Raw genomic sequence first — 125731 nt, 5'->3', positions numbered from 1 at the left:
GAAAGACAGATCTAGTTAAAGCTGATTGTTGAGGACTTCACAAATACTGTGTAATGAAAACAGCACATTCTGCTTCAGACAAACTGGGATATAAGTGCAGAAAAGGATTTGTTTCTGCTAAATTATTCTGATAAAGTAAATAGAGCAGAATGATTGAACGGAGTCTAGTTTAGTGCAGGATTTGAGTCTTCTGGATCTGCTCACTAAGAGAATAGTTTGGATTCGTTCTCTGACTCGTTCAGTGATTCTAGCCTAATACACAAAACAAATGCACAAAATACATTTAAATACCGTTTGTGCTTAAAACATTTGTGGTGATTAAATATACACTTACACATGCCAATGTGTATTATCATCATTACTACCATGGTCTTGGCAAAATCACTAGTACATTTAATACAAATCAGTTTAATTAATTAAAACACTAATATATCGCCACCTACTGGCTGAGATTTGCAGTCTATAACAACATTTTCCTTTACAACACTTTCCTTCTTCTTCTTCTTTATGAGGCATTATGCATGCATGAGAATATAAGCCAGTTACCTCTGAAATATATTATAATAGGCTTCATAAAGTGTTACTAAGCTTCTTATTAGCTCATAGTGAACTTTGTCAATTAGGATATGTAACCTATCTTGCAACGAAGTGGACAACTAATCATCTCGATGGATGAATGAATGAATTTCATCTGTTCTGTGTCTTATGGCATGGCTGTGGTGACTGAAGCTGATATGATTGTGTGCAGTGTTCTGGAGCTCTCCTGCCATCTAGTGTCTGATGTCTCACTGTGCAGACGGGAATACACACCTGCTTCACTTCCATTGGTGTGAAAGGGCTTTTACTTTAGCCCAAAATCTAAATATTTTTTATTGAAAACAAAGAATCAAGAAAAAATGATGCAAAAGTAATGTAACACAACACTTTCCATAAAAAGTGACTAGGTAATGCAATTAGTTGCTTTTTAAGGAGTAACATGAGATTGTAATGCAGCACAGCCTGTAAAGAGTGTGCACTGGTTTCCTTTGATTCGTGCTCATTCCAGCAGGTCAAACACATGCTGCTGGACGCCATAAACTCACTCCGCTCCTGTTTTCCACATCATTTGACATCCGCAGTGAGAAGGCACCAGTTTGGGCTGTAATAGACCAGTAATGGTCATCCGTCATCATCACCTTCTCTCAAACAATACATGTAAAGGTCAGCAGGTCAGAGGCTACTGCCCCCTTCAGGAGAGCAGAAATCAATACATGATTAGAACTTCAATCTGGACCAAAGGACAGCCAGCGATATTTCAATGATAAAGAAGGTTCGATATCGTCATACAGTTATAAATGCTGTCCCTATCACAAACAGACCAGTCATTCTTCACAGTTATATCCCCATCTGACAGGCCATTATCTTTAAGAATTATAAGGAATAAATATCATTCATGATCATAATGTTTATATGAAGATCCATTACCTCAAATGAATTATACCTCAAATATATATACATATATAGTATAATTCGAAGTATAATTATATATATTTACATTACTAGCTATAAATTGTAGTTACAGAAGAAGTAGTTTTAATTTGGCTGGATTCCATTTGAATGATTTAGCAATTTTAATGATCAAAAAGCATTTTAATTGATTGAAGAATTTAACAACTCAATTTATTGATGTATTTATCTTTTAATTTTTAATTTTTCTGGATTTATGGTTGTATTTCCACTGTTCTCCGAGTCCACAGATATTGCTGTAGCAGCTGAGAGTGTTTCAGATGTCTCAGAGATTGCTGTCAGTCCAAATCAAGCAGAAAAAGCAGTTTCCTCCTGCTATTATTTCTGCCAAAACTGATAACACAGCGAGTTTCTGAATTTCTGAAGATCCACCTGTCTCATGAAGGACTTTTTGAGTAAAACGTAAGAAATGCCTTATTGTCAAATTAAACTTTGCACCATCCTGCAACTGAGGAAAGTAGAGGAATAACAGAAGAGAAGAGAAGAGAAGAGAAGAGAAGAGAAGAGAAGAGAAGAGAAGAGAAGAGAAGAGAAGAGAAGAGAAGAGAAGAGAAGAGAAGAGAATCTGCCTGAACATCATCAGCTCAGCTTTTTTACGATTGTAAGAATTACTGTCAGAGAATTACTGAATTACAGACAGACAACAGACACACAGTGCATTAACATACAGACATCTGTAACCACATCTCACTGAGAGAAGATGCAGGAAACATCTCTGTGTCTTCACACAGCTCACTCAGAATGGTCAGTAGAAGAGTGTAATCTTCTTCATGAATGCTAGTGATATTTAAGGTCATGACTGGTACAATGGTCTCAATTTTACGGGAAGAAGACTAAAAGGTGATAAAGATCCTAAGAGTGAAGAGATATTTTGCTCACTGCAGAGGATGTGCCATCACCCAGTGACTTCACAAACTGTACAGCGCAAACCTAAAGACAGTTTGACCAAAGTTCTGCCAACATGTGAACTTTGCCACAAGGGAACAACACACTGGACTTTGTCTACACCACAGAAAAGAATGCACACAAGGCTTGTGATAATGACATGGTTTTTTTAGTTTATGTAAAGGCAAAAATTTCTATATAGTATATTTAGTCCAAATCTGTCAGTAGGTTAGGTGTGCATAGTTTCATACTGTTTTACTTCTTTGTTGTATGTCTGTATTTATGTAGCAGCGTGGTCCTGTGAGGCACAACATTTCGTTCCTCTGTATGGCCACACGTGTAGCGGAATGACAATAAAGATCAACCTGAAACTGAAAATGCCTTTTGTCTCAAGAGGTGATAACTCTAAATGATCAATGCAGATTCCAATTGTTAGATCCTGGCTCCATCTCCATCTCAGGGGATGTTTGTCTTGGTCTGAGGTTCTTCTGAGGATCAGGTCATAGCCAGAATGATCCCACACACTTCATACTATGTATTTTTCATGACATGCAGCCAAGTATGGTGACACAAACTCAGAATTCATGCTCTGTGAACACACCCTACAGCACAACACACTGTGAACACACAAAAAAGCTGAGACTATGAATTGGATTCAGAATGATAATCCAAACATAGATGGAGTCGATCAACTCCCCAAAGCTTGACAGTCATTACCTCTTCACAGGCCGACATTTATTCCATAACGTTACCCCGTATTGATGCTGTTTTATGTTTAATGATCTTGTTAGATTTAGTGTAGAAGCATCTGTTGTTCAGTTTCTTCTTCGCTTGCGTTTTGTAAATTCTGTACAGAAGATGTGTAACAGCGCCCCCTTCCCTATAACAATGAAAACAGATTCCCGGAGCACAAGTAGCTATGGTGCAAATATAAGCGAAGTTTATTTAGTATATTTCGGAGAAAAAGTAGACCTATTTTTAGTTTATAAGAAGTACAGGTCCTTCTCAAAAAGTTAGCATATTGTGAAAAAGTTCATTATTTTCCATAATGTAATGATAAATTAAACTTCCATATATTTTAGATTTATTGCACACCAACTGTAATATTTCAGGTCTTTTATTGTTTTAATACTGATGATTTTGGCATACAGCTCATGAAAACCCAAAATTCCTATCTCAAAAAATTAGCATATTTCATCCGACCAATAAAAGAAGTGTTTTTAATTAAAAAAAAAAAAAAAAAAAAAAAAAAAAGTCAACCTTCAAATAATTATGTTCAGTTATGCACTCAATACTTGGTCGGCAATCCTTTTGCAGAAATGACTGCTTCAATGCGGCGTGGCATGGAGGCAATCAGCCTGTGGCACTGCTGAGGTGTTACTCCTGCAGGTGCCAGGTCGTGCTGAAAAACTAAATCTTCATCTCCATAAAGCTTTTCAGCAGATGGAAGCATGAAGTGCTCCAAAATCTCCTGATAACTAGCTGCATTGACCCTGCCCTTGATAAAACACAGTGGACCAACACCAGCAGCTGACATGGCACCCCAGACCATCACTGACTGTGGGTACTTGACACTGGACTTCAGGCATTTTGGCATTTCCTTCTCCTCGGTCTTCCTCCAGACTCTGGCACCTTGATTTCCGAATGTCATGCAACAGTCCAGTGCTGCTTCTCTGTAGCCCATTTCCTGCACACGCCTGTGCACGGTGGCTCTGGATGTTTCTACTCCAGACTCAGTCCACTGCTTCCGCAGGTCCCCCAAGGTCTGGAATCTGTCCTTCTCCACAATCTTCCTCAGGGTCCAGTCACCTGTTCTCGTTGTGCAGCCTTTTTTTGCCACACTTTTTCCTTCCCACAGACTTCCCACTGAGGTGCCTTGATACAGCACTCTGGGAACAGCCAATGTCTTTCTGTGTCTTACCCTCTCGCTTGATGGGGTCAATGATGGTCTTCTGGACAACCGTCTGGTCGGCAGTCTTACCCATTATTGCGGTTTTGAGTAATGAACCAGGCTGGGAGTTTTTAAAAGCCTCAGGAATCTTTTGCAGGTGTTTAGAGTTAATTAGTTGATTCAGATGATTAGGTTAATAGCTCGTTTAGAGAACCTTTTCATGATATGCTAATTTTTTGAGATAGGAATTTGGGGTTTTCATGAGCTGTATGCCAAAATCATCAGTATTAAAACAATAAAAGACTTGAAATATTTCAGTTGGTGTGCAATGAATCTAAAATATATGGAAGTTTAATTTTTATCATTACATTATGGAAAATAATGAACTTTTTCACAATATGCTAATTTTTTAGAAGGACCTGTATACTAAAAGAATAGCTACTTTTTCGTTAGGGTGACCATAACCTTTGGTTATTGTCTCAGCTTTAATTAAGTTGTACATAGTTATATTAACTATCAGGTCTAGGTAAATAGTTCTAGCACAACCACTGAGTATTGTTGGAGCTTTAACGAAGTTGTTACATGGGTGATTGTAGGGGGCTAAACAGAACCACTATTTAAATCAGGGGTGGGGAACTTTGATCCTGGAGGGCCTATGTCCCTGCGGAGTTTAAATCCAACCCTAATCAAACACACCTGAACAAGGTCTTCAGAATACAGGTAGGTTTTTTTTTTTCTCAGGGTTGGAGCTAAACTCAGCAGGAACACAGGCCCTCCAAGATCAACGGCCCCCACCCCTGATTTAAATAATGGTTTGAGTGGGTGACCTATTAAATAGTTAGTCATAACCTCTCACTATTGATCAGGCTGGAGAGTTTGTGATCTGTGTGATACACCCTGAGTCCTAATGAATGAGTAAACAAAGTAAATAGTAAACTAGAATCATCAAATGGAAGAAGAATAAGAGACAGGCAAACAAACACATTTGCATTGCAACCTAAATTTTAGGTCATACTAAAATGGAGTCATAATCGAATGGATCTTAAAATGTAATAACTTTGCACGCTGAAAATACTGAACACGCAAGAAACCTTAAGCCATCACTGGATACCTTCCTTGGACCAAATGTGTGGGCCTTACACACTCATAGTACGGTCACAGCCAGTTTTACAGCTCTTCAGTAACAGATCAAAACAGATATTTGCACAGTATTGTTTTCATAAGGTCTTGACTTTTTTTTTTTTTTAATATACAAACATTCCCTTTACGATTTTTTTCCCCTACGTAAGCAGCCATTTTAACTTGTGTATAATGCAATATTGTATGCAAGCAATGCCAATAAATTACTTTTGAATTGAAAAGTGATAAGGCTATGTGAAAGGAATCAATTAGTCAAAACATGCAAGATATAGGCATGACAAGATTAACTTAAAACCAACACATGAAATTTAATGAGGCACAGTTAAAAGTGAACTTGACATAAAAGGCCTTTTTAAACACCTCATGTTCTGTCCGTATCTCTCTCAGCTGGGCATCATGAGTCCAGCTCGAGTCCAGTCAGCCGTCACGATGCTCACAGTGATAGCAGACACCATGAGCAGCACGAGGCTGTGATCACTGCGCCTGCTCGAGTTACAGTAAGGACGGCCGCAGCAAGAGTACGTGAAGCTAATGTTGTTCCCGCGGATCATTTGACTGCTGGATCGGACACAGTCTCTCTGCGACATACAGCCTTTGGAGAACAGAACGGGTGCATGTCCGAACCGGCCGTGGGCAGTGAAGCAGAGCTCCTGCGGGCGGCACTCAGACAGAATGTGCCTGCAGCTCCTGTTGAAGGACGTCTGAGGACAGTAGTAACAGTAGAGATTTTCACACAGGACAGCAGGAGGATAGAGACACAGAACCAGGAGCACAGGAACTGGAATCCAGCAGTGACCAGCTTTAGACAACACCATAAAGTCCATTTCGTTCAAGAAAACCCACACCACCGGACTGCAGCAAACAGCTTTTCAGGAGGAAGTTTAAGCATGATTTTAATGACACGCTTCTTTAAAGCAGGTGTGAACTGTTGACTTAATGACCTTAATTAACCAATCAACTCAATCTCACTGCATGCTGGTTATTGTGCTGTCTATCCTGATGTGATGGAGGCATCTCAAGCTGGGGCCTGTACTATGATGGTAGCTGAACAAATTGAGAGTTACAGGATTAGTTTTGAGTTGACAAAACCAAACCTCTCCAATCCGGCTTTGTTGGTACCATGATGCTGTTCATCAACTTTTTTGTCAACTAATGCTTTGATCCTGAGTTTGTGGAGCGCGTGCACATGAATGTGTGACATCACTGGCAAACAGCCAATCATGAGCCTTGCAACACGAAGCAAGTTTGATTTACTTCTCGCGAGAGACCCAGCGAGATTCACTAACTAAAGGGTTAAGAGATTGAAAAATATGACAAATTTAAACGTCATATGAAAAATGAAGGAGGACAAATAAAATAAATAATCTTGCTCTATCAGTGCAGTGACATGTGAAACTTATATATAGTGATACAGACTCGAACATTTAAGGTCAGATTTTTTATTTTTTAAATAGGGCAATCTTTTGATACTACAGCTTATTTATATAACATGATCTCTGTATACATTAATATTTAAAATAAATGATTTATAATAACTGTTAAACTAAAATTGCTTGTGTGTAAAAGATAAATAATAATATAAATTACAATAATTATATAAATCATAAAATGACTCCGTAATTATTGTTAAAGCCAGATTTCTTCCATTTTTTTTAAGCATTAGTTACCTTTAATTTGGAGCAAGATAAACTGGAGTGATTTGTGTCAGACATGTGTCACTTCTCTCACATCTGATTGGTCCAGCTTCGGTTTGAGGTCTCTAACCCAGAACATAGTCAGCCCTGGAGCTGGTCAGCCGTGGAGTGTGAGTAACTAAGGCAATGAATGCTGCTAAAAGCCAAGCCACTTACGTGGTACCTAAAACCCAGGATTAGTGCAAACTAACCTGAAACTTACTTAGCTTGCCAGCTAATCTAGCTTCATGGTACAGGCCCCTGGTCTCAATGATGGCTGATTTCTGAAATCAAGTCTTTATTCAACTACACATGAAAAAAAAAACCCAAGCACATTTTGACAGACATAGATCGAGTCAAGATGTTAGATGTCTTAAGTGTGTCTGACTGGGTGCATGTGTGTGGTATTTGTAGTGCAGAGGTGATTGGATGATGATTGTCAGGTGGAAGTGCTGAGTACTCAGGTGAGGGTGTGCGTTGTGAATGAGTGGAGGTGGAACCTGGCGTGTTTGTAATAGTACCCCCCTCCCCACGGCCTGCTCCTGAGGGCCGAGGGCCGAGGACCCCGACGACGTGGTGGACGTCCTCTTCCTCTGGGAGCTGGCCGGTTAGGATGACTGGAGTGGAAGGTGTTTAGTAAGTTCAGATCCAGGATGTCGTTGCGTGGGACCCATGAACGTTCCTCTGGACCATATCCCTCCCAGTCCACTAGGTATTCAAGTTGTCCACCACGCCGTCGGGAGTCCAGGATGTCTCTTACTTCGTAGGCAGCACCATCTTCAAGGAGGATTGGAGGGGGGGCTTCGGCTTCACCAGGTTCTAGGGAGGGAGAAACAGAGGGATGGTGAAGCTTAAGGTGAGACACATGGAAATTGGGGTGAATCCGGTACTCAGGTGGTAATTGGAGTTTGTAAGTGACGGGATTGATCTGCTCAAAGATGGTGGTATGTATGGGCTCAGATCGGCGAAGGTCGGCTGTCATTCTGCGCCTGCGTAGGGCCCGCTGGAGTTGGTGGTGGGCCGCGTCCCAGAGCCTCTCACTCTCCCGGAGCCAGTAGTCGATGGCGGCGACATCCGAGGGTTCACCGGACCAGGGAAAGATTTGATGTTGGTAGCAAAGCACGCACTGGAATGGAGTGAGTCCGGTGGTAAGTTGTCACAGGGAGTTCTGTGCATACTCAGCCCACCCTAGGGACTAGTTCCAGGAGTTCTGGTGGCCGTGACAGAAGGTACGGAGGAAACATCCAATCTCCTGAACCTTCCTCTCTGTCTGCCTGTTAGATTGTAGGTGGTATCCGGAAGACAGACTGATGGCTACACCTAGGAGTGAATGGAATGCTTTCCATACCCGTGAGATGAACTGAGGAGCTCTGAAACAATGTCTTCTGGGATGCCGAAGTACCTGAAGACATGGTTAAATAGTAACTCGGCCATTTCCATGGCCGTGAGCAGACCTTTCAGCAAAACCTTCTCAGAAATGGTCGATGAAGCTGGAATAAGACTGGATAACTGGGTTATTCTGAGTCCAAAATGAATCTGCCCACAGAAGTGCTTTACCTTGCAGTTGAGAAATTACGAATGCTACCTTGGATCTCTCGGTTGGGTATATCGACCAGGTCTTGAAAGGGGTCCGTGAGGCTCATGCTTGTGCCGATCGGTGTTGGTCCGGTCTTCTATTTCAGAATACCACAGGAGGCTGAGGATAACAGAAAGACAGTTTATTGAGGCACAAGCAGAGGAGCGGGTAGTGCTGGGTAAAGTGATATGGAGTATGGCTGTGATGAAGTGATCCGTAGTAGCAGGTTAGAGACGTCAAAGGAGGGAGGTGTACCACACACATGCATGGAGATGGCTGGGAACTTCTGGAGATCGCTGGAGAAAGGCAAGTAGAGATACCGTTAGTCCTTAGAGTTAGCATACAGGTAAGATCTTGTTGCAAACGAGACCGGACGCTGACTGAGTGCGTGTGTATGGTATTTGTAGTGCAGTGGTGATTGGATGATGATGAGGGTCAGGTGGAAGTGCTCAGTACTCAGGTGAGGGTGTGCGTTGTGAATGAGTGGAGGTGGAACCTGGCGTGTTTGTAACAGTAACAAGTGTAACTGTTTTTTTGTTGTTGTTTTTTTTTGTAAACCAGATGTAGTGTTGAGGAGGGGTGAGGAGTGTTTAGTGGTGTGTGTGTGTGAGTGTGTGTGTGTGTGTTTGCGTGTGGGGGGGATTCAGACAGCTTTAGGGAAAATGTTCCTGAATCTGGTGGTCCTTGTCCAGAGGTTCCTCAAGCGCCTCCCAGAGGGCAGGAGGTTAAACAGTCTGTGGTCAGGGTGAGAGGAGTCCTTAAGAATGCTGCGAGTTCGACGTAGAAGGCGTTTCCTCTGGATGTCCTCAATAGCAGGAAGTGGTGTCCTTGTGTTACGTTGGGCAGTTTTCACCATCCTCTGCAGTGCCTTGAGGTCAGCAACTGAGCAGTTCCCATACCAGACTGTGATGCAACTGGTCAGTAGGCTCTCGATCGCACACCGGTAGAAGTTCACCAGGATGGCTTGAGACAGCTGGTTCTTCTTCAGTGTCCTGAGGAAGAAGAAGCGCTGGTGAGCCTTCTTGACCAGGCTGGAGGTCTTTGTGGTTCAGGACATGTCCTCCAAAATGGTGGTTCACAGGAACTTGAAGCTGAAGACACGTTCAACAACCATCCCATTAATGTGGATGGGGTCATGCGTGCTTCCTTTCCTCTTCCTGAAGTCCACAATGAGCTCCTTTGTCTTGCTGGTGTTGAGGAGCAGGTTATTGTTAGTGCACCATGCGGATAATAGTGATAGTTTTAAAAACCAAGCTGAAGTCCACAATCAGTATCCCCACATATGTCCCTGGTCTGTCTAGATGTTGCAGGATGTAATGCAGTCCCATGTTGACTGTCATCCACAGACCTGTTTGCTCTGTAGGCAAACTGGAGGGGGTCCAGAAAAGGTCCAGTAATGTCCATAAGATAAGCAAAATTAGTCTTTCAAATGACTTCATGACCACAGACATTAGAGCCACAGGTCTGTATTTACGAAGTCCATTAATTTTGGGTTTCTTTGGGATGGGGATGATGGTGGAGCATTTGAAGCAGGAGGGGACTTCACACAGCTCCAGTGATCTGTTGAAGATCTGTGTGAAGATGAGGGCCAGCTGGTCAGCACATCATTTCAGACAGGCTGTGTCACACTGTCTGTGCCTGGTGCCTTTCTTCTCTTGTTCTTTCTGAAGACCTGACACACGTTATCTTCACCGATTTGGAGTGCTGGAGCGGGGTTGCAGGAGGTGTGAATGGTGTTTTTCAGATCGTCTGCCAGTTGTTGACTCTCCACAGTGACAGGGATGGTGTCTTGTAGTTGGTGATCTCTTTCAGACCTTTTGCAGAACTCTTTACTGGAGTCTTTTTTTTTTTACTTCACTAAACAAATGTGCATGTGCCACGCAGTCCAGCAAAAGATAAAGATGCAATCATGTAGGCCAAGTAGAAAATGTATCTGTATCTAAGTTGATTATTAGCCTGCTCTTGACAGAGAACTGGCTTGGTTTTTGAGAGATGGATGTGCACAATGCTGCTGTTTGATTCATGAGTGTGCTGTGCTTATTCCATTCATTCGTATCATATTGTAGCCTAATGTTTAAATCATTGCCTTATGATGTATTATTATAGGTGTAGCTATTCTAGCAAAGCTCTGATTTCTGAGAGATGTACGGAGAGGAACAGCAATGCAGTGTTTGATTTTCGCTCTTTTCACTCATAGTTTACATTCATTCTCTTCACACTTGTGACTTTAGAGGTCTGTGTATAACATTGCACTGATACCCTGACTCAATACCATTGAGTGTCATCTTCACCTGAATAATCAGGCAGAATAATTCCTTGTCCGTTATTCGTTTTTTGAAGCCATTATCCGTGCTATTCCATTTAAGGTATTCGGCTTCAGGCACAACCCTAATTACTACATTTCATATTTTATTTTAACATGCAACATAGATAAGGTCATAGAACAGCTCCACACAATATTGTAATCCTAAAATTCACGTCGTACTTGCAAACTCTTTTTATGAATTATGGTTAATGCATGCTCGAGTAGTCACTTATTTTTCCAACAGTGATCGACTAGTCTATGCAAGCCCTAGTACAGTATGATAAAAATGTCGCTGTATTTATGTGCGCATGCCCAGTAGAGCCAAAGTTATCCTTTCTAGCCTTAACCATGCATCTGTCATATCCCGAGCTTTGCGTGTGTGCACTGTGCCAAGGCATCAGTCATTTTAGTTTTTGACCACAGACATAATGTCAGCAACAGCATTATAAAGTAAATAAAATGTAAATAAAGTACATAAAAATAATTTGACCCTACAGCTCCAAACTCTGTTCTAGAGGGCCAGTGTCCTTTAGAGTTTAGCTCCAACCCTAATTAAACACACTTGAACCAGCTAATCAAGCTCTAACTAGAAACACTAGAAGCTTCCAGATGTGTTATGGCCAGTTTGAGCTAAACTCTGCAGGGCAATGGCGCTCCAGGATCTAGTTTGGAGACCCGTCCTAGAGTTGTTACTGTGCACATGCTTTTTGATCATTACAAATAATAATGCACAATATTTTCTTAAATTAGGAGATACGCTGTCTCTTGCATCACATACATTATCAGTAATTATTTTTGTGGTCTTGAAGAGGATCCTTTTTTTTTACTGCCATTTGGACTGTCTCGACTTGGACTCGAAACTTTTGGTCTTGGGACTTGGACTGGTCTTGACTACAGCTATAATGAATCGAGAACCACTGCCCGAGAGAAGTGTTCATCATTTAAAAGTAGACAATGAAAACATGCTTTATTTATTTATTTTACAAATGTTCATCAGTTTCCAGACTGAAGACCAGTTTGAGTAATAAAAGGACAGTCAATCACAGCCAGTCTGAGCTGGTATTAATAAAATCCTCATCATATTAATACAAGCAATCATGTGCACGTGCTCAGGACATCTCTCTCTCTCTCTGTGTGTGTGTGTGTGTGTGTGTGTCAGTCCTCAGGACAGGTGACCCCCGCCGGACTGATGGGAGCCCCGGTCAGCTGCTGGAGGAGGTTCTCCGCTTTAGCAGTGTTGCAGAGATCGCGGCAGCAGCACGTGTAGGTGATTTCATATTCAATGCCTTTATGTGTGAGAGTCTGGTTCGAAGCGCAGAGCTCCGGGGACGCGCAGCCCTGGACGGCGACCACGTGCACGCGCCCGTAACGCCTCCAGCCCGTAGAGCAGCGCTCGTGCGCGTGGCACTCAGTGGTGATGTTGCAGCGCGTCCCCGCGGCCTGCAGGGGGCAGTAATGACACTCCAGCGCGATCACGCCGAACAGACACAGCGCCAGAACAGCGGACCTGTGAGAGACACACACAACAGCAGTGACACGATCTGATGCACGTGAAAACAGTGTGTGCTGCTAATTTACGCCTAAATGCTTAAAGATATGCTGAAATGACTGGCCTGTGAAGGTTTGATTAGAATGAGATTCCCCATTCACCTGCTGAGAGCCGCACAGTCTGCCTCCATCACTGCTGGATGAGAGCTGATCAATGACCCTCAGCCTCTCTGTAATCAGCTTAATTAACCATCAGGAAACCAGCTGCAGCCAATCAGAAGTCTGCTTTCTGGGTCGTTGGCTTCACTCGGAATGTTTTTTTTATTAGAGTATATTTTACACTAATAATACAAAAAAGTTTGTAATGCAGGCAGAATAATTAAAACAAATAAAAGATGAAGAGCAGAAGATCATGCAATTAAAATAAACTAATCATACAACTAATTAACATGAATATAGTGAATAAGATTGAGGAAAATCATCTGTTCTTAAAGACATTTTTATTGGCAGTGGAAAATAAGTTTCAGTATTTTATTGAAATGAAAGCAATAAATAATACTGTGATAAAGATAGTTCATAAGTACTTAGACTGTACATTATTTCTATTACAGGACCAGAAGATGTATTTAAATAAAGGACAATGAAAAGATAGTAACATAACTTTAATTGTACATAAGTGACTAAATGTAAAAAAAAGAAAAGAAAAAAAACAGCGACTGGGATATGATTCCAGCCTGTGCTTCTGATATCATCCAAAAATTACAATTTACTTCCTACATAAAAGGCTGATACAGACATATTAAAAAGGTCTCTGAAAACAACAGGACTGGGCTAGAAATATAAGGCTTCATTACAGTGATACGATACACACACACACACACAGGGATCGAGCGGTCAGGCCACCGGAGGATTGGTCCATCTGAGAGAAACACACACACACACTCAGTCTCTCTCTCTTTCTGTCTCTCTCTCACACACACACACACACACACACACTCTCAGTCTCTCTCTCTCTCACACACACACACACACACACTCAGTCTCTCTCTCTCTCACACACACACACACACACTCTCAGTCTCTCTCTCTCTCTCTCTCTCTCTCTCTCTCTCTCTCACACACACACACACACACACATCTAACGCAGCACCAGGGAATGGATAAACAGCGACTTTAAGTCAAACAGATGCTAGAAAAACCTGGCATCAACATCACATCTGTAGAAAGATGTATTCAAAATAGCCCTCATAATTATTATAAATTATGGCTTATCCAAGGGTTTGATTTGGTATCAGAGGATATAAAACACGTTCCAACCCTGATATTCACACCACACCATTGATTCAGACCACTTTCTCACAATCAACAGGAGAAAACTGATGAAGAGAAGAGCAAAGTTAAGATAAACCACACCGAGGTCTTTTAGCCAGATGAAGTTACACAAAAGGAATAAGCAGCTGATAAAAATACTCATAGAGAATAATAAAAATTAGATTATGTCTACAGATGGAAATGTACAGGCTTTGGACTCGTGATACATAAATTACAGCTAAAAGAGTTGAACTGGATTAGGGCGAGAGAATTAAAAGGTGACCAAATAAAATCAAGCAAAAGTTGATATGAGACACTGCTAAATTAGTGAAGGTCCCTCGGTTTACACGAACAGAGGATGTGAGTCTGACGGAGAAAGATCCTCCTCTGAACCTGCAGCCTGACGGGGATCGACCGCTTCTGCTGCACCTGCGGGAACACACACACACACCACGTCACCGACACACACACACACACACACACACACGGACAGGACACACACACACACAGACACACACACACAGGGACAGGACACACACACACACAGGGACAGGACACACACACACACAGGGACAGGAAGTACGAGGTAGGGAGAGACACATGCATATTCTTAAAGAAGTTAAAATCTTTTCCTCAGTGCTGTTCCTGAAATATCTCAGGGACAGGCTTCAGTGATGTTCTTTAACTCTTTATGTCCTGTTTTATCACTATTAACAGCAGTAATAGTGATGTGTAGTGTTGTCACGGTACCAAAATTTCAGTATTCGGTAAATCGGTACAGATACCAGTGAGAATCCACTGGTATCAAATTGGTTTTATCACTAAGAATAAAACCAATTCCATTCTTTATTTACAATTGTGTTTATAGTTAGATAAACACACCGATATATCGGCGACAGATATGTGACTGTCGCCGATATATCGGTATTGACAAATACGCCGCCAATATTAACTTTTTTTTTTTTCAGAACATATAATGCAGATAAAATGCTTGAAATGGTGTAATTACTTAGTGTGTTAGCTCCATTGTTTGCTTTGGCGACCTGGATTAAACGCTTCAAAGCTCAAGTCTATGGAAAACCACTGAGACTGAATGGCCATATCTATGTAATCTCTGTAATTCGGGAATCCCTTCAGCTCAAGGAACCCTCTCGAACACACATCAAGTGTACATCTAGAGGAATGAGACCACCTCCGCATCGATAGATCCCAGGGTTCAGGGGTTAGGGACGGTTAAACTCACGGTCCAGCGCTGACCGATCTGATGATCCCGGGGGCTACCGCCGCACACAGGGTGGTGTTCGAGAGGGATCCTAGAGCTGAAGGGATCCCCTGAGTTTGGAGGAGATCCTCAGGTGTGTTCATGAGATAGTGACACCAGTCAACACTTTCGCTTCAGTGAGGAGGCAGCATTTAAGCGTCGTCCTATTTGACTGTAAGTGCCCTGCGAAGTGAACTTCACATGACATTCTGCCATGACTCCAGTTCCAAGGGATCGTACGCATTACATTCAAAGGGCATTGAAGTGCGCGAGACGTGACTTTATATTGTATTTATTTATAGCAGTAGGGGAGAGCTGGGAACAAAGTAACACTTCATGACTTTCTCAGTTTGTGTAAATCCACATAGGGTTCAGACTATATTTTTATCCACAGTAATTTTACACTTGTCTAGTACAAATATGTTGCTTTGTTTCATACAGTGCATACGTTTCAATTTTACCCTCAGAAAATGGAAGTTAAATGTGACATCTGAGAGCACATTATAACATGACCATATGACAGCTTAATATCTTATCTGATCGCATTAAAAAAATATACAAGACAGACTCAAATATTTTGTTAATATATATATATATATACAGTCAAATAAAATACTGATGTTTTTTTATGAATTAAAAATAATTGATTTTGTAGTTTGACAATGAACACACTGCACCCATGCTTGGGACGGACACAAACCAGCAGAAATGCTTTGTCTTGAATAATTTCTAAACATTAAACATTGACAATTACATCGCTAATCTCATATTATAGCACATTGTAACGCAGTGTTACAAATAGTAAATAACAGATCGGACATTAAAATAATAGCAGAAATTACATTTTACTATGGTAAAATAAATGTGTCACAACTAACTCTGCGTTACTTTGTGCCCCGCGCTCACCTATATTCTGTCACACTTCTCTTGTATGTTTCGTCTGTGTGTGAAGACAGTAGCACTAATCCATGAATGAATGTTCTGAAGTGAAATAAACTTCAACCTTACTGCTCAGTGCACTGATGTCAGACTCAGTTTGGATAGTAAAGTTTATTGTTAAACTGATAAATGCCCTGCCCCCATCACATATCTGTGTCACGTCATTATAAGTGTTTGAGTGATCACGGAGACTCACCATCAGCAGGAGTAAGTTCTGACAGCAGCCGAATCCAGACGCTGAGCACTCACGCTTCCTGCAGCACCACAACACACACATTAGTGACAAACACACACACACACGCTCGCTCACTCTCACACACACAGACACATGCACTCACTCACCTCACTAACCCACGCACACACTCTCACACACACACACGCACTCACCTCACTAACCCACGCACTCTCACTCACTCTCGCACGCACGCACTCTCACACACACACACACACTCGCTCACACGCACTAACTCACTCTCACGCAGGCACTCACACGCGCCCTGTCACACTCACTCACTCTCACACACACACACACTCTCACTCACACACACTCACTCACTCTCACACTCTCACACGCACTCACACACACTTACACGCACTCTCACTCACTCACGCACGCACTCCCTCCCACACTCTCACACACACACACACACTCACTCACACGCACTAACTCACTCTCACGCAGGCACTCACACGCGCCCTGTCACACGCACTCTCACTCACACACACTCACTCACGCACGCACTCCCTCCCACACTCTCACACACACACTCGCAAAAAAAAAAAAAAAAAATTTACAGTGGGAGTCAGCAGCCTATCATGGAGAAAGAAAAAAAAAAACTCAAAATGCTCCACGTGAAACTTTGGTGTTTTGCCCTTTTTCTATCGTGTCTAGTGATTTTGATTAATATGCACGAGGGAGAGAGAGAGAGAGATCGACAGCGCTTGTGTAGTTTGAAGACTGTGAGTGCGCGTGAAACTTTGGTGTTTTGCCCTTTTTCTATCGTGTCTAGTGATTTTGATTAATATGCACAAGGGAGAGAGAGAGCAAGAAGCGCTCGTGTTGTTTGAAGACTGTGAGTGCGTGCGCACAGCCGGGGCTCTCTCTCTCGTACTCTCAGGCGCAGCAGTCATTCACTCACCGATCAAATAAGGCTTTGACAGCCGACAAAAAAAAAAATCAATGCAGAAAAACCCCTGGATTGGTTATATAACGGACAGAATGTTGATCTGGCCATCGCGTATATTCAGCGCACATAGGGTAAACTTTTGCAAACATTTTTTAGAGAAATAAAAACAGGTCGACGAATCGATGCGCATATTTTGCGTCGACGTCATCGATGACCTTAACGCGTTGTCCCAGCCCTATCACTCACACACACTCACTCTCACACTCACTTACACACAGTCTCACACACTCAATCTCTCACTCACACACACACACACACACACACACTCAATCTCATGCACTCCCTCACTCACACACACGCACACTCATTCTCACATGCACTCACACGCAGGCACTCACTCACGCACACACTTTCTCATGCACTCACTCAATCTAACACACGCACTCTTGCACACACTCACTCACGCACACACACACTCACTTACACACAGTCTCACACACACTCAATCTCTCACTCACACACACACACTCTCACTAGGGCTGGGCGATATATCGAATATAAGTGATAGTATCGGAATAATTTTGAAGACGATGTAAAATTTAAATATATCGGGAATATTTCAAATTCAAGCATACTTTCCCAAAAGAACGCCCAACGAATGTCCAAAAAAGGAAACTGTAACTGCTGACTGCTCTACGCCCCTCTACTACGAGAGCTTAATGATAGCGGTTGCCAGATAACAAGAGTTTAAATCTCTGAATCACAGCTCCACTCTTACAAGGATACATTTTCTGCCCGGTGTTTGCTTATTTGAAGCAATCTGGCAACCATTTACACGTGCTCACTCCTCATTGCAGAAGAGCTGCCGACGATAATCTGAAAACACTAACAAGCTGGAATTGAGCGATCTAATGAAAGCGTCGTTCAGCCGGTCTGTGTTCTGTCGTGAGATCTCAACTGTATTGTTTGCATTTGTGATCGCAAAATAAATGCACTTACTCGACCGCTGATGTTTGAATAGAGAAACATAGGCTATGGCCAATTGGAATTACTATTGGGGAATTTCACTGATATGTTTACCAGTTTCCATAATAGACAGAGAGAATGCAAAAGTCTTTGGTATTCATTTATATATATTTATATATAAGAAATAGCTATGTGCTTCAGCAACTAGCTCCCCATCTAAGAGGGTTTTTAATGTCAGTAGGAACATAGTTTCATGCCACAGAGCTTCTCTTAAAACCGCAGACAGTTGACAGACTTGTGTTCTTAGCTTAAAAACTTGTAAAAAAAAAAAGAAAAAAGAAAAGAAAAATACTTATCCCAGTTGCATAGTATAAATTGTGAATTGCATGCACTAAAAAGCTGACAGAATGCACTTTCTGTACTTAATTTGCACTGCTTCAGTTACATATAGGCCTACATGTGTTCATTTAATAAAAAGCAGTAAGTGATCTCTTGGTCTAGATTTTTTTAACTGTTTAAATAAGCTGTTTAATCTAAATAGTTTTTTTGTTTTTGTTTTATCTGAATATTTTTATTTTAATTATTTAAATGCAAATGGACACATATCGAGATATATATCGAATATCGTAAAAATGTTGACAATATCGAGATATCTTTTTTTGTATATATCGCCCAGCCCTAACTCTCACACTCACTCACTCCCTCACTCACTCTCACTCACTCACGCACTCTCACACACACGTGCGCACTCACTCTCACACGCACTCACGCTCTCTCTCTCACACACACACTCTCACTCACTCACGTACGCACGCACTCACACTCTCACACTCACTCACGCGCACTCATACACGCACTCACTCACACTCACACACAAACACTCTCACAGTCTCTCACTCAAACACTCTCACAGTCTCTCACTCACACACACACACACACTCTCACTCACTCTCTCTCTCACACACAGATAGTGATCAGATGCTGACAGGCAGTGGCCGTTGACTCGTACCGTCCAGCTGGGGTTTCTTGGTCATCAGGGCGGTGGAGGCGGCGTCTGCAGCGCTCACCCTGAAGCTAGCAGGCAGTGTGTCGGCAGAGCTCACACTCATTCCACGCACGTCTTTGGGCCTGAACTTCTTCCTCCAGGACGGAGCGCGGCGGAAGTTCTTCTCGTCGTCCTGCGGAGACACGGCTGTGATGTGAAGCGCTCAGATCTGATACAGCCGGCTGATGGAGCGGACTGAACTCACCTCCTCGAGTCTCCTCTCTGTTCCTGCGGCTAACAGACGGCTGTACTCGTGCTCCAGCAACGCCCTCGCCTGCACACACACACACACACACACACACACACTTACTGCACCTCCACACAGCATCACAGAACTACACTGACACACTCATGAGTGAGGAATCAAGGAAACTCCACTGATTCAGTTTCTTGAGTGCTACTGCTAGATACACCTTGTTTTATTAGTATGTTATGTGTATTTGTATTGTGTATCTTTGCCAGTGGTGGACAGTAACGGAGTAGCTTTACTTCGTTACTGTATTATAGTACATTTTTCAAGTATCTGTACTTTACTGGAGTAGTTTTATTTTAAGCAACTTTTACTTTTACTTCACTACATTCCAAAGCATAAAATCGTACTTTTAACTTCACTACATTTCATAAAACATATCGTTACTCCCTATAATATATCACGTGCTCCGACACGCAGAAGTTGTGTCTGATTCATCATGAACGAGTCATTTCAAAATAAACTTTTAAATCGGATCGCGAATCACACCAAACGATTCGTTTACGAATTAGACTGATCCGATTGCAGCTGTTCTGGAGTCGACCACTCACTGATTCAAATGAACCTTAGTGCGAGTCACCAGAAGTAAGAACCGGGAGATCTTGTGAGCGCGCGTGCGTCTGATGTTGCTAAAGTAAGTTATTAATGTCGAAATTTAGGATTAATTATTGTAACTGAAAATCATATTTAAGTCAAAATTGTCAGTTGTTTGGGAACTAAATCCGTTGTAAAGAGTGATCTATTTAAGCCCACTAATGCTCGAGTGCAGACGATGCAGACACATCAATCAGCGTCTCTGTGTTTTAGGTTAAAAAAACATTAAACAAACACAGATTATATAAAATAATATTATAATATAATATTAAAAGTTTTATTAAAATGCTACCATGTCCTATGTGACGTCTGTTTTTATATTGTTTATCAACAGTAACGTATATTGTTTGGATTAACTAGACGAGTAGACATACATGAATGTTTATTCATAACCGTACTGAAAATAAATAAATATTGTTAGCTGATGCTAACTGTCTAGCTAACAAGCTTGCTGGTGCTAACTTTAGGTAATTTTATAAAAAAAGGATCAAATATTTTTCTTCAACCACCTATATATATATATATATATATATATATATATATATATATATATATATATATATATATATATATATATATATATATATATATTACTGTACATCTGGGGAGAAAAGTAAGGATGTGATGTTCAGAACACAGTAACTACATTAATTATCAAAGAGGGGAAGAGATGCACCCCGTTTGGCCAGAGGTGTTTTTACACCACAGACAAGGTTTGAGAAGGAAAAAATCATTATATAATTATTTATTTCAAAATCACAGTGTAAGCTTCACAGTGAACATTACTCTCGTAAGCGTAGTCCATATCAACAACAAAAATATATCTTGACTCCATATAGTGCTTATTTTGGAAAACAAATCCCAGGTATTTTGAGCAGTAGGATTATAAAAAATGTGCTAATGTAAAATTAAATTAAGTAGCCTATATAAAATTGCAAACATCTATCTTTCAGTACTTTTTTACTTAAGTACATAAAAAATTGAGTACTTTTGTACTTTCACTTGAGTAAAATTGAAAAAGGAGTACTTTTACTTTTACTGGAGTAATATTTTACTATACGTATCTGTACTTTTACTCAAGTACTTGATTTGAGTACTTCGTCCACCACTGATCTTTGCCATTATCATAAAAACAGATTTTTATCTTCGCCCGTTTTGGCCTAAATGCCTGCCGCTCTTTTTTATTTTATATTTTGTTACATTGAAAAGCTTGGTTTTTAAAATAGAGTAATTGGTTAAAAATTAGTATGATATGTTTGCAACATTGCCCAGCCTCTTCTGATCAAGATGAAGTGTTTTAAATAGCTTGTGTGTGTGTGTGTGTGTGTGTGTGTCACACCTGTGTGCACTGTGTAGGGATCTGCAGCAGCAGCGCCAAGGCGTTGTGGTCGAAGGACTCGTCCAGAGCGAGGAGCGCTCCATGAACGCCGCTCTCCAGAAGATTCCCAGCATACTCCTTCAGTCCGATGGCCTGGACCCAGCTGACCACACGCTCGTTCGTCCACACCAGCACATCTGCAGCAGCAGCAGCAGCGTCAGCACACACTCACTCACACACACACTCACACACACCAACATGCTCACCTTTGACCTCCACCTGGGACTCGTCACGCCTGCGCTCCAGCTCTTTCCTGTCGTAGTTCAGCCGTCTCAAACACATCACACCACACTGAAAACTGTTCCTGCAGAGGGACACACACACACACACACACACACACACACACACACAGAGGAAGTGATTCACACACCACAGGAACCACTCTCCCATGAAGCACTGCGGGTCTGAAGGAGTAACCAGCAGCTCAAACAGCGTCTAACTGAACTGCACTGCTGATTAGGATTCGGTTAGAGCTTCTCTCACTTTAAACTTAAGAATGACCATAAGATTTCTAAATGAACTTTTCTGTTAGATTCATCTCTTAAACACTGATGTGACCTTCATCGTGAACAGTGTCTCACACCTCGGGCTGGAGAGAATAGTTATTAACTGTAATGCTGCAGCTTCACATTCACACGTGAAGATGTGTGTCAGGTTGTGTGTGTTCTGGACGAGGTGAATGTGTGCACATTACCTACACACCTTGTAGCTACAAAATAACCAGACTGGCTGCTTCAGTTCAGGGCCTAAACTCAATCTAATATCTGAACCGACGGGGAAAGTCCTTCTGGAGCCAGACAGTGTTTGTTGCTCAGGACTGACCTGTGGAAGCTGTCCACCATCTTCAGCTGACCGCGCAGGTCTTTTTTGGTCAGATGATCCAGCATACGAGCGTCCACCAGCGACTCCATGAAGTAGCTGCGGTACTGAGGCAGACCGAGGCTGGGCAGCCAGGCGTTACCGATCCACTCGTGGTTCATGTCCCCGTAGGCCAGAGTCTGAGGGGCCACACACACACACACACACGTCCAGTCAACTCGAGACCAACACTACTCTCCCAACAACCTTAGCACGGAGTTCATTACTCAGATCATAACCACAGTAGATTAGAGAAAGAGCTCGAGTTAAACCATCATCAGTGTGATCCACAAACACATGGATTTCAAAGATGAAGACCAGCAAATGTATTATTACATGAAGAACTTGTCATGAAACTGGTCGAGAGCACGTCCAGGTCACATCTCAGACTCGTGCGAAGCATCTTAACTTGCATGAGCTGTTTGGGTCTGATGGTGAAGTGAATCGTGACCTGGACGAGCTCCACACAGATTATGTGTTCTCCAGCAGAGATGAGAGAGAGACAGAGGTTCAAACCTGTGCCCAGCTGGCCTCCTCGTCCTCCTGGTGTTAGCATGTTAGCATGTGGAGCGAGAGGAGACTCAGTAGAGGAACAGAAACAGAACGTGACACAGTAAATCATCACCGCGCTGCATGCAGACGACTACAGCCAGCAGCGAAGCACAAACACACATTAGCGTTAGCGTTAGCGTGACTGACCGTGAGCGGCGTGGTGGCCAGACTCTCCATCTCCTCGTGTGTGAGCCAGACATTCCCAGAACACTACAGACATCCGTGAGTGACAGAAGACATTAGGAGAGCAGAAGAGTGTTAGTGAGCTGCAGGAACATTAGTAAAGTGATCACAGACATCCCATCAGGGGTTAATGAGTGAGGCATGCACAGAGAGAAAAACACATCATCGATAACACAGACACTTATTTTACTCAAATATCTCAGACTGTGCCTGAATTCCAGCGAGCGAGCCACACTCCCTTATATTTTAGGAGAGAAAGGAAGTGTGTCCTCCTAACAAACCCCTGTTCTCCAGCAATGCTCTCGGTAGATATTTACCCTGTATTTACTACTGTTTTTGTGTTGTGCGTGTGTCATGTGATAATATATGTACAACATGGCCATGAATTAGTTTTTTTCTCTTAAATGATCTACATGCCTGTATAACTGTACAACATTGTGCTGCTCCACAGTCAAGTCAATAAAGCTCATCTGAACTGAATTACATCATGAGTTAAAAAAACACTAATATTGAGAAGCCTTTAGGGCTTAAATAAGAGTTTGCTGGAAGCCCCTAAAGCTTCTCTTCCACCGATAATGTTTCTGATCACAGGTGTGTGAAGATGTTTGGATCATGTTGTGTTCCCAAACACACGTTAAAGAGCTGTCCATGTGAATCATTTAGTGTGAAGAGTCGCTCTGAATCACCGGACCACAGCGTCACCATCAGCAGATGACTGTAGTCTGACTGACGTCAGGATCTCGGGTTATCTTGAGTAACTGTGCAGCTCTAATGATTCACTCGTCCTCACGTCACTCAAACCTGAGACCTTCTCCATCTTCAGAACACAAATCAAGATGTGTGACCCGTGTCCCAGAGCACACAGGATCATTTTGAGTTCATTAAGCCCTCGTCTAGCGATTCAAATACACACACACACCGATTAATATTCACACAGTATTAACACACACACACATCTGTTGAGGAAAGACCCCTGATGTGTGAAGTTATATTAGATCTGTGCATTATGTGTGCTTAATATACGCAGTCGGTCTCAATGTTCATCTAAGGTGTCCTTGTTACAATGTAACTATACTTAAAAACACGGAGTAATATTATTGAACTACACCTGCTCACTATATGATTAGGATTACTACCATGTAATTACTACCATAGTTAACTGTTATTATAATAGTTAGTACATGTAACAAGGACACCTTAAAATAAAGTGCTACCCAAACAAAACTAACTAACTATTTTCAACAAGTTCTGCTCTCGGTGTCCCTGTGCTGCGGTCTCTGGAGGAAGGTCTCACGGGTTTGAGTCACATGAGGGAGAGTTAACGACAGAACCTTCATTTCTGGGTGAACGAGCCCTTTAGTGTGAGGCTTGTTTTCTAGACTGATCTGAGAACAGATTCTCCCAGTGTCGCAGGAAGCGGACGCTGGTATATTTAGGGTTATGTAGGGTGTCTCCTACCGTTCTGGAGGTGGGTGGCACCGAGGGGCTGGTGAGGGACATGATCTCCTGGATGGCGAGGCGTAGTTTGAGGCGGTGAAGAGGGTTGCTGATGCCAATCTCACGCTGGATCTCGGTGTCGGACAGAGCAGACATGATGGCTCCGCTCTTCACGTTAGCACGGCACGCCGCTACGTACCACGCCGGCATCCCCACCCACAGCTGCAGAACACAACAACAGTGAGGACGGCGTGCTGCAGCCCAGATGTGATACAGGTGTAGATGTGTCTGTACCTCCAACCACACCACCACCGTGGGACCGTCCCACTGAGCGAAGGGCAGACCCTGACGACACGCCTCCTCCAGTAGCTCGTGTCTGAAAACACACAGCACATGCATGTGCAAAGAGCACGCTCACGGTCCACACATGTTAGAATGAGAGCAGAACACAGACGGGGTCACACAGACAGGGACACACAGACGGGGTCACACATCACACAGAAGGAGACACACAGAGGGGGTCACACATGACACAGAAGGAGACACACAGACGGGGACACACACAGACGGGGTCACACATCACACAGACGGGGTCACACAGACCGAGACACACAGACGGGGACACACAGACGGGGACACACAGACGGGGACACACAGACGGGGACACACAGACAAATGGAGTCACACAGACAGGGTCACACACACAGACAGGGTCACACACACAGACGGGGACACACAGACGGGGACACACAGACAAATGGAGTCACACAGACAGGGTCACACACACAGACAGGGTCACACACACAGACGGGGACACACAGACGGGGTCACACAGACGGGGTCACACAGACGGAGACACACAGACGGAGACACACAGACGGGGACACACAGACAAATGGAGTCACACAGACAGGGTCACACACACAGACGGGGACACACAGACGGGGACACACGTCACACAGACGGGGTCACACAGACAGGGTCACACGTCACACAGACGGGGTCACACAGACGGAGACACACAGACGGGGTCACACAGACGGAGACACACGGACGGAGACACACAGACGGGGACACACAGACGGGGACACACAGACGGGGACACACAGACGGGGACACAGACAAATGGAGTCACACAGACAGGGTCACACACACAGATGGGGACACACAGACGGGGACACACAGACAAATGGAGTCACACAGACAGGGTCACACACACAGACAGGGTCACACACACAGACGGGGACACACAGACGGGGACACACGTCACACAGACGGGGTCACACGTCACACAGACGGGGTCACACAGACGGAGACACACAGACGGGGTCACACAGATGGAGACACACAGACGGGGACACACAGACGGGGACACACAGACGGGGACACACAGACGGGGACACAGACAAATGGAGTCACACAGACAGGGTCACACACACAGATGGGGACACACAGACGGGGACACACAGACAAATGGAGTCACACAGACAGGGTCACACACACAGACAGGGTCACACACACAGACGGAGACACACAGACAAATGGAGTCACACAGACAGGGTCACACACACAGACAAATGGAGTCACACACACAGACGGGGACACACAGACAAATGGAGTCACACAGACAGGGTCAGTCACACAGACGGAGACACACAGACGGGGACACACAGACGGGGTCACACAGAAGGGGACACACAGAAGGAGACACACACAGACGGGGTCACACGTCACACAGACGGGGTCACACAGACGGAGACACACAGACAGGGTCACACACACAGACGGGGACACACAGACGGGGACACACAGACAAATGGAGTCACACAGACAGGGTCAGTCACACAGACGGGGTCACACAGACGGAGACACACAGACGGGGACACACAGACGGGGTCACACAGAAGGGGACACACAGAAGGGGACACACAGAAGGAGACACACACAGACGGGGTCACACGTCACACAGACGGGGTCACACAGACGGACAGGGTCACACAGACGGGGTCACACAGACGGAGACACACAGACAGGGTCACACACACAGACGGGGACACACAGACGGAGACACACAGACAGGGTCACACACACAGACGGGGTCACACAGAAGGGGACACACAGACGGGGTCACACAGAAGGAGACACACACAGACGGGGTCACACGTCACACAGACGGGGTCACACAGACGGAGACACACAGACAGGGTCACACACACAGACGGGGACACACAGACGGGGACACACAGACAGGGACACAGACAAATGGAGTCACACAGACAGGGTGACACACACAGACGGGGACACACAGACGGGGACACACAGACGGGGACACACAGACAAATGGAGTCACACAGACAGGGTCACACACACAGACAGGGACACACAGACGGGGACACACAGACGGGGACACACAGACAAATGGAGTCACACAGACAGGGTCACACACACAGACGGGGTCACACAGACGGAGACACACAGACGGGGACACACAGACGGGGTCACACAGAAGGAGACACACAGAAGGGGACACACAGACGGGGTCACAGAGACGGGGTCACAGAGACGGGGTCACACAGACGGAGACACACAGACGTGGTCACACAGACGGAGACACACAGACGGGGTCACACAGACGGGGTCACACAGACGGAGACACACAGACGGAGACACACAGACGGGGTCACACAGAAGGAGACACACATCACACAGACGGGGTCACACAGACGGGGACACACAGACGGGGACACACAGACGGGGACACACAGACGGGGACACACACAGACGGGGACACACACAGACGGGGACACACACAGACGGGGACACACAGACGGGGTCACACACACAGATGGAGACACACAGATGGAGACACACAGACGGGGACACACAAAAGGAGACACACAGAAGGGGTCACACAGACGGGGTCACACAGAAGGGGACACACAGACGGGGACACACAAAAGGAGACACACAGAAGGGGTCACACAGACGGGGTCACACAGACGGGGACACACAGACGGGGACACACAGACGGGGTCACACAGAAGGGGACACACAGAAGGGGACACACAGAAGGGGTCACACACACAGACGGGGACACACACACAGACGGGGACACACAGACGGGGACACACAGACGGGGACACACAGACGGGGACACACAGACGGGGACACACAGAAGGGGACACACAGAAGGGGACACACAGAAGGGGACACACAGAAGGGGACACACAGAAGGGGACACATATCACACAGAAGGGGACACATATCACACAGACAGGGTCACACAGACGGGGTCACACAGACGGAGACACACAGACAGGGTCACACACACAGACGGGGACACACAGACGGAGACACACAGACAGGGTCACACACACAGACGGGGTCACACAGAAGGGGACACACAGACGGGGTCACACAGAAGGAGACACACACAGACGGGGTCACACGTCACACAGACGGGGTCACACAGACGGAGACACACAGACAGGGTCACACACACAGACGGGGACACACAGACGGGGACACACAGACAGGGACACAGACAAATGGAGTCACACAGACAGGGTGACACACACAGACGGGGACACACAGACGGGGACACACAGACAAATGGAGTCACACAGACAGGGTCACACACACAGACAGGGACACACAGACGGGGACACACAGACGGGGACACAGACAAATGGAGTCACACAGACAGGGTCACACACACAGACAGGGTCACACACACAGACGGGGACACACACACAGACGGGGACACACACAGACGGGGACACACACACAGACGGGGACACACAGACGGGGACACACAGACAAATGGAGTCACACAGACAGGGTCACACACACAGACGGGGACACACAGACGGGGACACACAGACAAATGGAGTCACACAGACAGGGTCACACACACAGACGGGGTCACACAGACGGGGACACACAGACGGGGTCACACAGAAGGAGACACACAGAAGGGGACACACAGACGGGGTCACAGAGACGGGGTCACACAGACGGAGACACACAGACGGGGTCACACAGACGGGGTCACACAGACGGGGTCACACAGACGGGGTCACACAGACGGAGACACACAGACGGGGTCACACAGAAGGAGACACACATCACACAGACGGGGTCACACAGACGGGGTCACACAGACGGGGACACACAGACGGGGACACACAGACGGGGACACACACAGACGGGGACACACACAGACGGAGACACACACAGACGGAGACACACAGATGGAGACACACAGATGGAGACACACAGATGGAGACACACAGATGGAGACACACAGACGGGGACACACAAAAGGAGACACACAGAAGGGGTCACACAGACGGGGTCACACAGAAGGGGACACACAGACGGAGACACACAAAAGGAGACACACAGACGGGGTCACACAGAAGGGGACACACAGACGGGGTCACACACACAGACGGGGACACACAGACGGGGACACACAGACGGGGACACACAGACGGGGTCACACAGAAGGGGACACACAGAAGGGGACACACAGAAGGGTTCACACACACAGACGGGGACACACAGACGGGGACACACAGAAGGAGACACACAGAAGGGGACACACAGAAGGGGACACACAGAAGGGGACACACAGAAGGGGACACATATCACACAGAAGGGGACACATATCACACAGACAGGGTCACACAGACGGGGTCACACAGACGGGGTCACACAGACGGGAAAACACAGACGGGGACACACAGACGGGGACACACAGATGGAGACACATGTCACACGTTCACCACATGCTAAATGATGCATGCATATATATATATATGAGTGGACTCTCTCTTTCGGTCATGATAGAGGGTGAATCCTGAACCTGTGTTTGCAGATGCTGGGACTAATATTCCTCACAGACACACTGTCTTCATTCTTCTCTAAACAAGACTTTAGGAAACCGATGGTTTTTTAGTGTCAAAATGCAGAGAAAGAAGCAGGACACCTTTCAAAGGCAAAGCAAATGCACACCAAACACCAAATCTCATTCTTTTGGCATAACATCATGTTATGCAGCTACTGAAGCATTAAGAGGAAAGAAGAAAGCAGATAAACATGCATCACGTCATGCTGAAGAAAGAAGAGAAGCATCTGGTCCTGAACGAGGCTCTGAGACCCATCATGCACTTCAGCAGAAGAAGATCATGAACCAGAGGACACTCGTGTCCAGTCTCCATCAGCTCAGAAGAGACTAGAGCCGGGTGTTTCTGCAGGATACTGATGGACTGAAGAGCACAGGATCACTCCAGATCCCTTCGTGATAAAACCTCTTCCTTCAGCTGCCAGCATCAGTCACATTACACATCAACTATTATTTACAATATTACATCTCGTATGAGAGATCGCAGCTTTGCTCAAACAGCAGTGGAATGGACAAACAATGAAAGGTTGTGAGACGTGTGCTGATCACTTAACTTGAGTATCGTGTTTTCAGAACATCGTTTCGTGAACTATATTTATCATACTGCTGAACGTGAGCGATTCCTGTCAACATCATTTTCACTGGATACAACTAATCCTGGAGCATTTAACATGCATTCTGCCTTTTTCCATGTGAAAGACTGTTATTAGATGAAGCAGCATCAGTTTGGGTCACACTTGCCATTTCTGACCAGTTGAAAGTCCACAAACTCTCACATGTACTTCTAGGAGATACGCTCATCTTTCTAACACGTTCACTTCTGTCCTCTGCGATCAGCGTAAAACAGCAAACACTCTTCACGGAAACAAGAGTGACTCTCTGGTTCCACGTGCCTCATTCTGCAGTGCTGACCACTGAATAAACCCGAGCATCAATCTAGAGTTCTCCAGCGCTAGAGGAGCAGATGCAGTGTGTAAAGGGCAGGATGTTAGTAGAGCTGAGACGTGCAGGTGCTCTGATCACGCTTCCCCGCTCCAGCGTCACCGAGACAGACGGTCTGTGCACACTTACCCTGAGTTTGGGCTGTGAGTGATGCGTGGAGAGAGTGTGTGAGGAGAGAGGAGGAACACACGCATGATGAGCCACTGACAGACATGAGTCATGACACACGTTTAACAACAACACTTCATGGGGGACCAAACTAAAACAGCATCATCATTACTCGTGACAGTGAGTCTACTTCCTGTTTCAAACACTACTGATGTGTCACTCACTTCTTCTGCAGCTTCCGGTTCTTCTCTGCTGGACCGCTCATCTTCCCAAGCGTCATGGCGTCCGGTGCGCCTCCTCCATCAGGTGTACCTGCCAGCGCTGCTCCACACACACACACACACACACACACACACACACACATCAGCGGTCTGTTCTGCTGAGAGTTGGGTTTGTACTGGAGGAACAGCATCATGTACACAGTCTCTTGTGAACACCAGACAGGTGTAAACTATTAAACTACTATTTATAAAACATGATGATCGCAGTGGGACACTCTAACCCCAAATATCTGTTTTTACCAGTTCATTAAGAGGAGTTATTTTACTGCACTGCCATTAAACATGCAATCAATTGTATTTTGAGCACGATCATTCATATTTCTATATTCAGTATTTCAGATGCCTGCACATTACTCCAAATCCAAGATTATTCACATTCAACCTTGATATTGTTATAGCAATTATGCAATTTTATGAACATAAGTAAGAATACGAAAACGTTCATCACTCTTAAAGTTTACTTCAACATCGTAACAATCTAGGTGTATCTTTTAATGTTTACTGGACCTGAGATGAACTAACAATAAACAGTTGTATTTTTAATAACTAATGTTAACAAAGACGAAAAAATCAGGTCACAAATGTTCTCCTCACCGTTAGTTAAGAGATGAAAAGGCTGTTATCGTTTACTCACTCTAAACCTGTATGAGTTTGTTCTTTCTGTTGAACACAGAAGAAGATATTTTGAAGAATGCTCCCCCTGTCTTTCACAGCAAGGACAACCACACAGTGGAAGTGAGGGCCATCAACAGAAGACATAAACTTACACAGGGTTGAGCAAATGATGACTTTCATTTTTGGGTGAGCTATCCCTTAAATGCACTTACCAACATTAACTAGTTAATGACCTTATTAAAGTGTTTTGCTGCATTACAAGTGATCATTTAAAAACCCTTCTGTATCTTGGCTCTGTTCTCAGCATAATGAGAGGGTTCAGTGTTGTCATTACTGAGATCCTGCTGATTTACATCAGGACGGTAACCTCCTCGACTCATTGCAGTGATGAGAAGAACATAAAGAGTGAGACAGACTCTGAGGAAGTGAGCTCTGCTGAGGGGTGGATGACACACACCTGGCCCAGGACACTCTTTCCCCCCCGGACTGGCTCTGCTCTTCTCCTTCTTGGCAAACAGTCGACCGATGGAGGACTTGATGCCCTTCTTCTTGGCTCCTTTGTTGAGTGAGTCCTGACTGCTGTTACTGCTGCTGGGATTACTGCCCGCTCCGTCCTGCAGCCCGGCTCTGGACACACACACAGAGAGATAGAGACACACACACACACACACACACACACATACAGAGAGAGAGAGAGACACGCACAGAGAAAGAGAGAGAGAGAGAGAGAAGAGATACACACACACTCACTCAGGTTAGATCTCTGCTCCTGTATGAACTTATGGTTGAGATGCTGTGTGTGTGTGTGTGTGTGTGTGTGTGTGAGACTGACCCCCGCACGTCTCGGATGTCCTCGTGGCTGGAGGTGTGCAGCGCTCCTTTATGGAGTCTCCTGGAGGACGGTGTGGATGGAGGAGACGTCTCACATCTGATGGAGGCTTTATCATCTTGAGCACACTACACACACACACACACACACACACACTTTAAACAGTAGCATTAAACACAAAGCTAAAACATGGCTGAACTAGGAATGACAGAACTTTTAATTTTCCCTTTAAAAAGATGTATTTCTTTCTGAAATGTAAAGTACAGAACAATAGATAAAGACATACTGACATATGAATGAACTAGACACGAGTGAGTGTGAGTGTGAGTGTGTTTGTTCTGGCATCGTTTCAATCCGGTCTGACAGACTTTCTTCTGTGGAGGGCAAAAGAAGTGTTGGGTTTTCTGAACGCCGAGTATAAAACATCTTGTGTGCTCCACAGAAGAAGGTCAGTCCATTCAGAGACAGGAGACAGCGGTCAGATAAACTAAACTACAACACTGTCTGATGGTGTGACGGTCCGTCCCCTGAGTTTTTATACAGTTTTATACAGTGCTGGGACGCAGACGTCTGCATGTACAGGAGGGTTACACATGCGGCTGCGCAGTTTCTCTAGATTACCTTCCTACGGTGCTTCCGCAAATCACTAGGCTGTTGAAGCGCAAGCAATGGAGAAAGAGAAGAAACAGGAAGTTAGCAGCATTTCAAATACAAGCACAGAAGCAGCTGAACAGCAGCCTAGCAGGAGAATGATTTAGAGACACGCAAACACACACACACAGAGAGAGAGACACACACACAGAGAGAGAGAGAGAGAGAGAGAGAGAGAGAGAGAGACACACAAACAGAGAGCATCTACACTGGAGTTAAGATGGCAAAGGGACATGCGTCTCTCACACACACACACACACACACACACACACCACACACAGAGAGAGAGAGACACACACACTCACACACACACACACACACACACCACACACAGAGAGAGAGAGACACACACACTCACACACACACACACACAGATAGAGAGGAACTGTTCACTCTGGACGTCAGTGATTCAGCAGCAGACAGTGATGCCGAAGGGTTAAACTGATGCAGAAACAGAACATTTAAAACTTATCTGAATTGTTTAAATGTGTAGAATCTACATGAGCTTGTTTTTCATCGACCGGTCAACATTTACAGCAGGGCGGGTCAATTCAGCCTGTTTCTGTCCAGACTGAATGTGAATGTAAGTCTGTGTAAGTCCACTCTGTGACAGCAGGTGGCGCTGATGGGAAAGATGAACTACAGCTGTTTCCTGTAACCTCCGAGAACAAAACAGTTCCTTTAGCCTTTACATGGAGCGAAGAGGAAAATAAAATGCCATCGAATCGTTTCTGAAGACGGTCACCTTCAGAGGTGCATTCATATAATTAATTAATATATTAATCTGATTAATTCACTCTTTAAAACCTCACAGCTTTTCTCCGTTTCACCCAAAAGAATCGTGACCGTTACTGAACACGCTGCTTTATTCTGGACAGGGTTGAATTATAATCAGATGTTCAAATCACGGTAATCTAATACGGTTTTAATGAGAATTAAAAGATGTAATGGTAATATTAACAGTTAATTTTATCATGATTTATCGTCATACCTTTTTTGTCGAACACATTTTTGAACTTCAGTGAAATTCTACCCTACAAAATTTACTTCTGTTAAATATCTAAATATACATTTAAATTAATATATAAATCTATAAATATACCTACATTAGGTGTGCTAAAACACAGAACAGAATGAAGCCGTTATTATGGCAAAACAAATGTAATAAAAGTGTTATTAAATGCAATAAAGGTTTTCATTTGTGGAAGCTCTGGGCGACTGCAGCCAATCACAGCTGTTTCTGTGAACCACGCTCTCTATCTGTGCTTCCTGACGCATGAGTTTGATGATCTGTCTGTCACTTGATTCTGATGGAAAACACATGAACATCTTCAAGCGCTGTGCTTGTTCGGTCAGTGTTCGGTGTGTTGTCTGTTAACGGTCTTGTTGTTCTTGTTTAGTGCTGAATGATAAATGATCATTATTATAATCGTCTGCTGCTGAATCCCAGCTCGAGTCTGGAAGAAGCTGGAGTCCAGAGTAAACGGGCGTTTGGTCTAATTGCTCATTTCCTCGCTGGCCTGTCGAGGGAATGGAGCAGGAAGTCCTTCAGTAAACTTCCTGTACAGCTCTCACAGCAGAAAGAAAGTCAAAGTGTTTTATTTTTGGAAAGCACACGATCATTCGGTCAGGTGTGGGTGATACCTGCACAAACACAGGAGCACAGGTCAGCAGAGGACTGCTGAACACTACCCCCTGCAGGACACACACACACACACACACACACACACACACACACACACACACACACATTACTACACGACGCTCCACACACACACACATTACTACACGACGCTCGACACACACACACACACACACATTACTATACGACGCTCCACACACACACACACACACACACACACACACACACGCACACACACGCACACACACACACTTTACTATACGACGCTCCACACACACACACACACACACACACACACACACACACACATTACTACACGACGCTCCACACACACACACACACACATTACTACACGACGCTCCACACACACACACACACACACACTACACAACGCTCGACACACACACACACACACACACATTACTACACGACGCTCGACACACACACACACACACACACACACACATTACTATACGACGCTCCACACACACACACACACACACACACACACACACATTACTATACGACGCTCCACACACACACACACACACACACACACATTACTACACGACGCTCCACACACACACACATTACTACACGACACTCGACACACACACACACACAAATTACTACACGACGCTCCACACACACACACACACACACACACTACACGACGCTCCACACACACGCACACATTACTACACGACGCTCCACACACACACACACACACATTACTACACGATGCTCGACACACACACACACACACACACACACACACACACACACACACACATTACTACACGATGCTCGACACACACACACACACACACACATTACTACACGATGCTCGACACACACACACACAGACACACACACAGGCTCACCAGGGTCATGACCCCCATGCGGTCCAGCTCTCTGCTGGGGCTGTGTGAGGGCCGGCGGGGCGTGGAGTGACCGGATCCGGGTGGAGAGGAGCTGTGGAAGGAGGGCTGCAGGGACGCGATGGAGCGGAAGCGGCTGTCCAGATCATCTCCACTGCCCACACGACCCTCGATCTCCTCAGCTCTCAGTGCAGTGCTGTCCTTCTCCTCCTGGATCATGCTGCACACACACACACACACACACACAGCGTCTGGATATATCAGCGTTTCATGACTCGGACATCTCAGTAATTAGGAAGAATGGTTTTGAGCAGCCAATCACATTTTCAACACCACAAACTGAGTCTCATAATCAAACGTGCATTTCTTTCCTGTGAACAACACACTCATGATGATGCATCAGTGCAGCTACTGCTGGAAGAACCGCTGTTTCTAATCAAAGATGACATTTATTGTGGGATTGTGGGAAGGGTGTTACCGGATCTCGTTGTTGATGGCGTCCAGCTGCTCCTGCAGCATCAGGGCGAGCGTCTGAGCGTCTGCCTGTCCAGCAGGAGACAGCAGGTCCATGGAGCTGAAGACCGTCTCTCTGTCGTCCTCCACGTCTGACACGTCCAGATCACTCTCGAACGCATGAGCTACGCTAGCCAGAACACTAGCCTGCTGCAGACGGTCCCACTCCTGCTCGTCCAGCGTCTGCACCTGACCACACACACACACACACAGCACATGTCACAAACACAGCACGTCTCACACACACACACACAGCACATGTCACAAACAGCAAGTGTGTGTGAGTGTATGTGTGAGAGTGTGTGTGAGTGTGTGTGTGTGTGTGTGTGTGTGTGAGTGTGTGTGAGTGTGTGTGGGGATGTCCACCTTCAGGGGCTCGTCCCGCAGCGCAGACACTCGTCCCTTCTGCGGTCGTCTGAGCACCAGAGCGCTGCTGTAGTGACTGTCCAGCGCTGACGACACGGACACTGGGAACCTGAAGTCCGGCGTGCCGCTCGCGTGAGAGCGCCTGTGGATATAAACACATCATCAGTGTAGAGCAGAGCAGGAAGAGGAGGAGTCTCGGGAGAGGCCTGCAGTTACCCATGATGCAGCAGAGAGTTGCTCCGGCTGCGTCCGCGCTCGTGTTCGCTCCTCATGGTCTCGATCTGGATGAGCAGCTGCTCCTGCGCTCACAGACCAACACTCGTCAGCAAACACACATCACAGCGCATCACGAGCGGATGGGCGGCACACACTCACCTTCTCATGATGAGCCTCTTCTATCAGCTTCTTAGTGTGCTCCAGATCCCGGATCAGAGCGTTCTGCGCCACACACACACACACACACACACAGAGAGAGAGCAGACACTCATTCAGAAGGATGACTGTGTGTAATAAGGTGAGGATCAGATCAGCGGTGTGTGTGTGTGTGTGTGGAGCACTAGAGGTGTGTGAGCTGCACCTTGTCCTCCAGCGCCGTCATGCGCTCCTTCAGGTGAAGCTGCAGTCTCTCGTTGGACTCAGACAGCAGTTTGTCCACGGTCTCCGACAGACGCTTGTTGTGCTCTTCGTTCATCTTCTCCCGCTGACGAGCCTGAAACACCACAGAAGAGTAAAGCAGCTGCTGTGTTCACACACTGAGCGAGGTGTGGAGATCTCTCACCCTCAGCAGCTCCTGGTGCTTCTCCTCCAGCTGAGCCTCCATCTGTCTGAGACGCTCCTCCACGTTCCCGTGCCGCTCCTCCGCCTGCGAGACACACACACACACACACACACACATCAGACACTACAGCACAAACCCAAGAGAAGGACAGAGCGGTTCATTATGCTGCCACAGAACAACAAGCCCGTCTCTCACGAGCGTCAGGAGTTAGTGAAGTGATGCTAGTGAAGAATGGTGTAGTGTTCATACGGGGGGAGCGATGCACTCCTGACAGACATGAACATGACCACCATCAGCCGGAATCAGGATGAGCACAAGTCGAGTACTCGCTCCACAACTGACACGACTAGAGCAGATGCAGATCAGCGTTCATTCATCTGTTCCTGCACTGCTGTTACCAGAGTAAGATGCTGAAACAGAGCAGCTGTAGTGTGGCGCTCACATCACAGTCAGAACTGATTCTTCTGACTCAAATACTCGACTAGAACACTCTCAGTCTCTGACCGCCTGTCTGACCGTCACACACACACACGAGAGCCGAACATTCACACTCCGTTATAATGATCTCTCTCATCTGATCGGTCACTACAGCTGGTCTCAGCTTCATCTGTGGCTCAATCAGAAGCTGACCGATGCTAGCAGAGTTTACGGTTTCAGCAGTCTGGTGAAGAAAGGTCATCAGGCGAGAGAATCATGTTCTGATGAATAATACTGCACACACACAGAAGACGCTTTCAGAAGTGTTTTCCTGTGCACAGATCCTTATATTCTCGAGGACGTTCCCGTGGTTTTACTGCAAACTGATGACTCCACTCAACAAACAAACTCTACGTCATCTAATGCACAACATTTCCAAATAAATCCCGCTGTGAGCTAAACACTCAGAGTCGTGACCGCCGGTGCAGAGACCTGGGAAAGCAGGAGGCCAACAGCCAATATAATGTTTTACAATTTTAATTCATATTTAATAAATTTGAAATTATTTAAAAGATTTCTTAAAAAATGTCTAAAATAAACAAACTTATACTTTAGATGAGAAATTATTTTTCACAAATAAATTAATATTGAATAGAAATCTAATTAAAAGGAAACTAAACACTGTAACGATCAGAGGACAGTATTCTGGGAATCATATTCTTCAAATAAAGCCAAGGTCACACTCCTTTAACACACAGCACACTGTGAAAATGACCGTGACAAGTACAGAAAGAGCAGCATAACTGGAATCACAGCTGGATTATGAGCCGCTGACAGCAGGATGAGAGTGTGTGTGTGTGTGTGTGTGTGTGTGTGTGTGCGTGAGGGAGAGCCGTACCTTAGTGAGGGCCACGACCCTCTGAGCCAGCTCTGCCTCCACCTCCGGCAGCGTCTCGGCCTTACGCATCGTCTGCTGCAGCTTCTGCTCCGCCAGCTCCAGACGCTCCTGCAGCACACGACTCCTGTCCTCCAGCTGCACACACACACACACACACACAGAGGTGTCACACACACTGTTGCAAATCAGTAGTGATAATCTGATGACTGGTAAATGTTAAATCAGAAACAGCTCAGGCTGTGTTTGTTCTAGAGAAGGAGTGAATAAATGTAACCGCACACAGTGACCGTGTTCTGTTTTGTACAAGTAGAGCAGACCTGGCAGACCAGCGAGTCCTTGTTGGCGATCTGGTTCTCCAGTTTGTCGTTGAGGTCATGGACAGACGTGGCTTCTCTCTGAGCCGCGAGGTAGCGCTTCTCCAGCGTAGTGATCCTCTCCTCCATGTCATCCTTCTGAGCCAGAGACTGAGAGAGACCACAGACACACGGTCAGAGACAGACAAACGGTCAGAGACTGCTTCAGTGCACTCCTGTGCTCCTGTCGTACCTCTCGTAAGTCTCTCTGCAGACGGCTGTTGATGTCCTCAGACTTGATGAGGTCTTTCCGGGCCGTGTCCAGATCCTCCTCCAGCTCAGAGACGCGGCTGCACAGAGACGCCACACGCTCCTTCATGTGCAGGAGCTCCTTACTCTGTCTGTCCAGAGCCTCCTGCAGCTCCACGTCCTTCCCACAATCCTCCTCTGCACCCAGAGACACGTCTGACAAGCGCTGCTGGAAACACACACACACACACACACACACACACACATTACTCTTATGTTTCTCTGAGCGTGTCAGTTTCATCCGTGTGAGGTTTACCTTGCCGTTAGTGTTAGGTGCTGCATCTGAGCTGTGATTGACTTCTGCTGAGCCATCGGTCATCGCCCTCTTCAGACTGCCCTGCTCCTTCAGGAACACCAGCTACAGAGACAGAGACAGACCAGCATTAACCCATCGCTGACATCACTGTAGCTCTGCCTGTTCTGTGAGGAGCTCACCTCTTTATGAGCGGCGGTGAGCTGCTCCTCCAGCATACTGCATCTCTCCAGAGCCACACGCAGACGCTCTCTCACCTGATCACAACACACACACAGCACACATGAAGCACACCTCACACACACACACACACCAGCTTCCTGAGGACACTACCTTCTCATCCAGGGCTTTGTGGTGCTCGAAGAGAGATTTGAGTGCCTTGAGCACCTCCACCTCACTGGAGACGCCGGCGGGAGACTGAGCCTGACGCTTGACTACGGTCATCCTCAGAGAACGCTCGTGACGAGACACCAGACACTCCAGATGCTCCAGCAACAACTGACAACACACATCACACTCAGACTGACATCTGACCATCCTGGCCATCCACACAAACACACTTATCATCCTATCAGTCTTATGTTTTCATTCTTCTATGCATGTACATTTATAACACTACACTACAGCTCTCGCTCCATTTCTTCCCCTTTTTGAAAATTGTGAAAACACGATCACGGAGTTTTGCAAAAGATAAATCTAAGTCAGTCTCCCATTCAGTGCTAGAGAGATTTACCCAACTGTGAAGTGTGAGAAAGGTCCATTACGTGTGCATGTGAACAAATGTGTGCATGGACTCACGCGTGTGTTGTTTCTCTCTGCTTTCAGCTCGGAGATCTCCTCCTCTCGCTCCAGCAGCTGCTCTCGACACAGATTCACTTCCTTCGTAAGAGCTGCAAACTCCTTCAGTGTGAAATCACAAGAAATCAGGATTCTGCTTGAAGTGGCACACAGTGATCAACTCAATCAGCTCTCAGTGGAATCAGTCAGCACGTCTCACAGTAATGCCAATTATACTGTGATATATAACCTGAGGAAACCTGGTTATTGGAGTTAGAGCCGCTGACTGAAGTGCTGTGACCGTCTCAATATGCCTGAGTTACTCTGAAGCACTTCAGATCAAGCATTTTGACCCCCTCAGGTCCTGAAGCAGCTCACTCTGTGACTTCTGCTGTTTTTCAGAATGTTTAATCAATAGAATTGTTTTACTCGCTGCTGTAATTTCATGCTACGGTGTAGACGATAATCTAATTCTTTGTCTATTTTCATCAACTACAGCAATTAGTAGTTGCAGCTCTATAAAACACTATGAAGGAATAATGTCGACGGGAGACAGCTGACAAACACTAAAACATGGACTGCCAAGAGTTAAACTTGAGAAGCTCTCGCTGCAGTCACAGAGTGATGAACAGACGGTGGGTTCTGCTGAGAGACACAGGTGTGCCAGCGGTTACCTGTGGCAGGGCACTGTTGAGCTGTCTCTGCAGCGAGTCTCTCTCGTGGCTGATCTCGTGCAGTTTGCTCTGCGTCACACACAGGTTCTCCTGCGTCTCTCGGAGCGTGTCCAGCAGTCGGTCTCTCTCCTCCAGCATAGACACCATCAGAGACTCAAAGTGGCCCTCAGAGTCCGTCTGCACGGGAGAGCCAGGGCCCAGACCGCCTCCGTTACTGCTGACCTCCGCCTCGCTGATGGTGGGCATCACCTCGCACATCATCTACACACACACACACACACACACTGTTACCACACTGACACAGACCAGAAGCTCTGAACTAGACGTCAAGTCTTTACTAGTTACAAAGACTCTCTGAACATGTTACTGACTTCATAGAGCCTGTAAAGTTCCTGGACAGAGAGAGTGAGTGAACGAGAGAGGACAGTGATAATAAATTATTTAATTGCCCACTTTGTTTTAATTATGATTTGCTGTACTGACTGTTAGGAAGAAGATCAGATCAGAAAATCAGACACACAACAGACAGAAGATCAGAAACGTAACGGACAGAAGATAGTGCTGCAACGACTACAAAAATAACGCGTCACACTGTTTGTTTACCTCTCATGTAATGGCATACTGGGAATGGAGAAAGTTGCATTCGATCACAAAAACAGAGACCACTGTTATCAAAAGTATGGGAATACTTTAAACAGAAGACAAATAAAATGGCTCTTTGTTCCCTTTGCAAAACCGATATGGTGTACCACGGCAGCACAACTGCGATGCGCGAGCACCTCAGAGGAAAACATCTTGGCACTCTCCGGTGTTACGGTTTAACTGGTTACCGTGTGATCTGGTGACCAACTTCCTGGTTCAGGTCTGATATTCTTGCGCTTGCGGCATTCTGAAAAGTTGAGATGTTTTTAACTTGATGCGGTGCGGACGCTCCTGGAAAAAAACGAGCGCAGTCGCTTCCATTATGTGCGCGATTATCGCGCCTACATTGGAAATAACGAACATGAGCCCGCAAGAGACGTGATAAGTGAAAAAACAGCACGCCGCAAGACAACAGTCACAAACCACCAAGCTACCACGAATCATCTCTGGAAACCATGCTAAACCATAGCAGAACCCTGACTACATTTTATGGTTTGTGATGCTAAAGAACATTTCATGACGTCTCAGACAACTGTAAATGTATTGACTACTGTGGTTTAATTATAAACGCTATCATAAGCTCATATTTACCATAGTAAAATAATTTTCTTTGCCTCTTGATTATTTTATACTGTATAAACTTCAATCACATAGGTTGCAAATGAATAAAGTTTGAAATATTATATAAGAAGTTGTACTTTTTTGTAAAGTTATCCAAAGGATTCATTAGGTAATAAAAATAAGAACATTAGATTAATTATTTATTGTAATGAAAATAATTATTAGATTAGTCGACTAACCGAAAAAATAATCGTTAGTTGCAGCTCTAGATCAGACACGTAACGGACAGAAGATCGGACACGTAATGGACAGAAGATCAGACATGTAACGGACAGAAGATCGGACGCGTAACGGACAGAAGATCGGACGCGTAACGGACAGAAGAACGGATGCGTAACGGACAGAAGAACGGACGCGTATCGGACAGAAGAACGAATGCGTAACGGACAGAAGAACGGACGCGTAACGGACAGAAGAACGGACGCGTAACGGACAGAAGAACGGACGCGTAACGGACAGAAGAACGGATGCGTAACGGACAGAAGAACGGACGCGTATCGGACAGAAGAACGAATGCGTAACGGACAGAAGAACGGACGCGTAACGGACAGAAGAACGGACGCGTAACGGACAGAAGAACGGACGCGTAACGGACAGAAGAACGGACGCGTAACGGACAGAAGAACAGACGCGTAACGGACAGAAGAACAGACGCGTAACGGACAGAAGAAGAGACGCGTAACGGACAGAAGAAGAGACGCGTAACGGACAGAAGAACAGACACGTAACGGACAGAAGAACAGACACGTAACGGACAGAAGAACAGACACGTAACGGACAGAAGAACAGACACGTAACGGACCGACGATCGGACACGTAATGGACAGAAGAACAGACACGTAACGGACAGAAGAATGGACGCGTAACGGACAGAAGAACGGACGCGTAACGGACAGAAGAACAGACGCGTAACGGACAGAAGAAGAGACGCGTAACGGACAGAAGAAGAGACGCGTAACGGACAGAAGAACAGACACGTAACAGACAGAAGAACAGACACGTAACGGACAGAAGAACAGACACGTAACGGACAGAAGAACAGACGCGTAACGGACAGAAGAACAGACACGTAACGGACAGAAGAACAGACACGTAACGGACAGAAGAACAGACACGTAACGGACAGAAGAACAGACACGTAACGGACCGACGATCGGACACGTAATGGACAGAAGAACAGACACGTAACGGACAGAAGAATGGACGCGTAACGGACAGAAGAACGGACGCGTAACGGACAGAAGAACAGACGCGTAACGGACAGAAGAAGAGACGCGTAACGGACAGAAGAAGAGACGCGTAACGGACAGAAGAACAGACACGTAACAGACAGAAGAACAGACACGTAACGGACAGAAGAACAGACACGTAACGGACAGAAGAACAGACACGTAACGGACAGAAGAACAGACACGTAACGGACAGAAGAACAGACACGTAACGGACCGAAGATCGGACACGTAACGGACAGAAGAACAGACGCGTAACGGACAGAAGAACAGACACGTAACGGACCGAAGATCGGACACGTAACGGACAGAAGAACAGACGCGTAATGGACAGAAGATCGGACACGTAACGGACAGAAGAACAGACACGTAACGGACAGAAGAACAGACACGTAACGGACCGAAGATCGGAAATGTAATTGACAGAAGAACAGACGCGTAACGGACAGAAGATCGGACACGTAACGACAGAAGAACAGACACGTAACGGACAGAAGAACAGACACGTAACGGACAGAAGAACAGACGCGTAACGGACAGAAGAACAGACACGTAACGGACAGAAGAACAGACACGTAACGGACAGAAGAACAGACACGTAACGGACAGAAGAACAGACACGTAACGGATAGAAGATCAGTAACCGATAGAAGATCAGTAACAGACAGAAGATCAATAACAGACAGAAGATCAATAACAGACAGAAGATCAATAACAGACAGAAGATAAGATCAGTAACAGATATAAGATCAGTAACCGATATAAGATCAGTAACCGATAGAAGATCAGTAACCGATAGAAGATCAATAACAGACAGAAGATCAGATCAGTAACAGATAGAAAATCAGTAACAGATATAAGATCAGTACAGGTGTGTATTTACCTTGATTCTGAGCTGGGTTTGTTTCTCTTCTTCTCTACTGTATCCAGTTCAATCACAGCTAACACATTTAAAATATCAACTACGACGCAAATTATTCGTCAAGCCATTAAACTTCACGACATGAGTAAAATAAGTCACGAATCACTTTTTATTATTATTATCTGACGAGGAATGAGCGAAACAAAAAAGAAAATAAGCGAGGCCTTTATAATGAATGAGAACATCACTCATTACTAGAGATCTGAGTCTAAAGTGATGGAGAAGACATCACTGATCAATCAAAGACCTCCGTCAGATTCACACTGCCATCCATACACCCAAATATAAATATAAATCACATAAATACTTTAATCTTATATATAAATAAACTCCAATAGCGGCCTGCGCTAGTTAGCATTAGCAGCTAAAGTAAGAGGAATCAAAATCATCCTCATGCAAGCGCAGGAATAAAACAATTTAGCCTTTAAAATGAACACTTAAAGACGAAGTTAGATGACGAGCTGTACGATTTAAATATAAATGAACGAAACGCGTTTTTTAGAGTCAATTATTCTGACGCGTCACCATCTAATCCATAAGGAAAAACACCGGGATAAAAGTACGAATCGACCACTTTAAAAACACAAAACGCCCTTCAAACGACACTATCGGCAAGAAAAGTGTTTCTTCGGCTGGCTTGAGGTCTAAAAACAATAATTAATAAAGAAAAAAAAAAGAGTTAAAACAAAATTTACAGCCGATGTTTGTCGCTGCTCCAATTTCCTGCGCTCGCGAGAGCTCGGGACGTGCTGACGTCACGACGCCATCCACGGATCCCAGAAGATATGAGCTCTGATAGAAGGACTGAGGACGCGTTATGTGTTTAGTTATCACAAACGTCTCAGTTTGGTTTATTTACTTTATCTGAATATTGCATGCATAAATGTAGACGATTTGCGGATTTTTAAGGTAAAGCTCGTTATTGTCCGAGTTCTCCTTTCTGACTAAAGGAGCAGCGACATCTCTGTCCAATCTGAGTCATTTTCTTTTCTGTTGTGTTTCCGTGACCTTTGCGTCAAATTAATATATATCTTTTTTTTCAATAAAAAATAAAATATAATAGATAAATAAATAACAATCATATCAAAATGGCCTGACACTAAAGTAGAACTGTGTGTAAGCAGTCTTACCAAAGCTTAATTTGTTACATTACATTATAAAAACTAAACCGTTACTGATCCCAAATCGCATAAATTGTAGTTAGTAAAGTAATCCATTCAATTACACATTTTAGGTAATATAATCAGATTATTTTTTATTACTTTTAGATTAGTGACACTATTTTAGTTAGTGACATTGTGAACATGCAACTGTGTTACTTAATTATTAACTTACTACATTAAAGTCTCAGGGGAGACTGAAATTAATATATTAGGAGAAAGAGATTCCAAAGACACGGTAATAAATGGTTAACCTACTGAGTGATAATTCAAGAAAACATTAATGTGTTCTTCAGTAGGTGATGTAATGTTGTTGAATCTGAGATGATTGTGTGAATCCAGGGCACAGATGCTGAAAAGGTTCAGACTAACCTCAACCACATTGCTTTACTTGTATATAAAACACTGTAATTCCCAGGAACTAAATATATAAACGATAACACATCTCAGAGAAAGAACGATATTCACCAGTGGGCGTCGCTCTCTTCATACTAAAGGGCGTGGCCCGTGTTCATGGAGGCGGGGTGTGGAGTGAGTGGGCGTGTCTTCGTCGTGTGTCATGTCTGCTGTCTTTCTTCTTTCTTCTTCTGCTGTTTTCTGTCGCCACGTTGATCGAGAGATATCCCCAGAGTGAAGGTAAGACCTGAACATGATAGACGAGCGAAAACACATCACATCGCGCAGAGCAGCTCATTATCTGACCCATGATACTGTCTCTCTCGCGCTTTCTGAACTTTCTGAACGTGGTGATGTGTGTTAGCAATGCTAACTGTTCTTGTAAAGTGATGAACACGGATATCTGCGATTAATCAAGTGTTTATGAGCGTTATTAAGTGTCTCTCTCCTGCTGTATTTTTTATAAATGGTTTATTAATGAGTTCATGGATCAAACAGATCAACCGATTTCTTGAATAACAACACGACACGTGTCAGTGAAGACCTCGTTTATCATTATTTTTAATGTTATAAACCCGCTATTGTATTTTAAAGTGTGCTGCAGTTATTCTGGCATGGTCATAAAGAGACCCATCTGAGCACATGAGAAATGATTATATATCATATTTGAGCAGAAGTGAGAGTGAAGCAGATGGTTCTGGTCTGCTGTATTAAAATCACCCAAACCTGCTCTTCTTTTCTTCTGTGAAACAAGAGATTTTGAAGAATGTTGGGAACCAAACTATCTGAGGATGAACTCTTACACTGTTTCTGTCCTGATCCTGCAGTTGTTCAGAAATGCTGACTATTTATTGCACCTTTCTATTATGTTTTACATGTTTAATGTAAAGTTAGTTTTGATATTTAAGGGTGACAAAAAGTCATATTCTAATAATGTAATAAATAATGAAATAACTAATTTTTGGGGACAGGAGGAGAAGGTGTTAATGTTGGTGAAGTGTGTGTTTCTCTGTTTCTGCAGCTTCACTGAAGCAGGGTTCACTTACCCTCAGATAAACTCATTACATAAATATTATAATTATATAATTATTTATTGAGCAGATAAAATACATATAATCATTTATTAATCAATTATCATTTAATGTGTATCTTGTCTTTATATAAAGGCTGAAATGTGAGGTTTATTTGAACATTAACATAAGATATCAGCACGCTATATCTACACCCCCCCCCCCAGTGTGTGTGTCAGTGTGTGTGTGTGTGTCTGTATCAGTGTCTGTGTCAGTGTGTGTGCGTGCGCTGTGATTGGTCGGTTCCTCCTCCTCCTCTCTCCATCATCACCATCAGTCTGTCAGCTGCTGGTGGTTTGCTCTCTGTTTCTCGGCTCGTGACGTCACTGAGTGTTTGCTGAGCTTTTGTCTTGTCCTGAACACTGGCTCTGGTCCGCAGCGCTCCGGATCGGATCGGATCGGCGCTGGAGCTGGAGCTGGAGAGGCTGCTGACGGCCGCAGGGTTCATGCAGCAGGAGGATCAGCATCTGGCGCGGTTGGTTGTATTGTGCGTTGATGACCCCTGCTGTGTAGCCGCTCGCCCCACCCCCCCGTCTCCCCTCTCTCTCTTTCTCCATCACAGCTCCTGGATCAGCCATGTTTGGCACCGAGTCCTCATGTAAGTAGCCCATCCTCCACCGCGCTCTCTTTATCCTGCATGTATTGTGCTCTGCTGCTCGTCTGTCTCTGCCGTTTCTGTGCGTCTGCTGTGTGTTGTGCTGGACGTGAAGGCCAGGCTGTGTTTGATTCCTCTTACATAAACAGTGATGCGCTCGCACACCTGGGCTTCTGCTCTTAATCATCACCTCGTCTGACCCGAGTCTTCTGGCTGATGTTCTCTGAGCTGACGAGCGTCCAGATAAACGCTCAAATGCACAGCATCGCTCGTGCTGCTCATTTAGTGATGTTTCGTGAGTTTGAGGCCTGCATCCCTGAACATCCTCAACGCTGTGCTTTTGTAGTTCTTCTCCCACACTTCCTGTTGTGCTGTTTAAAGCATGTGTTTGTGTGTTATTCATCATATGGCACCAGCACTCTTTTAGAGATATGTGTGTGTTTGTGTGGCTGATGCTCAGTTCATCGTTTTTTTTTAAGAGAACTTCGAGCACTTTTCAGTGACTTTCGACTTTCAAGTATCTCACACAACTGTTTTTCTAAAGCTCTAAAAAGAACCAATTTAAGTGTTATTTTTAATGAAATGAAAAAAAATATACATTTATTATATACATATATAGATATATTTGGCAATCAAACAGTTAGGCTTTTTAAAATAAAAAAGACATCAGATATCACAATAACAAGCAGATGGCAGCAGAGGAGCACTTATTGGCTTATTAGTCCTTCATTTACACTTTTTATTTTTTGCGTTATATTTGGATATTCTAAAATTATTTTTATATAATATCAAATCAGCAAGAAAATACATTTTGTCAGAAGTTTTGTGCATTGTTTGCGTTGGGAAGTAAGAAAAGTCACAAAGTGTAGATTCTGCATTTTACTGTTCTTAATAAATTTTGTGTGCTTCCCAACTCAAACTCAATGCTTTACTGTCCAATGGACGTTGCCAAGAAATAAATGTGTAGTTTTATTAGTAGCTGCACTTACTAATACAATGGTAATTTTATGATTTATGACGCAAATCATGTTAGTCTGGAGCCCTGATTATGATTCAGTCTGTTTCTGAGCACATGCAGGTTGATTTTTTGTTGTTGTTTGTTTTAGTGTTTTTGATAGAAGTTCTCTTCTAATCACCATGGCTGCATTTATTTGATCAAAAATACAGTAAAATGCTGATGTATTTTTATGTTAAAATATCTGTTTTCTATGTGAATATGTCAAACCTGTAATGTATTTCTGTGATGCTCCGCTGTATTTTCAGCATCATTCCTCCAGTCTTCAGTGTCACATGATCTTCATAAATCATTCTAATATGATTTGCTGCTCAAGAAACATTTCTGATTATTATCAATGTTGAACATAGTTGTGCTTCACAGTATTTTGTGGAAACTGTAATGCATCTTGAGTCTGATGGGAAGTATTCATTGTTTGACTGGTTTGTTGGGTAGTATTTATTGTTGGACTGGTCTGATGGATAGTGTTTATTGTTGGACTGCTCTGATGGGTAATTTAATTGTTGGACTGGTCTGATGGGTAATTTAATTGTTGGACTGGTCTGATGGTAGTATTTATTGTTGGGCTGGCGTGATGGGTAATTTTTATTGTTGGTCTGGTCTGATGGGTAGTTTTTATTGTTGGAGTGGTCTGATGGGTAGTTTTTATTGTTTGACTGGTCTGATGGGTAGTTTAATTGCTGGACTGGTCTGACGGTAGTATTTATTGTTGGAGTGGTCTGATGGGTAGTTTTTATTGTTTGACTGGTCTGATGGGTAGTTTAATTGCTGGACTGGTCTGATGGGTAATTTAATTGTTGGACTGGTCTGATGGTAGTATTTATTGTTGGGCTGGCGTGATGGGTAATTTTTATTGTTGGTCTGGTCTGATGGGTAGTTTTTATTGTTGGACTGGTCTGATGGGTAATTTAATTGTTGGACTGGTCTGATGGGTAGTTTTTATTGTTGGGCTGGCGTGATGGGTAATTTTTATTGCTGGACTGGTCTGACGGTAGTATTTATTGTTGGAGTGGTCTGATGGGTAGTTTTTATTGTTTGACTGGTCTGATGGGTAGTTTAATTGCTGGACTGGTCTGATGGGTAATTTAATTGTTGGACTGGTCTGATGGTAGTATTTATTGTTGGGCTGGCGTGATGGGTAATTTTTATTGTTGGTCTGGTCTGATGGGTAGTTTTTATTGTTGGACTGGTCTGATGGGTAATTTAATTGTTGGACTGGTCTGATGGTAGTATTTATTGTTGGGCTGGCGTGATGGGTAGTATTTATTGTTGGACTGCTCTGATGGGTAATTTAATTGCTGGACTGGTCTGATGGGTAATTTAATTGTTGGAGTGGTCTGATGGGTAATTTAATTGTTGGACTGGTCTGATGGGTAGTTTTTATTGTTGGACTGGTCTGATGGGTAGTATTTATTGTTGGACTGGTTTGATGGGTAATTGTTGAGCTGTTCTGAAGGGTAGTTTTTGTTGTTAGACTGGTCCGATGGGTAATTTAATTGTTGGACTGGTCTGATGGGTAGTGTTTATTGTTGGACTGGTCTGATGGGTAGTATTTATTGCTGGACCGGTCTGATGGGTAATTGTTGAGCTGTTCTGAAGGGTAGTTTTTGTTGTTGGACTGGTCTGATGGGTAATTTAATTGCTGGACTGGTCTGATAGGTAATTTCATTGTTGGAGTGGTCTGATGGGTAGTTTTTATTGTTGGACTGGTCTGATGGGTAATTTAATTGTTGGACTGGTCTGATGGGTAATTTAATTGTTGGACTGGTCTTATGGGTAGTTTTTATTGTTGGACTGGTCTGATGGGTAGTATTTATTGCTGAACTGGCCTGATGGGTAGTTTTTATTGCTGGGCTGGCCGGATGGGTAATTTTTATTGTTGGTCTGGTCTGATGGGTAGTTTTTATTGTTGTACTGGTCTGATGGGTAATTTAATTGTTGGACTGGTCTGATGGGTAATTTTTATTGTTGGGCTGGTGTGATGGGTAGTATTTATTGCTGAACTGGCCTGATGGGTAGTTTTTATTGTTGGGCTGGCGTGATGGGTAGTATTTATTGCTGAACTGGCCTGATGGGTAGTTTTTATTGTTGGGCTGGCGTGATGGGTAGTATTTATTGTTGGACTGGTCTGATGGGTAATTTTTATTGTTGGACTGGTCTGATGGGTAATATAATTGTTGGACTGGTCTGATGGGTAATTTAATTGTTGGACTGGTCTGATGAGTAATTGTTGAGCTGGTCTGATGGGTAGTTTTTATTGTTGGACTGGTCTGATGGGTAGTTTAATTCTTGGACTTGTCTGATGGGTAGTATTTATTGTTGGACTGGTCTGATGGGTAGTTTTCATTGTTGGACTGGTCTGATGGGTAATTGTTGAGCTGGTCTGATGGGTAGTTTTTATTGTTGGACTGGTCTGATGGGTAATAGTTGGACTGGTCTGATGGTAGTATTTATTGTTGGACTGGTCTGATGGGTAATTTTTATTGTTGGTCTGGTCTGATGGGTAGTTTTTATTGTTGGACTGGTCTGATGGGTAGTATTTATTGCTGGGCTGGCCGGATGGGTAATTTTTATTGTTGGTCTGGTCTGATGGGTAGTTTTTATTGTTGGACTGGTCTGATGGGTAATTTAATTGTTGGACTGGTCTGATGGTAGTATTTATTGTTGGGCTGGCGTGATGGGTAGTATTTATTGTTGGACTGGTCTGATGGGTAATTTTTATTGTTGGACTGGTCTGATGGGTAATTTAATTGTTGGACTGGTCTGATGAGTAATTGTTGAGCTGGTCTGATGGGTAGTTTTTATTGTTGGACTGGTCTGATGGGTAGTTTAATTCTTGGACTTGTCTGATGGGTAGTATTTATTGTTGGACTGGTCTGATGGGTAGTTTACATTGTTGGACTGGTCTGATGGGTAATTGTTGAGCTGGTCTGGTGGGTAGTTTTCATAGTTGAACTGGTCTGATGGGTAATTGTTGAGCTGGTCTGATGGGTAGTTTTTATTGTTGGACTGGTCTGATGGGTAGTTTAATTCTTGGACTTGTCTGATGGGTAGTATTTATTGTTGGACTGGTCTGATGGGTAGTTTTTATTGTTTTATTGCTGAACTGGTCTGATGGGTAGTTTTTATTGTTGGGCTGGTGTGATGGGTAGTATTTATTGCTGAACTGGTCTGATGGGTAGTTTTTATTGTTGGGCTGGTCTTATGGGTAGTTTTTATTGTTGGACTGGTCTGATGGGTAATTTAATTGTTGGTCTGGTCTGATAGGTAATTGTTGAGCTGGTCTGATGGGTAGTATTTATTTTTGGACTGGTCTGATGGGGGAGTGGGCCTTTCACGATAACTTTTTGTTGTGCAATAAATTGCTCCAGAAATAATTGCGATAAGTGGTATTATTAACATCTTAAAGACCATTTTATGCCACTGGATATATAATCATAATGTAACAAAATAATGCAAGAAGGTCTACACTAGGGATGCACCGAAATTTCGGCCACCGAAGATTTTCGGCCGAAAATGGCCTTTTCGGTTTTCGGCCGATAGACTTTTATCACCGAAACAACACGGCCGAAATGTTGTGATGACGCAAACAGAAACCGCGACCTGCACGTGCACTTGCATAGCAAAGACCAAGAGCTCCCCGCGACATTCACTTAACACCAGTGAGAACATTCTCTCTCTTCTTATTCCTTTATTCGCAGAACTAAAGCGTCTCCTAACAAAGAGATTAAGACGGACCACGAAGTAAAAACAAAGAAAAGTACTTACAGAGTCTGTTAGCACACGTCTCACTGAGATCTTTTCGGATCCTCTGCACTTCATCGCGAATGTGCTTGATCCGCGTTATAAAGACCATTACTTGGATGCGGAAATAAGGCAGCGCGCACGAGAAATGATCCAGGACGCGCTGGATGCGAAGAACCCGCGTGGAGACGGAGAAGCGCCAAGCGCAGGAGACAGATCAGAGCGCAGAAAAGACTGGTCTCTGCACCAGATGAGTGGCATCCACCATCGTTGTCTGATATGTTCAGTGGAATTCTGCAAGAAAGTGCCTCAAATAATAATAATACGTTGGCTATTTTGTTCTTATACACACACACAAACATATATACATACATAATATCAGATTGTAGCCATATTTATGCTAGATTTTCTGCTAGATTTCTGCTTTAATTTGATAAAAATCTTTATTTATGCCCTGGCCCTATTTAAATACACTCTCTCAAATATTTCTCAAATGTCAGGCAGATGACAAGCTCAACTGCTCAACAGCTAGATGGTTATCTGTCTGAAGTCCCCATCCCCAGAAGTGATAACAGTCTTGCCAACTGGAGAAGTAATGCACTTTCTAGTCCTACATAGAAACATTTCAAATGCACTTCACCTAAATGCACTTTGTTTTTATGAGAGAACTGTTCATTTTAAAACCTTTCTGCAGGCCAGTAGGCCTGTACATTATTATTAAATATACACATGAGTGGGATAAATTTTTAGTTTGAATTTTATTTTCTACTGTGCATTGTTGCAATGTGCTTAATAAATATTTACATCATTTGTAATTATGTATTTTTATGTTTTTTTTTTTTTTTTAAAGTTATGTAATTGTAATTATCTTTGAAACTTTAATATTAATTTATGCAATTGCAATGTCTTAATTTTAGTAAAGTTAGTACACGGTCATAGCAATAAATGCAATGGTACTAATAATTGGCATAATTTATTTCGGTGTTTCGGTTTCGGTTTTCGGCCTTGGTTTTCTCTTTTTCGGTTTTCGGTTTCGGCCAAGAATTTTAATTTCTGTGCATCCCTAGTCTACACTTCCAATTGACAACAAATGTTTAATTTTTAAGAATATATAGATTATGGAAATTAAGTATCAAAATATTACATACCTTAAAAAACTTGAATAAATAGTAAATAAAAATGTTCTAACAAAAAGTGAAAAGTAAAAGTAAGTAAGTCCAAAAATACTTTTATGGAGATTTTCTCCCTGCAGATTTTACCCAGACCTTCTTATTGCGCCACTAAAAATGATTGAGATCATATACATATATTGCACGATAAATTGATATATTATTGCGACAGGTCTAATGGGGAGTTTGAGCTTGTTTCCCAGTGTTGAGTGGGGCTGGTGAATGTGGCCTGGATCCGTGGTCTTCATGAATGGAGCGTCTGTGTTGAAGTGGCTCTCTCAGCTTAATGAATGAGCACAGCTGCTGTCAGACGTCTGCCATGTGTTTGACTGAGTGAAAACTGAGTGTCTATTAGACCGCTCGTCAGTCAGATGTGCCGTCACATGATCTCCTGTCACTCTCATTGACTGAAAGGACATTGATCACATAAAAAAGAACTGTCCCATTATCACGCTTTTTCAAACCCAGACCTTCTTTCTTCTGCGGAACATAGAAGATATTTTGAAGAGTGATTCAACTGCTTTTGTCTCTACAGTGAAAGTCAGTGATCTTCTTTTGTGTTTAACAGAAGAAACACAGTGGTACAGGTTTGAACACTGAGGGAGAGTAAATGCTGACAGAAGGATGATTTTCCTCTCATTTGGTTGTGTGATCTGCTTCATTCAGATGTGATAGTGATGCTGTAATGATGGGAGACCTGCAGCGGCAACAACTCACAGAAAACAATCATGAAGATGATCAACAATCAGTTAGATTATATATTGATAGTTTTTGCTAAAATATTTCTTGTTAGACATTAAATGCAGGATTCATACTGTACATGTAACTCAAGGATTGTTATAAGAGCAGTGACCGTGAATGGACCTTTGTAGTGTGATGTAAATGTAATATATTACTATGTGTGTGTGCTCCTCGTACAAGTTAATATTTAGTCTGTGCTTTTTTTAATCATTTGCAAATGACTGATTTAAACTTCTACTTTAGACTGGAAAGCAATCATATGTTTTAAAATGTAATGGTTTTTAACCCTGTTTTGCTTGTAATGTATAGCACAAATTACATAGATACGTTCACTGTATTTGTCTTTATAGCCTTCATTTTCCACATTGTTTGGAGGACTGCACTGTGCAGGATGTAGAATATCATAAAAAAAAAATGTAATTCAAAATCTTTCATCTGATTAATGAAAGAAAAAAACAGGGAGGTTAATGGTTAGTTGCAACTCTATTGCACACCAGGGGCGGAGCGGGGGGGTGGCTATTGGGGCTTAAGCCCCGAATGTTTTGTCAAAAGCCCCGAATCTTTTAGCTTTTTTAAAATAACTTCAACTTTGTTTCATTTCCTCTCAGTCTCTCAGACTGGAGCGGCAAAAAACAAAAAACAAAAGCTCTATTACTGTGCGTTGTGGCGCACGGTAAAGCATCACGCATCACTTCGCTTGTTTGCCAACTGCCGATAAAAACTAACGAAGAAGAATATAAATCATCTTCTTCGTCGTTGTCATTAGGGGCTGGTGGGCTTTTTATTTCACCGCCGTCGTAGCGAGCTCACTGACTAACCGCCTGAAATTAGCATTATGGACATAACAATTTTTTTTAAAAGGAACTCGTAACAGCAAACCTCACCGGCCAGAGAGAGATTCAAAAGCAATATATCCCAATGTATCAAATGCTAAGTTATTTCAGGGCATGTTTTACAACTGTTCTCGGCACATTAGTGGGATAAGAAGATAGATTAATTGAGAAATATAGCTGGAGAACAATTAAATACAAAATAGTTTGTAGGCTCTACTGGGTGAATATTTTTTTTTTTCTGAGTAACCATCATTTTCCCAGATAGTGTATTTTTAGGCATTCTGTTATCTCAAACAGCCTGAAAAATAGTGCATTTAGCTGACATAAACGTGGGGAAAAAAAATCTCCCCTGCGGAGTACACCCCTGCAGCCCCCTAGGTTTGGGCTAAGCCCCGAATGTTTGCATCTTCTGGCTCCGCCCCTGTTGCACACGCCGACAGATTGACAGGTGCAGAGATGTTCGCTCATCTCACTGACTACATGTCTGTATTTAACCTTCCCAGAATGCATCTGGATGGGACAGATTTCAGAATCACTCGTCTGCTGTGACAGGAAGTGCTCATCAGATCAGCTGATATCCTCACAGGCAAATAGGCATGATATTCATATTGTTTTCTGGCTAGTCGCATTTATTGTCATTTGTAAAAGAGAAAGTGATGTGACACTCATCAGATGTGCATGGTGAGTATTAGATGCTGAGGAAGCACACAGTGGTTGTGTTGGACGTGCTGGTTCAGTTTTACAGTGATCCGCTGGCTGATTCAGTGTTACTCCAGCTTTATAGCACTGTGAAGGTGAGATGAACGTGTCATGTTATCAGAACTTCATATATATGACCCTCACAGAGAATCAAAGAGTAAGGAATGTTTCTCTTCTAAACTCATTTCTGTCTATCTCGTGTCTGTTGGCTCATCATCTCGCTGTGCGTCTGATGCGTTTGTTCCTCTCACCTGCTGCTCCCGTCCTTCTGTCTAAACTCGTCTGTTTCGCTGTTTTCTCTGCAGTGAGCATGTTCCTCAACACTCTGACCCCTAAGTTCTACGTGGCGCTGACGGGCACCTCATCCCTCATCTCTGGACTCATACTGGTGAGTTTGATTCACTCCGGTCAAATACTGCAGAATGAAGTGACTTCATTAGGATTTCACTGGAATATAAAGTATCTGAATGAGTCTCTAGATTTTGTTTTGTGGCTATATATTGCAGTATTGATTTAGTTAAATCTTTTCCTTGCTATTTAATAACTAAATTGATTCTGTATTGATCAAGTTAGAATCATTACAGAAACTATTTGTTGAGTTAGTTATTGAAGGGAGCAGCTGAATATATCATTAATGTTCAGACAGACCTTTGAACCTGAGATGATGATGATGATGATGATGTTGAAGGGCGTGTGTCTCTGTGCTGCAGATCTTCGAGTGGTGGTACTTCAGGAAGTATGGGACGTCGTTCATCGAGCAGGTGTCTGTCAGTCATCTGCGTCCTCTGTTAGGTGGAGTTGATAACAGCTCGCCCAACAGCTCCAGCAGCAGTAACGGAGACACCGACTCCAGCCGACAGAGTGTGTCAGGTCAGTTACTGAAGAAGAAACACATCAAGCTGCTGCTGGAGCTCCTCACAAGAACTCCAGTCTGACATGAAAGGACAAAGTATATTTCAGACGTCCGCGTCCCGTCCGCATTACTTTATTTTCGTCATTTAATTCAATTCAGATTTAATTGTATAGCGCTTTTTACGATTCAAATTGTTGTAAGGCAGTTTTACAGAAATTAATGTTTCTATAATATTTAGAAGTAGCTTATCAGTGGCGACTCTGTGACAAACACAATTGTTTTATACGTGTAGCATAGCCTATTTTAATAATGCAGCAAACCTTTTTAAATATTTTGATAAATTACTGAAAATAAATATATGACTTTTTAAACCGTTTAACTGTTTGTAAAAATTTGTCAAAATTCTTAACGGTCGGTTAACGGTTAACTGGTTAAAATTAACATCCCTAGTTTAACCCAAGCTAAAGAATAAGAATGCGCATTTGAACATATATAACAGCAGTCTAAGATTATGATATACATTATTCGAATGCTTGGCGAAAGAGATGTGTTTTTACTCTAGATTTAAACGGAGAGAGTGTGTCTGAACCCCGAACATTATCAGGAAGGCTATTCCAGAGTTTGGGAGCCAAATGTGAGAAAGCTCTACCTCCTTTAGTGGACTTTGCTATCCTAGGAACGACCAAAAGTCCAGCGTTTTGTGACCTTAGGGTGCGTGATGGGTTGTAGCGTGGTAGAAGGCTAGTTAGGTACGCAGGAGCTAAACCATTTAGGGCCTTATAGGTAAGTAATGATAATTTGTAACTGATACAGAACTTAATAGGTAGCCAGTGCAGAGACTGTAAAATTGGGGTAATATGATCATATTTTCTTGACCTGGTAAGGACTCTAGCTGCTGTATTTTGGACGAACTGTAGCTTGTTTATTGACGAAGCAGGACAACCACCTAGAAGTGCATTACAATAGTCCAGTCTAGAGGTCATGAATGCATGAACTAGCTTTTCTGCATCAGAAACAGATAACATGTTTCATAGCTTGGCAATGTTTCTAAGATGGAAGAATGCAGTTTTTATAACATTGGAAATATGATTTTCAAAAGACAAGTTGCTGTCTAATATAACACCCAGATTTCTGACTGTAGAGGAAGTAACCGTACATCCATCTAGTTGCAGATTGTAATCTACAAGATTCTGTGTAGTGTTTTTTGGTCCAATAATTAATATCTGTCTTATTCGAATTTAATTGGAGAAAATTATTGGTCATCCAATCTTTCACATTTTTAACACACTCTGTTAGCTTAGATAATTGGGAAGTTTCATCTGGTCTCGTTGAGATATATAGCTGAGTATCATCAGCATAACAGTGGAAGCTAATTCCGTATTTTCTAATAATATTACCAAGGGGCAACATGTATACTGGAAATAGAAGGGGACCTAGGACGGATCCTTGTGGCACTCCATATTTTACTGGTGATAAATGAGATGACTCCCCATTTAAGTAAACAAAATGGTAGCGATCGAACAGGTAGGATCTAAACCATCTTAGAGCCTGCCCTTGAATACCTGTATAGTTTTGTAATCGATCTATGAGTATGTCATGATCTATGGTGTTGAACGCAGCACTAAGATCAAGTAAGACTAGAAATGAGATGCAGCCTTGGTCTGACGCAAGGAGCAGGTCATTTGTAATTTTAACAAGTGCAGTTTCTGTGCTATGGTGGGGCCTGAAACCTGACTGAAATTCTTCATACAGATCATTTTTATGCAGGAAGGTGCTCAATTGAGCAGACACAACTTTTTCAAAAATTTTAACAGTGATAAGTTTATTTAGCTCTTCCTGTCCTATGGTTGTAAAGCGCTGCAGTTTATCAGCTCATCAGTCACTTACTAGATGAACTCAAATACAGTCAGTGTGTATGCTAATGTTTCGTGTGTGTGTGTGTGTGTGTGTTTAGAGTGTAAGGTTTGGCGAAATCCTCTCAATCTGTTCAGAGGAGCTGAATATAACCGGTGAGTGAACGTCTCAGCCTCTTCAGGGCTTCATTTGATAAGAAAAAAATGCTGTTAGTAACTGTGTTAGACTCAAAGCTGCACAATGTTTTTTGGGCTCTTTCTTGTTTTGATGAGAATTGAGATGCTGATGTGAATGTGTTTGCCGCAGGTACACGTGGGTGACGGGAAGAGAGCCGCTCACATACTACGACATGAATCTGTCGGCACAAGATCATCAGACCTTCTTCACCTGTGATTCTGATCACCTGCGGCCTGCAGACGCCAGTAAGAGCACCGCTTTACCATCAACATCCAGAGCAGTGTCTGGAGGACCTGCTGTTTATGAGTGTGTGTGTGTGTGTGTGTGACAGTAATGCAGAAGGCCTGGAGAGAGAGGAATCCTCAGGCTCGGATCACAGCCGCTCATGAAGCTCTGGATCTGGAGGAGTGAGTGTGGTTTTTTACTGTAGTAATGTTCTCTCAGCACGTTTGATTCTTGGTTGTTGTCCCGTGCTGTCAGTGTAAATGTGTTTAATGGTCAGGAGTGTTTAGTGTTGAATGTGTTGTGTGTGTTGTAGCTGTGCGACGGCGTATATTCTCCTCGCTGAGGAAGAGGCCACGACGATCGTGGAGGCAGAGAAACTCTTCAAACAGGCGCTGAAGATCGGAGAGAGCTGCTACCGGCGCAGCCAACAACTACAGCATCACGGAGCACAGTATGAAGCCCAGCACAGTGAGTACCCACACACACACGCACACACACACACACACACACACACACTCACTCACTCACTCACTCTCACACACACACGCACGCACACACACACTCACTCACTCTCACACACTCTCACACGCACGCACGCACACACACACTCACTCACTCTCACGCACACACACACACACACACACACACACATTAATGGATCAAACACTCACAGGCTCGGAGTGAATGTTTGTAGGGTCAGAGGTCATACCTTACGTGTTCTCTGTTGACAGATGTCACGCTGTCAATCACAGTAGAGTCCTGTATACATATAAGACACCTATTAATTATGAAGTGTGTAAATGATCTTTTGGTCTTCACGTTGATTTGTGTGTGTGTGTGTGTGTGTGTGTGTGTGTGTGTGTGCAGATACAGTGCTGTTTTCAGGCGTTGTGTAGTATAATGTGTCAGAACACGAGCGAATGTTAAAGCAGAAGTAACTCATTCAAATGAAACTGTGTGTGTGTGTGTGTGTGTGTGTGTGTGTTTCACAGGAAGAGACACAAACGTGTTAGTCTACATCAAGAGAAGACTGGCCATGTGCTCCAGAAAGCTCGGCCGCACACGAGAAGCTGTCAAGATGATGCGAGACGTGAGTGACCTTTGACTCCTGACACACAGAAGACACAAACCCTCGTTGTTATTAATAATGCGGTCAGAAAACTGCTCTCAGATATCAAGCGTGAGCGGCGCTGTTGAATTACTGTGCTCGCTGAGGTAATCATGCACTCATGATTCAGATCACTCTTCAGTAGCTCAAACACCTGTGGTCCGTGTGACACACATCTGTAGAGTGATGCGCAGGAGTTTCCCGAGCTGTCGTTGTGTTTCCTGCAGTTAATGAAGGAGTTTCCTCTGCTCAGCATGTTCAACATCCACGAGAACCTGCTGGAGTCTCTTCTGGAGCTGCAGAACTACGCAGACGTCCAGGCCGTGCTGGCCAAGTACGACGGTACGAGCACATCTCACTTCTGCTAGCTCAGTTTCTCTTGCATCCGATAGAGACGCCTGACTCGTGCCGAAGATATCAGCTCCTTTCTGATGTTAACAACCAGTGTCAGCCAGAAGATATGAAGATATGAAGATGAGCTCTGTCCCGCTCTTCTGTGATGAAACATTTTCTTTGTGGGGAAATGTAATTTAACTTGACTTCCTCCAGTGCATTCAGTTTAAAGCAAAGACATTTAAAGCATTATGTGTAGAGTGTGTGTTATTTGACCTGAGAAGCGTCTGTGAGTGTGTACTTCAGCATGATCTCAGCCGTGAAACGCTTTGTTCTCGTTCACAGACATCAGTTTGCCCAAGTCTGCGACCATCTGCTACACAGCAGCGCTGCTGAAGGCCAGAGCCGTGTCTGACAAGTGAGTCTCCATCAACACACTTCACATCGTCACTGCACGTGCTGACGGAAAATGCTATTTTAAATGCAAAATAAAAGAGGTGACTTCCACATGAAAGCAGAACGTGTCACTCAGAGTCCTCTCGTGTTGTACTAGCATCGGTCATAGAGCGTCCCAGTGTTCCCAGCCTGCTCCCAGTGCGCACACACACACACACACACACACACACACACACACTCAGGGCCGGGTCAGCTCTAGAGTCGAGGAGTGTCTCCGTCAGATCAGTGCTGTACTGTGTGTTGTTTCTCAGTCTCCGTCTCCTGTGGCTCGTCTGCAGGTTTTCTCCAGAAGCGGCGTCTCGCAGAGGTTTGAGCACAGCAGAAATGAACGCAGTAGAAGCCATACACAGAGCGGTGGAGTTCAACCCACACGTACCGAAAGTGAGCATCATCATCATCATCTTCATCATCCTCCTGCTCGTCCTGCTCAGCCGTAACCTGCCTCTCGTTCTCTCCGCAGTACCTCTTGGAGATGAAGAGCTTGATTCTGCCTCCAGAGCACATCCTGAAGCGCGGAGACAGCGAGGCCATCGCCTACACCTTCTTCCACCTGCAGCACTGGAAGCGTGTGGAGGGAGCGCTCAACCTGCTGCACTGCACCTGGGAGGGAAGTGAGTGAGAGACATCACAGACCGCTTCACACGTGGAGATCTGCTGCAGGAGCCTTCTCTGTAGCTGTGGAATACACTAAAACCTGTACCTTTTAATTAGTGTAATTACTCTGTGCGCCTCTGTTACGGGAGTCATCAGGAACAAATGCCTTCATTTCTCATCTTTTAAGAAGCAAACATTTTTTTCGATATGAAACTTCTGTTAAAGTGTTTAAGTGAAATGTCAGAAAAGCTGCTAGTGACTCACTGTTGCTCCAAAGTTTAGAAATGCATTTTAAAAACCACTTCTTTGTGTTGATTGCACAGCTTTCAGGATGATCCCGTATCCTCTGGAGAAAGGCCACCTCTTCTATCCGTATCCAGTCTGTACAGAGACCGCGGACAGAGAACTGCTACCAAGTAAGAGATTTTCCTGCACCTCTCCTGTAGATGAAGAGTAGTGTTTCTGACACGTTCCCATAGTGTAACTGTCCAAGCGTCCAGCTCCTGGTGTCAGATCTCTCCTGACTGTGATCAAGTAAAGGTCAGAATAAGGTCAGTAATATCTCCAGATGAACTCTTCCTGGACTGAAGCAGCTCAGCTTTACTGGATTCTCCATCAATCATGTTTTAGAGTCTCAAATCTGATCTTTTGAGGAGCGTTTGTTTCCAGAAGCTTTACTTTCACTGTTCCTCAGCGGAGGAATGATCTTCACAAGCCTCCAGAACATCTCACATCTTCTGAGGAGCCTTGATTTCTCCAGCTCTCAGTCACTGTGTTATATGTGCGGATCATTTACATCTCATCTCACTGAGAAACATAACTGGAGATACAGAGAGATTAAATATTGAGAGGCTACTCTCTGACTATTATTTCATGTCAGGCTTTTAAAAGAGTCCTGACACAACCCTGTGTGTCTCAAACCCGTCTGCTGCTGTTCTACTGTCTACCACAGCTGCAGCAGTAGTTAACCCTGACTGTGTGTGTGTGTGTGTGTGTGTGTGTGTGTAAGCAGTGTTCCACGAGGTGTCAGTGTATCCCAAGAAGGAGCTGCCGTTCTTCATCCTGTTCACGGCGGGTCTCTGCTCGTTCACAGCGATGCTGGCGCTCCTCACACATCAGTTCCCGGAGCTCATGGGAGTGTTTGCTAAAGCCGTGAGTGTCTCACACTTCAGTTCTCCAGACGAGCACAGATTGAAGAAGAGACCTCATCACACTCGTATTTGAAATCTCAGTTCATTGTGTAATCATGAACAGTTCATCAGTAAAAAACTATTTTGACCAAGTTCAGCTCTATTGTGGCTAAGATGTGTTACTGGGCAAATATTAGACTTTTTTTTTTTTTTCAGACATTAAAATTATCTTGAAAATGTTTTCCACTGTATTACTGATTATGATGTGATGGTGTGAGACTGTGTTATATCTGCGTTGTTTGTGTCTCGTCCATCAGTTCCTGAGCACCCTGTTCGCTCCGCTGAACTTCATCATGGAGAAGGTGGAGAGTATTCTTCCCTCGAGTCTGTGGCACCAGCTCACGCGGATCTGATCTCACGGACATGCATTATTATTATTATTATTATTATTATTATTATTGACTGAGGTGCCAAGATCTTCAGAAGTGCCCAGAAGACAGAAACACAACCCACAACAAACACAGAAGGAATTCATTTCCCCCTTCATCTCCTGTAAATATTTCTGTTTAAAACTTTTAAACGCCATGGGTATACCAAGAAAAAATAAAACAATTTCTGTACTGCTGCAAATCAGCCGTCTCCTCTTTCTGTAGTTTGATGACATGCGTTCACACACAAACACACACCTGGAGTCACACCGGTTCAGATGTGAACGTCTTCCTGTACACGTGCATCACATGACACATTGGTGGATTGTGCTCCAGCCAATCAGAAGATCAGTGTCAGACTCAGAGCAGACTGTAGTAGAGCTGGTGTGAGAGAGACTTCTGCTTCTGGTGAGGGTCTCAGGTCAGCAGCTGAAGAACAGCGAGAGTGAAGGTGCTGGAAACACACCGCTGTGTCCTGACATCACTGAACACACCAGACCCAAAGGAAGGTTTGGTTATTGGTCCTAAACCAGACACTGAATGTTTCTCATATTCACAAAACAATAGTGAGGCAATGACTGACAAATGCTTGATGCTCAGACAAACTGCTTTTTATTATTATTATTTTTACATGATACAATATCTTTTCAATATCATTAACTCCTCAAAAACCTTCACACTGATGGTTACGTCAGTTTCAGAAACTGCTCGTAGAAATTTTAAGACTAAAAAGATCTTAAAAACCCTGTTTATATTTTTCAAGTTTTATTAATATAGCACTTCATACAATAAAAATATCCTCAAAGCAGCTCCACAGTAAAAGCAGTGTAAACCAGGCCTGGCGTCTGAAGCGTTCTTCATTAATCCTGATCTCCATCGGAAGCGCTCGAGGGCTTCAGTAATGCTGGTCTTCAGACGGCCGAGAAGCCCAGAGGAAACCACTTCTCCTGGTCCAGGACTCTGTCTGCCAGAACCACGTTTGTAGCCGCTACGAAAGTCTTCCTGCTCTTCACCGTCACCTCCAGCACGTGTCCGTGGAGGTTGGGCACGTTCCTGTACTCGATCTGAAGAGAGAAGCACAGCTGTGAGAGGAGACTCATGGTCAGATGTGACCGCAGAAGCCAGGGCTTCTCTCGTACCAGCTCGTTGAATGTGGGGTTGTCATTGCTGCGGACCACTTTGGTTTTCCTCTTGGTCTTGTCCTGTGGGTCGGGTCTCAGTCGTGTGACCACATAGGCGTCCGGACACGAGCCGTTAGACAGCTTCTGAACACAGCACACACACACACACACACACACACACACACACCTCAGAGCTTACACTCATGCTGCTGAAAACACTAGTCAATACAAAACTCGATTCCAAAAAAGTTGGGACACTGTACAAATTGTGAGTAAAAAAGGTATGGAATAAATTTACAAATCTCATGAACTTATATTTTATTCCCAATAGAATATAGATAACATATCAAATGTTGAAAGTGAGACATTTTGAAATGTCATGCCAAATATTGGCTCATTTTGGATTTCATGAGAGCTACACATTACAAAGAAGTTGGGACAGGTAAAGTTAAATGTACATATAAGGAGCAGCTGGAGGACCAATTTGAAACTTATTAGGTCAATTGGGAACATGATTGGGTATAAAAAGAGTCTCTCAGAGTGACAGTGTCTATCAGAAGTCAAGATGGGCAGAGGATCATCAATTCCCCCAATACTGCCGCGAACAATAGTGGAATAATATCATCCAAAGATTCAGAGAATCTGGAACAATCTCTGTGTGTAAGGGTCAAGGGTCAAAACCATACTGGATTCCCGTGATCTTCGGCTCTTAGACAGCACTGCATCACATACAGGAATGAGACTGTAATGGAGATCACAACATGGGCTCAGGAATACTTCCAGAAATGCAGTTTCATAACAAGGTTCAGGAGGAGCACGTCAGATGCTTAGCCTAATTAGCACAGGTGGAGCCACTTAAGATAATCAACCTTAGGGTATAAATACAGCTGAATTAGCCTACCTGTCTCCATTGACGGTTTATCAGCATCCCCCCTCCACCCATCTCCTCCACTAGAGTTCATTTTACACTTTTACATATACGGGGGGGTACTCTAGGTTCGGGCCATTCCCGAGCTCGGAGCCCCTTCCCCAGACAGCACGCCAAATATGCATTATAATACTTCAGCTAATTATATGTAAGTGTGAACTCGTGAAAACATTGTCGGTGAACACAATCCACCGTGCCATTCACCGTTGCCTGCTAAAACTCTATAGGTCAAGAAAGAAGCCATATCTAAACATGATCCAGAAGCGCAGGTGTTTTCTCGGGGCCAAGGCTCATTTAAAATGGACCGTGGCAAAGTGGAAACTGTTCTGGGGTCAGATGAATCAAAATGTGAAGTTCTTTTTGTAAAACTGGGACGCCATGTCATCCGGACTAAAGAGGACAAGGACAACCCAAGTTGTTATCAGCGCTCAGTTCAGAAGCTGCATCTCTGATGGTATGGGGTTACATGAGTGTGTGTGGCATGGGCAGCTTACACATCTGGAAATATACCATCAATGCTGAACGATATATCCAAGTTCTAGAACAACATATGCTCACATCCAGACGTTTGCAGACTGTTATAAAAAGAAGAGGAGATGCCACACAGTGGGACACATGGCCTTGTCCCAACTTTGAGATGTGTTGATGCCATGAAATTTAAAATCAACTTATTTTTCCCTTCAAATGATACATTTTCTCAGTTTGAACATTTGAAATGTCATCTATGTTTTATTCTGAATAAAATATAGAAAATTGAAACTTCCACATCATTGCATTCTGTTTTTCACAATTTGTGCAGTGAAAACTTTTTGTAATCAGGTTTGTATAATAACTCCAGAACAGAAGATTTCATTTCGTATGCCAAACCTCAAATCATTCAACCCCACAAAAAAAAAAAAAAACCTTTTTTAAAAAAAAAATTCTAATGGCAAAAGTGCAATTTTAATGGGATAAAAAGACCAAAGTTAAAATGCATTAGAATATTTGAAGATTTGTTTGTCACATTTAAGTGAATAATATCATCTAAAGCTGTAACAGTGAGTAGATAAGGATTATAATGTATAATATAAAATAACCACAGTTATTCATATTACAACAATGATTTATAAGGTGCATTACAAGACATAAGTAAATGCTTAAAGTAAATCAAGAACAATAAAAAAAAAAGACTCACGATATTTTTCAAATGCTTTATCATCACAGATAACTTATAGTCTTTGTAAGACAGGTAGAGCTGAATCTGCGGTCGGAGATGAGCGTCTGTTTCTGGAACACATCAAACACAGAACATCTGCAGACATCGGGACACATTTAAACAGAACAACTTTTGGGAATAAAATGTGAATGAATCCCTGAAGCAGATCAAAGCCATGCAATGACATCATGAGTCCCTGCAGCACAGAAGCAGCATCAGTGTCACAGACGGATATTTGGAGAAATACACAACAATAAATTGTATGGGTCAAAATCGATCAATTTCTCTTTTATGCCAAAAATCATTAGGATATTATGTAAAGATCATGTTTCATGAAGATATTTAGTAAATCTCCTACTGTAAATATGTCAAAACTTAATGTTTGATTAGTAATATGCATTGCTAAGAACTTCATGTGAACAACTTTAAAGATGATTTTCTCAATATTTAGATGTGTTTGCTCCCTCAGATTCCAGATTTTCTAATAGTTGTATCTCAGACAGATATTGTCCTCCGAACACACCACACATCACTGGAGAGATCATTTATTCCGCTTCAGATGATGCACACATCTCAATTTAAAAAACCTGACCCTTAAGTTTTATGCTCCAGGGTCACATTCATCCAGTAACTTTAAACTGAAAGGAAAAGCATTGGTTTATTTGATCATTATGACAGCAAGCTAGCAGTAAACCATTAAGAGTCCTCTGCAAACAAAGACGCCCAACAGTTGATCAGTCAGTGTCCAGGAAGAGTCTTTACCTGCCTTGACCGCGGCGTCCGGTCCGTCCAGGAACAGACTGCAGACGTATTCATTCTGTCAGAGACACGATGACACATGAATCAAAGTGTGATGTACAGTAACGTGCAGCGGCACAGAGGAGTCACTCACCCCTTTGCACGGCCCTTCAAACAGCTCCTTCAGATACTTGTTCAACAGAGACATCTTCCTGCCCGCTGTAAAGGACATGTTATACCAGCTCGGGAACCTGGAACAGGACAGAGCAGATCAGTGCGGCTCTCGGTGTCCTCAGAACGCTTCAGGAGCAGGACTCTTACTTGGGCAGCGTGGACTCGATGAAGTGCTTCTGCAGGAGCTTGTGAAGCATCTCAAACTGAGCAAAGCTCTTCTGGAGGACCAGGAATCCGTCCTCGATGGTCACCTTCAGCTCGTACGTCTGACACGGACACAGCAGACGTCACACGAGCTCAGTCTCCATTCTTATTCAGTTCATGTACACGTCAGTAAAGCTGGATGTTTCTGTATACTTCTCAGTATCCACCAGGAGTACTTACGTCCAGTACATCTCTGATCAAGTGCATAAATACTCGATCTTGGTTCTAAACCACACACTGACAGAACGAGCGTCAGGGTCTTGTGAAGGAGACTCACCACATCTTTGCCGTTGACGGTGTATTTCTGGATCACAGCCTCCTGGATGTTGCTGTTGGAGGAGATCTCCCTCGTAGCCGGCGCTTCTGGACGTTTGGTGGAGGAAATCTGCACCATATTGTGGAAGAGGAAGTTTAATTTGACTGGGAAGCTCTCCATGCTCTCTTTGATTTTTCTGAAACAGGAAACACACGAGTAGAACCTCTCTTAACACTATGATATGAGAAGCCATGTTTGATTTATTCAGTTGTCATCAGTGATGATCTTATTGTGAAGGGCAGCAGAATAACATCTCGCTCGTCTGCATGAGAAGAGAACGTGAGGAATTACAGATGCATAAAGACCTTCTCAAACCTGATAATTCATATTTACAGCACAAAACTATCATTATCAGAAGCATTTCCCAGAGGACTGAACAGACATTAGACACACAGACTATATCAAACACCACAGATGAAGCATCGGTAGATCACGTGACTGCAGAGATGTGTGTACTTGGTAAAATATGAGGTGGCTTCCAGCTCCGAGTCATGAGGCCTCAGTTTGTTGTGGACGTACTTCAGGTCCTGGACGTCCTTCAGCTCGGGCATACCAGCCGTCAGCATCTATAACAGACAGAGACAGGTGAGAAGCAGCGGACGTCAGTGAACCCAGCAGCAGACGCAGATCTGATCCTCACCAGCTGCAGCACACCGAGCACCAGAGCCGAGCGTCTGCGCAGACGGTTGTACGCGTCACAGCACAGCTCCACGAAGCGGTGGAAGCGCTGCGGGTTCTCTCCGCCGCCCGTGATGAAGCGCTGCATTTCTGGAGAGAAGACGAAGGGCGTCCGGTCCCTGTGCGGTCACAAAGAGGACGTCTACTTTAGAAGGGGCTCTTTTTCATCATGCGCCGTGACAAGAAAACAAATCTCCTGCCTCTTGATGCTGCCGAACTTCTGCGCATTGCCCATGATCTTGCCGAAGTCGATGTGGAACATGTGGCCGCTGTGTGTGATCATGATGTTGTCGTTGTGGCGGTCACAGATGCCCAGGATGAATGTGGCCACGCACCAGCCGGCGCACGAGTGAAGGAAGTTCATGACCGCCTGGAGGTCAGACGAGAGACAAACACAGCTCACACCGAGACCAAGAGCAGACACCAGTCAAGAAGACATGCGCCGTGACACACAGTACCTTCTCGTAGTCCTCTCTGGTCTTGTTCCTCATGTGGAACCACTTCTCTAAGGTGTCTTCCCTCAGCGCTCCGGACAGACCCCACTCCTGATGAATCTGCGCCAGCGTCACCGCGTCACGCACCACTTCCACTAAACCTGGAGCCAAGCGTTCATCACAGCAGCTCTTACTCGCTGCACGCATCAACTACAGTCGGTATCTACTTTATTCTTTTGATGGTTTCTAATAAACAGTATTGGAATGCAAACAGGATGTTATTGGTGACTGCTAGTCGATCCCAAAAATCAGTTCGGTTCTTACACAGAGCATGTCTTTGGATTGAGAGAGAAATCCATCGACACGGAGAGAGCATGTCAAACCCTGGATCAGCTGGAGCATCATCTATATACAGACTATCTGTCTCTTTCATTCAGGAATCAATTGATCTGAGGCACAGACAAGGCCATTGTACTATTAAAACACTCAAAACTTCCTGCTTAGTCCAACTTATCTATAATTTGAGCGGTGTTCAAAGTCCAGCTCCAGCCCTAATCAAACACACGTGAAGCGCTAGCTGCGATCTTCAGGAACACGTGACCGCTGGAGCTGAAAGCTGCCTTCATCTAGAGGATTTCAGAAAAACGACCTAATATAGCGGTCTTCAAGGTTTCAAAACAGGTCAACACGAGCTGGCCTCGTCTCTCCTGACAGTAAAGGATAGCCTTCTCATGATACCACGGAGAGCCAGCATGTGTGTGTGTGTGTGTGTGTGTGTGAGAGAGAGTTGGTCAGATCCGGTCAAAACTACAGTACTGATGAAATGTGATGATTGCAGTTTATCAGTATGATTGGAACACATCTTCCTGACAATCATTTGATGGCCGGACTGACCTTGATCTCGTCCAGTGGAGATGCATCTGTATGTGACCATCCTCATGTCCAGTCCGTCGTGTGTCCACATGCGGTCCAGGAGACGCACCATCTGCAGCACCAGCATGTCCTGCCGCAGGTTATCTCCGGTCTGAGCCACAACACAACACACAATCAGACTCAAGATGAGCTCGGACAGACCACAGAACACTGCCCACAGCTCAAGATCTTCATACTTTACAGATGAGGCTGTAGTTCTGTCCCAGCGGGTCAGTGGGGATGAAGGACACTTCTATAGGTGCTGCGTTTGAGTTAAAAACCTTAAAAGACTGAGAGACACACACAGCTTTCATGCATCTGTACAGAAGCCTTTATAACACTAGCAGGGATGGATTTAACCAGAACCAGGGATTCTCTAAAATACTCGCAATCATGTTCACACATAACCTAATCTTGTACTTCAGTAACAAATATACTCAAATACCTCAAAAATGGGCCTCATGTGACAGTTTCTGATGGGTTACAGTGTGAGTTTAGACAATATACTGTGCTCAGATCACAAGCCACGTCCAAAATATCACAAATGATGCTCCTTCTCACAGAAAAATGGTCTCTATTAAGAATATAGATAGTCTCTGACCCTGATGTCAGTCCTAACCCTGTGTTTATTACTAATCGCTCATGCACAGTCAACCTCACAAATGCATTTATTGAGTTTACCTCAATATTGACACCTTTGACCTCGACCGCGGGATCTAACGGAAGCCTGCAGGGCTGTCCATCAGCAAAGAAGCTCTCAATCTGCCATCTCTCTCGGCTAAACACATCCTGCACAAAAACAACATTTCCTGATTTCATTTCAGAAGCTGAAAAGGATCTTCTTGAGGTAAGGCTTTCTGTTGGGTTTGATGAGCGTGATATGTTCAGGGACCTTTCTCTTGTTCTTGTCACTCGAGCGGATCTTCTCTGCCACTTGCGTGAGGAGATCCACCAGTGTGCTCTGACGCTGGAGCTGGTGTCTCAGAGCCCGACCGCAGCAGTGCTTCAGCGCCGACAGAACCTTCCTCATCCAGCTCCTGTAGAGCCAGTCGTCCAGAGCGTCCACCAGTAACCTACACACACACTTCTGTTATGTTTGATAATTCCACTCCATTACAATATCTCCATTCAGTGTAATTGAGATGGTTCTTCACCAGTACAGCTGCTGAGCGATGCGGATGCAGTGCAGAGATCTGGAGAGCAGAAGCTTCACCAAGGGCCCGTCGATCTCCCACTCCATCTTCAGAGCCTGGAGGAGAGGTCAGTGTTATAATGTGGGAGGACACGAGTGGTCATCATGAGTCGGTGTGTCTCACCTGCACCAGCTGCGGCAGAAACTCCTCCAGCTCACTGTCACACATCTGCTGGAAACACTGCACAGCCACTGACCGCACGCACTGGTCATGGAACCTGACACAGACACATCCGCTCAATCTCTAATTCACATCAGAGGAACAGCATGTCCTGACCGGAGCTCGTACTCATCACTCAGGAGGAACAGGGCTTCCTCGACCCTCACAGGACTCCAGCGCTCCAGGACGGAGTAGATATCCGGCAGGTTCTGAGGTCTCCACCGCGGCGCGCTGCCCAACACCAGGTGCAGGTAGGAGTTCGTCCGGCTGCAGACGTCCCGCTTGCTCCACAGGAAGGCCTTCTCGTTGTCAGTCAAGCTGCAGAATGTTTAACAGAGGAAGTGAGTTTCATGTCCCCATCCACCACATCCACAGCACTGCTCTCCAGCTCTGATCTGGTACTGACAGCGACAGGCAGTGTTTCTGACACACTTCAGTCACTCTCTTCTGCAGCTCTTCACACAGCACCGACTGCAGGACTGGATCGGGCCGAGCCGCCGCTCGCTCATATCTCCACAGCCCAGACTCCGGGAAATCAATCTGTGGAGAAAGAGCCTTCCTTTATCAACTAATGCCTTCACTTCATACTTCAGCTGTCACAAAACTATTTTGAAATATGCACATGCGTCAGAAAACACTCTGTGAACACTGTATGTGATGAGTGATGTGTGTGTGTCTGGTGAGGAAGCGTGCACCTGTAGGATGACTCCGGTGGGCTGTCGATGGCCGTCGCTCAGCGCTGGTGACGGAGGACAGACGGGTGGCACCTGTGTACACATACTGAGCAGAACCGTGCCGTGAACCAGAGTCCTGCAACAGCACAGCATCCATCCATCAACCACAGCCTCCAACAAACACTGCTCTAAACATACTCCCTGCGCATTAAAGTCCAACACATGCTCTGGAAAAGAGTCTTGAATTCCAGAAAACAATAATGCAATGCAAGAACATGCTGCATTGAAAGCACTGGTTTTCTTTTCCAGTCAGTGACTGGCAGACTAATAGTTTGAAGTCTAAAAAATTGGTTCAAGGAAGAAAATTTTTTGGAAACACCAAAACCGGTTTGATGAGGTGAATGGGATACCTGTTGTTAAAAAGAGGAAGGACCGCCCAGCTCAGGAGCTCGGGGCTTTTGGCCTGTTTAGAGCCCAGCAGATGAAAAGACAGCATCGATTCATATGGAAGCTCATGAACTGGAACAGGAAACACCAATCTGAAACACAGGAACCAGAACACCACTCACAGACAGACAGATAGAGCACAGTGAGCTCACTACATGAGTCTTCATTTCATTCATGAATAATATCAACCTCGCAGACCGTTTTGACCACAGTGAGCGTGGAGCCTGGAGGTGACGTCCTTCTGTGTAAGAGTTTCCCAGCACATAAACATCATTTAGTGAAGGTATTCATTAATCACAACTCTGTCATTTATTAACCCTTTTACTGTTTAACTGAAAATACAAAAGCCTTTGATCACAAGCGTCCAGTTGGTCATCATGTCTGTCATGCACTAGCACATAACAGTGTAGAGGAAGCTGCTCTTACAGACGGTTGCACTGGATCCTGTAGCCGAGCTGAAGGGACGTGCTGATGTTCTCAGACACCACAGGTTCAGTCAGATTCCTGCCGCAGTATGTGAGCGAGCAGCTCACGCTTAAGTGATCATAACTGTAACACACACACACACACACACACACACAGCATGGCTCATATTCCTCAGTATTACAGGGACCAGTTCACCTATAAATCATTCACTCATCCTCAGACCCTCATGACTTTCTTTCATCAGAGAGGCACTAATAGAGGTTCATATCCAGGATGGGTCTGAATGAGATTTTCAGCACACAGTGGTTTCTCTGCGGTGACGACACTGAGGTGTTAAACATCTGGCCGTACCTGTTTATCCAGCCGGGCAGCAGTCTGTAGAGGCCGGTCAGTGTGAGCTGCAGCATGCATGTGCTGTGCTTGACATCTGCTGCTGGGGGATCCGGGTGGTCCTCCTGTCCTCTGAAGTCCAGATCAAAGTTTGTGAAGAACATGTGGAGCAGCTTCAGCAGAGCGTGATGGAGCATGACTACAGCTGAAACATGCAGACTTACACTTACAATACATGCGAATCGCTGGAAACTACACTGCTCGAACAGGTCAAACTGCTTTTATGAGTCTTGAGCTGTCACTCAAACATGCAAAGCCAAGCCCGGAGACTTCACTTCTGTATAAAGACTCACCAGTTTCACACTCACACATTTCACCCGGAGTCTAGGGAGAAGAACATTATGTTTAATCGGTCTTATTAAACACCCATTCAGAAACACTGGAGGTGTGTTGCTCAGGCTGTACCAGTGTGACAGGAGCGAAGCGCTGGAGCCGGACGACAGCCTCGTCCAGATCTACAGTCGAGACGCCACACAGCTGCTCACACACCGCATGAACACACTCCACAACCTTCTCTACACCGACACCACACTGACACACCAAACACACACACACACTTCACTGAAGCCATGTGATGACACGCAGATCATTCAGAGTAATGTACACAAGTGTTTCATTCTTTCAGACTGATCTCAGTGACACACACCTGGCTTCTCAAGAGCTGGTTCACTGCCTGACTGTAGCTGCTCAGCTTCTCCTGCAGATCTGACCTGAGAGAGTTTCAATTCAAATTGATGTTTCCTTTACAAATGCAGTAAGGGCAGGAAAAGTTTTTATTTTATTTTATTTCTTTTCTCAAATGCATTTACATGCACAATAAAAAAAAAATAATTTCATTCATATTTTGTGATGAATGCAGCCAAATTCAGTGTGGGTTAGAAAATGCATTTGATTTCTTTAACATCCACATCTGTCAATCAATCACCTCGTCACAAATCATAACACATCCAAAGTATATTTCGATTGAAAATGCAAAGCACCAAATGTTGCACACGTGCATGAATATCGTATACGGACATAACATTTCAAAGGGAACTTTGTCATTCTTATGCTTCAATAGTACAGGAGCAAGCAAACCTCATAATGCTGACTGCAGAGGCAGAGTCGAGGACTTGATTAAAATGAAACACCTGGCGGTCGTCTTCCTCCTACAGAGACAAGCAATCTGATAACTAAATGATCTTCTTCAGATGAGAACCTGTATCAGACATCTGAGCCACAGTAATTCAGGGCCCTACATCTGGAGTCAGTGCTGGGTCAATGCAGTCCTTGAGCACCATCCTCACTGGAACATCCAGAGCAAACTTCTGATACACCTGGATGCGCTCACACAGTCCCAAGATTTCATCACTGCACGAGACAAATCAAGACAACGACAGGGTATTTCCATTAGTGTTCAGCAGCGAGAGGAACATCTGATGCATGTCAAATATAACAGCTGACATTACCTTCTGAGATACTCCTCCGAGTCGCAGAGTTTCATCAGGTATTGTCCACTGACCGAGGGATGATCTAGAGTCACCAGAACCGCCTCCATCAGCTCCTGGGCTGTGCTGTTTACTAAGAGAATAATGTGGAAATGAAGCGCCAAACCTCAGACCTGGTGTAAAACTGAGAATATCATCTGCAATACTCACATCTGCTTCTGTACGGCAGCTCCACCTGCAGACCGGGCACGGACACATTGAAGAGAAGTTCAGCGGACTCCAGGAGAGACTCGTGCACAGGAGCCGCTCGGGACCACACCACGCTCCAGCTAAACCTGTCACGACTGAGACCGTGTTCTGAGAGCAGTCTGATAGCCAGGAGACAGCAGACCGGAGAGAGCAGGGATGAGGAGATTCACTGAGCAGTTACTCATACTGGAGCAGTGAGCTACATTATTATTTATTACATCATTATTTACAGTCATGCATGAAACTGGACAGCCACAGAGGCACATTATTATAATTAATGTGATCTTACTGTGAGGTTGACACACAGAGCGATGCAGTTCTGCTGTTACTGCCTTGTGCAGAATCTATTAAAGTGATGCTCCAAGTGTCCTGCAAAAACACAGAAGTTAAGATAGATATGATCGACAGAGACACAAGCCTGTCTGTGTTCAGGGATTAATAGGCGGTTAATCCTAAAATACCCTTCGTCAAGTACAATTTAAGAAAAGGTTTTTATCTAAGAGCCTGAGTCGATCTATCTAGTCTAGTCTGCCTAGTAACAGCTTCAGGTGTGTTTGATCAGGGTCAGAGTCTGCTGACCCCGGTATAATGCATTCAAATCCTCCAAACTTACATTTTATCCAAAGCGACTTACAAACAAGGACAGTGGAAGCAATCAAATCAACAACAGAGCAATGTCTCCTACCCCACACCTATATACTAAATAAAAATAAAACAGATTTGGACTTTTTTTGAGCAAGCTAGTGCTTTTGCTTTTGCTAATTGTACAATAAATAAAAACAAAAAGATTAGAGAATTAGATTAGGTTTTTAAAGAAAACAAGCAGTTAGTAAATGAATGGAGTGCAAGTCTACAATGGGCAAGTTTTTTTAAAGAATAGAATTAGAATAGAGAGTTCTAGAGCTGGAGGGTTTAACATTTTAAACGTGAAGCTCAGGCATGACTTCATTACTCAGTGCCACGGCTCTATCATCTGTCAGCATCACTGCTCACGCCATGATTGTGTGTGACAGGTTGTTTAAGATCTGTTCCAGCTGTTTCCTCATTCTTCACCTGCTCCTGATTCCTCTCATCGGCTGTGGATTCAGAAAGGGCTGTGTATAAATCCAGATCTTCCTGACTTGGGAAGACGAGAACATTCCACCCCTGAAACACGGGAGTTTGCCAGGGATCCATTGGATCTCAGTCTGTAAATCTCAGCTGTGAAGTCAGTTCTCGGGAAGGATTTCAGGAGTCCAGCTTCAGGTCATTGCTGACAGGCCAGTGTTAAAAACACCACCTGATCATCTGTAAACAGAGAAAAGCATCAGAATAAAGATTAGCACAGATTTAACTTCCACACTGAATCGACTCGAGTGAAATCAGTTTAAATCAGTCAGAATAAAATATAACAATGGAATCTTTTCCATTAAACTATAAGAGTGAATCCAGCAGCTTACTCTCAGGTATTTCAGCGCGAAACCTTCACGACAGGTGAGAGCGAATCGATCATAAAATCGATAATATCAATACCTGGATCGATAGCAGCCTGACGAGATCGATACTTTAGGTGAAGTTTCTCTACTCTATGGTTAGCAGTGTTCCCGCTTCATCAGAGAGTGACGGGAGCGCGCCGCTCCTTTGATCTCGTGTGTATGTTACTTTGTGACTTTTGATCCGAGGAACCGGTGTTTGAAACATTTGGCGTCAGAGATTTCCTCTTGCCGTGGGCGGGGCTTATATGAATATTCATGAGTTTCCTGTTAAATGAGTTTCGGCGTAAAAGCGCCTCCAAAATTATTAGTGCTCTTCGGATTACAGAAAATGTTTTCGGTAACAATTTAATGTTCGAGCCTGTAAAACGGTTGATAACTGTTATAAATGCACCTTTTGTGGCATACAATTTACGTTGTGATAATTCTGTCATTCCTTGTTTTAGTTGGTAGCATATCCAACTTCAACCAGACTTTAGCATTGAATGTTACTAATGTTATTATTTTTAATTAATTCATTAATGGTGACATTAGAACGATGCTATATTTTCAGAATGTTTTAGTCCCATCACTCTAAAGAAAAATGGTTCTAAACGGTACAAGAAAAGCGTTCTTCATCTTGTAGCAATAGCGGAACACTTTTTAGTTCTAAATAAAACCTTTTTTATAGGGTTCCAAAGAGAACCATGCTTTGAAAATGCTATATAGGACCTTAATGGTGCTAATGATATTTTTTTCATTAATATTAGTATAATAATAAAATTAATATTAGTATTATTTGTATATATTCATGTTTTTTTGTTTTTTACCTCTTATCTGCCTCTATCTTGAAGTGTCTTTTAGGGTTTTACATAAATCAATGACATCTTAATTAGGTTACTTTTGTTTAATGACCTGAAATTGTAGCAAAAAATGACAGTGTTCTAATCATTAATGAATGACAATGGACAGAGAACATGAACAAATACACAAAACACACAGTCCATCATTTTGGTGAGATTAAGTGGTGATTTCTCTCTGAGATGATGAGGTTGTAGGATGTGATACATCTGTAACAGAGCTGCACACACTTATCAGAAACTACAAAGAGATAAGAACACGTTTGATTGGAAACCAGTTACAATTTTTAAAGTTAAATTTGAATGTAAATTTAAGAATGTGGAGCTTTGACAGTTACGGATTTGAAAAACAAAAGGGCGGGAATGTGTAAATGGTTCAAATAAAACCGCATAAAATGTTTTTTCAGAATGCTATTGTTCAATTAAATCCACTACTGCATGTAAAGAACCTTTAAAGAACAATATTTTGCTATTTTTCATATTTTCAGTGCACAGTACAAGCTTACATAATTCAAGAGTTGACATTTTAGATACAAATGGCTAAAATAGTTTGTTATTCTAAAAGTCAGATAAGTCTGTCTTAGCATTTTTCATTTATGAATAAAATAAATAGAGCAACTTATTTGGTGATAAATGTTCAATCATAAATGTGTATATAGAGAAGACATGACATAATAGACAAGAGTAACTAGGGACTTCAGATAACAGACTTCAGTTCAGATGAAGATGCATTTTTCAAGTAAGCCAGCCAACATGTATGTAACATTAGGTATGCAACCATTTACTGATCTGGATAGCAGGAAAAAGTAACAATTTAACAATTTAATTTTTTTTAAATAAGTAACATGATCATAGGATACATGCCATTCATATTTGTAAAATTTACATTTTAGCAACAAAACATGAATAAAGAGTATACATAGCTTATTCAAGTTAAATCGTTTTAAAAGACACTCAAATGTAAAACCAAGGTATGTGTGTGTGTGTTAATAGGCGTGACAGAAGAAGCGAACCTTGTGCCGAAAGAAGAAATCACGTGACCAAAGACAACCGTAGCCTCACTTTCTGTCCTGTCACGTGGTGCGCGCTTCACCTTACCTTTCACAATCTTTTGGCAGCTTTTTTTTTTTGTTTACATTTTCGACACTCCCGAGGCTTGGAATCTTTTCCCCGGAGCAGTCAGAGGAAACTCTGAGGTTGCGTCACAATTAAAATAGTCTAAAAAGGTATGCATGCTTTTTTTTTTTTTTTTTTTTTTGAAAAAGAACATACTTTTTTGTATTATTATTGCAATGAATATACATATAGATAAATACACAATTACATATCGAATAGGCTGATAGATATTGACAATAGGCTAATAGATGTATAAACAATATACAAATAACAATATACAATGTTTTCAATATACAAAAAAAACACACACATTTGAGAAGAGATGGTATAAATGGATAAATAAATTTAACCGAAATCTAACCGATATTCAGACATCCCAAGTCTCCCGGAAGTTCCGGGAGTCTCCCGCATATTGAAAGCGGCTCCCTGAGACCCGCAAATGAGTTAAAATCTCCCGGAATCTAGACCGAACGAGCAAAAGCGCGCATGCGAAACAGATACTGTGTTTCAAACCGTGTAGCGCGCGCACGGCGGAGAGGGAGCGAGAGACCTTAGCTGTGTCCAAATTCAGGGTCTACATCCTTCGGAGGACGCATTTGAAGGATGTTACGTCACAGCGCCGCGACGAAGGCTGTCCAAATTCGTAGGATCCTTCAAATGCGGCCCACAAATGCGTCCTCCTTTTCCCCGAATTCGAAGGATGGGTGTGATGGATCCTTTCGCGTCCTACCTATCCCATAATTCTTTTCGGCAGGACGAAGCGAGCGGTAGCGGAGTGGGGGAGGAGTATTATTTTCGATGTTTTTTAAAAACTGGCTTTTCAAAAAGATATATTTTCAGTGGTTTTCTAGTTAGGCATTTTGTTTTAGCATTAAGCATTTTTTTTTTTTTACATGTGTACGTGTATATGTAAAAAAAAAAACGTTTACTTTCGTAAACTAGCTTCTTCCTTACTGCCTGTGTGAATATCCCCTTACACACAGCTTATTTGTTAGTGATTGAAGCTGTTTTAACGCTTCTAAGGACGAAAGAGCAGACAGAAGTGTTTATAAAGCTCCGGGGAGAGAACGATGAGCTCTTCACCCGCTTCTTGCTTGGCGCTGTCACGGTTGCTAGGCGACAGGATATGAGCAACGGTTAAGGGAGGGAACTGAAAGAAGGGTAGGCTGTCCAAATTCACAAACACCGACTTCCGGTTTTTGCGGTCGTCGGAGGACCCATCCTCCTTCAACCGGGTAGGAAGGATCCTAAGGAGGATGCAGACCCTGAATTTGGACACAGTCCTTGTGTGTGTGCTAATGTGCGTGTGTGCGAAGCTCATGTCAGACAGAGAGCATCCTGATTGGCCTGTTTCTGCAAATCAACCAATCAATTGTCAGTGTGGGCGGGCTTTTATCTCTTCTCCCGAACAAAATTAATCAGTTATGTCTATCTAGAAACAGGAGCACCATGGAGGGAAAGTGCCACAAAAAAAAAAAAAAAAGTATAGGACACATTTTACGGCAGACTACATGAAAGTGTACCCCTGTCTTATAGATGTAAAACATACTGACAGTCTTGCTCAAGCATTGCCCATGGCGGGTTAAATGATTTCAAAATGTTGAGATGAGTTGACAAGTTTCATTTAATCTGCATATTATTCAGGCTAGTTGCCAAGGCTACATGAAAACAACAAACTCTTTAGACCTGTTTAAAATTGCAATGGAAAATAAATAAAAGCAGTTTACATAAATTGTATAAGCAGATTATATAAATAGTAAAAGTAATCTACATGTTTAAACATAAATAATGAATAATTACATAGGCCTATAGCTTATAGAAATAATATTTTATGCTATATCTCTTAGGGACTACAACATGTTAGGGAGGCTAAGCGCAGGGAAGTTCTCCCATTCAGATAGGCAAAGTCTCACTGAGAAGATGAAATACAGCTGAGATGTATTTCCTTCCTTTGGGGGGGGGGATCAGTTCGGGATACCTCCCTGAAATTACTTTTTGCAGGTTGGGATGTCTGCGATATTTAACGCTCACACGACATGATCTGACAAAACTGCAAGACCACACACGTGGTGAAGTCTAACATCAAGCATTTCCCTTCAGCCTGTTCAAATCATGGGGTCAGGCAACCTCTTCTTGATCTCCTGAGTAGTTTACTTCAGCATTACGCAATGATTGATTTGCATAGTGTAAGTCATTATGCAAGAAGCACCACTTATCTGTCCAGGACATTATGAAGTCTAATGTCAAGCATGTCCCTTCACCATTATATAAATATTGATTTGCATAGTGTATCAAAGTGCTTAGGCAAGAAGCTGCACTTAGCTCAGCTGGAACTCATTAGATTAGTTTAGATTAGATTCAATGATTCATTGAAGCTAATGAAATGCAGTTGGTGCAATGGCCGTCTGAATCCAAATAAGAAGGTTGTGTGTTCAAATCACAGCTGGGTCATGAAATCTCTTTTTGATCACTTGAGTGTCAAGTCTAATGACAAGCATTTCCTTTCAGCATTATACAATATAATGCTGTTATTAGTCTGGGCAATAAATCGATTTTGTCGATTAACTCGAATGTCGATTTGTCCGCTGGCGCAACACTCAGGGCTCCCGTAGTCCCGAATGACGGAGGCGCCAGAACTGGAGCTGAGAGAATATGCGCTGGAGCACGATACTACATTTCTTCAAAAGCAGATTGTAAAGAGTTTTTTATCATCCACAATCAAAAATTTTGTGATATCGCACACCCCTAGTTTATAGTTTATTATATCAAAGGTATAAATGTATAAAATACCATAAACTCCCACCCCGCTGACATTTTTTCCTGTCCCGTCCCAATCCCGTGATTAATAGTGATTTTGTTCCCAATCCCGTGGGATTCCCGTGACCCGCAGGAATCCCGAAAAAAAAATGTCAGCCTCTAGTCTACACCGGACATGAGTGGCGTGATCCCACGAAAGACAACAGAACCCAGTGATGTTGTCTAAACTGGATGTGACGTGATACGACACGATCCCCATCATTAAACTGATGCCTCGTTCTATTTCTGACGAACTATACTGTCACTATGTTCAGATAATTTGCAACTGTAGTGTGGTATCAAGTTTACACAGATTTTTAGCGCAGTGGGGTACAGCACGACAACTCTTGTGTCCGGTGTAGACATGTTTAGACAGTGTCTGCTCTATTTACTGTCATAGAGAGTAGATATTTATATATGTTGATTGGCAACCTCAAAGCTCACAGAGGAGGATGGCGAGGTACAAGTGAGTACCCTTATATATGCCATGGGACCAGAGGCAGAAAACATATTCAGCTCATTCACGTTTGAGAGAGACGAGCAGAAAAAAGGTGCTCAGAAAACAGAGAACATAAGAGATAAGCTCGTGGTTGGCATCAGAGATAAAGAGCTTTAAGAAAGTTACAGCTGATGGCAGATCTTACCTTAGACACGGCGGTGCTGATGGTGAGGCAGGCGGAGGTGAGCAGGTGAGCCAACAGGAGGAAGGTGCACCAAGCAGTGTGTTCAGGAGGTTACACGCAGACGACCTGAAAGGAAAGGAAGATGGGATGAAAAGAAGTCAGCGAGAGGAAAAAATGATAGAATGGTCGGTGGCGGCAGGTGCGGAAAGTGTGGAAAAACTGAACATCACAACAAGGAAAAATGTCCCGCAGCAGAAACTGAGTGTTGAAAATGTAAAAAGAAAGGACACTGGGAGCGTATGTGTTACTCAAGGACAGTTAATGAGGTAATAAGAGGTACACACACACACAGTCAAGGGATGACGATTCATATTACCTGGGAACGGTAAGCAAAACTGGGGCTGACGACACAGAGAACTGGTTTGTGAAATTGAACGTGCAGGGCTCGCGAGTAAAATTTAAAATTGACACACCGCGAGGAGAGTGCCGTTACCATTACTTCCCAAAGGTAAGGCCGAGCTCCAACGAATGGAGGAGAACGGAGTAATTGAAAAGATAACGCAACCCACGGACTGGTGCGCCGATGGTACCAGTGATGAAACCTAACGGGAAAGTGTGCATCTGCGTAGACCTGAAAAAACTAAACGAAAATGTGAAAAGAGAACGGTTCATCCTACCCACGACTGATGAAATTCTTGCCAAACTCGCCGGGTCCAAAATATTTTCATCTCTGGATGCCGCAAGCGGCTTTTGGCAAATTCCCCTACATAGTGAGAGCAGTCTTCTCACTACGTTCATAACGCCGTTCGCTAGATATTGTTAACCATTCGGCATTATCATAGCGCCAGAAATATTCCAGCGCAAAATGAACTAACTACTAGGAGGCTTAGAGGGAGTTGCAGTCTACATGGACGATCTAATCGTTCACGGCGAGACCCGAGAACAGCACGACGAGCATCTGAGGCGCGTTCTGGAGAGGATCGAACGTGCAGGGCTCAAGCTCAACAAAGAGAAGTGTATCTTCAGACAGAAGGAGCTTTATTTCCTGGGGCACGTCACAGACGAGAGAGGAGTCAGGCCTGACCCGGGGAAAGTAAGGGCTATCTCAGAGCTGCAGGCCCCTCGAAATGTAAGTGAACTGAAACTGGTCCTTGGGATGATAAACTACATGGGACACTACATTCCAGACTTGGCAACAGTGGGCGGCGGAGACAGCTGGAAGCTGGTGGCATATTGTTCGAGGAGGATAAATGAGGCAGAAACCAGGTACGCGCAAATTGAAAAAGAATGGCTGGCCGGGGTTTGGGCGTGCGAGAGATTCGAGAAATATCTCATAGGCCTGGACAGATTTCGCCTTATTACAGAGCACCAGCCCCTCGTACCATTGATAAAAAAGAAAAAAAAGACTTGGATGCGGTAGCAATACGCTGTGAAAGACATTTAATAAGAATAATGCGATTCACAGTGACCACCGAATACGCACCTGGGAAGACACTGGTAGCAGCCGATACACTGTTGAGAAGTCCAATAGGCGACGATACAGCGAGCAGACCTACAGCGAACGAGATAGCCTGTTACGCTGACGCAGTTATACTGTAGCCGCCTTGTCCGTGTCACAGCCGAAGTTGAGCCTGATAGCAGCAGCGACTGAAAGAGATGAACAGTTACAACTAGTAAGTAAGTTCATTAAGCAGGGATGGCCAGAGCACATAAGAAATGTACCGGAAGGTATTAGAGACTTTTTCTCTGTGAAAGATGCGCTGTCAATAAGTGAAGGACTGATAATTCTGGGCAGACGCATTTGTATTCCAAGTGAACTGAGACAGGACATCCTTGACCGCATCCACGAAGGCCATTTAGGGTTGACAAAGTGCAGAGAACAGCCAAATTCCTCCGTATGGTGGCCTGGTATATCATCGGATATAAATAACAAAATTGACTTGTGTATGTTCTGTCACGAAAACAGGAAAACGCTGTCCAAGTAGCCAAACGCATCCTCAGACAGGACGACCCGCTCCTCGCTTTGATGTGTTACCGCACAACACCACACTCATCTACAAGGGCAAGCCCTGCTGAATTGTTGATGGGCAGGAAAATCTGTACGACGCTGCCTACATTGAAGAAAAACCTGTAGTCAAAGTGGCCAAATAGACTGTTGGTGAGAGAAAGAGACGCTTTGGCTAAAACACAACAAGCCTTCTACTTTAATCGGAGACACGGGGTGCGTGACTTACCTGAGTTGAAGCCAGGTGACGGGTGCTGATGAAACTGGACGGGGAAAAGTCGTGTAAAGGTCCAGTGCAGGTCAGAGCGCAGGAGAGTGCACCGCGCTCAGTCGTGGTGTAGGCTCCGAAGGGAGAAGGTGAGATGAGGCGGAACCGCAGACATTTACAGAAATTGCCTGTGGAATGTTTAAAGGCTGATAACAATTGTGAAACAACAGCGAAGAGTCCGCAGAAGCTTGGAAAGCTGCACATCAGCAACGCGGATCAGCCAGTGTCACAGACACCAAGTGAAACACAAGGAGTGACTGTGGCCAGGTCCGGCAGAGTAATAAAACCAACTGTTAAACTGAATTTATAGTTAAGAGTAAATTGAAAATCTGAGCACATTATTGTATAGTGGATGTGAGTTAAGCATCTTAAATGAATGCGACGTTAAATGTTTACTGATACATGGGAAACTGTTAAATGTTAAAATGTTAATTATAGTTAAAATGAATATGGTCAAGTGCTAGTTAGATAAAGAATTACGGTTACAATAACGGGTTTCTGTAGGAAAAGTTAAAGGGGGAGGTGTCATAGAGAGTAGATATTTATATTGATTGGCAACCTAGCCTGATAATAGGATATGTTGGGAGTAAGAGGGGGCGGGACTAAGATCCGGTAGCTAGAGACATGTGAAGACGATGTCTGTTACTGTGTCTGTCTGTTCCAAGCTGTTGAATAAATAAGTTCTTAGCAACAAAGTCGTTGTAAGTAAGACTTATTTGACATTTACAAATAATTTTTATAATAAATAAACCAGTGGCATTACAAGATGGAAATATAGACTATATGAAATCAACATCCGTACATATGTGTTGTTATCATGCATGTGTGTGAGTGCAGAGTGCAGCCCTGTGCATACTGCATCCTCTGTGCTCCTATTTCTGCGGTGGGTCCAGTGTGGGTGGGAGGCAGTCTTTGGGGTGTGCTAGGACCAGTCGCTCGAAGCACTTCATAATGATGGGTGTGAGTGCTACGGGGCGATAGTCATTCAGGCACATCGGGGAGGAGTGTCTCGGTACTGGCACAATGGATGTGGACTTGAAACATGCTGGCACAGTTGCTTGGGTGAGGGACAGGTTGAAAATGTCTGTGAAGACCCCAGCACATGCTCTCCACATGCCCTAAGCACACGTCCAGGAATGCCGTCGCCGTTTATCCGGCTCAATGCAGTGTGGACTCATCTGTGGAGGTGAGTTTGAGGGGTAGGTGCTCTGCTGAGTGTGTGATTTTGGTGGCCGTCTCCTGTCTTAGGGTTAGGTCTTAGCTTGTTAAAGGATGCCCTGGATGCCCTGCCACATGCGTCCGAGGTCAGGGTTGGAAAAGTGTTCCTCTACCTTCAGCTTGTAGCAGTACTTGGCCTTTTTAATGGTGGCATGTATAACACCAAATCAGAAGGTTATGTGTTCAATCTAATGTAAGACTTGTTCCTTTTGTTGTGCATTATGATTCATTTGCATCTTGACCATTGGACTTTTTTTAACTGGCAACAAATGTATCTGATACTTCGTAGCCATTTTCACAGCTGTTTCCCATTTTACACTTGATCTGCATTTTTTCAGTGCCCATATTAACAGATAATAGCATTTACACTGCATTCAGATACGGTCAGTTCCACACAGGTGTTTTTTTGCTGTGTTGTATGTAGTAGCTGAATTAAACTGCATTGTACACTGCATTGTTCATTGTCAATATTAACAAGAACATTAATCATGATAAATGCATGTAATGTGTACCGGGACAGCAAAGCATCCAGACCAGAGAACTAAGTCAAATGATTTGAAGGATGTGGTCAATGCTTGTGAGAAAAGTAGTACTTAACTGTATAGAATGTGCACTTGTAGTGTACTTTAAAGGTCCCGTTTTTCGTGCTTTTTTGAAGCATTTATTGTGTGTACAGTGTGCAATATAACATGTTCATGTTTCGCATGTAAAACAACACAGTATTTTTCACATAATTCACCTATCTGTATACCGCTGTTTTCACTGTCATAAAAACGGGCTGATGACTTCCTTGTTCTATAAAGTCCCTCCTTCAGAAATACGTAACGGGTTCTGATTGGGCCAGTGGTTCCTGTGTTGTGATTCGACAGCAGCTTAGAGCAGGCTGCCCTCCTGGAAACGTGATTGGGCTAGTTTTGAGAAGCAAGTGTGCAGGAGCATGTGCTGGAGATGTACTTATAATCACAGGAGAGTTTTTACTGATGAGATGCGCATGAAAATCACATTCATTTTTTGCACAGCCCTAACATCTAGTTAACAAAGCTAAACAGCGTTGCCCTTTGTGTAATAAGTTACAGAAACTGTTAAACGCACCGATTTATATAATAAAATACACTTACCGGTTGTGGTTCCCCATCATGAAACAAAAATATATTGCAGTATATTGGAAAATATCATGTAATATATTAGGCATATATTCTTATATATATATTTATTTTTTCCAATATATTGCAATATATTGAAAGCGGCAATCATTTGTATATTTTGCAATATATTATATAATATATGTATCATCAATATATTATTAAATGTATTCAAATATATAAAATATTAGAAAGTAAAAAGAGAAAATAATGTATTACAATATATTTTAAGAAATATATTGGTAAATATATTTTCCTTTCGTAAGGGCCATAAACAACACCTTCTCCAGACAAAGAGGGAACTGCTCCATCTTTCAAATTATTAGCCCCCTAGTTCAAATCGCTACCTTATTATCTAATCCTAATCCCTCCCCTAAACCTACCAATACTAGGGGGGTAATAATTTGGCAGGGGGTCAAAATTCGGCACCACACCGGCATTAAACTCAGATTATCTGTCTCATATTCTACTGTCAGGACATAATGACAGGTTTAACAAATATGTAAAAAATATATTTTTACAAAAGTTACCTACTGCAGCTTTAAATCACTTATCTCGCTTGGCATTGAACTTTGAGCTTTAGATTTTTACAGATATTATTTATACTCTAACAACAACATTACACACTAACTAAAGTTTAAAACAGGGAATCACGAAGAAGGGGACCTTTAAATGGGAAAAGCAATTTTTAATTTGAATGCTGACATTAAGTCTATTTAAAAGCACTTTGATGTTTATGTAATTATATTTAATATAAATTTAAACTACAAGTGTCTGAATTCACTTTTGGCAATGAGTAAGCCTACTATTTAGCTAAAGATTTTTTCTTTTTCAGAAGGGCAAATAGAAAAGTCTTAATTTGTAATTAATCTCACACATACATAGAAATTTTATATTTGTTTTAAAAAATAAAACCACAAAAGGGGTTAAGTTTGGTTTGGTTAGAAGCCAATCTATATTAAAAATAATTCAAACAGTAAATCGACTCATTTCTTAATGTTTAAGAATGTGTGTTTTTTACATTTCTTACATTTTTCATTGATTTTGATTGCTTCCATTGGCCTCATTTGAAAATCGCTTTGGATAAAAGACTGAATGCTAATTGACTGAATGTAAATGTAAATGTGATGTAAATCATTCCTGAGACTGAGGTGCTGTGTGTGGCTCAGTCCGGTCGTACTATTATGTAAAAAGGGGAAATTGTGCAACGCTTCCGGTCGGAGACCAGATTTCTCAGGTGTGTTATGTCCATCTCTGCCCGATCTTGAATGAGATGCCCATTTTCTGATCTCAAATGAACTGTTTCTGATCCTAAAATCAAGTAAACTCCAGTGAATCCCACAGTGTCCCTGTGGCTGTGGAACACCCCCCTCTGGTTCCCAGCTCAGGTGGTGCGGTCGGGTTTGGAGCAGGAAGTGGGAAGACTGTGGCCAGGAAAGCTGACGACTTTTTTTTCTTTATAACTATTATCACATTCTCTATACGCGTTATTTTCTTAAAGAATACTTGCATTAAGGAAGGCATCGAAGTACACTGTAAGTGTAAAGAGGTGTTTTTACATGTGTAAACGGGCGGGTCATTATTTCCGCTTTATTTGCATGCTTTGGTTTATGCAGATCAGATTTAAGTGAGCTCTAGTCTGTGTATTAAATCAGTTCATCTGCTTCGTCTGCGTGGAAGTATCGCGTGACATCTTCATTCACACATTACAATAATTAACATTAATTCAGCAGTAAAGATATTTGTGGAGATGACTAACTTAACTAACGTTAGTTCCTCCGCCAACCGACGGATTTGTGGTTAACGTTAACTGAGTGCCCCAGCTAGGCGTCTTCCTCACAGTGCGAGGTCACAACTGAACTGACACCCTAGATAGTGAGCGAGCGAGTGTGAATCTGTTCTGATGTGAGATCTGGTGCTCAGAGTCTCTCTCTCTCTCTCTCTCTCTCTCTCTCTCTCTCTCTGTGTGTGTCTCTCTCTCTCTCTCTCTCTCTCTCTCTCTCTCTCTCTCGCTCTCTCTCTCTCTCTCTCTCTCTCTCTCTCTCTCTCTCTCTCTCTCTCTGTGGTCAGGTCATGTGGAAGGCAGCCGCTGGTCAGTCCGTCTCTGTGTCCGTGGATGATGGAGGAGATGATTGGGAGACCGACCCAGACTTTGAGGTGACAGACTCTCTCTGATTACTGTGCATCACTTCTGAAGTGTTGTTCTCTGATGGCTCTCTTTTTTCCTCCAAATACAGAATGATGTGTCCGAGAAGGAGCAGCGCTGGGGTGCCAAGACTGTGGCCGGCTCCGGACATCAGGAGCACATCAAGTTAGTCAAACTTCTATAATATAAACTAATATATATATACACACACACACACACACACACACACACACAGGTGCTGGTCATATAATTAGAATATCGAAGGAATATTTTTTGGAATGTGATACTTCAGTGTATTTGATGTGTTAAATTGATGAAGTGATAAACTTTTACTGTTAGAAATAAATGCTGTTCTTTTTAGCTTTATTCATATTATTCAAAAGTAAAATATATTGAGCAGCACAACTGTGTTCAACACTGATAATAATCAGAAATGTGTCTCGAGCAGTAAATCATCGTATTATTCTGATTTCTGAAGATCATGTGACACTGAAGACTGGAGGAATGATGCTGAAAATACAGAAATACATTACACTTTAACACAGATTGACACTGTTTTAAATTACAATAATATTTCACTATATTGATATGTATTTCTGATCAAATAAATGCAGTCTTGATGAGCAGAAGAGACTTCTTTAAAACAAATTAAAATCTTACTGTTCCCAAACTTTTGAACAGCAGTGTATATATATACCTACATTTGTTTATACATATGTTTGAAAATGGGGCAAATAAAGTCATATTAAGGAAACAGATTTCTGATGAGAGATTTATCGTATCACTAGTTAGTAATTACCAGTAGTTTTTTTATTTTAGACTGGTCTCAACCTGTTTTTCTTCAGTCATGTACAAACGTAGATTGGTCTAATTTGAATCTGAAGAATAAGAGTAATAAACTCTTGAGCTGAACCTGATCATCTCTGATATTAATTGCTCAGTATTCATAAGCTGCGTGAGCGAGTGTCGTCTGAACACACGGAGCTGAAGCAGAAGGAGCTGGAGCACATGCCCAAGGCGTCGCACGGGTACGGAGGAAAGTTTGGGCTGCAGCAGGACCGCATGGACAAGGCAAGAGGCTTCGCTCTTCTGATGCACTTCTCTGACGCAGCGGTGTGCCTTCATTCATCAAAACTGACGTGTGTGTGTGTGTGTGTGTGCAGTCGGCCGTGGGACACGAGTATCAGAGCAAGCTCTCCAAACACTGCTCCCAGACGGACACCTCCAAGGGCTTCGGAGGTAAATTCGGCGTGGAAGCGGACCGTGTTGACCAGGTGAGTCTCAGATCTTCAGAGGAGTGAGTGTTTGAGCGCTCAGATTCACCGTCTGTGTCTTCCTGCAGTCTGCCGTGGGCTTCGAGTACGCTGGGAAAACAGAAAAACACGCCTCGCAGAAAGGTGCTTCCCTCTCGGTGTTTGAGATCCAGTGTCCCAGTGTTGATGCTGATGCAGTAAGAGTTGTGTGGTGTTGTTTCAGACTACGCCGCGGGGTTCGGCGGCCGATACGGGGTGCAGGAGGACCGTGTGGACCGCAGCGCCGTCGGCTTCGATTATCAGGGAAAAACAGAGAAGCACGAGTCACAGAAAGGTGAGCTTTCCTCTCCTCACAGACGGCTCTGGACGTATGCTTGTGTTATTAAAGCTTTCTGCTGCTTCAATCTACAGATTACGCTAAAGGCTTCGGAGGCAAATTCGGAGTGGAGACGGATAAAGTGGACAAGAGCGCCGTGGGCTTCGAGTACCAGGGAAAGACTGAGAAACACGAGTCTCAGAAAGGTTTGTGTCACATACAGCAGAACAGATGATACTGCTGATGGTAGTGTTGACTCCGTGTGCTGCGTCTGGTGTGTGTCAGACTATGTGAAGGGCTTCGGAGGGAAGTTTGGCGTTCAGACGGACCGTCAGGATAAGTCTGCGGTGGGATGGGATCATCAGGAGAAACTGCAGCTGCACGAGTCACAGAAAGGTGTGTATGTGCAGAGACGGATCTGGAGCACTTTACAAGTAATCCTCATCCTGTAACGCTTTATTTCCTCTCTGGTGTTCTAGATTATGCTAAAGGATTCGGAGGGAAGTACGGTGTGCAGAATGACCGAATGGACAAGGTGCACTGATAAATCATTACAGTTAACACACAGATACGAGTCACTGGTGTTGATGTTTCAGTGATGTGTGTGTCTGTGTGTGTGTGTGTGTGTGTGTGGTCTTCAGAGCGCCGGCTCGTTCGAGGAGGTGCAGAAGCCCAGCGCGGCGTATCAGAAGACCCGTCCGGTGGAAGCAGGTCAGCACAAACACACACACACACACACTATCATCAAGATTCACACGCTAGAGCGCTGGACTGAAGATGTGCTGTGTTCAGCCGGCAGCGGCGCCGGAAGCATTAAAGCTCGCTTCGAGAACATGGCGAAGCAGAACGAGGAGGAGGACAGGAGGAGAGCAGAAGAAGAGCGCGCTCGACGACAGAGCAAAGAGAAGCAGGAGCAGGAGGAGGCACGCAGACGCCAGGATCTGCTCGTGAGTCTGTCTGATCACTACACTCTTACATCAGAGAAATAATAACATTTCTGTCCTGAACTCTGTCCCATACCTGAGAGGAGGAGGAGGCGGAGTCTCTTGTGTGTCATTAACATGTGGTCTAGATTTAAATTAATCACTGTTGCTATACATACATAGGCATAATGATTTTTAATAGAAAGTGAGTTCAATCTGTAATAGTATTATTATGTGGAGGCAGAAGTGTAAATAATAATTTAAATTAAATACCATATTTTCCGGACTATAAGTCACACTGTTTTTCATAGTTTGGCTGGTCCTGCGACTTATAGTCAGGTGCGACTTATTTATCAAAATTAATTTGACATGAACCAAGAGAAAACATTACCGTCTCCAGCCGCTCTATGCTGCTCACTGCTCCTGTAGTCTACACTGAACACATATGCTGAGTCCCAATTCGCCTACTTATACTACGACCTAAAAGTATGTACTTTTTTTGTGAGGAAAAAGTACATACTTTTGAGTGTGTAGCAAAAGAGTATGCACGCTCTGGGACACACTTCGATGACGTCATGCAACGTGAACGACAACGTGGTTGCCTAGTTACGCACACCACAACTGTTAACGTTTCATTCATTCTTTATGTCCAATAAAATTGTATTTACTATTCCCATCTTTTTTTCTCATCGTTTTTTTTCACAATACATTTTACAATGTGTTCTTTTCCTTTTTCCTGTGAAAAGGGCATCATTGGTAATGCGCCAGTTAATGAGGCGCTCAGTATCTTCATCGGACCCTACAAGATAAACACGGTACTTTTTTAATACAACATAAACCCAATAATATTATGAGACAATAAAATATAACTTTAATTAGGGTTAAACATTTGAATTCTTACACTTAAAAGCTGAGCGCGCATCTCCGCTGGTGCGTCAGGCTGCCATGTTTACATCACCACAAAGCCATCGCAAAGCTCCTCCCTCCCGCACGCAATGGATTGTGGGCAATATTAGCACTTAGAGTGTGCATTGATCTGCACTTCGAATTCTAACCGGAAATAGTAGATCATCCGGGTATCTTTGGAATACTCTTTTCAACATACTACAATTTGGGACGTACTAATTCTAGTTTCGCATACTATTTAGGACGGATAGTATGCGAATTGGGACTCAGCAATAGAGCGCCCTCTCGCGGCTGGAGACGGTAATGTTTTCCATGGGTTCTTGGTTCTGCGATCTACAGTCCAGTGCGACTTATGTTTTTTTTCCTCGTCATGATGTATTTTTTGACTGATGCAACTTATACTCAGGTGCGACTTGTAGTCCGAAAAGTATGGTAAGTAAATAATAGCAACGGAGCAAAGAGAAGCAGGAGGAGGCACGCAGACACCAGGATCTGCTCGTGAGTCTGTCTGATCACTACACTCTTACATTACATTAGAGATTAGTTTTATAGATTTGTTTACTAGTCTTTGAGTCTCTGTTAATTTAGATTTTACTCCAGCACTAGTGTTGTGGTGATGTGTGTGTGCTGGCCGGTCATCTGAAGTGTGTGTGGTGTTCAGGTGGAGCCCGTCAGTGAGGCGCTGGAGAACGGTGCAGACGTGTACGAGGTGGAGCCGGTCTCCACAGAACACACACATGAAGAAGCGCTGGAGGAAGACCTGTACCAGAACCCTGAGCCGGACCAGCAGAACCAGACCACAGGTGCTCACCCACCAACTCCTTCTGTCTGACCAAAAAGATGGATCCTAAAGAATAAAAACGTTTGTCCAACCCTGAGCAACTCTGAGCCTGTAAAGCTATAAAGATATTCTACAGATTTCACTGGAAATGTTTATTGCTCATCAGATCTGTAAATACAGAGAGCTATAATAGTTTCCACTATAGTACCGTCTCAAATGCATAGTGTTGCTTTACGCTTACACTAGTAATATTTCAAAACAATGATTATTTATTTATTTATTTATTTTCTGTCTGTTTGACGATGTTAGTGAGATGATGAGCTCCTGATGAGATGAGTGCTTCAGTGACGTGTGTGTGTGTGTGTGTGTGTGTGTGTGTGTGTTTCAGGGCCGTATGAGTACGGGGAGGATCTTGGCATGACGGCTGTGGCGCTGTATGACTATCAGGCTGGTGAGTGAAGGATCTGAGGACTTTTGGACTAAACATTTTACAAAAACTATGAATTGTGAAGTTTTTAACATGCAATTTTAAGAAAAAAAAAAGTGTATCCCACAATTTAGGATCAAAACTAAATAAAAAGGCAGAATGTGGGATGGAAAATGATTGTCTTTTGTGTTATTCTGTGGCTGAAACCGAAGAGAGTCCTGTAACGTGCCTGTGTTTGTCTGCAGCGGGTGACGACGAGATCTCCTTCGATCCGGACGACATCATCACAAACATCGAGATGATCGACGAGGGCTGGTGGAGGGGTGTGTGCCGCGGCGCGTACGGACTCTTCCCCGCCAACTACGTCGAAGTCCGACAGTAGACTCGCTCCACGCGCTCTCCTCAGACGTCCGGCCTCGAGTTCACGCTTTCATCACTCTCTTCTTTCACTGTAACGTCTCCAGCCTTCTCCAGTCATTCTGCTTCCTTCAGCTCAACTCTCACTTCCTGTTTCACATCAGTAGGTGTGTGCACTTTACTGGATCCAGGTGCCATTAGAGATTTAATATCACTTCTGAGAACGTTTAACTGCTCACACACACACACACACACACATACACACACACACACACACACACACACACATACATCCGTGTGTGAAATAAGAGACCAGAGATCTGAGATCTTCTGGTGAGTTTTAGAGAAATGATGTCATTTGTCGTGAACACAGGTGTCTTCTTTGACTCCCAAAGCTGCGTCCGTACGAACACTTTTACTTCATTTCCGTGTCTTAAGTTCGAGAATATGAACTAATGAAGGCCAAAATATAATGCCATAATAGATCACTGCTATCACGTGTGTGTACAGGATGAACAGACTCTCCATCGCAGTGTTTGAAACCGTTTATAAGAATCCCTGTGGTGGTATTAGAAGGGTTGTGTATTAATATCAGATGTTGATGTGTTATGTGAAGTGAACTCTGTCTGTTCTTCTCTGTGCTCTGTTCATCTGACCTCGCTCTCGATGTGTCCATCTCTGTGTGAGTACAGGACATTTCTGTCAGTGACCGCTGAGTTTAATGACAATCCACACAGGTGCAGCGGAGGTAATTCTGTTTAGTGGCCTAGCAGCAACTAATGACATTATCTGTGTTGTGCAATTTTAGTTTAGTAACCTTTTCAAACACATGAAGTGCTTATCTATACTGGCTCTCTTTACCAGGCTGTTTTATAAAAATATCATTTAAGAATAAACTAATACAACTAGTATTATCAGTATTTTTTACAATCCATTATCCAGCCACACCCTCCATATTTGAGACTTTTTATTTGTTTCTCTCTTACAGTAGTTTTCATCGTGTGTGTGTGTGTGTGTGTGTGTGTGTGTGTGTGAGATGCATTGATGCACAGGAGCTCAACTCAAGCCAAATTTATTTCTCTGTTTTGTTTGCCATACAAGGTGTAACTGCGCTCAAACGCGCAAATCCTACGTAATCTTACGTTTTCTTGGTCACTGCAATGAGTTACTAGTTCCATTTTAGAAGATCTTACAACAACATTAACACCGTGAACAAGTCTTCACATGAAGTAAGCAAAGTAAAGCAAAATAGGTTGAAGTCAAAGGGAAAAAATCATAGCTGAACAATAAGGGATTGACCGTTCTGTAGATAAACCAGCAGTGTTTCATCAGGTGTTTTAACATTGTGCTTGTTTCATGACAGGGTATATTATCTAAATATACACAAAATGTATTATCCATAGTATAAATATATTGCTTTTTTGGATGTGCCATATTAAGAATCTAACAAATATACCCATTTTATTTAAACATTTTACTTTTTTGGCAAACCACACTTCGGTGGGAGCAATACTATTCAAATCGCATTTAGAAAAGGCAATATAATAATATAAATTGAAAATAGTCTCTTATTCTATTGTATGCTATCAGAAGACGATCTATTTTATAAAATGTCTATTTTCACAGTAGCAGCAGTGTATTAGCAAACCTTCATTCAGGAAAGGCTTGCGATGTTTAGTTTCCGGCCCACATTTCACTAATATTGTTCTTTATTCACTCGTCCTCAGAATCTCAGCAGCGGGTGATGGCGAACATGTCGTCTCTCGTTTCAGAGACATTACCTCCATCAATACTGCAGTGAGTGGCACATGCAAACCTCTAAATACAAAGTAATAATTTACTAAATTTTTGTAGTGTTTGTTGGCTAAGAAATATGGTTGCTAGTTGCAGAATAACAAAAGCTGCTTAATACAGCCTCTGTTGAAGAAAAACCCACTTGAACCACGGAATCGCTCCAAAACTCTCCATTGTTAAATGTGTAATTGATCTGATTGTGAGCTATTCATTCAAGCATACACTTAATTTTTCATCATAGTTTTGACCTTTGTAATTGTTTTGTTCAAAACTCCAATCATTCAGTCCGTTTGAACTCCACCACTTTTCTAAGGCCTGGGACACACTAGATGATTTTCAGTTCTTGATTTTAAAACCATGGGGGGATTTTTTTTAACAAAATAATAAATATAAAATAGTTTGTGACAAGTCTTGAATCTGTCCTTATAAGTTTTCAGAAATCTCATAGTCAGATCCACCTTCATCCAATCAATATCACAAACCACAACCAAGTCACAATATATCATAAAGCTCTGTCGCTACCTTAATGCGAGGCTATTATAGATGTTATGTGATCCATGGCAGCCGATAAGCACAATACTTACACCTGATTTATGATCTACACCACAGGCTCTCATTAATGTTCTTCCTCTCAAGCCTTAGTTATTTGTTTTTTAATTCTCTATAGCTTGCGCAATCTGCAGCAAGAACACAGAAAAATATACGTCTTGTATAGGGAAATGTTAGGGAAAGCATATGCGTATTTTCTAGCATTTCATTTTTGCCGACAGGATCAGATTAAGCTGTACGTGACTCTGTCCTCATTCAATCTCATGAGAATCAAGTAGCATCAAGAATGAAGAGCTGCTTCACTAGCGCCACCATCCTTTACACGTATCAGGAATATTAAGGGTGTTCCTGTCAAAGCCTGAGTGAATTTGATGTTTTCAGCTAACCTTAATGTATAAGGACAAAACAGCAGTGGTCTTCTTTGTATCCATGTTCTCTGCCACATACAGAACGCTTGCAGAAAACATCTGAAATTAAATGTTCCCAGAAATAGCTGTATCAAAGGGTAAAAAATAAAGGACCTCACAGCTCTGCTTGTTAGATTTGTCTATCTGAGACAAGCTGCAGACATTTAAACAATGCTTTTGTTAGAAAGAACAAGACCTCTTGTCTTGAAGAAGTGTTCCTGAGTGCAGTTCTGCATCCATGGTACTTACTGTGCCTCTGTCCGTAATAAAGGGCACATCGTCCCACACCTTTCAACAGATGCAACACAGCTAGAATGAAAAAAGCTAGAGAAAACGAGAGATTGATCAAGCCGAGTGTATGCCCCCTTTTATCTGTCCATGAGAAGTTTGAGACCCCTTTCAATGTTCATCCGGTGACCAACACGAGTAACACCCAAGTCTACAAGGTCTTCCTTTTGGAGGTTGGGAAGGTGGGTGCCGTCGATTTCATTGTCCAAGAAGGCCTTCTTGTGTTCATGCAAGTTCAGGCTTTCAAGCCAGTCGACTACATCATGTTTGGTCCAGAGTAGGACAGGTTTGTCGACAAAGGGCTTGTCTGAAGCCTGAAAGAGCGTGAGAGGGGACGGTGACTGACTGCTGACTGAGCTGAGGCTGTAGCATTGCTCTGCATTCACCATGGGTGGAGATGGAAGGCTAAACACATCTGTTAATGTGGGAGAGGAAGCAGAGGCTGGGAGAGACGAGCTATGCCCAGGTTCAGGAGGAAGAGAGGCTGGACTGGAAGCCTGGTGGGGCAAGTGGCTCTGGGTTATGGAGGGAACAGTGTTGCTGCGTTTGGTACCTGAGGCTTGGGCTGTCCACTCTCTGAGAACACACACATATAGAAAGAGAAGTGAGATGCAGAACAGGTTGTGGGACTCACTGAGTTTCATTAAGGAAGAGAACAAAGCTCTCTAGCTTCATCCAACAACAGCATTTTTGTCAATACATGTGGCCCAAAGGACACCACTGCACTGCACCCATTCAAAGGAATGAACACATCACTCAATTACGTTTTGAGACACTTTTATATCATTACGAACACATTAAATTGAGAATGAATTCCTGTCTCAGAATGTGCTCCCAGATCTTTTGAAGCAACTTACTTTGCTTTGACTCTTTTGTCTTGTTAGTCTGTTTCAAATTTCATGAGATAAACATTCAGAGAGTTTTCAACCAAAAATTATTTTAGTTTGTGGGCGAACAGAGAGATTAGGAGATAAAATGACAGAAGGATTCTATGCTGGGATTTTCTCAGTATTGTAAATTCACCAATTCATATATTTGTACGGAGGTCATGACTCTAGATATAGCTAAATTATACAAATATGAATTCTTAGAGAATGTTTGTTAAATCACATTTGTCCAATCCTGCTCCTGGAGGTACACCTTCCGGCAGAATTCAGCTCCAGCCCAAATCAAACACTTGAACCAGGATCAAGGTGTTCAGGGTTCTTTAAAATTACAGGCAGGTGTGTCCTGGAGCAGGGTATGAACTGAAGTCTGCGGGAAGGTTGGCTACCCCTGCAATACAAGATTACTTCATAGCTGGAACATTTGGCTGAGGTTTAATCTCTTTTCATTTGTTGTCCTTGATCTACCCCAGGAGTGTCCAATCCACACATCAATATACACAGCTTTCTAGTTCTAGTTCACAGTAACCTGTTTCTTTAGACAGCTTGTATACAGCTAGAAGTAAGATACTGCCCACATTTTTTTCCACATTGTTCTGATCTCATTTGATTATTTTGTGCAGGAATGTTGCTTGTTCAATAAATGGCACATGAGACAGACTAGGCTGTTATTGTGCTGCTCACCTTGATCCAATGCCTCTGGACCCTGCAGGCGCTGACCCTCCCTGTGTTGGAAATCTTTCCTTGTTCATATGCTGAAGTTTGGAGCTAAGCTCATTGATCACACTGGATTTAGGACCTGCATTGGGTAAGATTGGGTTTGGGAGCTCATGGTGGTCCCAGAGTTTAGTACCTCGCTGAGCAAGTTTTCTGCGAAGTTCAGATTGTGCTTCACAGCCCAGGGGTGGCAGAGGGGCTGTTCGTGGCTGTCCGAAGGACTCTATGCTCTCGTGTATCCTATCGTGTAAGGGGTCCCTGTAAAGTGCATTGCTTTTGTTGATTGTGGGCTTTGTTTTTGGCTTTGGTGGAACAGGTGGTCGGTCCACCAAAAGAGTCTGCCCATCTGCATAGTATATACATGTTTCATCAATTCCCTCTGATGAAAGAGTAGACATACTGGACACTGTGGAAATTGTACTGTTGGCCTCAAAATGATGGTCCCCATTGTTCCGACTGTCAGATTCCTCAATGCCTGAGTCTGTGACGGCCTCAAACATTTCTGGAGGTGGTGGAGGGTAGGCGTGAGGAGTTTTGCAGTTTACAAGCCCCGAAAGACACTTGGACTCCACACTGTCAGTTGTAGACACATGTGAATGATAAACAGGCATGGGTCCTCTTGTGTTATTATTTTTCTGCATGAGAATTTTTGCTAACTGGTCCTCAGGAACATCAATGCTGTTGGCAAACTCCAGAGGTGGAGGCAAGGGTTCAGCTAAGTCAAACTCCACATCAATATCCACCGAGGTCATTGCGGGAGGAGGAATGGTACAGGGAAACTTGACAGGCTCCTTCACAGAGGTGGCAGAGCTGACAAAGTTCCTTGTATGAGGTGGGCGGGAGTTGGGGGCTGTCAGTTTGACATTGGACTCAATGGGTGCACTGTCCATTTCTGGGGACCCTTCTTGTTCAAATCTATCAGGCTGAATGTTTACTTGTGGCTTGGCCTTATCTTGTGTGTGGACCATGAGGAGCCCTGCTGACTGCTGTTGTGATGTGTTGTTGGAGTTCTTTGACTGCTCAGGTGGATTACTTTCCTTTGCCTTTTCTGTTTGGTGATTAGATTCTCTTGTGTGTCTAAACAAACCCCCACAATCCTTTGCTTGACCCACTGCAGCTGTGGCAACAAAGTTGGCTTCAATATTTGAGCGTAGCTTGGTGTCTATGAAGAGTGGCTGGTTGAGGTTTGCTCTGTGAGATTCTCCTTTAGGTGGAGGAAGAGGGGGTTGCACGTGCTCCTTCAGAGCTCTATTACTTGCAGCTAGACCCAGAGCCAAGGGTGGACAAATATCACGAGTCTTTCCTAATGTCTGGTTTTGGAAATCTCCATCATTGAGACTGATGGGACCGTCTGTATTGGGGCAGCTCCCGGTGCGTGTTGTGAGGGGCTCAGTTGTTTGTTCTGGGATGGTAAAGTCAGTCATGTTGCCTCTGCTTCCAATTTGCTGTAGCTCTAATAAAGAAGCCGGAGGAGCCATAAGCTTCTGTAAACTCTTATCATTGGCAAACATGCCTTCATCTATGGACATAGACTGGCGTAAACGAGGGGTTGGGATAAATGGATCCTCATCTCCGAGATCCATCGATAGGAAGGCCGGGGAGTTCTTGCGTAATTCAAGACGCTTCTCACGGTCACGTACTGCCCCTGCAATAGCAGCTGCAAATGGGTTGCTCTTGATGACACTGCCGTCTGGATGTAATTGGTCTGGCTGCTCAGAGGCGCTAGTCTCAATTTCCATGCTACTTCCTCGGCTGCTTTTGCCACTACTGCTAGTCGAAGGCTCTTTGACAATAATTGTTGGTATTGGGATTGAACATGTTTTCTCAGGGCTATCCTCAACATTTGGCTGCTTTACCAATATACCCTTCCTACGAGCTGGTTTTGGTGGGATATACAAAGTTTTGCCCATTATGTCTGAATATGGGTTCTCTGGCACATGGGCCCTGTTATGGGAACACATGTTTTGCTGGGCAGCTGAAGGAGTTTGACAGTCATATTGTTCAAAGTTCTGACGATTGTACCCGACTAGATCTCTGTCTATAGTGTGGCATCTGCCTGTTGAGTTCTGTGTGTAAATGGGCTGGTTGGGCTCATATCCTTGCACAACAGGAGTATGGGGATTGTAAGGTGGGGATGGAGGAGAGACACCTGGAGGTGGAGGAATATCCTCAGATGTGTCAGGCATAGAGAGACTTCTGGTGAACTTGAGCAGTGGAGCTATCAGGAGCTTCTTTTCTTCTCCTGCAATTCCTTGGGAAAGAAACATGCAGCATGTTTAGACTAACACCTCAATGAGTTGCTTAGCTTTTGCTTAGTTTTTTTTTTTTTTTACAGTCACATCCTCACATCTTCAGTGGAGCATCTAAAGTACAGTAGCAAGGAAATATTTACCAATGGACTTTTGTCTTCTCATACAGCTTTTTGGCACACGAACATAACTTCCATGGGATCTTCCAGGAACACTAGGGGGAACTACAGCCACTCCTGGCCTTTCAGACGTGGACGGCTGCAAAACAAATTTATTGATGAGAGCACAGTCTGCACTTACAGAAAGACAGTTCCCTTTCGAAAGTGAACTCTCGTTTCCTATTCTCAGGGAACCATGGTTACATGCGTAACTTGAGACGTTTTATATATCATTATGCATCATGATTGTAATCTAAAAGTGTGGTTCACATTTTAAACTACAAGACAAAATAAACTTACATTAAAATCCATGGGTGTGGCCACAAAGCGACTCAAGGGGCGGGGCTTGATTGTGGCAACTTTGTCCAATGATGCTTTTTCATGCACAAGCTTCTGTGGCTGCACGGTCTCTTCAACTTTATCTGCAAAAGGCAGTTATGTCTGAGGGACAGGAGTAAAAGTTGCATTCGGTCTCTTACACAGGCATCAGTTCTCTGCAAGTCAGGCAACTGACCACAGGGATACAGCAAAAAGGAAAAAGGTATGCTTAGTGCTTGCATTGTAGTAAACATCAAACCATGATCAATTTCAGAGCCTTGGACAGCAGCACGACTGAATCCAGTGTTAAAAACGTTGACGACAAGAAAACAAACACTTCTTTTTTCACATTTCACTTAAATAAACCATATTAAAATTAGAAATATGATTTCCTGTAGTCACTGTCACCACCAAGAATATGATGTGATCTTACAAAACATTAACTCATCCTAACCTAACATAAGAAAGAAATATCACTCTCGCGTCGTGCATTCGTTCTGGGCTCCCCTATCAAAATTAGATTTGGGAATAAAGAAATATTTTTATTCACAGTAAAATAATGCAAATATACAACTTCATATTAAATCGTCCTTCCTAGATGCACCCAGCAACAAACACAGCTTAATCAATAGTGGCATAATGCTTATACCCAAACTTTGTGATGTTTTTACCTATTATATAAGGATCAAATGAACCAAACTGTTGCTTATCAAAGATATTCAAAACCCCAAAGGGCTGGATTTCTGGAATTAAACTCTAGGGCTGAAAAAGCAACAGTAATGGTGATGCTTAGAGAGAACTCAGTGAAATAACAGTGATTTATCAGATTTAACTCACCTAATTCTTCTAGTTCAGATGTCATGGACTTGGATCGCATTGAGAGTGCAGTTGTTGGGGCTCTTTTGGGCGGAGGAGGAGCTGCGAATACACAAAACATTTTCCTGTCATATACACACACATTACATATACTGTACACACCACTTCCACATCTGCACTGAAGGAAGTGTTGTGATATTATCCTCTATGTGCTTTCTGTGCAATTGATTCTGTACATAATTTATATTAGGTTGCTGATGTAAAGCTGAGCATTTAGTCACAGTAATGATTACTGATGAATAGTCTTGTCCTGACTACACACGTGCGATGAGTGTTTGGTACCTTTTTTATGTGTTTTGTCGTCTTGTTCGAGATTCCTGCTGACCGTCACCACTTTGAGGACGAGTCGGTTTCCTCCGTGTTTAATCATGTTTACGACCTGCCGGTGTCCCAGCTTCACCACATTCTGATGGTTGACCTGAAACAGAAATCACACTGCTCAGGATGTTTCTGGTCTTTATACCTGGAAGGTGAATGGAAGATGTTTCTAGTGCAGCTGCAAGTCCAAAAGTGTGTCATTTCTTAAAGCCTGTTCCTGCTCTTGTGAATTATTTACTGATGGGTTTTTCCAGTGGCGCCTGCATCTGTACGTATGAGCGCTTGGACTGATCTGAGAATATTTCACCAATTACGACATCCGTATTTAAAATCTCATGCAAATGAATCATTCTTCGGAGTCGGTTCTTTTCGGTGAAGTGGCCAAACCATTTTGTGTGAAGGCACCTTTGATTCGGTTTGTTTGGTTTGGACCGTTCTCTCACTGAATCAGTCAGTAAAAGAGCATCAGGATACTCAGGAGCAGAAAAGAGCATTCAACAGTGAAGATGTGAGGTGTGGAGAAGAGCAAATATCATTCATCTGACAAAACAATCAAACCCTATTCCACTGAAAATGTTCTCTGTGAACGCTGATATATAAAGTTTGAGTCAACATCGAGTCTGATTCACTTCTCACAAGAGTCAGTGCGATTCACTTTTCTTCTTAAGATTAAGAGATTGTCAAGAAACATAAGAATTTATATAACTTTACAAGGCAAGATGAAAGTTTGAGAAAGCAAAATCTGCTCATTTCTTTTGATTGGCGTGAGAGCGACACCTGCTTCATGTCACCCTGTTCTTTACCTCGATGAGGAAGTCTCCGGAGCGGAGCCCCATCTGCCAGGCTCCTCCGCCCTCGTCCACAGACTCCAGGTACTGCAGCGCCGGGAACGCCGGAGTCGGGATGAACTCCTCGATGGGTGTGTCTGCTGTGAGACCCAAAAAACAACAGAGCCTTCATGTTACTACGATGCCAACTTCATATGACGTCTGATTTATTTCTGTTGCATGCTCATACTCTCAAAGTACAATCTGACCCCAGATTAACTCTCAGGATAAAAGCAAACAACAAGGACACAGGGAGGAAGCTATAGAGGAGTGTGTTTACTGAAATATCAAAGCCTGTGCATGTATGTGTGAGTGTGTAGATTTCACAGAGTTGTCCTTCTGTTGGGCAGAGACACACCAGCTCTACACAAACCAGCCGTGACACCTGACAGTTCCCATCAGAAGTTACTCTACGACAATATAATCACGACCCGACGCTTGTGTGTCCTGACAAACTTCTCAATCTCAGATGATATTCTAATATTCATGATCAAAGCAAGATTGCAGTGTCTTCCAACAAAGTATAATTCGGCAACATGGTATCCATCAAAGCATGAACCCTACTGTATATTACATCCAACTCAGCAGGAGAATGAAACTGTTGCCCATTCACTATTTTTTTACTATTTACGATTTTTTTTTTTTTTTTTGTAATGTCTTTCAGATCCAAAAAGAATAAATCAAATGTGTGTGAGTGTGTGCAGTGTTATTGGCAACAGAATGTTCATTATTCTTTACCAATGATACGAAGACTGCAGACACCTCTGATAGTATATGTGTAGAAGTGTGTGTGCGTGTGTGTGTGAGAGAGAGAGAGAGAGACAGTGACTGACAACATTCATGTGCTGTAATATCTGCACGTGGTGAGAGTTGAATGTTTGATGAGGATGAGGATGATGAGGATGAGGTCTCACCTTTAGCTCCTCGCAGCACGAACCCGAAGCCTTCATTCTCCTGCTTCTGTAGAACCACAGTTTTCTGCTCGGTCACACAGTCGCTGTGGAGGAAATGACGCGCGTTATTCGAGCCCTTCATCAGCATCCTCCTCCTCATCCTCACCACCGCGAGGTTCATCATCACAGATCATCTGTATCGATCCCGCGATGTCCTCGGCGCTGAATGACGATGATCCGACAGACGCGTTCATTCCTCGCGTGTTTTACCTCAGCGCGCGTCAGACGCGACGCGACGCAACGACCGACGACGCATGTGTCACAGACGCGCGTCACATCTCTGATCTGCGTTTATATAAGAGTCTGCAGCAGATCAAACTTCCGTTTAAACGGGAAGTGTAGGAATAATAAGTTAACCTTTTACATTGCATTAATTACTGTCACGAGCCTGAATGTAAGCCCCTGTCAGCTCATGACTGAACAAACAGTGGATGAACAGAGATCATTCCTGACCTGCACATCTCCAGCTCAAACTGAAGTGATCACTAATCAGTTCTGTCAGTCCTGATTCTGCACTGATTTCTGCAGGTGAATTCAGAGAAATCTACACTGGATCTGTTGATCATCTCTCAGTAATCCAGAGAGCACAGGGACGTCTGCTAGAGGTCTGTTAGAGATCGGATCAGCATCTGCTGTGTTCACACATCTGACAGACAGATGCCAGTTTCACATTCATTATAAATCATAAACATCTTGAAGACATCTTCTGAAGGTCTACCTGACGTCTGAACGTCCTGTAGATGTATTACAGTTGAGTAAACACTAAAAACACGTCTTGCAGATGTCAAATAGAGTCTCTGATGGACGTGTGTTATCAGGGAAGTTTGTCTAAACATCTCCTGAGGCAGTTTAAAGCCTAACCGCACGATTACAGCAGTATAATCACTTTAACACTTGCTCTCATAGACTACTGCTTCAGTATATACGCTCTAACATGTTCAAACAGTTCATTATAATAGTCAAGATCTCAAAGACATCTAAAGCCTGCTGTGCTTCACAATTTAAGCATGCGTCTCCTGACTGAGGATGTGTTTTAATTAAAAAGCTCATGATAGAGGTATAAATTGTCCTTGATCTTGTGACATAAGAGTTCATTGTGTGTAAAACCATAACTTCTGAATAGTGAATCTCTCGTCTTTCTTTAGACTGCGTCTCATATTTGACTGTTTATTTCGGTGAAGCTATGCAGCACTATAGAAACCAAAGAAGAGCCGCTGTATGCTTTCAATCAGGTCTGGTTGAGGTCTCACCTGTCAATGCTGTCATAGGAACCAACAGTGAAATGTCTGAAGAGTTTTTTCCGGTCGCTGCGCTCCATCCTGCTCTCTGGTGAACAAATGACAGCATTATAAGAACATCATAATAACAGTCCTGTGATGGTCTTTCTCTCCGGAGGGACTTACTTGGCCTCTCTTTGTCAGGTTTGACAGGAATCTCTTCCACACACCTGGCGGGGAACCAGCCCACCTGTCCTCGACAGCATCCCTCCCAGTATCCTCCTTCACCGACGCTCAGAACTGGACACAAGCAAGAGTCAGGGAACATGGACAGCCGACAGGAGACATGGTATATCCACAGCACTGACCTCTGACCCTGTCATTCTTGTGCAGGGTGAGTTCTCCGGCAGTTTGAGGTTGGTGTGAGCGAACGACGACGAAGTGGCGTCCAGGAACAGCGCTGTACAGCTTCCTCCTGGAGCTCTGGCCGCTCGGCCTGCCATTGACACTGCAGGAGCACAGACACATCACTCCTCAAACAGCCAAAGATTCTCTCAGAACACCACTGCACCATTATACTCAGAACCACAAGTGGGTTAATAACACATAACACATTCAAAATATGACATTACTGTCATTTAAGTCACGGAAGAGCTCCCTCTGCTGGAGGAAGGTTGGAAATGAACAGAAGAATATGGCGCTGTGAAGATGAAGAGAGGTGTGCTGATTGAGCCTTGCTGAACTCTCTCTCTCTCTCTCTCTCTCTCTCTCTCTCTCTCTCTCTCTCTCTCTCTCCAGAGTCTGATAGCAGTCAGCAGATGAAGTGATGATAAAACTGAGTAATCATAGTTCAGCTTTCATAAAGTGGTAATGCACCAAAGCAAAGGCCAAAGTTTGAAAATGTAAAAATAATACCTGTCGGGAAGCTTGTATGCTGGCTTGAAACATTTACTACACCAGTAACAATGTGGTACATGCATTGATTTTTATTTTTTAGAATTTTATATTTTTTATTTAAAAACAAAAACAAATCAATGCATGTAGAACATTTTACACAACAATGGGTTATCAAAAGCATTAAACCAGTGTCAGTCTGTTATGCTAAATGATTTTTCCTGGCATGATGCCTTTTACTTTGACACGTGTGAACTGCAAAAAGGTTTATTTCTTTCTTCATTGCATTTTCTGTGTTCACTACACATGTCCACAGCTGTGATTACTTTTAAATCCTTTCTTCACTTTTTCTGCACTTATCTGACATCTGATGGTTCAGATCTGATTAACATCTGAACAAGTGAAGTGGGTTTCATTCGTTGGATGTGTTTGGATCATGCACAGAGAGTTAAACGTAAACTGGGAAGTGTTCTGTCCTGAAGATGAGTCTGTTGCATCAGTTTTCTCTTATAATAATTAAGGCAAGGCTGATTAATTAAGCTGAAAGTGTTAAATCTCTAGCTACAGTTGTTTGGTGAGCTGTATCCTACCACTTCTGCTCGTCCTCCAGACTGATGGACAGGGAATGGCTGCTCGGGACGGTCCTGGTCATCTGTCCCCGTGCGCTCGGGTCTCTCTGTGTCTTCTGCGGGGACAGACTGAGCTCCGGACTCACGGCTCGCGTCACCAGGTTCAGCTCACTGTTGGAGCGCAGCAGCCCTCGAGACACAGGAACACTGCTCTTCCCTCGCTGTCTGGAGCTCAGCGGCACCTCGGGGAACCGCACTGACACACACACACACACACACAGGAGACAGGTCAGCTGCAGAGCAGACCATGAGAAGTCCATCAAAACCATTGTGTGGGTGTCAGGCACAAAGATAAAAAAAAAGAGTAAAGTGAAGTCTGAGGAGGAAGACCGACAATTCATTAGGATGCATGTTATTTTAACAGATGTTCTGCTGTCAGTAAGAGTATCAGTGACTTCTGCTTAATATCTGCTCACATTTGATTCGATGGACTGTCTACTGACAGAAGGCACTTTACCACTTATTCTACTAACCCTAACCCTAACCTAAAACTGAAGAGAGACACGAAAGCTCCTTACAGAAGCAGAAGCAGTGTCTGGGAAACACGGTGGTGTATAGTAAGTCAAGCAAAAGTTCCCTGATCATCAGGTTCACATATTAAATAACACCCCAATTACAGGAAGAAGACCTGACGTCATTGTTGAGGAATATTCATATCATGAATCCTTTCACATGGTCTACATCTCTTCGTATTTGGGGACGTGCTCCATAATCATAACTTTGAAACCACTTTTAAATGTATTTATGTTTTTAAAATAAACAACGCTTGATTAAACCTATATACACTATATACACTAAATCTTTTCTTAAACTTTAAACAGAATCAAATGCAGACATTCAATTAAAAACTAATAAAACAAACATGAAAAACCGTCATCTTCATAATAATAATAATAATAATGCATGTATCGTGTGTGTTTGTGGCTTTGACTCTGATTCAGACATCATTGTCCATTTAATGTCTGTTAAGATGCAGATCATTTATGTTTCTTACACAAACTCTATTAAGTGTGTGTTTGCTTAAAAACCAGTTCCAGATTGTCCATCTTCCTGCCGGTCATCTTTCTTCATAAACACCTATCTTCAAGGAACGCAGTTCTCAACAGGAAAGATGTCCGCGACAGGACACATAGTCTGAATCCACCGAGCTTCCGGTGTGTTTTCCGGCTCGGTCCACTCTTCAGAAGATCCCGGATCTTCCTGCTTCTGTAGAACACAACACAGCGTTCACCGAGCTCACACTTCCACGGACGAGTCGTTTCTCATCCACGCTTGCTTCTGGTTTCACGAGGCAGCACACTTCCATGCACTGCTGAAGCCAGTAGTATAAAGATGGTGTTACTTCAAAATAAAAATGATAAAAAACACTATCCTGAAATGTCCTTGACCTATGTCCTGAACCAGAAGATGAAGGAAGCAGCTTTTAACCGTTCCCACTGGCTGATGATAGGCATCCAGATCTTCCTTTAACTCTCCAGCATCCTCACTAAAGTCTAATGTTAGCATCGTCTTACAGAAACACCTGTGCGTCATAAACACAGCGAGTCCTCTCCTCATCTCAACTGGTGCTCCTGGTAAACCACCTCATATTGACCAGCATCTGACCAGGACATCAATAAAATAACACAGACCAGCATCAGCATTATACATGTCTCTTATTTAAAACTAATGTCCATGAACAGACCTTTTGGCTGTGTGCTGCATGTTTTGTCTTGTATTTAAAAAAAAGCGACTTCAAGTCTTTTAGCACAATGCTTAGATAATATGGTAACTTCAACAAGGTAGTTTTGTTGACATGAGTTCATGCATTAGTTCAAATAATGCTGCATTAATAATGAGTCTAGAAGAACGACCCGGAAACAGAGAGAACTGAGAACTGAGAGAGAAGAACTGACCCAGAAGCTGCTAGCACAGAGACAGAGAGGAGAGAGAAACACAACACAACTACATCAGATATCACAGCGTCCAAATCCTTTCACGCAGCTGGACTTTGAGGGAAATCTGAGAGTTACGTAATGCTCGGAGCAATCAGTGTTTTCTCAAGAACACAGGATCAGATCGGGATCAATGAAAATCCTCTGGCCAAGCTTACAGTGACTGAAGTACAGTCGAAAGAGTGTGTGACATGAGGTAAAACATCTGAACATTACACGAGAGAAGAGCGGAGTCGTTCCTCAGAAGCTTCAAACCACACCAGAAGAGCAAGTTATTAGAAAGCAGAAGTGAAGTGGCATTTTATACACCATCTGCTCTCACACAGAAACATGTCAGGTCACCGCACTGAACAGCATTAGTGTGTTTGGAAAGATTACAGTAAATGTCTGATATTCCAACATAATATTAACCAATCAAAAAACAAACAAACAAAAAAGACGCAAAACTACCACCTGTGCACGACATGAGTGAAATGATTTCATAAATAAATACATGTAAAGTGCATATATAGTTGAATGCAATACATATATATATTTATGCACTTTATGTGGCGTTATGCATTTCAATGTTTACAGCTTTAGAAAGGTTCTATCAAAAGATGCAAAGCACTATCAGAGACGGCTGTTTATGAATGTTGTACAGTATATGATCACGAAGCAAATTGTGATGCCGAGGGTCAGGCTTTATTAAAATAAAATTCATTCCAATCATCTTTCTGTCAGCTCATGAAAACGGTTCACTGGACGTTAATCTGTTTTCTTCTTCTTCCCTCTGTTTTCTGGAAAGAGCATGTTACTGTGGATCTGTGTGGAATCGAGTGTAAGGAAGATCTTTAAATCATCCAGCAAACAGATCACACTCCCACAACGAAACATGTCAAAGAGCTGGAGAAAGTGTTGCTAGAGATGAAATGAGTGTAAATCAACACACCTCTCTCTGCGGTGCAGCAGGCAGAACCCATGACCCAAACGACGGCAGTCCCTGTAAAATCCCGTCCCTGTAAAATCCCATCCCAGATCATGAGGAGGAATGAGTCCTGCGCTGCTCTCGCTGGGAGATGATGAGCTCGTAATCCCTCGCTCATTCATTTACTGTGCAGCACAGCTGTGGGCCGCTCCGGGAAACAATCACGGATTATGCCTCCTCAGATATTTACTTCTGTTCCTTCTGATTGATTTATTCATGTGAGTGGTTGGCTGGCTCCGGTATAATCCAGCTCACGCAACGTTTTTATGAAAACAAACTCTTTAGGTCCAGTCAGCAGACAGGGTAGCACTGCTTGTTGTTGTGGGTTTTGTGTTTTGGGATAGTCCTGCTCTCTTTTGACCCAGTCCAGCCTGACTGACGGCTGATATCACAAATGTGAATAAAAACAGAAGTGTGTGTGCAATCAAATGAATGACCAGATACACAGGTAATGCAGTGTTTGTGATCCACTCAGAAAACAACAGCCCAGTTTCAGAGGAGAGTATCTCTGGATCATCGTCGCTCTTAACCCTGCAGCTCCTGGATTACTCCAGTCATTCTTCCACATTAACACATGCTCTCTCTGAGCACACTGCTGTCTGTAGATGATGTCTGATGTGCGGTTGTTCAATCAGATGCTCTTACCTATGTCACTTTCTCTGTGCTTCTTTATCAGCTCCGCTAGCTCGAAGTTCCCAGAGATGATGGCCACCTGCAGCACAAGGACAGAGACGCTTGCTCTGCTTCACATCACTGGTACTCAATGGTTTTATAAAGTTAAGTTTCATCAATTCATTACATCAGGACTGCCCCATGCTTCAGTCAAGTGACTGATGATATGATGCATGTCTAAAAGTGCATGAAAGCAAAAACACAACACGAGAGACCTCTAGATATGTTTTTATACATCTATAGATGGTACTGACAGCACTGAACGAACACAATCTATGCTACAGATTGAGATTACTGGATCATAACTGGATCCCTTTTACTAATCCAAATGAACCCAACAGAAACTCTATTTATTTCTATTTACAGGTTGATCAAGTCTAGCTTTGTTTAAACGTTGCATTGTGTAATTCATGATGTAGTATGTGTGCATGTACAGAGCGCACTATACTGGAGTACACGAGGAGCACATCTGAGATCATGAATGGAGGAAATGTAAAATCTCAGAGTGAATCATTTCCTTGTGGTGATTATTTTCATTCTGCTCAGTTTCTTCTTTAGAATCGTCTAATGTCTGAGAGACTCTGCACACGCGTGTTTGAGCCGTAATCCTCCCAGCACTTCTGACTTCTGACAGCAGATTTATACCTCACCATCTGCAGCCTTAATCACAGTTCATCCACAAACTACTGGAACACACACACACACACACGCACACACGCACACACGCACGCACGCACACACACACAAACGCACGCACGCACGCACACACACACACACACAAACGCACACGCACACGCACACACACACACACACACACACACACACACGCACACACACACGCACGCACACACACACAAACGCACGCACGCACGCACACACACACACAAACGCACACGCGCACGCACACGCACACACACACACACACACACACACACAGACACACACAAACACACACACACACACACACACACACCATCTATATTCCATAACAATTATAAAGTGGTTCTGTTAGTAAGGACTTTAGCTGAAGATCATTACGGGGTGTAATACAAAAACATGAATGGATAGATAATTCAGTTCATTACATTTATTCGTATTTCTAAATATCAGTGAATGGGCAAGTGTGTTTAATGATGTAATGAACAGATGTATTAGTGGACAATATTAAATTATGTGTTCACAATACTAACATAAAGCATACGAATCCTTATATTACTAACCTAGGCTACCACATGCAGAGTGATCCAGATATTAAATTACATTAATAATAATGCAGTTTGTTCAGTAATCTACTGTGAAATACGGGTTAGTTCTGTACAGTAAATCATTAGTGAATGACAGTGAGTGGCTACCAGCAACGGTTCAGTCAGTCAAAGTATCTTTTGAGTGAACTATCTGTTTAAAGATAAGAGTATGCAGTGATGCACGAGAGAAGCTGGATGTCCTTCACAGCTCGTGAAACACATCCAACAACACAGAGCATCAGGTGAAGACAGAGCTAGTGTTCAGATCAGACAGTGCTCGGTCCCGAGGAGACTCACGGCCAGCTGGACATTACCTGGAATGGACTCTGATTATTGCAGTTCTTCAGCTCTTTGTCAGCTCCTCTGACCAGCAGCACGTGAGCGCACTTCTCCTGCGGAGTCACAAACACAGCCTCAGTCTCCAAACAACACCCCTCCAGCTTCAGAGAACCAGGGACATTCAGCTGTATTCTGATAACAGCATCAGGATGCATCAAACTGATCAAAATGACAGTAAAGTCACAGTCCATGGTTACTTTCTCAGCTCCAGCTCTAACATCTATAAACACTCAGTATACATTCAGTATTAGTGTTTGATGCTCATTCCTCGTGACTTACAGCCCCACTGAGACACAGACACAGATTCTGTAGTGAACGTGCACTAATCAGATGAACACAAACTCTGTGTGTGTGTGTGTGTGTGTGATGCTGAGGATCACACACCTGGTTGTAGAGAGCACAGATGTGCAGCGCTGTGTTTCCCGAGGCGTTCTGAGCGCTCATATCTGCCCCGTAAAACAACAAGTGCTCCAGGTGCTGCACGTGCCCGTGTCGACAAGCCTGTGAGAACACACACACACACACACACACACAGTGACCCTAACAGAAAACTGCTTACACACAACAGTCTATGGATGAACCCAGGTGAAGTTTTTTTTTTGATTTAGCTCAAAACTAAACAGATTCATCAACAAATTTAAGGAACAGACACACAGTCTGAGATGCAGATCACACAGAAAGAGAGACAGACTTTTAGTAATCAAAAACTTCAGAACTGATTTTGCATCAGAGAAATAATAATTAAGTGTCTGACTTTGTGTTCTGCTCACCAGAGGGCGCCATTTCCCGAATGGACTTTTCAGTTGTAGCTCTACAGAATGTTCAGTGCTAGTGGTTTGGATTATGATTTCTTTTTCTTTTGCTTTTAAGGTGTTTATGTTTCTTTTTCATGTAAGATATGGGTCAGGGCTGACATTCATAGAAATGAGACCTCTAGAGTCCCTTATCCTACAAAAGTACAGCCAAATAAAAGACATAGAATACATCCAAACCAGATTTCTGCTTGTAAACATATTCTATGTTCCAGTGTTCAATCACAGTGCACTGAGCTTTGAATCTCTAGACTGAACTCTATTTAATCCAGAATATTCTCTTTAGTTGATGATGCATTACAGCTCAAAGCCTTGCTTCTCCTGGGACCTCGCCATCTTTAATAAAGCCCTGGATGAAGCTGACCTGGTGGATCTCATGCCAGCCGTTCTCGTCCTGGCAGCAGACGGAGGCGTTCTCGTTCAGAAGAAGCTCGCAGCAGTCGGTGTCTCCTCCCAGCACGGCCGTGTGATACAGCGCTGTCAGACCACGACTGTCTTTATAGTTCGGAGACGCCCCGAGCTCCAGCAGTGTCTGAAGAGCACCAGCATTCACAAGAAACACAACTGTAACACAACTAAAGCTTTTGTCACTTTGCAGTTCCAGTTCAGGATGGTTTAAGTTGCTGGCACTTTCCCTGAATAGGGCACCTTTGGTGTCCCATGATGAACGATGGGTGACATGAAAAGAGTTAAAAAGTTATTGTAATGCACTTAAAGAAATCCCTTTCCTTTTCATGGAACTGGCACCAAACCACCACAAAACAGGATCTGGTGCCCCCATCTGCAGAACTGAGAGTCTGAGTATCGTATCGTATCGTATCATGTCCAGGTTTTGGTAACAGGGTTACAAAACATGCAAACTACATACATTAAATAAACTGTATTAAACATGGCTGGTATATTTAGTGTAAGTACCTGCTTTTCCTAATCATTTGCTGAAAAAAATTGTTTACAAAATGTTTTGACACCACTGAGTACCCTATTTTGGGAAAATGCCAACTAAAACAGGTACAACAGAAGCGGATGGAACTAAAACCCATTAATTAATGCAATATTAGTCTGCTAATTGTAAACTAATCCTATCTCAGTTCAGTTGTGTACCTCGAGCGTGGCCTGGTTTTTGGAGCAAGCTGCTTTATGGAGCGCAGTCATGCCGTCTCTGGCCCTGAAGTCCAGATGAGCTCCTCCGTTCCTCAGGGCTTTAATAAACTCCACCGTGTTCTCCAGCTGAGCCGCGAAGGTGAGCGGCGTCTCTATAGCACACACACAGGAGATACGTCAAATCTGATATCTGCTTTCATTTTACCAAACAAATCCATTTCCATACCATAGCTTATAACCCTTTATTCACTGAAATTATGCATAGCTTTAAAAAGCTCATTCACTGTCACATGTTTAAAACACATGATGCCAACAGTGATACCCGACCTTGCGAATAGCGAAAAGCTATATATGACATTTTTTAATTGAAAATAATTACATTACAAACACAAGACGTTTATATCACTCTTTAAATCCCTGGTACCTCCGGTGTCCATGTCATGGTAATTGGGGTCCAAGCCTCGGTCAAGCATTTTGGAGAGCTTCTCCAGCTGATGATGTCGGATGTAATCTATGAACCTCCTCAAGTTGGCCTGGAGAGAGAAAAGTAAGATATCCTTCAGTCAGAAGCCATTATACTGAATGCTTAAAAGAGTTAGACACATAAATCCTTGTTAAGACTCCTGGGAGATCCTACTGTCACGCAACAAAACACATCTGTTCACAGTTAGATACATAACTGTGTGCTCCTTCAATAAGTGTTTTATTGCACATCAGTACGTTCTACTTTATTCAGATGATCAGGTCCAAATGTGCACAGATGCTGAAACAATCCTCACAGACTGCTCTAGAACGTACTAGACTGGCCATCTCTCTACCGCAAAAATCTTCTGTCACTTTGAATTATATAAAAAAGGATGAATAATTCAGAATTATCTCTGATATTTTAGCAAAAACAAACAAACAAAGAAGGAAGTATTTGCTCTCACCTTTGTGTGAAGTCTTGCAATCTGCTTGTCCTCCACACCGGGCCGGTCGTACAGTCTGGTTTTGTAGCGGAACTGTAGCATACAGGAACAAACAAGCTTCTCAGTTTTTCACATAGATTCAGTCATTTCAAGGTAACTAACAGTCACAAACCTCAGAATAAAGTCCTGATGTCCTGAGTGATGCTATATTGACCTGTTATATATTACCTTGTGGTACCTAAGAATCCACGTGAGACGGAGTGTGTGTTCAACTAGTGCTTGTTCGTATATTTCTCCTTCAAAAGCACTACTACAAAGCTTACACAGTTTTCCTACACATCACGTAACATAGGAGAGTATCGCAACATAGAAGTGACAAATTGCATTTTGTAAATACACAACATGACTGTGTTGTATTGCATTACTCTGCTATGGTTTTCGTCAGACCCTGACGGCTGGAAGGCGTTTCCTGTACCTCCAGTGATGGGCCGCTCTCACAGGCCAGCTGTGGATATTCACCGACGAGACGCTCTTCATCCAAGAAAGCACCGTTGCTGTCGTCGCTGGCCGGCTGGAAGAGGCCATAGTTCAGCACATCCTTCAGATTCTGACTCAGAGTACACAGCAGACGCTGTTTGGCCACCCACACGGTGGCACTGGGGTTAAACCTCACACACTTCTGTTGAAGAAGAGCAGAGGGACATCAGTGAGGGTTCAGTTCGGTTCAGACGCTACTGTACGTCAATCATAAACATAATCACTGGAAAATGTGGCCCATTTTTATTGTTTGTTATGCTTCTATTACAACTGGTAATTTCTCAGCAGCCGCTTGCATTCCCCTCAGAACAACAAAACCATGAACTGACTACAAAAAGAAGAAGAAGCAGGAACCAAGGCTTCGTAGAGTAAGAGCACACTCACGGTCTGCTGCAGGTCTGGGATGTTGACTCTAATGACCAGCGAGTGGCTCTGGACGTCCGTCATGCGGCTGACCGGACGCTCTGTCCTGATCGTCTCGTAGATGGCCTCCTCTTTTGAACTTTCTGAGCTGGATTCCTGAGAATATTCTGAACAACTCTGAGCCATCTCATCCTCGCTGGACGTGGGGCTCCGTGGCATATTCAGCTTCACTTCAGCTGAAAACCAAAACGTTTGGGATTGGAGTACTTCTGAGTGTTGCCAAGTAAAAACAAATCTCATCTACAGAAGCACTTTCCATTGATTAAAATCTATTAAGAATATAGTTCAAAAAAGATAATCATCCCCATAGAAGATCTACTCCACCAGCTGTCAATCTCAAGGGAAGATGATTTCATGCATGAAAACTGACGCTTTGTGATTACTATACAGTGATTGTCAAGTTGAACATTATTATTATTATGCACCACGCATACATAAAAAAAATCACTGTATATTTGTAATCATAAACATGGTCTGTTTACAATATTTAAGGAACAGCAGTGACATGTTTTGCATTTTGGTATCCGGGCTATTTCACCTGGTCATTGGGCTAGATTTGATTGGCCAAAGGCCTGGTTTTGTTACGCAGATCTGGCAACCCGTGCAGTTTCTGCTAAAGGTTGCAGAATGTAGGACGTGACACAGTGGAGCGCTTCCAAATAAAGAGTTTCTAATTGGAGATCTGCTGCACTCTTTTCTCATATAGTCCATTCATCTCTGCTGTCACTCCACACTCCACAGTCTTTACACAGCTGTACCTGATCACAGACTCATAGAGGGATTGAGACAGAGCCCAGAATCCCCTGCAAGGTGAGCAGTTTACAGAACTAAAGGATAATAAACAGGCCAAAACGAGAAATGTCATCAGAGAGAGATGTAGGTTAAGCTTCTGCTTATATTCCACTGAAGCAGAAAGACAGGATTAGATGAACAAGCTCCTCCTCACTGTACATAACCCAACATTACTAGCAGTGTCATTTCAGAGACATTTCATAATGAGGGTGTTTTTGTTAACATTAGTCAATGCATCAGTGATAATCAGGGCATAATTTTTTTTTTTTTTTTTTTGTCAAAATGTATATATTTTGCACTTTTTTAAATATTACATTACAGAAGACAAATAACAAATAAAAACATGAATGTATTATAAAATGTAAGATATTATATTTCTATAATATTATATAGTTTCGCAATATCATAAGAGAAAGAGTGCTGTTTTATCCCCCTGAATATCTGCACAATTGCAAATGTGATGTTGATTTATTATACAGTCATGGCCAAAAATATTGGCACCCTTGGTAAATATAATCAAAGAAGGCTGTGAAAATTCATCTGCATTGTTAATCCTTTTGATCTTTTATTTTTTTAAAAATCACAAAAATGTATCCTTTCATTGGATAATAAGAATTTAAAATTGAGAGAAATATCATTATGAAATTAAAAAAAAAAAAAATTATGTAATACACTTTGGCCACAATTAACAGCACTCTTTTATTCAATACTCTTTGTAACCTCCATCTGCCAGATGAACAGGTCTAAATGTTCTGCTATAACCCCTGATGAGGTCAGAGAACACCTCACAAGAGATCAGACACCATTCCTTCACCCAGAATCACTCCAGACCCTTCAGATTCCCAGCTTCTCCTCTTCAGTTCACTCCTCTCATGATCCGTAGGGTTCAGGTCAGGACTGGATGGCTGTAGCAGAAGCTTGAGCTCAGTGACACATTTCGGTGTTGTTTCTGAGGTTTGTGTTTGGATTATTGTCCGGTTGAATGATCCAAACATGGTCCATTCTAAGATTTCTAACAGAGTCAGTCACTCACTGATTTTTTATCTGTTGGTATTTGATAGAATCCATGATGCATGTGTCTACACAAGATGTCCAGCAGAAATCTAGGCCCACCACATCAGAAATACAGCTGTAGATTGGGGTGCTGTTTATCTCTGTGTTCACCAAACCCATCTGGAGTGTTTGCTGCTAAAAAGCTGATTTTTAGTTTCATCTGATCACAGAAGCCAGTCTCATTTGAAGTTCCAATCGTGTCTGATATCTGAAGATGCTTTAGTTTGTTTCTGGATGAGCTAGGAGAGTTTTTCCTGTAACTCTCCCAAACAACATGTGTTGATGTAGGTTCTGTTTGACAATTTTATTTTTTAAAGGTTTTCTGACCCAGAGACTCCACTATTTTCTGCAGTTCTCCAGCTGTGATCCTTGGAGAGTCTTTATCTGCTCCTCATCACACATCAGGACGATATAGACACGTCCTCTTCCAGGCAGATTCCTGACATTTTCTGCTGGTGGGAAATTCCTAATTATTGTCCTGATGCTGGAAATGGGAATGTTTACTGCTCTAGCTCTTTTCTTAAAGCCACGTCACTAATTTGTGAAGCTCAATCATCTTTTGCTGCACATCAGAAATATATTCTCTGTTTTTTCTGATTGTGATGAATGATTAAGGGAATTTGGGCTTTGTTTTCCCTCCTCTTCATATTTCTGTGAAACAGGAAGCCAGAGCTGGAAATGTCATGTTTATAATCACGCTGGAGTGCTCATAATTGTGAATATGAATGGGAATATACTTCAGACAAATTTTACTCATAACAATTTCTAGGGGTGCCAATAATTGTGTCCAACGAGTATTTGAGAAAAACATTAATTATATTAATTATATTAATTATATTTCCCCCCATTTTAAATTCTTAATATCCAATGGAAGTTTAGATTTTTGTGATTTTATTTTTACATAAAAGATCAAAAGGATTAACAATGCAGATTAATTTTCACAGTCTTCTTTTGATCATATTTACCAAGGGTGCCAATATTTTTGGCCATATTTTTTGACTGTATACAGCAGTTAAATAAACAAGATGTTTACAGAGTTGCATTGTTGTAACTTTGCACTATATTTTGCCAACAAAATACTTTTAAATAATGCCACAGCAAAACTTTTACATTTTCTACATCAATTCATAGACCAACACTTTCAAACATTAATCTAGTGGGATTATTTATGCCATGGTAACTGCAGTGTAAATGCATTCATGCCACCACCGAGCTGCATTACACAGTGTGTAAAAACACCTGAACCTCTCTTCAGACACAACTTTGGCTCTTCTGCAGTCACAGATCTTATTTATTTGGAAATCATTTGACTGATAATAGCCTTATATTGTCATATTTGAAAAGGTAGACATTAGAAAAAGTTGCCATGAAAAGGTAAAGATGCCCCAGAAATCAGTTTAGGTGAAAAATATATCCCCTAATGAAAAGTGTTTAAGAATATGAAGATGCCAATCAAATCAAAGAGGGCGGGGCTTCACTGCAGCTTATCATAGCTGTAAACATTCACGGACAACTGTTTACAACAGAAACCGTACATGACTGACAGGAGTATTATCCAGTGACAACTTAAGAATTTACTTGATCCATGTAATTCGTAATCTAAAGTGAGTAGCCTAAAATACTTAACTATTGACATAAATCATGCAAATTCTGTGTAATTAAGGCTTCACTGTTTAGTAAGTGGCCATCTGAGTGCAGGATATTTTCACCTTCATGTTCTGTATGTTTCATCACCCCAATGATCATCACCAAACATACCTACTATTATCATTTGTGCTCCTATTCTAAGCTACACAGATGGTTTTTAGTTTTTATTGCATCTGTCTCTTCATGCATTGCTTTGTGTCTTTTCCTTAAAAATTGGAAAAACATGGCATGTAATATACTGCATGTAAGAGAACCCCTTTACACATATTTTGCCCAAAATTTTGATGAGGCTTTCAGAACACAAACTACATTAAACTCAAGATTTAAAAAACAAACAGACAGTCGTTCATACCTGAAAGTCTTCGATGCTCCTGTCTCTCCGCGTGATGTAAGCCCTGAAGAGGAGAAGATGCTCTTTATTTGTACGGACGTGAATCAGATCAGAGTGAATCCTAATTAATCACTTCAGCAGAGGATCCGACGAATGACAACGAAGTGTTAGAACCTTTCATAATGTTCCGCACAAAAGCTCTGAGCACGTGAAGTTCTCTGAAAACCTGAAATGTGTGAGAAGTAGGTGAGATATTATTAAATGGAATGAAATCCAGAGTCGCTCTCGTCCAGATGATTCAGTTCGGGCCCCTAGTGACTCTCTGAAGAGTGCTGCAAATAACTCTGGCCCCGCGCCGAGGCTTCATCAGTGTGCCGGGTCTCCTCATCACAACCATACGGGCCATGATTAAGACTTAAAGGGAAAGAGCACTCAGAAATAAAGAGTCTGTCATCATCTGAGAGAACGACCTGCTCAGGACATGCTGTTACTCTTAGATAAAGGTGGACTGATGTTTAATACCAATATATTCCTCATAACTAATAAACGGTCCAAACCTCAGTCTGTCAAATGTCTGTGTCCTGAATGATGGGAGTTGGAACAAAGTACAAATGTAATGGATAACATGTGCATTTAGTTTAAGTTCCAGTTTTCTTCCGAACAGAGCCAGCTGTAAAGTCTAAAGTGGTTAATGCAATGCAAAAGTCTTCAAAGATGGAAGAAGATCCAGCATTCATGAGGTTCTTTAAACACACTGCTGGAAAACATTGTAAGAACACTCACACTGGTGTTTTTAACAGGATGAAGACTGGTTTGTGTGTCACTTCCTCCTCACCTGAGACAGAGCTCATTTTAAACTGGGACATTATTTAGGTCACCACAGAGAGAAAGAGGAGAGCTGGAGAGAGGACGCCTGCAGATCACACTTAATAATCCAGCAACGACTGAGCAATCAGACTCAGAAAACAAAGAAACGGTGGTTAAAATCAAAGCTTGTTTGACCAAAACTCACTCTAAGTGACTCTGAACACTGTGATTATTGCTTGGAATAGATGTTATACACCTGTAAACGAGAATCTGAATGAGTTTGTGTAATAGTAATAATCCTGAGTGATTGAACATCAGCAAACTGACTGTAAACTGTTAGAGAAAAACACCCGTTAAAGGGGAGGTGGGGGGGGGGGTGAAATGCTATTTCATGCATACTGAGTTCTTTACACTGTTAAAGAGTTGGATTCCCATGCTAAACATGGACAAAGTTTCAAAAATTAAGTTGTACGTTTGAAGGAGTATTTTTGTTCCCAAAGTTTTTTTGGAGTATGGCTCTGTGTGACGTTAGAAGGAGTGGAATGTCCTTATATGGGTCCTGAGGCACTTCTGCCGGAAGAGCGCGCTCCCGTATAGCAGAGCACTGAGAGCACAACAGACTTCACTGATCAGAGCGAGAGCGTCGCCAAATGTCACAAAAGAAGTGTGTTTTTGGTTGCCAGGGCAAGACAACCCTGCACAGATTACCAAAAGAGAAACAGCATTAAGGGACCAGTGGATGGAGTTTATTTTTACAGAGCATCAACGGAGTTGTGCAAGTGTTTGTGTTTGTTCCCTGCATTTCGAAGATGCTTGTTTTACAAACAAGGCCCAGTTTGACGACGGATTTGCGTATCGTTTATTTCTTAAGGATGATGCAGTCCCAACGAAAAAGGATCTGAATCTGACTGCTAGCCATGGTTTGTTTTGGATGTTTTATTCCTCACAGTAATGTCACAGCTTCCAAACGCTCTCAATGCAAAAGACTACTGGCGCTCGTGATTCTTTAGCTCCGCCCACACGTCACGCCTCTAGGCGCTCGTGTTTTTCCGGGAAAAATCGGTACAGACTATCTTTCTCTTATGAATATAATAAAACTAAATACTTTTTGGAGTTATGAAGGATGCAGTACTACTCTATAGGTACTCAAGATTAACAGGAGATTGAGTCAAAACGAGCATTTCACCCCCCCTTTTAAGATTGTGTGTCACTGGAAAAGAATTCATGATGAATCTATTTCTGCTTTCTCACCTCACATAATACAGACAGAATGAGATCAAACCCAGGTGAGTGTGACAACCAATTAACATTTCTTAATGCATTAGTTAATGTGAACTAACAATGGACAACACAACTTGAATTATTAATCTCGATTTGTTCATTATACATGCACATTTATTAATATTCAGTGTGCAGGTTGTTCTGCTGAACATAAAATACTTTGAAGAATGTGTCCAAAAAGTCAATGGGAATTAATGTGGACCAGAGAATCTCTTCTTTCGTACTGAGCAGAAAGAAACTCATAAAGGGTTAATGATGTCTTAGTTTGCCTTAGATGCATCAGTCGCCATGAACTAATCTGAATTGCATTGACTGATTTACATAAAGCTGTTTAATATTGTGTCATATTAAGCATTGAGCTGTAGATGAAGAGAGTCGTGGTCATGCACAGAAATAAAGCAGTCAATCTTCATTCTGCACGTTAGGTTAAGAAGTAATAACCTGGGTTACCATGTTCATTCATAACCTTTTTCCTTCCCATTTCCACCGAGGCGACTCAAACAGCAGCATGCAGATGGAAAGAACAGTTAAACACACACTTGATAGATTCAGTGTGTTTCATCTGATTGATTTAAGTCTAGTTCAACAGAGGAAAAGCAGAATATCACTCCAGGTAAAACAGCACAGGTTTGTCAAGCTTCAATCACAGAATAATATCCAGGATTATAAAGTTTGGCTCCAAACACAAGAGGGCAGCAGAGCATCATTACTGCCCTCATCACTGACCAAACACCTGCTCACAACAAACACGCCATAAATACTTGAAAAGATGACTATACTCTAACAACAACAACAAACACAAGCAAAATATTAAATAAAATAAAAATACTTCAAACTGATCCCCAAGCCTTCATTCAATGAGAAACAGATTCAACTCAATTTAACTCATAAATAAATACATGTACAAATACACAATGAAAATAAAATACATAAAAAACAATTTATGTTTATGAATTTGGTACTTGAAACACTGGGGTACATATAGAACTGAATTAATTCAAGATTTTAAAAAATAATGAAATTTAAAGAAGTGTGGTTCAGTGTGTCTTGACATAGAAAATGAACCGGAAAATTACATACTCTGATTTATGAAAACAATAATAATTACTAGTTTAACAGAGAAAGGGAATACAGCAGAATAATTGCATTTTCATCTGTAATTAGTTTAGCATTATAATAATATGGGATTTTATTAATTTATTAATCATAATTCTAATTAATGTTAGTTCTTCTAGTAACATTATAAGCATATCTAAATTAGTCTTAGATATGGTTTAGATCTGTAAGTCTAGCAGTTAGTGTGTTTCTAATCGTTCGCTCTGACCTCTGCAAACATATTATTCATGTTTGTCCAAATATGAGCAGCTTTAATTACCTCTGCTCTGCTCTTTCTAATTGGCATTAAATATTAAACTCCCCTTCCTGTTGTAATTGTGCGGAAAAAAAAAGTTTACTTAAATGTATAATAGACATCAAGCCAGAGAGGTGAAAACACATCTTTGAAAGTAATTTAAAAAACTGGAGCTACAGTAGTAAACAACATGAGCAGTCTCTCTCTGCACTGCAAAATAATAATAATAATAAAACAGGAAAGTCAAGTGAAGTATTTGAATTGCATTGACATTATTTAGTTAGCAGACGCTTTTATCCAGAGGAAGAAAAACACTCATTTATTTTATCCGAAGCGACTTAAATGGTGATCGTTAGAAGTGCAAAAGGGTTCTGATGATCCTCATCATTTCACTGAATTACTAACTCAATCAAAACTAAACCCCATTAGCAGTCGCAAATTAAAATTCATAATGGAGTATATACTCCCATAATTAATATTTTGATTTATAGATACTTATGTATAACTGGACTTTTAGGCAACACTTTATTTTAGCAGTCATTAGAGAACTAGCAGACGGTCTGCTTAAAATCACCCTCCTTTGATGGACATGCGACTGACTTTAAGTCACTAGATGTCTAGCAATCCTCCAACGAAGTCACTTAAATAGACAGACAGGTGTGCAAAGAAAGGGAACAATCTAAATAAAGTGTATCTGACTTCTACAGTTGTTTCATAAGAGCGACGGGTGATGCTTTCCTCTCATTCTGACTTAAATATCCAGTCCTCCTCCTCCTTCTTTCATCTTGTGCATGTGGTGTAAAAATAGCCCACGGTACGCAGGCGTGTAAATAGCGTGTTCCCACTGTGTGTGGGCTGGAGGTGTTTGCAGTGTTTGGAGCGAGGGCACGTATGCCTGCACACCCACACACTCTTCATCATCCTCATCCTCAGCTCTTCTTCTATCCCTGTGTTTGATGAGTCATTCAGAAGAGACTGACACTGCTCTTCTCCGTGTAGCGTGTTCCTCGAGCCTGAATAGAGCGTGGGCCGACCGCCAGAGTAAGTGCACGCACATAATCTGAGCATCAGCCGTTTTGCTGTGAAGCCCATCAGGATTCACAGGCTCTTTGACTGATAATTGTGCTTTGATGTTAACCACAGAAACCTTTCCTAGAGTTCTTCCAGTCCTGCGATCACTCTTTCTCCTCCGTGGCCCTCCTCACCTCTCCTGGCTGTTCTAGAAACACTAGTGTAAATGAAGCGTTGAGGAGCAGGTGGGCAGTCTGTGATGGACATGTGATGCTTGACCTCAGCAGCAGATGTGTTGAAGCTCCTCTGAGATCACCTGATCGTCACGTGTCTAAATAACATTCATCCTCAATGATTATCCAGAAATACAACTTCACTGTCTTTATACTATCAGAGCACTGCAGTGATGACGCTTGTGATTTCTGATTCTTACATGATAACCTCCAGAAATGAACACGACGTGAGCCTAAATACAATCAGCAGAAGTAAAGAACTAAACGTTGGCTATATGGTTTGCGATATTTATCATTTGTGATAATATCATAATTATTGTTTTAATGATATGCAAGCTGGCATTATCGAGTTTGACACAGATAACGAATAAAACAGGTCTTGAGAGTTGAGAAGCATTCCCTGCCTGATGAAGCTCATTAGAATACAGACAAAATTTGGTTATTTAAATGGCATACATTTATATTATGTTTATTTTTTTAAATGATCTACACACAATTTTTATTGTGTAATACATTTTGATGAATATCCACTTTAGGATGATGTTGAAAAGAACAAGAGGAAACCCTCTTACGTATGGAAACCCATGAAAAGGAAATGACTGAGATAATAAAGTTTGTCATCCTGTTTAAAGTATTGTTCCAGTTGAGTGAATCTCTGTTCCTTCCCAAATGTGATCCATGAGAGGAAGTCAGTGTTCCCCAACCACATCAGCTCTATTAGATTTCCTTATTACTATTATTATTTTTTCATTATTATTCGTTATTATTATATATTATTTGTTTGAGGAGTGGAGAATAGTTCGAATATAGATATAGATATACTTTTTTACATTTTAAATATCTTGTGAATAGCAGTTTATCTTGCCCTTGGCCAAATGTGTTAAACACTAAGAAAATCTGAGCATCCACATATCTAGTTTTTTTGTGCTATATTTCAGTGCTTAGTGGTGTTCTGTGGGATTTATTTCTTATGAAAACTGTGCTGGTTGTGAAACAGAACAGAGCTCCTGCATAAATACTGGTATATTTGACATACTGGAAGTTTAGATCATGTCTAATGAGACAGATCACAGGACAGACACACATAAATATGTATAATTGTAGCCGCTGCTAACAGCAGGGTTTGCTAAACAGATGCTGTTTTCAAGGCCATTTCAGCAATTAGATGAAGAATGCAAACACAGATCCTGTTTGAGCCCGAGGCACACAGGCAACTGTTTTATTTGTTATATTCTTCTTCTTATCATTATCACGGACCAAGAACAAGACACCTACAGTACCTGTGTTTGTGTTCCCCATCTTCATCATCATCGTCTTCTTCTTCTTCTAGCACACGGTTTGACAGCCCTGATCAAGCAACTCCTATGTGTGCATGGCCAAAAAAAAAATGTCTGTCGTGAACTGTAAAAAAAAAAAACAGCTATACATACCTTTTGAGTTTTAAGAAACTAAAAAAATACAATTTTCTTGAAACTACGTGAAACTCATGTCAAACCAACAGTATTGTCCCAATGAGTCAAAAAACATTTTTCTGAACAAAGAATGTAATTTTCCTGAAATGTTAAGACTTTGTGAGTTCCCAGCATGCATTGCAGTATGAATAAATTATGTAGTTACTGTTATAGGATTATTATTTTTGTTGTTGTTTGGTGACTGAATTTAACTTCTTTTGTTGTTGATTTCTCATTATTGTTATTTATTTGTTGTGCTGTGATGTTAAGAGCTCATCATCCTTTTACATTTGTTGATTGTCACCGCTCTTCAGGCTAGTGCATGAATTATTGAGCGCTAAGGTATGTTCCACAACACAGAACTATGTTTTACATTTAGTTTCACATTTATAGATGATTGTCATCCTTATTACAAACATAGCATTGCGTGCTGAGCCTTCAGCAGGATCAATGCACGCAAAGCTCTGGGTCCTGACATCATCCCTGGGCGTGTGCTGAGAGATTGTGCAGCAGAACTCACTGATGTATTCACAGACATTTTCAACATCTCACTGAGTCAGGCTGTTGTTCCCACATGTTTCAAAACTACCACCATCATTCCATTCCCGAAGAAGCCATCTCCATCCTGCTTCAATGACTACCGTCCTCATGAAGTGCTTTGAACGGCTAGTCATGCACCATATCAAGTCTGCCCCCCCCCCCCCCCCCCCCGGACCCATTCCAGTTTGCATATCGGTCCAACCGGTCGACCGATGATGCCATCTCCAGTACCCTCCACTCAGCACTCACCCATCTGGACAAAAAGGACTCATACATCAGAATGATGTTCATAGACTTCAGTTCAGCATTCAACACAATCATCCCTCAACAGCTCATCTACAAGCTGAGTCAGCTGGGGCTCAACACTTCGCTGTGCAACTGGCTGTTGGACTTTCTGACTGGAAGACCTCAGGCAGTACGGGTCGGCAGCAACACATCCAGCACCATCACACTGAACACTGGGGCCCCCCA

The 125731-nt window shown here is 43.0% G+C and overlaps 6 protein-coding genes across 18 annotated transcripts; 2 read left to right on the top strand and 4 right to left on the bottom strand.

Annotated features, from left to right (window-relative positions):
* Window positions 1-5705: 5705 nt before the first annotated feature.
* Window positions 5706-6308, bottom strand: bncr (bouncer). Its single transcript, XM_052530828.1, has one exon. It carries the CDS (start codon window positions 6244-6246, stop codon window positions 5806-5808), a length of 441 nt encoding a protein of 146 aa, XP_052386788.1. The 5' UTR covers window positions 6247-6308; the 3' UTR covers window positions 5706-5805.
* A 6639-nt stretch (window positions 6309-12947) lies between these two features.
* ppfia1 (PTPRF interacting protein alpha 1) lies at window positions 12948-44916 on the bottom strand. Of its 9 annotated transcripts, none has more exons than XM_052530765.1 (31): window positions 43877-44689; window positions 40502-40762; window positions 39849-39950; window positions 39384-39548; window positions 39233-39307; window positions 39054-39155; window positions 38742-38963; window positions 38513-38659; window positions 38196-38330; window positions 36881-36964; window positions 36680-36811; window positions 36478-36540; window positions 36319-36401; window positions 36103-36244; window positions 35702-35925; window positions 35227-35443; window positions 32671-32700; window positions 32053-32177; window positions 31678-31847; window positions 30549-30645; window positions 24660-24741; window positions 24387-24587; window positions 22893-22955; window positions 22710-22736; window positions 22158-22333; window positions 21542-21639; window positions 21297-21472; window positions 19319-19387; window positions 19078-19246; window positions 16172-16229; window positions 12948-14204 (listed from the first exon to the last, which is right to left on the bottom strand). In XM_052530765.1, exons 2-30 carry the CDS (start codon window positions 40760-40762, stop codon window positions 16174-16176), a joined length of 3693 nt encoding a protein of 1230 aa, XP_052386725.1. In that variant the 5' UTR covers window positions 43877-44689; the 3' UTR covers window positions 12948-14204; window positions 16172-16173. The 9 variants fall into 9 exon arrangements, with proteins under 9 accessions (XP_052386725.1, XP_052386724.1, XP_052386726.1 ...); XM_052530764.1 differs by having other exon boundaries at window positions 38742-38966; window positions 43877-44688; XM_052530766.1 differs by lacking the exon at window positions 22710-22736 and having other exon boundaries at window positions 38742-38966; window positions 43877-44688.
* Window positions 44917-45559: 643 nt separating this feature from the next.
* Window positions 45560-62697, top strand: st7 (suppression of tumorigenicity 7). 3 transcript variants are annotated; one of them, XM_052530794.1, is made up of 16 exons: window positions 45560-45711; window positions 46921-47139; window positions 55643-55725; window positions 56048-56207; window positions 58145-58199; window positions 58351-58466; window positions 58553-58628; window positions 58760-58914; window positions 59439-59536; window positions 59782-59896; window positions 60233-60305; window positions 60622-60724; window positions 60804-60954; window positions 61261-61353; window positions 61950-62089; window positions 62385-62697. In XM_052530794.1, exons 2-16 carry the CDS (start codon window positions 47118-47120, stop codon window positions 62478-62480), a joined length of 1536 nt encoding a protein of 511 aa, XP_052386754.1. In that variant the 5' UTR covers window positions 45560-45711; window positions 46921-47117; the 3' UTR covers window positions 62481-62697. The 3 variants fall into 3 exon arrangements, with proteins under 3 accessions (XP_052386754.1, XP_052386753.1, XP_052386755.1); XM_052530793.1 differs by having other exon boundaries at window positions 61947-62089; XM_052530795.1 differs by lacking the exon at window positions 46921-47139 and having other exon boundaries at window positions 45626-45711; window positions 61947-62089.
* A 393-nt stretch (window positions 62698-63090) lies between these two features.
* On the bottom strand, window positions 63091-75861 carry pik3c2g (phosphatidylinositol-4-phosphate 3-kinase catalytic subunit type 2 gamma). 3 transcript variants are annotated; one of them, XM_052530762.1, is made up of 33 exons: window positions 75600-75861; window positions 75214-75447; window positions 74450-74529; window positions 74122-74279; window positions 73933-74044; window positions 73723-73834; window positions 73562-73632; window positions 73131-73194; window positions 72890-73015; window positions 72778-72808; window positions 72446-72629; window positions 72095-72217; window positions 71632-71760; window positions 71243-71357; window positions 70954-71087; window positions 70677-70865; window positions 70512-70605; window positions 70350-70444; window positions 70088-70268; window positions 69877-69984; window positions 69393-69485; window positions 69178-69307; window positions 68308-68480; window positions 68050-68219; window positions 67812-67968; window positions 67628-67737; window positions 67133-67307; window positions 66799-66917; window positions 66632-66728; window positions 66502-66556; window positions 65719-65810; window positions 63635-63760; window positions 63091-63559 (listed from the first exon to the last, which is right to left on the bottom strand). In XM_052530762.1, exons 2-33 carry the CDS (start codon window positions 75334-75336, stop codon window positions 63407-63409), a joined length of 3879 nt encoding a protein of 1292 aa, XP_052386722.1. In that variant the 5' UTR covers window positions 75337-75447; window positions 75600-75861; the 3' UTR covers window positions 63091-63406. The 3 variants fall into 3 exon arrangements, with proteins under 3 accessions (XP_052386722.1, XP_052386721.1, XP_052386723.1); XM_052530761.1 differs by having other exon boundaries at window positions 75673-75861; XM_052530763.1 differs by having other exon boundaries at window positions 68308-68444; window positions 75673-75859.
* Window positions 75862-86993: 11132 nt separating this feature from the next.
* On the top strand, window positions 86994-93659 carry LOC127933801 (src substrate cortactin-like). Its single transcript, XM_052530797.1, has 15 exons — window positions 86994-87174; window positions 87710-87796; window positions 87877-87950; window positions 88727-88856; window positions 88949-89059; window positions 89128-89182; window positions 89262-89372; window positions 89450-89560; window positions 89640-89750; window positions 89834-89889; window positions 89996-90065; window positions 90147-90301; window positions 91845-91986; window positions 92353-92415; window positions 92637-93659. The coding sequence occupies exons 2-15, from the start codon at window positions 87713-87715 to the stop codon at window positions 92771-92773; spliced, it is 1410 nt and encodes a 469-aa protein (XP_052386757.1). The 5' UTR covers window positions 86994-87174; window positions 87710-87712; the 3' UTR covers window positions 92774-93659.
* Window positions 93660-93804: 145 nt separating this feature from the next.
* shank2a (SH3 and multiple ankyrin repeat domains 2a) lies at window positions 93805-118899 on the bottom strand. Its single transcript, XM_052530760.1, has 22 exons — window positions 118608-118899; window positions 114725-114939; window positions 114279-114482; window positions 113825-113896; window positions 113320-113428; window positions 112896-113047; window positions 112159-112326; window positions 111367-111483; window positions 110958-111035; window positions 109373-109439; window positions 105788-106022; window positions 104672-104811; window positions 104490-104603; window positions 104337-104412; window positions 103048-103130; window positions 102110-102234; window positions 101271-101406; window positions 100950-101030; window positions 100095-100216; window positions 99780-99894; window positions 97355-99638; window positions 93805-96362 (listed from the first exon to the last, which is right to left on the bottom strand). Exons 2-22 carry the CDS (start codon window positions 114920-114922, stop codon window positions 95867-95869), a joined length of 5172 nt encoding a protein of 1723 aa, XP_052386720.1. The 5' UTR covers window positions 114923-114939; window positions 118608-118899; the 3' UTR covers window positions 93805-95866.
* Between the last annotated feature and the right edge of the window lie 6832 nt (window positions 118900-125731).

Source organism: Carassius gibelio, chromosome A18 (assembly GCF_023724105.1).
Source record: "Carassius gibelio isolate Cgi1373 ecotype wild population from Czech Republic chromosome A18, carGib1.2-hapl.c, whole genome shotgun sequence".
In the NCBI taxonomy this organism is placed as follows: Eukaryota; Metazoa; Chordata; class Actinopteri; order Cypriniformes; family Cyprinidae; genus Carassius; species Carassius gibelio.
This window is presented reverse-complemented; position numbering and strand designations above follow the sequence as displayed.

Coding starts and splice junctions, on each gene's coding strand:
- bncr (XM_052530828.1), bottom strand. CDS start 6,246: ATGGACTTTATGGTGTTGTCTAAAGCTGGTCACTGCTGGATTCCAGTT.
- ppfia1 (XM_052530764.1), bottom strand. CDS start 40,762: ATGATGTGCGAGGTGATGCCCACCATCAGCGAGGCGGAGGTCAGCAGT. Junction 39,951..40,501: donor TCAACAGTGCCCTGCCACAG/GTAACCGCTGGC, acceptor TTCACACTGAAG/GAGTTTGCAGCTCTTACGAA. Junction 19,247..19,318: donor CAGAGAGGAGACTCGAGGAG/GTGAGTTCAGTC, acceptor GTGTCTCCGCAG/GACGACGAGAAGAACTTCCG.
- st7 (XM_052530793.1), top strand. CDS start 47,118: ATGTTTGGCACCGAGTCCTCAT. Junction 58,467..58,552: donor CCTGCGGCCTGCAGACGCCA/GTAAGAGCACCG, acceptor TGTGTGTGACAG/TAATGCAGAAGGCCTGGAGA. Junction 58,629..58,759: donor GAAGCTCTGGATCTGGAGGA/GTGAGTGTGGTT, acceptor TGTGTGTTGTAG/CTGTGCGACGGCGTATATTC.
- pik3c2g (XM_052530762.1), bottom strand. CDS start 75,336: ATGGATCCCTGGCAAACTCCCGTGTTTCAGGGGTGGAATGTTCTCGTC. Junction 73,633..73,722: donor ACCCAGCACTGACTCCAGAT/GTAGGGCCCTGA, acceptor TTGTCTCTGTAG/GAGGAAGACGACCGCCAGGT. Junction 71,088..71,242: donor CCACCGGAGTCATCCTACAG/GTGCACGCTTCC, acceptor CTTTCTCCACAG/ATTGATTTCCCGGAGTCTGG.
- LOC127933801 (XM_052530797.1), top strand. CDS start 87,713: ATGTGGAAGGCAGCCGCTGGTCAGTCCGTCTCTGTGTCCGTGGATGAT. Junction 88,857..88,948: donor AGCAGGACCGCATGGACAAG/GCAAGAGGCTTC, acceptor GTGTGTGTGCAG/TCGGCCGTGGGACACGAGTA. Junction 92,416..92,636: donor GCTGTATGACTATCAGGCTG/GTGAGTGAAGGA, acceptor GTTTGTCTGCAG/CGGGTGACGACGAGATCTCC.
- shank2a (XM_052530760.1), bottom strand. CDS start 114,922: ATGCCACGGAGCCCCACGTCCAGCGAGGATGAGATGGCTCAGAGTTGT. Junction 104,413..104,489: donor ACCTGACAAAGAGAGGCCAA/GTAAGTCCCTCC, acceptor TTTGTTCACCAG/AGAGCAGGATGGAGCGCAGC. Junction 96,363..97,354: donor TCCAGAGGCATTGGATCAAG/GTGAGCAGCACA, acceptor GTGTGTTCTCAG/AGAGTGGACAGCCCAAGCCT.